The sequence below is a fragment of the Ceratotherium simum genome, chromosome 3 (genome assembly GCF_057802395.1).
Source record: "Ceratotherium simum simum isolate JZ-2026a chromosome 3, ASM5780239v1, whole genome shotgun sequence".
Lineage (NCBI taxonomy): Eukaryota > Metazoa > Chordata > Mammalia > Perissodactyla > Rhinocerotidae > Ceratotherium > Ceratotherium simum.
In genome coordinates, this window is record NC_141902.1 from 93,894,313 (window position 1) to 94,035,293 (window position 140,981).

The following is a 140,981-nucleotide window of genomic DNA, read 5'->3' on the forward strand; positions in this document are numbered from 1 at the left end:
TGACAGACAACTATGTACTGGGGCTTTGGGGAAAAATAAATAAATAAAATCTTTAAAAAAAAAAAAAATCGCTTTGAGATAAGTCAGCTATCAAATCACTGAATTGAGTTTTGCTCCTTCAAAAAGGGGTAGTTTTCTGTTGTGGTTTTCAATTATTAAATCTCATTCTAGTCAACACTGTTTAGCAGGAACTGCTAACAATGAAAGTGAGAAAAATAAACACAAACATGAACAAATGACCTTTTATTTCATACAGAGATACAAAGGCGATTGTGTGCAGCAACAATCTGATGGGCAGTCCAAATTCTTGGGAGGAAGTAAATTCATGGTAAATGTCATGATGGCTGGTGGAAGAGAAGGTCAAAGAAGGAGAGAGATGAGACAGGGAAGGCTACAGCTAATAAATAAAAGTAATAAGAGCTACATGGTTTCAATGTCACAACTTGAGTTTGTTCAGACATTCTCAATGCTATTAAAACCATAATTCGATATAGTTACTATCAAAATTCTTGAAGTACATTCTGTGCTATTTTGCATTAGAAGTTGTATCAAGGGAAGTATAATCCTCAAAAATAATTGAAACATCATATTTTATTAAAGGAGTTGTAAACTTTGCTCATTGTCTGTCATGGGGCCCGACAAGCACTTGGGATGGGTATCCTCTTTTAAGATAAAAGTGTTGACACTTTGGTTGGTACTAATTTTTGAGGCAATGCTAGTTGTAATAGCATCTTCTTTTAATCTGAGGAAAATATTTACTAAAAAATTGTTGAGCAAAAACCCTCAGGGTAGTAGAGGCCCCTTCTATGGTACTTCACACCTCTCTGTTCACCTGCCTGTGGGCCGCCTGGAGTGTGTATAAAGATTCAGACAATTTACATCTGCACCTGTGGACCTGACGAGTAAACAGTCTATCATGAAAAACACGTCTCCGACACTTACATTTGTAACAGGAATACTTCACATAATTTGTTATGAATGAAACAGTTTATTGGCTTTAAATATACATCAGGAAGTTTTCAAATGTTAGTTTATGTTGTAGGATAAAAGAATAGTGAACCAACACATCAGAGAAAGTGGAGGCTCAGTAGCATGATTTCAATATATTTTCCTGGATAAACAGATTTTTTAAAAAAGTATATGACTTTTTATCTAAGAACAAAAGTTTCTTAAATTCAATGTTGAGAACTGAATTGTTTTTGAATAAACCCAGAAAACTGGAGCTCATAAAATAAAAGCACCGTGTGTGCAGCAAGAGAAAAGAGAAAGAAATGAGGAAAAATAGATTTTAATATCAGGTGTAACATTGGTTGGCTGGTTTTGTTTTTGTTTCAGTCTATTTAAGGCAGGATTATCTCTCTGCAACCCTGTAGATAAATCCTAGTGTTTTAGCTATAAGAAAGTTCTAAGAGTTCAGATATACAGATAAGCCAATTTTTTAAAAACCCTTTTCTTATAGTATTCTAAAGGCTTTTGAAGCATTATATAAATCTTTAAATTCCTATCATCCACATTTTAAGAAATAAATCTACATTTTAATAAGGCACTCAAGATATAAAACAGTTTTGAAAACAATTACATCCTACGCTAGGGCTAACCCATTCCTTTGCTATAGGGACAGAGTGGACTGTCTTCCTGAATCTAGTCAATCTCTGAGCACCAACACAAACAAGCAGGTGCCTCAACCATTCTGAACTTACCTAAATAGTCGAATTCTATCAGTGGGACTCTCCTATCCACTGATAAGAGAGTTACACTAACAGAATTGTCCAAATTTAATGGTGAAATTTAAAAACAGTATCTTGCCTTTTCTAGAAATGCTTCCTTTGAACACAGAACAGTGACTTCTATTAGCTCCTGCCCAGAAAGGAAAACAGAATGGAGGAGAACCTGTGATCCCCCGTATCCTTCATTTTTACTGACGGGACAGAAACATAAAGGAATTTTACTTTTAAATGACAACCTAATAAACTATAAATAACCTGACATTTTCACTGTGTGTCTTAAATGTATGTATGTTATTGGTGCTAATAGCATCCTCTTCTAAATACAAGAATTCAAATCCCACCATCCCTATTGCTAATAAAAACAAACACCAAAGCTTACAATACAGTAATGAAACCTCTAATACCGTAACAACAGAGATTTTAGTGGAGCTTCCACTCTTTCCTAAGTGACAGAAGAAAACGAAGGAACAAAAAGGGTCAGACTAAGCCTGAAATACAATTTCACTATGAAAAAAGGGCAACAACTGTCCCATTAAAGCAGGGGGAGTTAGGAATGTGGCAGTGGGAGTGTATCAAATCAAGACATTGTTCTGGGCTGGGTCTTCGCTTCCAATGAGTAGAGAAGGACCTAGAAAGGTGGCCATGAGGCACTTCTTTCCTTCTCCTTCTGGGCTGGCAGCAAACGGTCAATTACTTCCCGTAGAACTTTTTGTTGAGAAGGAAGATCAGAAGGTTGACGTTTACTTTAGCTCGATCAAATAATTTCATGACTGCAACTCCTTCATATTGCAGCTGCAGCAGGTCCTGTTCAAAAAAACATTCTGACAGTCAATCAAGTCTATGCAATAAGAAAAGAAAGGACACAGTGTAGGGAAGGGACCAGAAGGAGTGAGGCATGCCTTGTGTGCCAGATGTGAAATGGGGTAAGAAGAAAGTTTCCAACTAGGAACTGCCCACTGCACAAGCACCCTGCGAGCTGGAGGAACAGGGCTCGTTGGTCAACCAAATTTTCTGGTACATTTGGAGTTAAGAAGTCATGTGGTTCATATCAAAATACACAAAACATGGAAAGAAAAAGCCACATGTTCAGTTTTCACACATATCTATGCCTTTTATTTCAGAGGTTACAATAATGTGACTCCAGTTTGTCTAAGTGATGGGTCACCTGGAGAAGGTGAAGGCATTTCAATCCATGATGAAATACACTAATCACTGAAAACAAGAAAGGCCAATAATGCTGTCTGAACAACGAGTCTTAAGTTCTATTTCACACGAGAAAGCTTTTATATTCTAAAGGCAAGGGAAAAAGAGAGGACTAACGTTTCTTATGCGCCTACTATGTGCTCAACACTGTATAAGCATACTATATAGTGTCTTTCAAGTCCTGACAAAAGTCCTGTGAGGTGTGATTATCCCAAGTTTAAAGATGAGGCTACTGAGGCTCTGAGATGTTAATGACTTGCCGAACAGTACAGAGTTGGACGTGGTGAATCTAGATCTGACTGCTTTTCCCACTACCCTCCACTGTCCAGAACAAATTTAGGAAATCTAAGTGGTCTCACCCCTAAACTTCAGAAGAGTGGTGATGAGAAAGCAAGAGTCAAAGGGCTTGAAGGGACCCCAAAAGTTTAACTAATTCATCTTTTGTAAAAATCTGAGCAGCTCCATGAGGACGAGGAGCCTGGTGCGTCACCTGTGCCTAACATAATACCTTTTTTTTTTTTTAAAGATTTTATTTATTTATTTTTTTCCCCAAAGCCCCAGTAGATAGTTGTGTGTCATAGCTGCACATCCGTCCAGCTGCTGTATGTGGGACGTGGCCCCAGCATGGCCGGAGAAGCGGCGCGTCGGCGCACGCCCGGGATCCGAACCCGGGCCGCCAGCAGCAGAGCGCACGCACTCGACGGCTAAGCCACAGGGCCGGCCCCTAACATAATACCTTGCACCTGGCAGTCATTCCACATTTAATAAATTTGTGCATGGATGAATACATTACCTGAGGCAGACTGGGCGGCCTATATGAATTTGGTGAAACTGAGGGAATAACAGGATCTTTTTTTTGTGTAAGTACTTTAGTTAGCTATGTGCATCACAAAATCATTTCACATTTGTTCAACCAATATGTTTTGAGAGCCTACTAGCCATCAAGAAGGAAGTAAAGAAATACTACCTGTCCTTAAGGAGTTCACAGTTTGAGGGGCGGTGAGAGAGAAATAGGTCAACACCTACTGTAGGCAGAGGCTGTCTCTAAAGGGGATGGAAGCAAAGGAGAAACCAGCTGCGGCTGGGCTGGTGGGGCGAGGCTTCAGGGGAGGTAACACACACGTGAGTGCTCAATAAACGATGGCGGAATGGAGGAGGAGGATAGTGAAGGGAAGGCCCCAATTGCGGGGGGCAGCATGTGCAACAGCCCACATGCACATTCAGAGAAAGGCACCTGCCCAGTCTGACGGCACAGCAGTGTGAAGCAGTGCAAAAGAGTCTGGACGTTCCCTAGGAATCCTCTCACGGCCCTGATATTTTTTAATGCATAAAAATTAGAGATATTTCAGAATAAAAATTAGGGGTAATTATGCTTTTGAAAATGATTCACAGAAGAGTTCTTTTTGAATTTAAAATGAGAGTCAGTTTACAAGGATGCAATCTACACACACCTTGTCAGAAATACACCGTTAAGCACCTATATCAAATTAAAATGAGAGGGAAAAAACAAGATTTCAAGCTACCGAGAGGGCTTACAATTTTGCACTGTCAAGATCTGTACTTCAGCATTTTGTTCAAGTCCAAGGTATCAGCTCAATTTAGTGGCTACACTAAGTGGAAGCTTCAGATAAATGCTTCCTGAAGATTCACACATCTGCAAAAGCTCTCCAGAGTGCGCAGACCAAATCAGACACAAAAATCCTGAGCTCCTTCCCCCAGTGTGGTGCCCAGCTCACTGCTGAACGTGGACCACTGTCCCCAAAAGGGTCTCCTTTCTATCGATTCTCGTACCTCACAAGAACACAACTACTTCAAGCAGAGAGCTTTCGGTTCTACCTGGTGCATACCCACCTGATAATGTAGCATAAATGTCTCCATCTGAACTCCCATGAATTTGGCTTTCACTTCAAAGTCTCCAACTTCCTCTGTTGGACTGATTTCAAAGATAACGTTTTTAAACCTGTTGAAACATAACATCACAAGGGTGTGATTTTCATACACAACTATTCTGTGAAATGTGGAAAGGAGATAAACCATGTCTTCAAGAGTGAGAAGGAGTACAAATAAAGGTCCCAAGTCCTTCTGTAGGAGGAGCGGCCCAGGGCTGCTGCTCTCAGTACCAAGGGCTGTGGGATCTGGAGAGAGGAACGGCAACCTCTCCCGCAGCACATGCATTCTACTGAAAGAGGGGCCACTGAGGCATGCCACAATGGCCTCGGAAGGGATGGTGTCAGAGGGATTCTCTTAGCTTTTCGTGTGGCCCTTGCTGAAACATAACGATAAAAGGAGAATCAAGAGGAAACTGGGCTGAAAGGAGAGAGGAAAGGGTGTGTGTGTGAATGCACACGTGTGAGGACTGGAAGAAGTGAGTAAATAAACAAAATGGGGTCAGAACAAAAGAACCAAGAGAGGAGGTTTTCTGGAAAGAGTAGGTGCTAGAGATATAAATGCATTGAGTATTACCAAAGATAAATCGTTCTTACTGAAAATGTTTAATGTTTAAGGTATCACTCATTTTTAACACGTTATCTGCCTGCAAATTTTATGGCACCAGGAGAAGGTGGAAATATGCTGTCTCCCAGGTGATCAAAGTATATCACCCCAGATTTCCAGAACTCCACTACAGAGCAAACTTGTCTATTGTGAACAGAGCTGAGAACCATAAAGGATGCAAAAGAGGCCACTGAGACGTTAAAAGAGAGGTCACAATATCCATGCACTAAAACACATGCATTTTACTCAACAGATCTTCACAGGTTATCCCTTAAAGATATTTATTTTATAAATTTCTTTATAAAATAATTTTATTTTAACTGGTTTGTTTTATTATCTGGTTTCTAAGCCCATAGTAGCAAATTAAAAAGTAAGGCAAATAATGGTAGGCCCTTGAACAGTAGTGAAAATAATGACAAAAAGAAGGCAAGAGATAATAAATATTATGGAACAGATTTGAAAAATGCACAAGGTGCTCAATCAAAAAATCCCACAAAAGACCAAGGACCCCAAGTGAAAAAAAAGACCAGGGAAAATATAGATTAATAAGCCATGATTTTAAAAAAGTACACACACACACACGCAAAACTCCATCAGAATTCTAAGAAATGCAAAACTTAATAATGAGATACTACTTTTTAACTATTGAATTCAAAAATATCAAAAATTATTTTATTATTCAATGATGGCAAGGGAGTAGGGAGACAATTAAGCACTTTCATACACATTTCAGACACTACTAGAAAATACTTGGCAATATATATAAGAATTAAAAAATTTTTTTCAACTCCTATGGAAAACAGTATGGCACTTCCTCAAAAAATTAAAAATGGAACTATCATAAGATCCAGCAATCCCACATCTGGGTATATATCCAAAAGAACTGAAAGCAGGATCTCAAAGAGATGTTTACAATTCCATGTTCATAGCAGCAGCATTCACAATAGCAAAGAGGTGAAAGCAACCCAAATGTCCATCAATGGAGGAATGGATAACCAAAATGTGGCATATACATACAATGGAATACTTCTCAGCCTTGAAAAGGATGGAAATCAGTCACATGTCACAATACAGATGAATCGTATGGACATCATGCTAAGTGCAATAAGCCAAGGAACAAAAAGACAAGTACTGATTGGTTCCACTTAAATGAGGTACCAAGAGCAGTCAAATTCATAGAAACAGGGAGTACAATGTTGGTTGCCCGGGTCTGGGGGAAAGGGGAAATGCAGAGTTGATTAATAAGTATAGTTTCAGTTTTGTAAGATGAAAAGGTTCTGGAGATCTGTTACACAACAATGTGAATATATTTAACACTACTGAACCATATGCTTAAAATAGTAAAGATGGTAAATTTTATGTTTTGTGTTTTTTATAATAAAAAAAATTTTTTTTTACTCTGATCAGAAATTCCATTTTTAGGTATCTATCATGAAAAAAAAAATCACAGGTAGGATCAAAGATTTACATAAAAAGGTGTTATCACATGTGTAATAATGTAAAAAATAAAATCAACTTAAATGTACAATAGATGAATGGCTGAATTATAACTACAATATGGAATATTATGTGGCCAGTAAAAAGGACACTTTCAAAGAACGTGAAAAATGCTCATAATATGTTATGAGAAAAAAGTTGGATACATGACTATAAACAGTATAATCCAATTTACATTAAAAAAATAAGTACGTAGATAAGTAAGTGGGTGGTTAAATAATCTTTATGTGAATAGAAGCACAGAAGAAAATATACTAAAATGATTTCAGTGGTTATCTTTGGCTTGTAGGATTAAAGGTGCTTTTTCTTTATGCTTTTCCTTATTTTCAAAGTTCAGTAATCAATACATATTATTTTAGAATCAGAAAAACATCAAAGTTTCTTTTTAAATGAAGTTTTTTGTTTTTGTGGGTTTCTTTAAACAGACACAGATCAGAAAGCTCAGCGGCCTGAACTCACAGGGCTGCCTGAGAAGGTGCCTAATAAACGCTTGCTAACGCCTGCTGGGCCAAGGGCCCAGGGTAGACAGTCAGGTGAGCTCTGCGCATCACGCGCAAAGCAAGCTGGCGCTCCCTGGAAAAGAAAATGAAGGGAAGTCCCTGGTTCCTATCCTCAGGTGGCATAAAGTCAAGTCTTCTTCTTGTTATTCTTATTTATTCTTGGTTTAGACATAGAAAAAATGGCTTCCCGCTTAAAGAGGAAAAATTAAGATGGGACCCACACAAGCAGGTGTGAACATGTCCTGAGACAAATGTTCCACAAACAAGGAAAAGAAATACTTTCCCTTCTATGACAGACAAGTTAACTCTGAGTATTAGGCCTAATTCTGCACATAAATGTATATATAGATAGAAAATGGAAAAACGACCATACCACATAACAGAAATAAAGGCAATAAGATAAAGATGTGATAAATGCAGAAATTAAAAAATCAATGCATAAAACCAAGTAAAAATGTAAATACTCACTGATTCACTTGCAGGTCCTCAATTTCCAGAAGAACTCCTTTTTCATGTAGTCTTGCTGCCGTATATTTCAGAGAAATCTTTTTGCTTTTCTTTCCTTTCATTTCCCTAGGCTTCTTGGAGACCCTGTAAAACTCACATCGTGTCACTTTTATTCTATAAGTAACTATCTACTACAAGTCTGTTGGTAATTCAAGGATATGAGGTCAAAAAGCAAACTTCCCATACATGAGCATAAGTAATAGACCAATTCTAAAATGGCAAATAAATGTTAACATTAGCCTAAGCAGGGCCTGCCCGGTGGCGCAAGCGGTTAAGTGCTCGCGCTCCGCTGCGGCGGCCCGGGGTTCGCCGGTTCAGATTCCAGGCGCGCAGCGATGCACTGCTTGGCAAGCCATAGCTGTGGCGGTGTCCCATATAAAGTGGAGGAAGATGGGCACGGATGTTAGCCCAGGGCCAGTCTTCCTCAGCAAAAAAAGAGGAGGATTGGCAGATGTTAGCACAAGGCTGATCTCCTCACAAAAAAACAAACAAACAAAAAAACATTAGCCTAAGCAGTATCTCTGCAAAACAGGGCAAACATTACTAAATTGATTTTGTCTTTAATTTAAATTATATTTGAGAACACACCATGAATTTGACAGTATCTTAATCCTCCTATGTCCCTCTTGGAACCTAAGCACCTACAAGTAAGAGTGAGGGCTTCTAATGGTAGCCTGAGGGAACTTTACTGAATCCCAGAGGATTCACTCTAAGCCCCTCGGCTGTGCAGGGGAAAAATAAAATCTCATAATAAAAATTGCAGCATAGCGATTACAGAGGAACGAGAGCAAGGAAAAAGAAACAGATGTTAGGAGGCTATTGGGATAATCAAAGCAAGAAGTGATAAGAAAAGCAAGCAAGGGAAGAACAGAGATAAATAAGAACAGGGATTTGGGACTCCCAGGGGAGGGTCTCAAGAAATGGGGCAGAAATGCTGGTAGGACCATAAAAGGGAATAATCCCTATGGAAGGCAACTGAAATGATCTATCAAAATCACAATTGTACAAAACTTTTGACCCAGCAATTCCACTTTTGGGAAGTTATTTTCAAAAATATGCCCACATTTGCAAAATGACATATGTACAAGAGGTTATTTGTTGCAGAACCTTTCATAATAAGTAATTGGAAACAAGGCAAATGTCTATCAGCGGAGGACTGATTAAATAGTTATATCTATCTATGCAATGCAATACTATGCAGCCATTAAAAAAGAAATGAGAACCTAGCTCTGTCTGCTTAGAAGGCCTAGAAGCAATGACGACTCCATGGCAATGAGCACACCTAGTGCCTAGACCTTGGCTTCTAAATACCATTCTTCATTAAAAGGAACCAGGGATGCTTGGAGAAATAGCTAATTCCAAGCCTGGGAGGAGGAAAGTAGAAGTTGAACCAGAAACATCTACGCCATAAAGTCCAGAAGTGCTCAAACAATGATAGGGACATGTCAAAAGGACACAAGAGCCCACCCTGCAGGCAGGGTTAGGTGGACCTGATTCTTATCCCTTCTCACCAGCCTTGCCTCACTCCAGAAGTCTCTCAGGGAGGGAGAGAAAAAGAGAAAGAGCGGAAGTGGAAGAGTGAGTGAGCCAGGAGAGGGGAAGCTGACGTGACAAACGTTAAAGACAGGTGATCTGGGTGAAGGGTATGTGGGTGTCTATTGTTCTATTCACTCAACCTTTCTTAGGTTTTAAAATTCTTAAAACGAAGCTAGGAGTGAAAAATAAACTGACCCTACAAGTAGCACCTGCACTTAGCACCTCACCTCTCTGGGTTTTCAGTTTCCCTCCCTGTAAAATGGGCATGCAGATGGTTTATGGCCAGAGCCAGGAAGGCTGCATCAGACTTTCCTTGGCAGCTGGGAAAATGTCAAGGTCTGGGATCCCGCCCCCAGGAGGTATAGAGAAGGCCAGGGAATCGAAATGTTTATAATACTCCTTAAGTGATTTTGAGGCACATCTAGGTTTTGGGACCACTAGATTATCTCCTTTCATGATTCTTTAATTTCTAGGGCCAAGAAGGTGTTTTGGAACAAGGGATGCTTAGAAATAAGCATCCTTGAAACCCTCCACACATTATTTATTTACATCATACAATAACAAATGGAACTGGGAAATTATGCAAATAATTAGAAGCAAAATAAAGAACTGATGCAGTAAGTAGATCCAGTGTGTTTTAAGTAAAAATTTCCAATGTCACTTCAGTTGCCTCTACTTCATTGATTCTCTAAAACAATACTCACTTGCCCTTGCTGGCTAAGTTATCCAAGCAGGTTTTGATATAGCTTTTATAGTAATCCACCTGCTCTCCATAGAAGCTTGCCTTTGAGTTCAGAGCAGCATATGTCTGTTGCAATTTCACCAGTTCAGCCTTTCTCCTCTGTCGGTATCTCCGCTGATTCCGAATATCCTGAGACATAATTATTAAAATTAGGAAAATAATGATAGATACCATGTGTTTCTTGAATCACTAACACTAGAACCCAGCAGTGCTTAACCTTGCCTTGCATGACCACACATTCTTAACAGGCAGCAATTTATGTTAAAAAATAACCAAAGAAATTCAGATCTCATCAATTTTTTTCCCATTTATATTTTCTAGAGGTAGGGAAATGTGTTACTTTTACAGATTTCTAGATTCTTAGAATTTACTTGCAAAGCTGGTTTAAACCTCTTAAATATGTTGTCAGGAGAGGGAGAAAAGGTAATTTTAATATATCAATGATCAAGCTCCCAGGTGTGCATGACATTATCTTAGTGCGACAGCAGAGAACATCTAAACTCTCAGCTTGCACCAGAGCCCCTTACTTCGATTCACACAAATCAAGGATTTGATGATCAGCTTGATGTGAATTTATATTTCATAGTAATTGTTAAAAAGATTTGGAAGAATTCTTTAAGGCCAAAGACAAACTGAGACACAGGAAACACTAATTAGGGTCTTCTCCCTATTAATTTCAGCTGTGGAATAAGTCATCAAAGGGAGGGCAAGGTCCTCGTGCTGGAAGAGTAAGCAATGATTCCGCAAAGGAGAGGATACTAATTTGCCCATAAACTGAAGGCATGTTGTCATCTGAACAGCTACTGTCTCTTTACAAGCCTGAGACAGCCTTAAGCACGGCCAGGCCATCAACGTCCCCCAAATGCAGTACCCTCGCAATGTCGTTGATCAGTTCCTGGTATTTGTTCTTTGGGTCCACAGTCCCAAGCTCCGTTAGCTTCTTCAAGCCCGACTGGATCTTTTCTTTCTTCTCTTGAACAGTGAGGTTGTTGTCTTCCTTTACATACTTTGACTTTTTCATCTTGTCGGGAGTTTTGGCATCACGAATAGCGCGTCTCTGCATGGCTCTCTGATGTTCTGCTTCCTACAGATAAGATAAAGAAGTCCCTGGCAAGTTCACCACACCAATCTGAAACCTGAATTTATACAGCTCTCCAACCTCATTCTGGAAACAGAAACATTCTGGAAACCTCATTCTGGAACAAACTTACTCCCTGACAACTGACAGAGAAATGGCATGAAGCAGAGGCAGATCTCGTTCATCTAGCAGAGATGCAGCTATGAGAGGACACAGCTTCTTTCCTGGACTCTCAGGTATGGTCAAGAGATTGGGCTTTACTGGCTACAAAATCCCTCATTTTTTCCCTATCACATTTTGGGTCAGGAAAGCCATTTAATTTTATTTGAAACACAGCTCAATGAATGTTATCACCACACCAATCCATCACCAGTGATCAGTAAATTCTTGCTAAGTCTTTTTGCCACTTTGTCTAGGCTGAATCACGCTCAAGTGTTCCCTCTGCTTTAAATACTGGCTGCAAACACCAGTATATTGAAAATAAAAAGACCTTACCTTGATCCTTCTATCTTTCCTAGTCAACATACAATGTTTGTCCATTATGTACCTGCCTGACATATGATCCATACTTGCTGTTCCATTCTTCCAGCACTTTCTCCTTTAACTCCTTGCAATCTGGCTCTGCATCTATTGCTTTCATCACCAATTACCATTCCCCCCACCCCAAATCCAGTGGCTTTTCTTAGTTGTCACCTTGCTCATCATCTCTGCATTTTCTTCTTGTCTTAAGCATGCGTTTGGTACCGCCAAGTGACCCATGGTCATTTCTCTGTAACTGTTGGTCATTTCTCTGTAACTGTTCACTCTCAATACTTCAAAGATCGCTTCTATGCTGATAGATCCCAAATTTTTGTGGCTAAGGCTCTGGTACCATATTTTGAACTGTTTGTACTGGGATGTTTACATTTAGGATAGCTTGTAATTCCTCCCAGACCGGTGCAATTCCCTTTTCTTCTAATGTCAAGACTACTCTGCATCATATAACGCAAAGAGCATAAACTTTGGAGTTAGAACTGGATCCAGGTCTGGTTCTGCCACTACCAGCAGATGATCTTGGGCAAGTTATTTAACCTCTAAGGGTCTTGGTTTCCTCATCTGTAAAATGAGGAGGAGAAGACTCACCTCATAGGGATAGTGCAAGGATTAAATGAAAGAACATAGGTGAAAGCACCAAACTAACAGGGGGTTCTCAATAAAGATTGGTTCCTCCTTCCCTACTTCAAACTTCCTTCTGGTTAAACAAGTGGCAGGGGGCCGGCCCCGTGGCTTAGCGGTTAAGCGTGTGCCCTCTGCTACTGGCGGCCCAGGTTCGGATCCCGGGCGTGCACCGATGCACCGCTTCTCTGGCCATGCTGAGGTCTCGTCCCACATACAGCAACTAGAAGGATGTGCAACTATGACATACAACTATCTATTGGGGCTTTGGGGAAAGAAAGGAGGAGGACTGGCAATAGATGTTAGCTCAGAGCCAGTCTTCCTCAGCAAAAAGAGGAGGATTGGCATGGATGTTAGCTCAAGGGCTGATCTTCCTCACAAAAACAAACAAACAAACAAACAAAAAACCAGTGGCAGGTACTGGCTATGCCTCTTTTCTTGCCCCTCACAAATGTATTCAGTAATCAAACACAGTGTCTAAAAGCTGAGAATTCATTTAAAGCAGTGGTTTTCAAATAGTCCTCTGTGCAGCCTGAAGGGTTTCCCAGAGGTATCACAGAGTCCTAGAGGGTGGCGTTCCAAGACCCCTATTCCTGGTGCTCCCAGAGTAGTTACAATTTTACCTGATTATATATTGGGTTCCAAGTAATTGTCATTTAATGAAAAGGACTCCTATGCTCAAAATTTGAAAACGAATGACTTGATCTACTTTTCTCATTTTATGAATGCAAAACAGGAGTCTTAAACATGAAGTAACTCAGCCATCCCTTCCCACTGCCATGTCACTCCCCAACCAACCGGGCCTCGGACCTTATTACACATGTGGATGACTCATCTACCATCTGCTCTGACGGCACAGCCAAATTAATCAGTACTAAATGGTCCCAAAGGTTACAAAGGCTCCTTACTCTTATCTCTCTGGTGCCAAATTCCTGTCCAGGTTTTGGGTTCTACACAATTTGTTCTCATGTTTCATTTCTCACTACTCACCTTCACCCACATCTTCTTCCTAGATATGTGGGTCTGGTCACGACATGCCCATCCCCCCTTTGTGCCTCTGTTCTGGTGGACTTCCAGGCCTCGAGTGTCTCTCTTGTCTTACGTGCACACCCAAACCCCCTCCACTCTTTCTAAGTGTGGGTCAAGTTCCACTTCTTCCTGATGCTTTGCTCCTCACTGACCTTTTTCCTGAACTTCTAGCATTTTTATAGCCAACACTACAGTTAATTTTTAATGGTTTTCTAATTGTTTCAGGCATATATATCACATTTCCCCAACTGAATCACGAGTTCATTGAATTTAGGAGCCACATTCTTCTATCTACCAAGGCACTTAAAAAATTCTAACTATATGATATTCAATACATTACTGGGCAGACTCACTGATTCTGCCTCAGGTTAAATTAAAACACCCGCACACACTGCACCTAAGTGCAGTGAGCCTTGTGCACTGAGAACATCTGCCTCTGGATTTAAGAACCAACAACTTTCTCAGCAAGCCCTCACCACCACCATCCTCCAGTCCACCCCCAGGTTACCACCTGTTGTCATCTATATCCCTCCTTAACTATGGCATGCGCCTATCATGGGAGCACCTATGTACCTTATTACAGTATATGTTAAACTCCTAAATTTTACCTGTTCACTGGTAGCTGGTGTTTCTAGGATTTCAGTCAAGGTCTCGCCTGGCTGGAATCGGATGACATCCACAATTAAACGTTTGGTGCTGAAAGAAGATGGGGAAAGCATTTAAACACTACGAGGTGTTCTACTTCCTCTCAAATGGACCTAGGCAGCAGCAGTACAAACACCACTTCACAGAGGTCCCACTGGGCAGCTGCTAACACAAGGTACTCAAGGCCCCAGGCTTATTTATGCATCTCTAACAGAGTGGGTACTAAGGTTAGGATTTCCAGGATATAAATTTCATTTTAGCATCTTGTTAGCAAATAAGGCAGATAAGTCCATGATACATGCCAGGTGTAATACATGAGTGACCAGAATTATGACAGGCTTAAAAGGCCAAGATGATCATTTCAGGTATGAATAAGCAGACTTGTTCATCAAGGCCAAGGGATCATCGGATTACGTTCACTCCATTCTTCCGACTTTCAATACTCACTTCAGTAAGATGGTCCGTGCGTCCATTTCTGCATTCTCATCTCCAGGCACATCAAACTTGTTGGTCAGTGTGAGAGATACTTCTGTCTTAGCCAGCGCTTCCTTGTTTGGGTCATTTAAGTTGCCAGAGCTTTCTCCTAAAGTTTTTGGAGGGTAGAAAGAATCAGTATAATAAAGAGCAGCAATATTGGAGAGGAGATATTAATACAAATAAAAAATAATGTAAGTCTAAGAAGATACCTAGAATAAGCCAACATGTATACTGTGGCAAGGACACCTTTTACTGAGAAATAAAATACATGCCAAATGATAATGGCAAAAGATCCATAATAAAATAATTTCATAAATGTTTAACAAATCATTTCAACACTGTAATATTATGATTCTGTCTCAAAATGCTCTGTTGATTTTATAGGACTTATAATTTCTAATTATATGATTTTGTGTATATATACATTTAAAATGATCTCTTCCACTGGATTTCAGTTCCTCACAAACAGGGCCACACCTGTTTTCTTCCCCAGTGTATATTCAGAGCTTGAACAGTGCAGAGACAGAGGAGGTGACAATTACACCCTCCTCTGTCATGTTCCCCTCTCACCTTCTGGGCAGTTAAGTCAGAACTTTACCTATCAGGGACTCGATGGTGGGCACCTCGCCAAGGTCGTCAAGCAGCTCATGGATTGGATCATTGTGCTCTGGAGCAATGGCATCCTGGTGATCTAACAGGAGCTGCATCGAATACCCAGGGATCAATTCCATTTACACACTCAACCCATTAGCTCTCGTCCCTGCCCACAAAGTCTAATAGCACAAAAGAGGTTAGATAACAAAGTTCCTACATTCAAAGGACTGACAAGTCAATCCTCAGCAAACTAACCCAAATAAACAATATAATATATAAAGTATCACACTGGCCTCTGTTGAATGACTTATGTTATTATGTATGGAGAGAAAACACTGCTACTCTCTCAACCTCATGGATATAAGGGATTTAAATATACCTATGTAAGAAAGAACAAAACCCACAGAGTTTAATATCCAAAATCATCAATGTACCCTACAACCAGTTCAAATAACTCACATTCATACTTGTACTTAACATTTCCAGTATACAATATCTTTTAATCCAGAGAAAAGCAAACCGGATCAATGTTATCATTATCTCAGGGACACTCAAGCAAAGCCTTGAAGATGCTATTATCTGAGGTGACGTCCTCAGAAGTGACAATACTTGAAATTTCATTTACATTTTATGTATTTCCTTATTTCCTGTTCTATACGCCTCTAACAGGGAAAGGAATGAATTATAAAAATTTGGGGGAAAAAAGAAGCATCCAAGGGAAAATCACTCTAAGGTGACACGAAGGGAAAAGTTAGTATTCTAGATCATGTTAGAAAAATAATACCAAGGCCCAGGGTAAAAAGAAGGAAGAGTAACAAAAGTATTTTATCAAGTCCCTATATCAGCGCCCACAATGGAGATTGTGGAGCCCACCCTTGGGGATTCTGATTCAGTAGGCCTATGGTGGGGTTCAGGAACTCCATTTTCTTTTTTTTGTGTGTGAGGAAGATTAGCCCTGAGCTAACATCTGTTGCCAATCCTCCTCTTTTTGCTAAGGAAGATTGGCCCTGGGCTAACATCCATGCCCATCTTCCTCTACTTTATATGGGACGCCACCACAGCATCACTTGACAAGCGGTGCGTAGGTCCGTGCCTGGGATCTGAACCTGCAAACCCTGGGCTGCCAAAATGGAGTGTGTGAACTTAACCACGATGCCACTGGGCCAGCCCCTTGGGAACTCCATTTTTAACAACCAGCCCAGATGACTCTGATGCAGATGGCCTGGGATCACGTCAAGAAACTTAGCAGTAGATATCATTAAGAATAATAAGCAAAGGAAGAGAAACAACAAGACAGATTTGATGTCAGTGAGATCAAAGGAAGGTGAGATATCTGGCTTCCAGAGACGGTAAGCAGCAGTCAGGGAAGGCAATTAAGGACAGAGCAATGAAATTAAGTAATTAAAGAAAAATACTTACAGTGTGGGTGTTGATGATTTCACCAATGGAAATGTAGATCACTGGTTTGGTGAGGGTCACTAAATCAGAGTACTCATCCACATTAAATTTATCCTGAAGCTCTGGGACATCACAAGCAGCTTGGAAAAACCGTCTGAAAATAAACACAAGAGTCAGATCCCAAGAAGTGACACATGTGTGAGAAGTTGGCAAGAGGACATGCCACAAACCTTTGGAGCAATGAGTTCAAACAGAAGCCAGTAAAGACAGTTAATTCTAGGGAAACTGCTGCATGTTCGCTGTGCCTGACAGCCCTGGGACGTTGGTTCTAACAAATTTTCTCTCCATTTAGTTTTAGTTCTACCCACAAGAACTGCTCAACCATAATTTAAAACAGTTTTCAAACACCTGTGTCATCAGGAGGACCAACTTTCTCTCTAAGACAATGCCTTGAACTCAACACTGAATGTTTAACTTACAAATATTAAAAGCACTCTCCAATTCTTCTCTGATTACAAAGTAACATGTGCCTAATGTACAACCACTCTTTTTATGTTAAGTATTGACTATTTCATAGGAATACATTTTAATAGCTCAAAAATCCTCTTCACCATCTCCTGGAGCTGCGAGCACATCAAACATGTATCCTACAATACAGCAGTCCAGGGAAAGCTAGGTGGGGTATTTAATCTTGTCTTTACCCTCAGAGATAGAAACGCCCACAGAATCTTTCGAGTACCTTGTCCATTCTCCCTTACCTGAATTTCTGGTAGGACTGGGAAAGATATTCATTAATGATGCTTAAGTGAGCATTATCTCCCAGAAACATCTTATTGGAAGCTGCATGCTGGAGCATCTTGGCAATGGAGCCAAGATTTCGGCGTTGGTCTGTGGTAAGCTGGCCTCCTGCCGACAGGTCAATGATGTCAAAGGCATCAGGAGCAACAATAGCTGGATTCATGTATCGATAGTAAAGCAAGTTACCAATAATCTGGGAACAGAGGAAAAAGAAAGATGGGTGTTAAAAACCAGTCCACCAAGTAAGCCACAAATGACTTTGCTAGCAATGAAAACCAGAAAATGCAGTCCTGTGAGGAAAAAATAAACACTACACACTCACACACACACATGCATGCATGCACACATACTTTCTCTCAAGGCCTGAAACTAAAATGACCAAACATCCCTTGGTTGGATGCAGAAAAACAGAAAATGAGGACAGAACTGAAAATCACTACACTGAAAGAGCAGGTTCAGAAGGTAAAAATGATAGACTTTAAGTCTGTTATTGAGCATTTTAGGGCATCCTTCATTCACATATCATGGCAGCAAATAAGGCTGCTGTCACCCACATGCACTTTTCATTTTCATGTAGATGGGTTTTCTTTCTAAGAAGCTAATGAATATGACTAAAATAATCCTTAAACATGACTAATTAGCATAGCGCAATCTGTCCAACCCCCATCATCCTCATACTGCAGACTTCAAAGGTGGACAAGTTCATGCCTCTGCAATTAAAGTCACTCAACACACATCTCTTCCACAGAAGAATTCAAGGACAGTCACAGCATTTCCCCTAGAGTTTCATTCAGAAAAAAGTAAAATTAATTCACCTGAACAGAAAGTCTAGAATCGAGGCCTCACTGTAGGAAAGCACAGAACTAGGAGAGAGAAGAAAAAAGCGTTCAGATTAAAAAAAAAAAAAAAAAGGAAGGAGCATAGTCGAGTAAGAAAGAGTTACCAGCAACAGCCTTAGCAGAAACACCTGTGCTTGCTACCATTCACCTGCCACCAGCAGAGGGAGCAATTCTTCAGCAAAAAGATAGGCCTCAAAGTCATTTATCTCAAGACAGGAAAATCCATCGTCTCTGCTCGTTTGACGTCTGTGTGCCATTCAAACAATATAGGAACTACATAGGGACTAAGAGAGGTGTCATTTACTATTTACAATCACTTTCAAAAGCCCACATCAATGGCGAGCTACTGCCAGAATCTATGTTTAGGCACTTACTAAAGGTCTAAGGTTATCAGGTCTAGTTTTATAACTTTTTCCTCAAAGGGCTATTGAAAGGGCAAGAATGTGCCAGCTTTCAGACTCTTACCTTCAGCAGCTCATCCTCACCAGCATCGGGGAACTTCTCATGCAACGAGTCCTTCAGCACTTTGGCAATGAAGCGCATTCCATAACTGTGGGACGGACAAAACTTAGTGAGAAGGGCCTGGGAGCAGAAGGGCACTAATGCTGGGCTCTATTTGGGGTCACAATTGACGGCACTCACGGGATTTTGTCCACAGAGCTGATGATGGCTGAGAGGAATTTGTCTGTCACGGCCCGCATGTTTCTGATGGAGTTGTCTAGCCGTGTCTTTACTTCTTCATGAGCCAGAGCCTGCTCAGGGGTCACATCATAGGGTAGTTTGCTGGAAAAGCAGAAATTATCCCCAAGTATGTTAGGTTAACAGCCAGGAACAGCCTGAGCAGGACTGTGTCTTTCATAAACAGAAAGATCCAGAGAGAGCAAGTAACTTGCTCATGCTCACAGAGCTGGTAAATAGTGGGGCCAGAATTTGAACTCAGGTTTTCAACTGTGAATTGGGTGCCTTAAACTATGTGCCAGGCACTCTGATAGGCACTTGGGATAAAAGGTATTTGAGACATGATAGCTTCTCGAGTCTCTTACAATCTGGTGGGACAGACATACAAACAGGTATTTGTAAACATATTGTCCCATAAATAAGGAAGTTGACCAGAAGTGCTACAGGACCACAGAGAAGAGGCTTCTACTCAGACTGAAGGAGTCAAGGAAGACTTCCATAAGGAAGGGACATCTAAACTTAAGAAAAAGAAAGAAGAACGGTCTTCTAGGAAGATCAAATGCAAAAAAGGGGAAGAGGGAGGAGAAATGAGAGTAGAAAAGTAAACAGGGGCCAGGTCGCAGAGGGCCCTGTTATAATGCTAAGTCTGGACTTCCCTAGAAGCCAGGGAGAGCAATTAAAAGACAGGAGATGTGAATTTTGAGGAAGATTGCTCTGGCCCACCATGAGGAATGAACTGAAGATGGACAAAGATGGAGAATCACAGAGGAAAGAGATAGGAGACTAGTGCCACAGCCTGATCAAGAAAGGATGAGGGCATGAACAAGGATGCAGCAGCGGGGAGCAAGGAGACAGATCTGAGAGAGATTAAGGAGACACAATCAATGGGACTTGGTGACCCTTTGGGTACTGATGAGGGAAGTGACAGTTATATATATGAATTAAAGTAAGAGGAGCTAACAAGATCACTCAAGGAGAGGGCACTGAGTTAGAAGAAACTGGCAAGAGGTAGTAGACATACTAGAACATCGAGCCTAGGCTTAATCAGAAAGAAAATAAGGAAAAGAGGGAGCTGAAAGACAAAAATGAAATGAGGGGTCAAGGTTCTGGCACTTTCAATGAGGTCAAAAAGTAGTAATGACTATCTTGGACTAAGTGGCCCAAATCCAATCACAAGTGTCCAAATAAGAGAGAGGCAGAGGGAGATTTGGCACACACAGAGGAGGCCACGTGACCACAGAGGCAGAGACTGGAGTGACATGGCCACAAGTCAAGGAATGCCAACAGCCACCAGGAGCTGGAAGAGGCCCAGAATGGATTTTCCACTAGATCCTCCGGAGGGGGCATGGCCCTGCCCACACATTGATCTCAGCCCACTGATAACTGATTTTGGATTTCCGGCCTCCAGAACTATGAGAGGATAAATTTCTGTTGTTTTTAAGCCATGAAGTTTGTGGTAACTTGTCACAGGAGCAACAGGAAACTGATTCAAGCAGACAGGGATACAACTCCATTTGTCATATCTGAATTTGGATGAATTACAAACACAGTAAGACTACGAAAACAAGACTTCAGCAAAACTCAACAAAAACATTCTGTTTGAAACAACTGATTGTATGAAATTTATAATAAAGAGTATCGTCTATTTTATTATTTGTAAGGTATGTGCTATACATCTTTTATATCAGTAAAATTTATAACTTTATGTGTATATGCCCTTTTTTTTTTGGCTGAGGAAGATTCACTCTGTGCTAACACCTGTTGCCAATCTTCCTCTATGTTGTATGTGGGTCACTACCACAGCATGGCTGACGAGTAGTGTAGGTCCGTGCCCAGGATCTGAGCCTGTGAACCTGGGCTGCCGAAGTGGAGTGTGCCAAACTTAACCACTAGGCCACGGGGCTGGTCCCTATATGACATTTTTTAAAAAGCAGTAACGAGGAAAGGAAATGAAGTGCTAAACACAATGGTTGTAGTCAGAGAACAGAATATTATTTCTAAGATTTTAGAAGTGAACATTCCCAAGAGGTGACAAGGCCCCAGTTTGCTATGAGTTTGGTGGCTGAAACTCAGGGATCCATGACGCTTACATGCAGGATGGGCTCCCACCACACCAGTACACCTTCCAGGTAGTGGTATCAAAAAAATGTGTTCAAATCAATTTCCATTTTATGAAAAACAAAATAAGACACCAGTTTCTGACAAGCACTCACAGGAAAAAAATCCAAAAATGTCTACTGGAATTGTGATCTAAAAATGACTGACTCCACGGCGAAAGACAAATACTGTATGATTTCACTCATGTGGAAGATAAAACCACAACAACAACACACAAAGACATAAATACAGACAACAGATTGGTGGTTACCAGAAAGGAAGGGGGATAGGGAGAGGGTGAAAGGGGTAAAGAGGGTGAAAGTGTTGAACATGATGCAGTCTATACAGAAGCTGAAATACAATGATGTACACCTGAAATTTATATAATGTTATAAACCAATGTTACTGCAACTACATAAATAAATAAAATAAAAATGACTGACTCATGGACCATCAGAGGAAATATCTTAGTACCCTTGAGCCAGCGTCCATGGGGCTGTCATCTAGGGATGCCCTGAGTTGCAGGCAAAACTTCCTAGTCAAGTACTGCAGCTGACTGACCATATTTCAGGATATGAGCCTCAAGTGTGCAGGTCAATATAAAAATGGATTTTTCATCACACCTAGCAATGATCTGGTGACAGATTTACACATTACTGAGAACCAAATCAGGAGCCAAAGGATTCCCAATAGGGGATAAGCCCGTTCTAAGAGTCAGCAGAATGTTCTGTTCTCTATCTGGGGTACACCTCCCCCTTTGCCTGGTGTCCAGGTACCTGGAAAGTGGAATGATGTAGAGCAGCGCTACTCAAAGTGTGGACCAGTGCCAGTCTATGAATCAGGCCAAGACTGGATAAGGAGCTTGAGCCAGAATGTAATCAACCCACTGCTTCCTTCATTGAGAAAGTCTTGCTATGAAAAAAATGTCAGCTGGAACTAAACAGTGTGCTTAGTGACATAGAAGATTCTCAGCTACTGGTCCACAGACCATGCTTTGAGTAGCAGTGGTATGGAGAGGTACCTCCTATTCAGCTCCAGAGAATTTCATGCATGATCTGATCCTACTCCACAACAAGAAAAAACCCACCATAGATTAAGCTGCTCACCTCTCCATTCCTCACCCAAGGTAGATAAATCCAGAAACATTTGGGCTTTCCGAACCATATTTTCTCGGCATTACCCTAGTGACACACTTGTGATTTAGACACATTAATGGTGGTAGTTAAACTAAGGCCCTGGCACATAAATCTCCTGAATTATGTTAATTTAATTAGTCCAATTCTCAGTATTCCAGGGCAGCTCATGGCATTCCAGGGCTCATCATCCGCTCCACACCATCTCCTCTTTCTTTTAATAAAACACAGCGATCTTACTCAGAGCTGCGCGAGTCTTCCCATCCAACCACACCTTTAGTGATGCCGTGCCCTTTCAGGGCCTAGGCTCTCCCACGCTCCTTCCCCTGCAAAGCATTCAGACATGAATACTCTGCACCTAGCTGTTAGTGAGGCTGGCCCCATCTTATCCTTCAGGCCTCAGCTAAGTGAAATTTCACCTTCTCAGAGAGGCTCTCCCTAACCATCTAAGTGAGCTCCCTCTTGTATTCTCCATTACAGTTCCCTACATAAAACTTTACTCAATTCATAACTTTATTTTTATGTACCTGTTTGTTGTCTCTCCCATGCAATAAACTACAAACAGAGGGCAGGGAGCATGTCTGTTTCATTCATTATTGCATGTTTTATTCATTACTGTATTATATGTGTATCTAACACAGTGCCTAGCACATAGTAAGTACTCAATAAATATTTGCTACATAAGTGAATAAATTACCAGGTCAAAAATTTAAAGAAGCAGTTTCTAAGGAAAAAACAATTTGAACAATTTTTTTTCCAAATAAAACTATTTGAACAATTATTAGTTTATAAACCAAAAGTTAACTACTTAAAAAAGAGAGGGAAAATAATAAAAACACAAAATAAAAAGGTGATATGGTTATCATACCTTGCCTCTCCTGTCTGAGACTCCATCTGATTAACCCAAGATTTGTAAATATCCACAGGGTCAGTTTTGATGTTGAGAGATTTGTCATCCATAATTTCCTTCACGACTGGGGCCAAGATCTGTCTCAGCGCATTCTGGCCCCGGGCGCCACGGTTAAAACTTACAACCATCTTAATAACTGTAGGATTTCCTGTCACAATCTCTTGAATCTGATCTACTTTTGACCTGTAAAACACCAGATACAAATTCAATTTAAACTAATCACAATCTATCAACTTAAAGATCCATCCTACCTAAAAATTTCATTTCCTAGAAACAGAAATAGTTGGAAGGAAAGGGCTATATGCTCTCTCTCTAGAAACACTTCCCAACACTCATCTGAACACAGGACCTTCCTGTTGCTGCAAACTCAACCATGGGAACATGATTAGGTCCTTTACTAGATAAAAATGTGGAATCTTCATGTTTGGATCAGCTTTTAAAAAATTATATCTTGATATAGAATGTTCCTAAAATTAATTTAGTAAATCTCCTATTCTATCACCTCCCCAGGAGAAGCAACACTTTATATTAATTTGAAAAGCAGATGCTTCTTTCGAGTAAGTATTTCACACAAATTACAGTATTAATTGAGATCTAGAAAAAGTACTGATAGGCCTTAATTTCAAACTATGAGCATCTCCGACAGCAGGGAGGGGTCCCATGCCCTGCAGAAATCTGTTCATACTTGATTTCCTCCTGGAGCGCTGTTTTAAAGAGCCGTAGGAGCAGGTACTCCTCGCGCTGGTTGGATGCGTAGTTGTAGAGTGTGAAGATTACAGAGTCCATGAACTTGGTGGACTTGTTCTGGGGCATCTGAAAAATCAGCTTTGCCAGATAGGTGGGGTTGGTCTGAAACAAAACCAAGGGATAAGTAATTTCTAGCTAATATCAAGGTTGGCACAAATATTCATATTTTTTTAAAACTGAAGGATTAGAATATACATAAGAGGGGCCGGCCCTGTGGTGTAGTGATTAAGTTCAGCACGCTCTGCTTCAGTGGCCTGGATTCACGGGTTGGGATCCGGGCACGGACCTACACCACTCGTCAGCCATGCTGTGGAGGCAACCCACATACAAAATAGAGGAGGATGGGCACAGATGTTAGCTCAGGGCTAATCTTCCTCAAGCAAAAAAAAAAAGAGGAAGATTGGCAATAGATGTTAGCTCAGGGTGAATCTTTCTCACCAAAAAAAAAAAAGAATATACATAAGCAATAAAGAAAATAAGACAGCCCTTTGCTCATCCCTCAGTGGAAATCAGAAATATTTCCATAGAGATCTATGGGTAAAGTTTTTTTGTGTAAAGTAAATTAGCTAAATTTTACAATGCCAATTCCAGGTGCCACTCACCTGCAATAAATAAAACAGGTGTTGATAAGCTTCCAATTTCTCTCGCTTCTCCTTGCTCAAAGCCTTGAGACCTCCCTTCTGTTTATTTAGCATCATCATATCAGACAACTGTTCCTTATTTTTTTTGGTAAGTTTTTTACTGTGGGAAACCACATCCTGTAACAAAAACACATACATAAATCAAAAAGTTTTCAAAGACAAAACTCTGGGCATTGTGGAAGGGTCTTTTAGAACCTAAAAATCTGCATGAAGGTCTAACACACTGGCAGATCCCCATTAAATATTTTAGAATCACTACATTGTATCCTATTTTCAGAACACCAATCAAATCCATTCCTACTTCCATCTTCCTATAAGGAACCTGAACCATAAAAATGTCCATTGACTCAGGAAACCAACTTCTAGGAATCTATCTTAAAAACAAAGTCTTAAATACAATAAAAGCTACACATACACTGAGACATTAACTACAACGTTATTTGTAATAATAAAAACTTGAAAAACAACCTAAATGTCAAATAGTTTGGAAAAAAAGAGGTAAATCATAGAATATTTTTTAATGAATTATGCTGCCATTAAAAATATTAAAAAAATAATATTTATGACTACTTATTATATGGAAAGCATCTTATCCTCTAATATTAAGTAAAAATGTAGGATAGAAAATGATTGTGGAGTGGTAAAATTACGGGATGATTTTTATCTTCTTTTCTCTATTTAAAATTTTGCTATTAAATTATTTGAGTTCTTATATAACTTTTTAAAAATTTATGGTATTAGCTGAGAAGAAAGCCTCCACCCTCCCTGCAAGTCAGAAAATGTGAGGCAAGGGGTACCAAGCAGGACAAAGTGCCCCACGTCCTCTGCTGGCACTGGACCATACCTGCAACGTAATCTTATTTTTCACAAGCAGTCCAATTTTGATATCCATGAGATTGAGGTCATTCTCCAGCTGTTGGTTAGAACGAATAAGGGTAATGACCTCTTCCCGCATCTTCATAAGATCAAGCTCCTCTTGAAAATCCTGGTCACTTTGGTCGAGTAGGTGAACAAATTTTCGGACCACAACCATAGGAGGATCCTCAGCATTGACTGAGAGAAACAAAGTATGCGTCAGACAAAGAAGAGAATTACCAGAAAAAGTTCTAAGTCTCGGGAAATATCAGCATTGTCTTGAAAAAATAGCTCTAGTCACACATAAGACATTTATTTTTGAGACGTCCAAAGACAACTGCCAAGTACAGTCCTCTTGGTCATGCTACTGCCACGAATGACAGAGGCCAACACTGAAAGCAACAAGACATCTAACCACAGGTGTAGCAAAGGGGCTTAAGTCACAAGCAGCACCCTACCCCCAAGCTTTGCCTTCAGGACAAGAAAAGAGATCCATGGAGACTACCCAGAACCTGATGGCTCTCAACCACTGCCTCAACACTTCTCTGCTGAGCGACAGTTACTCACTGAGAGTCTTGTAGTCATCACGAGCTTTGTTTGCCCGAATAAAAGCCTGGATTTTGATAATGTCATTTATCTAAGGAATAAAGAAGACAAAATTCCTTTGTTCATTTGTCCACCAAAAATATAGCAAAACTGATTCTACTGGTTCTGATTACCCAAGGGTACTTACGTGGTCTCGGAAATACTGCAGGCGATCTCGATAGCGCTTTCTAGCTTGATGCATCCTTGCCAGGGACTGGATCTGTGGAAAAGGAATCCTGGAAATTAGAAGAGTCCTCCATCTCAACACACGTCATACTCACCCCACACTGAGAAACCCTGCTCGGGCGACCGTACCTTTACAACTTCGTCTTTATGGGAGCGTAGGTAAGCTAAACGATCTTGATACGCCTTCTTCTGCTTGTACCCTCTCCACTGCGACTGAAACCATCAAATATTACAGTTGACACATTATTTCCCAAGGATCAGAGGAAGTTAAAAAAATCTCATCTTGATATATTATCCAAGTGCAATTCACGATGAAGCTTTAAAACCAACCACATCCACCAGTGACAGGGGAATGCGGGAATGGCTATACCTCCATTAGGAGAGCACACGGGCTAACTTTCACTTCCCTGGTGTTAGCATAGCACTTCATACCATTTAAAGTGCATCCACACAGATTCTCTTATTGGCTCCTTACAACCAATCAGGTGAGGAAGTGAAATATTAGTATCCCCATTTACAGATGAGGAAACAAACTTAGAGAGGTTCTGGTGGAGTTACAATTCCTAACTCAGAATTCTCTCCGTGCCATAGTGCTACCCTGTCGGTGAAGCAAAACCACAGTTATTTCCCTCAATATTCAAATGTGACACAAAGGATCAGTCTTAGAAGACAGTGAAGTGCTCAAGAACGGCCACTGATCCGGACAACTCACCACTAAACACCATTAGGCACATTCTGGTTACAATGTTAGTAAAGAGGAAGAACTTGTCAAAAGAAGGACGAGACTAAGAGGTCAGAAAGCAAAAAACACACGCAGACATTCAATCATAAGAGCTGACTATTTATTACCCCTGCTCTAGGAGCCCACCTGCTGTCTGTATAATAGGCTCTGAAATACCTGAATGCAGGTGATGGCAGGGATTTGTTTCTTCAGGAAATTCATCCTGGATCGGAATTCCTGTCGAACTAAGTATCCACGGCAGCAAGCCTGCAGCTTGGTGATCAAGCCTTCGTTGGCCAGCCAAAGCTGTTCTCGGTTATACGCAGCAGTCACCCCAGAGATGGAACTCTGAAAAAGCATTTGGTCACGTTAGAAGACATACATAGGTGAGAATGGACACAAATTTTGACACAGTATCATCCACAGTGCACAAACCAACCCTCACTGCTTTCTAAGTCTATACATACTAGATCTTTACCTAAGCAATGGGAATGAAGACTTCACGTCCATTTTTCAGGGCCAGGTTGTTCTCACATCCAAAAAAAAGAGTCATAAAAATCTGATCTTTTACATCATACGTGATCTCTTTTACCCACTCACCTACCCAACACTGACTGTGCCAGGAACTGTGCTTGCTGATCTGGAGTCACTGTTGATGAGAAGACAGAGTGACATGTGCCAACACAGGGCTGGGTACCAAGCCCCCAAAACCCCTAGAATGCCACAGCGGAGGACACTGCAAGGGAATGGTCAGATTGCAAACGGTCTTGAAAAGTAGCCTAGAGTGTTTAGACTGTTTACTATAGGCACTGGGAACCAGCAAACTTTCAAACAGAGGAATAAAACCATCAGATTTATTTTTAGAAAAGCAGCACTATTACAGAATAGCTCACAGATTAGCAAGAGTGGGTGAATTAGAATTGAAGCAAGTGGATCAGTTAGAATGCTGTTATTGTAATCCAAGTGAGATGACCTGGGCTTGAGTGAGGGCAGCAGCAGTGAGAATAGTTACCCACCTAATATTCATCTTCCCCCTTTTCCTTGGTTTCAGGGCCTTGATTTTTTTTCTGGGCAACAATGTGCAGTTAAAAGAGCTGCTTACTAGCTCATGCAATGTAAGCAGCAGTAGTTTGGTAAGACCTTTGGGAAAGCTCCCTAAGAGAGAGACAGACAGATGTGCCTTTTTTGCTCTTCTTCCTAATTCCTGCCTGAATTGCTAACTTGATGGCTTGAGTTCCAAGCTGTCATTCTAGATGAGAAGATGACCTTGAGAATAGAAGCCACATCCTAAGAATGGCAGAGGAGAAAGACAGGACCCTGGGACAGATGATATTGTGGAGCCACCACACCTTCCCTGAACAGCCCAACTCCAGAATTATTTTATGTGAGGAAAAAAATACACCCTTATACACTATTTCAGTCTCTGCTTTTCCGTCAACATGTGTCTGAGGTGTCTGGTGGATTTCTAGACTGTGAATGAAAAGGCAAACCTGGTGGTGAGAAGAAGGATGAAAAGTCTGGAGGTACAAGATTTGGGATTCACCAGCACAAAGGTGAGAGCTGGAGCCACAGGCTTGAATGAGATTACTCCGGAAGAACATGTAGAGGAAGAGAAGCAGACCAGTGGAATCCGGATATAATTCAAGTGGAGGTAAAGCAAAGGAAGGTAGTGAGAGAGATTAAGAAGGGACACTCAGAAGTAGGAGAGCCAGAAGAGAATCGCCAAAAGAGTTGAGGGTTTAAGGAAGACAACACATTGAGAAGTCAAATATGATGAGATCTCCTAACTGAATTTGGCAATTAAAAGGTGTTTTGCAATAGTCAGAAAAGAGACTGAAAACGTAAATTGGGAGAGATTAACAGTAGTTGCATTTAATGAGGAGTCAGAGCAACTTTTCATTTTTCTTCTCTTCTAGATCATCCAAGTTTTCTTTATTAAGCACACAATTTATCTGACTTAATTCTACAATCCAGATGTTTTACTAATTTAGGCCTTAGTCACTCTCCCAACCACTAGGAAAAAAATTACTCCAAAATAGTTAATTATATAGCCTTAATTTTAGTCTAGGGCTTCTGACTACAGGCTCTGTTCCTCCTAACTAATATTAGCTCTAGAACACTTTCTCTTGGCTTCTTCTTATGTGAAGAAATGTGACCTACCTGGATCTCCTCCCGAGAAAGCTGCATAGAATTTTGCACAAAGTCTGGGGGTTCATCCCATCCTCCTTCCCGGGTCTCCAGATTGTGGTAATAATAATAGCCACCTTTCACCCAGTGCTTCACCCACTTGCTGTTATTATCTCCTAGCAGAAAATAAAGGAAAGATAAAAGAAACCCAGAGCCACACTCCCCACACTTCTATGCCTAATACTACAGGATTACTCTCGTCTGGTTTAACAATCTAAATGAAGACCATTCCAAAAACCTGCTCCTTGGATCTATGAGAGTAAAGGGGCATCCTAAGCCCCTCTTAAATTATGGCTTTGTCTCACTTAGATCACTTATATCTACATTATAAAAAGAAAATATCTATTAAGTTCAATTGTGGAATTAACCTTGGTTAGGTTTTTTCCTTCCAAAGCCTACATCTAAGACCATGTGTGTCAGAAAGCTATTCTGATAAAAGATTTGCAACCATTCAGCCTCTCCAGTTAATTAAAACAAGCCATAAAATGGGATGAAAAAATCTTACCTTTATTTCCCTCTTTTTGCAGATAATCTACTTTTAACTATCTATGGGCTTAGATAATCAGAACTATTGACATCCCATGAAAGATAAACAGTCAAATATTTTGATCCTTCCTGCATTTTCAGAAAATTGACCTTTTTAACACAGCTGCCCTCAAGGGAAAAAAAAACCCCGAAGATTTTAAAAAATAGAGACATCTCCTTAGAGTCTTTAAACTAAGCCTAAATACTGTACTTCTATACTAAAGTTCCTTTCCCTAGAGTTTGTCCCTTTCTTCTATACCTGTCCCCTCATATATTCAAGTTCTTACTTTTAGGGCAGAAATTTATTTCCCCATTAACTCACCTGCTGCCAGTTTTTTCTTCTTGGCTTCAGCAAGGTCACTCTGGTAAGTTTCACCACATTCAGGGATGACTCCATATAAGCCGACGTCAGGGGAACGAAGGGCACTCAGTGTTTTGCCAACATCGCCACTGGCTACTGCCTCATTAATGGCAAAGATTCCTAAGGCAACTATCCCGGAAAAGAATTGTTACCAGAATAGTTTAGAAAGTGTCTAAATTCACACACTAGTTCACCTACTATACTGGCAAAGTGTTCCCCCTATATCTCTCTATCTTAGTCAAGCTGAAGATTGATATGGAGCACCTCGCCACCCCCACCCTCCACCAAAATAGAAATAAAACAACTGGTACGTACACCTCTGTGCTTCTTGGGAGTCTTTGTTGGACTGCCAGATTCCACCTTGAATTTCATCCAACCACAGCACAGCTGACTCATCCTGGGTTTCCTACACACCATTAAAAGCAAAACAATATTAGAGTCATGAAATCAGGGTATACGTGATGAAGGGGCTTCTGAGACTCAATCAGATATGAAGGAAAAAGTTTCAAACATGTGAGACACATGGAACAGTAAACTGGAAGAAGCCAGGCATCAAAAAACTGGTAAAAGGTTACAAGAGAAATGCCTCAGATATAGGTGACGGATATATGAAGGTGAATTCGAGTGGTTCAGGAGGTCAAGAGTAGCTAGAAGGGGGAAAGGGACCAAACTGGGAAGGGGCCCAAAGGACTTAACAGTGTGACAAGCGCCATGGTATATATATGAATATGCAGTACTTTTTAGAAAGCCTCCTTTGCCAACGATATTCAGAGGAAGTTAACATTCTCTATGCCTACTGTTTTTAAGACTATCATGACTTTATTACCCATAAAGCCAGTACTACAGGCAATCCAAACTTATCATCAGCTTATATTTTAAAACTTGAATGTTAAGTCAGTTGTTGGGAGTTTAAAAACACATTTTCACAGGGAAACATAATAAACAGTGATTAATTTCCTCAGCATGGCCAACAAAAGCCTCACTTGTCCATAGTATAGTTTGAGTTGAATATTGGGGACAGAGGTGAAACAGAAGTGGTGGTTTACTTCCTTCTTCCTAAATATTCTTAGACAACTTTTTTTAAAGTAGCTTATTGGTGATCATTTGCTCTGAAAGGCATTTTAAACAGAATTGGATTAGCAGAAATATCTTTCTCTAGTATCTTCCAATTTCCAAGAATTTGGTTACCACCCTCTGAGTCAGGGAAGTGCCTTATGGATTAACCCCAAGTAGTCACTAATGTTACAGAGAGGTAGCACAAGAGATATTCTACTGTCTATGTGTTCTCATAAGAGTCACAGTTGGAAACCACTCTGATACTAACTCAGATTTCAGCGGTTATACTGAGGTTATATAAGCTTCAACTGTCTCAAAGAGTGAGAGTCCTTTGTTGTCTCCAAAGTCTTTATAGAAAGTATCAATTCAGAAGATTAATATGGAGTCTTCTCTAGAAAATGCAAGGCACCTCAGGTCTTAAAGTGGCCAGGTTGAGAGTCATGTTTGAGGCAATCTTGGCAGACCCAACAAAATTAATTGCTCCTGAGGCTTAAGCTAATAGCAATTGGGATAAATAGCAGCTTGAAAATCCACTGAGATTGCCTGATGTAAATATAATTTGCCAAGGTACCAATGAGGCAATGGGATCAGTAACTCTTAACTGTGGTGCCAGATGAGGCAGGGTCTGGGCTTCGGGGCCAAGTGGGAAGTTTCACTACTGGCAGCAGACTTCACCCGACAGGTGAAGTCGCAGAACCTTAAAGGAGGCTTGGCTTTCCTCTTTCATTACAGTGGCCAGAGACACAATATTTCACTCAGCAGAGCCAAGCAGCTACAAGCTCTGGCAATTTATAAAGCACCTTGGTGACAGGATAAGGCCAAAGGGAGGCATCTAAAATTGAAAGCAGTGATTTCTCTCAAATGCAGAGTTTTAGAAAGAAAGATCATTTAATCAATCTATGGTAAGTGCTGGGCTTACAACCGTGAGGCACTGTCCCAATTTTAAGGAGCTCACAGTCTCGGGGAAGAAAAAGAGTAAAGACATAAATAGAATGCAAGAAAAAAACACCTAATAGCTGCAGAACTTAGCATGTTCCTACCACTAGTCACTTTCTATTACTGAAAAATAGAAAATGGCCACACACAATCCCCTAGAGTCATATGAATAAACACTGGAAATGCTAAGCAATAGTTTCAGTGTGAGACAATACAATGAGTCAGCTATAGGTGTGTGACAACTTAAACTGAGAAGTGATAAGCTGGAGGACTGAAGGTGCAGTCTCCAAGAGAAGTAGCGTAAGAATCCTTGCCTCATAAAAACAGAAGTATTTTCACAGAACCAGATCATTTTTGGTTTACTTTTAAGCTAACCACACATCAGATATCTCTGAGCATAATCTACTATAAGCAAAACTGGGAAGCTTAGCATTCCTTGCATTCAGAGTTCTGTCTTCTCTGCCCAAGTGGACTCAAGTAAAAGGATTAAAATTAAACCTTTCATACATATTCCCCTAAGAAACAAGCAACAGAGCTATAGTATGAAACGCAAGAAAAAGAGAATGGATCAGTATCTTAGGTGTGTTAGGTAAAAATGATATAGAAATACCCCTCACCAGACTGAAGGAAGAAGGATAGATGACATATATCACCTCATCCCACTGTAAGGAAAGAACAGGTTCTCTCTGCTCCAATTAGATTGAATAAGATGACAAACCCAAAATCCTCCTGTTAAAGTTTGCTCTGAAGAGATCACCCAAAATTAACTCAAATCACTGAGCAGGGCGTTAAAACCCTGGGCTAGATACTGTGGAGAATATTGAGATAAAACAGATCTAATGTGAAAATGCTATATAAAATATACTGAAATATTGTCCCCTAACAACTCTGACTGACACTTAGAAGCACACTGACTGTATTCCAGAAGGGGTAAGGAGATAGGGACCAGAAATAAGAATCAAAAAAGGAGCGGGCTAGGATTGGAGGTAAAAGAGGTGAAGGAGCCACAAAATATGAAGGAAAGGGAGAAGGGGTGAAAGAATGGCTATTGTGTGTGCGTGTCTGTGTGTGTGTGTGTATACAATCATGCATCACTTAATGACAGGGATACATTCTAAGAAATGCGTCATTAGGTAATTTTGCCGTGCGAATATCACAGAGGGTACTCTCACAAACCTAGACGGTATAGCCTACTACACACCTAAGCTATACGGTACTAATCTTATGGGACCACCATGGGACACCATGGTACATGCAGTCCATTGTTGGCCAAAATGTCGTTATGCAATGCATGACTCTGTGTGTGTGTGTGCGCATATGTGGTGTGTGTGTGCGTGTGTATATGTTGGCCCTCTATATCCACAGGTTCCACACCTGTGGATTCAACCAAGCATGGACTGTGTATTACGTTTACAATCCGAGGTTAGTTGAATCTGTGGATGGTCCAGGAACCATTCCCCAGCAGATACCAAGGGACACTGTATATGGAAAGCACAAACACACACACACCTCTAAAGGGCACTTTTCACCCCTTAAAACTTCCTTTAAAAAGTCTGTCTTGTGATATGTGTCATGGTTTGCATGTGTGATGACAGATAAAATGTTACACACACACACACACTACATATGTATATGTAATATTTTATTTATCATCACAGATGCAAACCATGCCACATATTTATATAAACTATGCCATATATATATAAAAACACATATATACCATATTATATATATAAACACATACACATAAACCATGTCATACATACCATATACACACAAAACTACAGAAATTAACCAAAGGCTTGCAGCAATTGGACAGTTTATTGAAAAACAGTTGAATTTCAGTAAGAACCGTGAGCTTTGTGGCACTTTAAATTGCCTATTCCCCTCTGCGCTCCCACCTGCCACCCAACACAGACATACCTCTTTCAAAGCCCTGTTATTCCTAGAGAACTGTCATTAGTTGACATGCTAAGTAGTTCCCTGGAAGACCACAGCAAGGCTGTCTTTATTTGACCTGACTTAGAGTTTGCCCAGTGCAGCCTTTTCTTCAGGGGCATTTGTCAAAAACAGTAAGAGGCAACTGTTTAATATTACAGATGTCTGGGGCAGTGGATGAAAATTTAGACAAACAATAGGTTAACCACAAAGAGCTTAAAAGAAAAAGCTGGAGAATAAGATGTCCACAGAGAGCCTTGAAAAGCTCTGACGTTCCTGGGATGGCAATCTAGAAGGCCATAGTGCATATGTGGGCTGTGCACATGCTCAGAAAAGATCTGATAAGGCTATAAACTCTCACCTCTGGCTGACTTGGAGGCTCTGGGCAAGTATGAAGTGAAGGCTAAGGCAGAATTGTAAACTGCCTGGCTGAGTGTTGAAGGCATGCCCCAACATGCACACAGGCCCTCAGCAAAGGCTGGGAGCTTTATTGGCTCTAGGCATTTAAAGAAATTTCTGTCTAATCATTAGCTGACCACTAGGTAACCAAGCAGAGATGTCAGTGGACACACATGACAAAGCATACAGACTTAATAGAATTAAAAGTCACTAAACAAACAACAACAATAACAAACAGGGACAACAATAAACCCTGAGGAGGAAGTAGAATCTGATTTCCAGAGTTGCCCCATTATATTATTAAAATGTCCAGTTTTCAACAAAACATTACAAGACATGCAAAGAAACAAGAAAGCATGGTCCAAACAGGAAAAAAGCAGACAACAGAAATTGTCCAGATTGAACTTAGTAGACAAAGACTTAAATAAGCTCTTTCAAATGTGTTCAAAGAACTAAAGGAAACCATGTCTAAAGAACTAAAAGAAAGTATGAGAACAACATCTTACCAAATAGAGAATATCAATAAAGAGATAGAAATTAAAAAAAATGAAATTCTGGAGTTGAAAAGTATAATAACTGCAATAAAAAATTCACTAGAGGGACTCAGCAGATTTGAGCAAGCAGAAGAAAGAATCAGCAAACTTGAAGATAGGTCAGTTGAAATTATCCAGTCTGAGGAACAGTGAAAAAAAAGAATGAAGAAAAATGAACAAAGCCTCAGAGACCTGTAGACACCATCAACACCACCAACATATGCATAATGGAATTCCCAGAAGGCAAGGAGAAAGAGAAAGAATACTTGAAGAAAACCTGAATAGACCCATAACAAATATAGAGATGAAATTAGTAATCAAACACATCCTACAAAAAAACACAAAACCAAAAACCCAGGACCACATGGCTTCACAAACTCTTCTAAAACATAGAAGAGAAAGGAACACTTCCCAATTTATTCTATGAGGCCAGTATTACCATGATACCACAAACAGACACAAAGATATCACAAGAAAAGAAAACTACAGACCAAATTTAAATTAAGATCTTTTGCTTGCTAAATTTGGAACTCAGATGATTTTTTTTTTTTAAAGCTCTTTAGGCCTCTTTTTTTTTTTTTTGAGTAAGATTGGCCCTGTGCTAACATCTGTTGCCAATCCTCTTCTTTTTTCTTTTTTTCTCCCCAAAGCCCCAGTACATATTTGTGTATCATAGTTGCAGAGTTGTAGCTCTTCTATGTGGGACACTGCCACAGCATGGCTTGATGAGAGGTGAATAGGCCTGTGCCCAGGGATCTGAACCGGCGAACCCCCGGCCACCAAAGCGGACTGTGAGAACTTAACTGCTATGCCACTGGGCCGGCCCTCTCAGATGATTATTTTTAAAACCACTCCCAAACTGACTCAGAGGAGCTTAGAAGCAGAGCTAAGGCCTGAAAAAAGACAATTTCATCTAACGTATAGTTCACCCAGCTAGGGGCTGGCAGTATTAAACAAACTTTTCTCTAACTCTCCCCTTCCTCCAGAGTTCCTGGAACTCTGAAAAGTTATTCCATAGCAAAAGGAAATGCTTCAAATTCTAGTCACATCCTCTAAAAGTTTAACTCCCATGACCCAAACAAAAGGAGCAGTCAGGCTCACAGTATGAGTGACAGCAGGTACAAGTTATATCCTCAGTCTACTTTCCTTTTTTAGACATGGAACCCGACCTAGCTTATTCTCTCGAAGCCCACTCCTCTGTCAGTCAGATATGAAACTCCTTCTGCACTTATACGGCAGCAGAAACAACCGCCACCACCACTGGCCTACAAAGAATCACTGTAGCCAGGCCCCAGGTTAGAGATTTGGAATCAGCAGAAATAGAGTTAAAGCTTAGGAATCTGTATTTAAAAATGACTTTTCAAGTGTTCTAATGATCAGTAAAGTTTGGGAAGCTCTGATCCAATAAACTGATATCAAAGACAGACCTCCATTTACAGCTTCCCTACAGCCAACTGCTTCTCACCTGAGTAAGCAAAATCATTTAATCCTTTGTCTCAATTTCCTGGCTACAAAATAAAGGAGTTGAGATTCAACCCTCACCACAGGATCAACTGACATTCTGCATTATAATGTACTTCTTAAATGAAACCTGGTACTTGCTACATTTACATGATTAGGGCATGGCAATGTCAACTGCTCTCATGGCAATGGAATCAAAGGAGATCTATCAACATTATAATATTACCCACAACTCCTCTATCCCAAACATACTGAGGCCACATGGATTTCTGTGTACAAAAGCTCTAGTAACACAAAAGCCCTGGTCTGTTTTTCCATCTTCGGCTTCCCAGAAAGAATCTGACCCCCTGAATTAAGAATTTCTTTTAGCTTTTCTGCTTGCTGCAACAACCTCACTGTAGGGAACTTCTAAGTAAGAAAAGAAAGCTGTGATCTTCCCTATCTAATTGTTAGTTAGGAAGAACTTTAAGGGAGATCAATCATAAGTAGAAAAACAGATGTCATTATGTTTAATCACGCAACTAATATCTGAGGGCCTACCACATACAAGGCAATTCCTACTCAAGAACAGGATAAAAAGGTATAAGTCTTGTCCATTTCCTAACAAACTAGCTGAGAGGCAAGACAAACTTTTTAAAAGATGGGTTTGTGTTATAATTACTTTAGAAAACTTTTATGTTTTCTAGCAGCGTTATTCCTAATAGCCATAAAGTAGAAACAACCCATATGTCCATCAACTCATGAATGGATAAATAAAATGTGATATAGCCATACAATGGAATATTATTCAACAATAAAAAGAAATGAAGTACTAATACATGCTACAACCTGGATAAACCAAACTAGGTGAAAAAAGCCAATCACAAAAGACCACATATTGTATGATTCCATTTAAATGAAATGTCCAGAATAGGCAAATCCATAGACAGAAAGTAGACTGATGGTTGCCTAGGGCTGGAGAGATTGAGGGAAAATGAGGAGTGACTACTAATGGGCACCAGGTTTCTTTTGAGGATGATCAAAATGTTCTAAAATCAATTGTGGTGATAGTTGCACAATTCTGTGAATAGACTAAAAACCATTGAATTGTACACTTTAAAACGATGAGTTGTATGGTATATGAATTATATCTCAATAAAGCTGTTATAAAAAAACTTTATGGCATTATCTACTAAAGCTTAACATGTATGTATCCCCTATGATCCACAAATTCCACTTTTAAATGTATATCTAATAGAAATGTATACATATATTTACTAAAAGACATGAACTGGAATATTCACAGAAGCACTATTTGCAGTAGCCGTAAAGTGGGAAACAATAAAAAAACTCACCAATATCAGAAAATATAACCATACAACCGATGGTTATACTTTCTGTGCACAACAATGAGAATGAACAAACCATTGCTACATGTAACCACATGAATGAATGTCACTAACAGTATGTTGGGCAAAAGAAGCCAGACATAAAAGAGTACACAATGTTTCATCTCACTTAAACACAGTTCAAAAACAGGCAAAATCAAGTGTGGTGTTAGAAATCAGGACAGTGGTTACCACCGGATTCGGGGGATGGATAAGGATGGAAGGGGATATAAGGAGAGTTCTGTTAATGCTTTTGAAAATCTGAGTACCAATTACACAGGTATGCTCATTTTTGAAAATTTATACAACCGTATACTTACATAACTTATATACTTTTCTGGATCTTATATTTCAATAAAGAATTTATTTAAAGAGACATAAGAGATGATCCTACAACAATAAAAACAAAGAACAATAAAAAACCTGAATGTGTAGCTTCTAGAAACAAAAAAACTGAATAGCATAAGCTTCTAGAAGGTGGAGTCTATGTCTCTCACATCTTGTGTCCCTCCAGTGCTCTGAATCTAAGGGTGCCTAGGAAATAATCATTGAGTGCACCAAGAGACACGTCCCTACCTGTATCTTGGTTCCAGGAGGGATGAAATTCTCTGAACATAAAGGAACAATTTCGTGCCACTCACCTGGGCTTTCTCTCTCTTTGCTCTGATAAGTGTGTCTTGGTAATGCTGGGCCACTTCTGCAAGGACTCCCTCAAGTTTAGCTGCAGGAATCTGCAGGGCCTGCAGAGTCTTTTGGGCATCACCTTCATCCAGGGCTTCATTAATTAAACCAATAGCTAAAATCCCTAAATAAGAAGGGACAATAGGTTATTTTCTTAATTAAGATTTTATGTAAACAAATCAATCTTTAAACATGCTAAGTAATCATAAATCCACCCGAGTTACCATAATTCAAACTACAATGTCATCCATAATATTAAGCAGCATAAATTTCTTTTAAAATTTAGTGTTTGTTTTATCTAAAGTAAACTCCCTTGCATCCATATTCCTACTGAAATCTCAGTTCCTTTTGTTTTATTTTTAATTGCTCTAACTTAAAAGTTATGAGGATTTTGAGGAAGCTGGCTTTACCGTATAGCTTTCAGGTACATTCCAATGTGTAATCAAAACCATTCTTGATCCACAAAAAGTCAAGAGTTCAAGGGATCTTCAAAAGTCACCTAATTTAACATTTTTATAGAAGAAAAGATGAGGCTTAGGGATCTCTTCTCCAAGGTCACACAGCAAACAAGTGGCAGATGGAAGATCAAGGCCCAGGGCTCCCCACTCTAAGGCAAGGCTCTTCCCACTAAATCAATTAAATATTTCTCACAGGAAATACAAATTAAAACTAGAAATGTTCACTCAGGTATCTTAGGCAGCTGTGCTACTTTTGTAAAGACTCTGTTGTACAATAATAAATTTAGCTGGCCTTTGTCCCTGGTTCCTGGAAAGGAGCCTCTAAACCCTTGGAATTTCCCAAATGATAGGAGTAACCATTATTCATGGTGAGGCCCTAGGACCACACTTGAGTTTATACTAACCAGGGGACTCCTGGTGGGCCTCTACATAGTTTCAGGATGGGGGCTGGCCATGGGAAGGACCAACCATGTGATTAGAAGATAGGGGCTTTGAGCCATGTGATATTGTGACATCAGCCCAGCCTCCCTATCCAGGGAAGGGAGGCGGACAGGAAATTGACTTCAATTACATGGGCAATAATTCAGTCAATCATTCGTATGTAATGAAGCCCCAGTAAAAACTCTGGATATCCAAAGCTCAGGTGAGCTTCCCTGGTTGTGATACACACCAATGTGCCAGGAGGGTAACACATCCTGAGGACAAATAAGTTTCGCATTTGGGACGCTACCAGACATCGTCCTATAGGTCTCTTCTTTTGACTGTTCCTGATTTGAATCCTTTATAATAAAACTATAATCATAAGTATAGCACCTTCCTGAGTTTTGTGAGTCATTCTAGCAAATTATTGAACCTGAGGAGGTAGAGGGAACCCCAGAATTTATAGCCCGTTTTTCAGGAGTGTGGTAACCTCTAAACTCAGGAGCTTACAGCTGGTGTCTGAAGTAAGAGGAGTGTTGTGGAGGACTGTACCCTTAACCTGTGCAGTACGATCTAACTCCAGGTAGTTAATGTCAGAACTACTTGTTATAACAGCATTTAAAAATAACAGCTATGTTCAATTCACCTCCTGAAAAATTTAGTTCTTATTACATACAGATCTAATTATCGCAGTTGCCTGGTGTTTTAAAAACAACATCCAACCTTTTGAGAGAGAGATATATATATATATATTTTTTTTTTTTTTCAATTTCCAAAAATCCTTCCAGGAGTAGTATTTAGAACCAGTTCATAGAATCACACTGTCTTTAATTGTGACATTATCTGGGGGGACGAGAAGTAGATTACTCACTCTCATGTTCCTCCTGCACCACCAGATTCACATGGTCCACACAAGCTTGGATGTCATTCCATGTAATAAATTCATTATTCTCTGCATGTGCCTGAGCTTTCAGTTTCATCAACTCATCAAGATACCTGCTCCATTCCCCCAACAAAAAAGACAAGGAAGTACAACATAAGAAAAGGGACCTTCAGGATTACTATGAATGACAGGAATGAGAAGACCTGGGGGCAGAGTACCCAAGGAACAAAGATGCTAAGGTACTCCAATAGTTTGATATAGTCTAGAGGCCAGCTTTGGGACTGAGGAGTTACCTTAAACAAAGTGCAAAAATGCAAGGGTATCACTTATTCTCGACAGCCTATTACATGTTGTAAATTCCAGGTAAGACCAACTCTAGAATCAGAGGCAGCAGATCAAGCAGTTCCTCTAAAGACAAGAAAACAAGGCTGTATACCAGCTAATAAACATAGAAGGAATGATGATAGATCAACAAATCATCATCGAGCGACCTCCTGAAATATTAATTTAGGCTAGGATTATTAATTGGGAGGAGAATGGTTAATGGGGAACTGGACATTCTGACGGTGCAAAAGGTGTGAGATTATGTTCTGGTAATAATGGAAAAACATAAATATACGATGGAGGGATTAGCTGTCTCCTTAATCCAAGGATCAATCTTAGTATCTCTAATGGTGATACAAGTAGATTTTATATGCCTCTTGATATGAGAAAATATGAAATACACATCACCAAAAATATTTAATTGAATCTTGACAAGTCTTTAGACCTAATTTCCAATTTACAAGAATAAGCCAAATATTAGGAAGCAACCAGAACCAGAAGATGGGACATTTTCTAGGACAACTGGCCCATCTCTTTAACAAGTCAGTGTCATGAAGAAAGGGCCAATGCTAGAATGAAAGATATCTAAGGGACAGAACAGTCAGATGTAACACATGGTCCTGGCCTGGATCCTGGTTTGAACAAACCAGCTGAACAGCACAGTTTTGGAACAATTGAGGAAGTATGAAAACAGACCAGGTTTACAGGATATTAAACTAGCATTACTGATTTTGTCAGAGTATAAGATAGTGTTATTTTGGCTATATAACAAATAGTCTCATTGTTTTAGATACACATATTTATAGATTTAGGAGTGGAATGTCATCTGTCATTTACTATAAATCCTTCAGCACAATAAAAAATAAAATGAATCAAAATAGAAAAGAAAAAAAAAGATTACACTAAAGTCATGATGCCTGCAAAGAAAATACAAGAGTTGATACACAAAAGACAGAGGAAACAGCTTTCAAATGGATTCAATCCACCACCCTGGGCACGCACCTCTGAGAGTTTTCTTCTTCAATATTGGTAAGGCCAGTAACTGAACTGCTCAATTGTTTCCACACCGTATTCATGTCTCCTGACTCCAGTGCCCTGTTGATAAGGGCCACCGACGACAACATCTCAACTGCAACAGAGAGCTCGGGATGGGTGAGGCTGTGCTGTACAGAGAGGGAGAGGGGAAGAGAGTGAGGAAGGACCTTCTTGGATACCAAGGAAGTCAGAAGTATAATAAAACCATAAGGAGTCTAAGTTTCTGGTAAAAAATAGTTCTACCTAACCAACTAAGAAGTGGGTATTAAATTCACTTTCACCCCATTTTGCTCACAAACAGCACAGGTTCAGTTAACTTACTTCAGGACTCTGTTGCTGCAGGGTAGCCAGCTCTTTCTGATAAAGATCAGCAGCAAATGGATACACCTGAGGCAGCTGGGCTTCAGGATTCATTAGTTCCAGAACAGTCTTCTCAGCAACACCTTTCTGGATTGCAGCATTAATTGCTGCCACTGCTGCCAATCCTGGGTAAAAAACAGGTCAGAAATGCAGTGGGCTTAGACAGCGCTGAGGGGAAGGAGATGCCAGTTTTCACAGAAGAAAGTTATATTCTGTGGATAAACTATGAGCCATGACGTTTGAAGTGGAACTTTCCTCTTTAAAAAGCAGCCTCCTTTGTATGAGGGTGAACTGCATAGTATGTGAATCATATCTCAATGAAGTTGTTTAAAAAAAGCAGGCTCCTGTTCTCCTCACACATATTTTCTTTCCATTCCAATTCATCCTGCATGTCACCACTACTCGCTACCTAGAACATCTCTTCCTGCCCCTGTAGCCCAGCAAATCAAGTACCACATTCTTAAGCCGCCATTCAAAGCTTTCCACAAGCTTTCTAAGCCTTTATCCTACACAACTCAGCCCAAAACATCTATAAAAACTTTATCTAGCCACTGTTCCTTAAATACATCTTTCACCTTCTGTACCTCTGCTCATACGTCCTTTTACCCTTTTGCCCCACATTAGGAACATCCTTCTCTCTCCTCTTTCACCTTCCAAATCTTACCAAGCAATCCCTTAAGTGTCGCCTGCTCTAGATGCTTTCCTAACCAGCATGAAGTGCTTACTAGCCAAACTGAGCCTACACTGACTCCAGTTCTACTTTTAAAACTAGAAGAACCCTACTGCCAAAGGTATCTGGTAGTCTATCATGGCTAGTAGGCGTGGAGTGGGGGTGAGGGGTGACAGACTCTAACCTCAGACCCCCCCAGTGACATAAAGTCACTTTCCTCCTCTACTCAGTATTTCAGTGGACACCCAGCTGACAGGACTCTTACTTCTCTGGTATTGCTGCGCAGCACTGTTTGCGGCATCCACTCCAGACTGAAGCTCCTCCTTCTGCAGGGGATCAGCCTGACCACCCTGAGAAAAGCAAAGAACATTTATGTAAAGATTACTCCTGCCTATGCCTCCAGACCTTACTGTTCTCATATCTCGAAAGCAGTCACTAGGGACAGAGAGCCACAGGCCTAAGTGACAGCTTCAGGATACACGCAGCCAAAGTGGCAGCCCTAGAGCCAAAAGCCCTTGCCAAGTCTGGGGTAGAGTGACTTTCCAGATACCAGTGCATTTAAAAAATATTTTGTGAGAAGCATCAACATGTCCTGAGACAAAATGTTTATAGAATCATTACCACATTAATGCTGCTTATTCTGGCCAATACATGCTGGGAATTTGCAAAATGTATACTTGCCCTTATTTAGACAAAAAAGAAAGCCCCTCACACTTGTCCTTAAAATAACCCACAAAGTACAATCCCACAAAGTCTATTCTTACTGCACATTAAGTACTTTGCCAGTGTTGGCCAGAGGAAACTAGTGAGGTATGGCTTTTTTTAAGTGGAAATTCCTGAAGTAAGAATGTAAAAAAATGCAAGTTTTCCCCAATGGCTTTTTTTTTCTTGTGAGGAAGATCAGCCCTGTGTTAACATCTGCCAATCCTCCTCTTTTTTTGCTGAGGAAGACTGGCCCTGGGCTAACATCCGTGACCATCTTCCTCCACTTTATATGGGAGGCTGCCACAGCATGGCTTGCCAAGTGGTGCGTCGGTGCGCGCCCGGGATCTGAACCAGCAAACCCCAGGCCGCTGCAGCAGAGCGCGCGCGCTTAACCGCTTGTGCCACCGGGCCGGTCCCCGGCCAACCGCTTTTAATCAGGGAAGGGGGATGCTTCAAGTGAAGGAGTGGTTAGAGTGGGAAGGTGGGAATTGTTTGTTTATTTTATTTATTTATTTATTTTAAATTTTTTATTTTATTTTTTACTTTTTTTGTGTGTGTGTGTGAGGAAGATCGGCCCTGAGCTAACATCTGCCAATCCTCCTCTTTTTGCTGAGCAAGACTGGCCCTGGGCTAACATCTATGCCCATCTTCCTCCACTTTACATGGGACGCCACCACAGCATGCCTTGACAAGTGGTGCGTTGGTGCGAGCCCAGGATCTGAACCGGCAAACCCTGGGCCACCGCAGCGGAGCACGAGCACTTAACCGCTTGCGCCACGGGGCCAGCCCCTTGTTTGTTTATTTTAAAAGAGGATTTACAACTCTAGAAGCAAAAGAGAGCTGAAGATAACGTGTACTTTACCTGAGGATAATTTAAAAACCTAATTTGTATGCAGGAGAAAAAGTTCTACTAGAAAAACAAGGCCCCATAAGTATCTTTAAACAACAGCATGGGATTCAAGTGGATGTATAGAAACCCTTGCAGGTTCAACCCAGGATGTTTTCACCTCTCTCTTCTGCTGTCTATCACTCTGGAGCTGCTTGAGGTACCAGTCACTATTCTGTTGCTGCAGTCCTCGAAGGCCCAGAGCTGGTGACTGCAGAACCTTGAATAAGGCCAGTGCGGCTCCCTGCTCCAAAGCCAGGTCTACATTTGCTAACGCAGAAAGTGCTGAGGAGGAAAAAAGGCAAAAGCTTAAGAAAAAACCATGTTAACATTATAGCCTAGAATATTTTTCCTTCCCCAAACCCAATCTCAGTTCCAGATCAGGAAAATATAATTCAGACAGCCTTTATTCTGGTGTATCACAGAAGCATAAAATCTTGGGATTGGAAGAGAATCTTAAAGTCATCAAGCTCAGGAGTTCCCAGCCAGGGTGTTCATCAGATTTAACAGACTCCTGGACCACACCCCAGGCCTTCTTAAAAGCTTCCAGATGTAGACAGCTTCGCACCAATACGGGTAGCAATATAAGAGGCACCAACCCAGACCAACACAGGCCTTAATTCCTTCTGAGATGCCAAGTCATTGTCCAGATTAAACTACTAAACAGAAGAAAGCATCTCCCCTGGCAATTTACTACATTTTTGGACAATTTTGTTTCAGAGAAAAAATTGTTAAAGCTCTCCCTCTAGAGCTGACACTTGAATACATCCAATCCTCCTCCCCTGTAACAGTCACTCCTGACTAAAGAGCCTTAGTTCCTTCAACTATTTCTAACATAGCATCGTTCTGAATCCCCTCATTATCCTGATATCTCCTGAATGAACCACACCCAAAGCAGTCAGTGCCCAGACATCAAGGGTGGTCTGATGGCATGGAGTGGAAGGGGCTGTCTACACCCTCTCAATATCCTCTACTTCTAGTCACAGAACCTGAGGGCACACAAGGTCTTTAATATATTATCTGACAGTGAAAACTCAGATGTTCTTTCATCTGAAAATGATAATAAAGATACCTTCCTCATAGAGTTATTGTTAAGATTAAATGAAATCATACACATGAAAGCATTTGTATACTGTAAAATAAATAAGGTATTATCAGGTTGGAAGTCAGAATAAGGTATTTTCTGATTTCAGCAATAACCGCCAATGGAAAATCATAATTACTGTATTATTTTCAGTTTTCCTATATTTAGAAGAGTTCTCCCTCCCATGCCCCACCCAGGGATGAACAACTGATTTTATCACCAAAGTAGCAAAATAAATCAATAATAAAATAGTACTAAAAATCAAAATATTTGGGGCATAGTAGTACTTATCAATTTTAAATGTTTTCATTAGTAAAAAAACAAAAAGAAAATTAATATAAAGAGTTAGAAATAAAACAAAACAGTTGAAGAAAAAATAAAGTCTCAAACTAGAAAACGGAAGATGGGGGCAGTGGGGAAGAGTAAAACTAATAAATACAACCAAAAGGTAAAAGGATGAAAAGGTTAAAAATTTCTACAGATTTCAAAGAGGCTTATGTACCCCTATGTTCATTGCAGCATTATTCACTATAGCCAAGAAGTGGAAGCAACCTAAGTGTCCCTCGACTGACGACTGGATCAAGAAGATGTGGTATATATATATATACACAATGGAATACTACCCAGCCATAAAAAAAGACAGAATCGTCCCATTTGCAACAACATGGATGGGCCTGGAGGGTATTATGTTAAGTGAAGTAAGCCAGAAAGAGAAAGACAAACACTGTATGATCTCACTCATATGTGGAATATAAACCAACACATGGACAGAGAAAACTGTATTGTGGTTACCAGGGGCAATGGGGGTGGGGGGTGGGCACAAGGTGTGAAGGGAGACCTGTATATGGTGATGGACAAACATAAATGTACAACCCAAAATTTCACAATGTTATAAACTATTAAAACATCAATAAAAAAAATTCTATAGTTTAACAACAACAAAAAAATTTCTACAGATTTATAGTCTCACTGTAGACTCCTAAGAGACTGCTCACTTCTTGCCAATGATTTCGCCTACAATTCAGCTAACTGATCACCACACCACAGTGGTGGCCCCTTGACTGAGGCCAAATAACCATCCGTTCCTTCAACATTTACTGAGCACCTGCTATATGCTGAAAATACAGCCGTGAACTAAACAGATAAACACCTCCGTCCTTGTGGAGCTTTTGTAGTAGTGGGGGACAGAAAATAAAATCAATATGGGTAATAACAAGGCTTTCTCTAGGGATGTAATGCACAGTCTCAGACTGACTATCTGCAAAAGCATCTAGTCAATTATGCTTTTACTAGAAACATAAACCTACTACTTAAATAAATATGTAAATATTTAAATGAATGAATATTAACTAACACATACTATAAAGATGATAAAGTTTAGAACATTAAATACTTTCTTCCACTCAGCTTTAATTACCTAACTCTAATTTTCCTTATTCTACTTAACAAAAAATAAAAACTTTTTCTCATTTTTAACTATTTGGCCTGCAGCTTTCTTCTGGGGTAGTGTTAATGGCTTCATTGCTGGTTCTCACACCCTAGGGAAAGAATCTTCTCTATAATTACATTAAGATAATTCCTGAGACCTAAAGTCCATCTATCTTCCTAGCATACACCTTTCCCTTGCCTGAGACTTTCTCTACAATTAGGAAAAGATTGCCGCCCTATGGGGAATTCTGCCTTATCCTCACTTTCTTATCTACTCTAAGAATCCCAGTGAAGGTTCATATACAAACCTCCAAGGAGAAGTCATCTATTCCTTTCTTTATTCTATGACTGCAACTCATACCCCTTGGTTGCCCTGAAATTCTTCCTTTGCATGTCTACCTTCCTCACTATATTGAAAGCTAAAACTATTTTTGCTCCTCTAACCACATAAGAACGATATGAATGGAACACTTTAAAAACATATACATATGGTTCTTTCCTTGCATGTTTATAACTGACTCTCATATAATTAGCCAGGTAAAGCTATAAAGGTTATAAAATCCCAAACAACACAGTAGAGAAAAATCCCTTAGTAAAACAAAAAGAGTATTATATGCACTATATGCAGCAGGAAACGTGGTGAACTTTCTTCTCACACAGACAACTAAATATAAGGACACTCCAGTTTATATCTGCTAACTCAAGTATTCATACAGATACAGCACAACAAATCACCCATACTTCAATGGAACTATTACTCTGTTCAGAAAGCCATTATCCTAAATGAACCAGAATGGAACAGAATACAAAGACTCCTGGTCAGGATTTAGAACTCCAGATCATATGGAGTTGGTAAAATCTTATAAATTCTCTCTAGCTATTCAGAGTATTATTAGTTCAAGTGAGAAATTAGGAACTCCAAATGAACAAAGAGGACACTGATTACTATTACTATTGTTATTTTTATCTTGAGCAAAACAAGATCAAGCCTGGTAGAATTAACTAAGTTTTTTTTAGTTCTTTTGGTGAGTCTAACCCTTTGTTAGGAATTACAAGGATTTCAAAATGAGCAGAACTCATAATTAATCTCTACTTTGAAGAGTTTATAAAGACGTCAGAAACAAGGAGCAAGTAATACAAGACAATACATAGTTAAGTACAAAATTGTGTGGTTTAGCCTATAAATGCTGTTGGAGATTTGAAAAGCAACTATGTTGTGAGCTGAGATAGGCACTGGGGTGAGAACTGAGCTGGATCTTGAATGACTGGTACAATTTGGATTAGGTCAGAGATGACACATGAGGGCATTATAGTGGGGAGGTTACAGGATTAACAAAAGCAATAATAACACTGTTTATTGAGTGCTTACTAAATACCAGGCAATTTACACACACTATCTCATCATTCACATGAAGATTCTATGCCACAGGTGCCCAATGTCACACAGCTATTAATTAGAGGGCAAGAGATCAAATCCCAGAGTCATAAAATGAACAGAATGAATATTGAAGACAATTAGGCAAATGAGGTTCTATAGACAGTTGAATGAATAAAATACTGCATAAAAAAATCCACTAGGCTAGGGATCTGCATTTTGTCTGGCAAGGAATAAGAAACCAATGCAGGTTCTTTAGCTGAAGAGTGACAAGATATAAATGATACTTTCAAGAAATTAATTTCTCAAAAGTGTGTAACACATACATAAAAATCAAAATGAACAGTAGAATCTCATTTTTGTTTAAATATATATTTTGAAGGATATGCATGAAAATGTCAATAGTGGTTATTTCTAGGTGATAGGGGTCTAATTTTTTGTTATTTATTTCTAGATAATTTGTATTACTCTTTAAAAGAAAAACAAAACTGTAATGTTACTTTAAAAATAGGAAAATGAAATCCTTCTTCAGATTTCTTTTTTTAATGTGTCACACAGGGTGAAAGAGTGAGACTGTAGCCAAAAAGACCAGTCTGGAAGCCATAACAGGAGCAGATGGAGGAGTGAGGGACTGCCTGAGAACAATGGTAGATGAAACAGAAGATATATGAACACAAAAGTAGTAATAAGCAATAGTTCATCAACAAATCCACTAATGTCTAAAATAAACTTAAACCATGTCACCAGTCTCAAAATATATCAACACTCACATTATTCTGTAATATCCCTTTAGGTGTATTATATATAGGGACATACTTACTATTGACTTTGTTTATATTGCCTTGAATTTCAGCTTGAGTGAGCAGCTCCTCATAAACGTCTCTTTCTCTTTCAGTGTTTTCTGTCTGAAGATGAGTAAAAAGTGTAATTAAATTAGTTCAGGTCTCTAAAAAGACCACAGAAATACATCTGTGCTCCTCCCCCACCATAACAGAACCAAGAGCAAGTAAGGTTGTAGCTTAAAATCCTTAAAGAACAAAGCGGAATGCTTCACAACTATAACTAAAAACATAAAAAGCAGATCCACTTGCTAACGACAAGCCCAGGGGTTCTTCCAGAATTGGGCAAGAGAAGGAAGCAGTGTGAACGCTGCCCTGCTCCTTGTGAGCCTGCATCCTTGCCTCAGACCTGAGTAGGTAGGGCACATCCAGTGACCAGACCTCAGAGCCTCTAACTGGTCTGCACAAAATTCAAGAAGAAAGTAGTGGTCAAAACGGAATCTAGGGCCGGCCCCGTGGTTTAGCGGTTAAGTGCATGTGCTCCGCTACTGGCGCCCGGGTAGGGATCCCGGGCACGCACCGACGCACCGACGCACCGCTTGTCTGGCCATGCTGAGGCTGCGTCCCACATACAGCAACTAGAAGGATGTGCAGCTATGACGTACAACTATCTACTGGGGCTTTGGGGAAAAATAAATAAAAAAAAAAAAAAAAAAAAAAGGAATCTAATACTAAGACTACATACTGGGTAATTCCATTTCATTTATACGAAATTCTAGAAAAGGTAAACTAAATGATAGAAAACAGATTGGTAGTGGGCCGGCCCCGTGGCTTAGCGGTTAAGTGCTCGCGCTCCGTTGCTGGCAGCCCGGGTTCGGATCCTGGGCGCGCACCAACACACTGCCTCTCCAGCCATGCTGAGGTTGCGTCCCACATACAGCAACTAGAAGGATGTGCAGCTATGACATACAACTATCCACTGGGGCTTTGGGGGGAAAATAAATAAATAAATAAAATCTTTAAAAAAAAAAAGAAAACAGATTGGTAGTTGCCTGGGGTCACAGGTGAGGAGTGGGAGCGGGGGAGGTTGAGATTGACTACAAAGGGGGACCTGGGAACTTCTGGAGTGATGGTTACATAACCATATACATTTGTCAAAACTCATCAAACTGTACGTTTAAAATGGATGAATTTTATTTTATGTAAAATTATACCTCAATAAAACTGATTTTAAAAATGGAGTCATATCAAATGATGAAAGAATATAAATCAATTAGAAAGAACAGATATTCCATTTTTACCCTGTTTTTAGCATTTGTCATTTTATCCTGCTTGGCCTGGTAAAGTACATCCTGGTAAGTGGAAGCCAAGGGCTCTTCAAGATTCACAAGCATGGCATTGGGGTTTTTCAAAGCTGCAAACGTGTCAGCTGGAATTCTACGATCAATGGCTTCATTAATAGCAATAACGGCAGCATGTACTGAAAAAAAATTCAAAACATACAACACTGAGGTTATATAAAGTATAGGATGTACATTATACATACAAAACAACACTGCGGGGCTGGCCCGGCGGCGAAGTGGTTGTTCACGAGCTCTGCTTCGGTGTCCCGGGGTTCGCGGTTTCGGATCCCGGGCACAGACCGACACGCGGCTTCTCAAGCCATGCTGTGGTGGCATCCCATATAAAGTAGAGGAAGATGGGCACGGATGTTAGCCCAGGGCCAATATTCCTCGGCAAAAAGAGGAGGATTGGCAACGGATGTTAGCTCAGGGCTAATCTTCCCCACACACAAAAAACACAAACCAAAAAATCCCACAGTAACGCCCTTTTAAAGAGAGAAGCTCTTTCTCATAGAGAAATAATGATTGGGGTTGGAGGAATGGCTCCCTGGGTCCTGTACGCCCAGTCCCTTCCTTACAATGCACAAAGCCACGGCTCTGCCTGTGATCCATGTTTGGGATGCTGAATTTGGAATCTCATAGGGAAATATTCACAAGTGAGTCTTAGGAGGAGCATTTGTTATGGAAATGTTCACCCTTAATCACCATGTAAACATCATAAAAAAAAAAGAAAAAGAAACTCAAAAAGGCACTGAAATGAACTCACTTTCTAAATGTTTTTTATTTTAATCAAAATCCATCACTTCTTTCCAAATAATAACAGCACAGACTATATAGCAATGTTTAAAACTACACCTACTGACATAAATTTGCTAGCAAAATCCCTAATGTCCAAGATCATCATTATAGTATTAATTATTGAAAGTGGTAGCAACAATCCCATTTGAACCCACAAAATTTCTCTCTTCTTACGTGCAGCTTCATCCACTGACAGTTCATTGGCCAGGATGCCCCCAATCTTGCTGAAGGCAGGCATCTGGATCCCATACTTCTCCAGTTCAATCTTCATGTTGTTGATTTCTTCTTCTACAGGAAAGAATTAAGACCCAACCAAGCAAGTTAAGCAACTTTCCATAACTCAGAGAAGGAAACAGTTTCCTCAACTACAAAATGCAACAAAATGGCATCCACCTCTTAGGACTGTTATAAAGATTTAATGAGATAACATATGGAAAGCACATAACACAATACCTGGTACGTAACATGCATTCAAGACATTAACTATTATTACTACTATCAAGAGCATCAAAAATAACTGTAACATGAGAATGACCCTACAGAAAATACTTTTTCAAAATTGCTACTTATGGCATTTCCTACAATGAACTTACAAATGGAGCAGTTTTAAAAGGAGCTCAGCAAGAAGTGAGTCACAAGCCAGTTGATGATCTCAGTCTTTACAATCCAAACCACTAGCTACTATTAAATAATTTCATTTCTAAGGCAGGAAGTCAAATGATAAAGAAAACAACATGTAAAGTTTGGCCCTTGCCCCAGGTCTGGTGAACAACTTCCTTGGGAGGAAAAATATCATAGATAAAAATTTTACTACCAATTTTTAAAACTCCCAGGCTCACAAAATAATCACCAGTTCAAAAGATTTGAATCTACCTCACTCCTAACCAATATTATCACTGTTCTTTTTCTCCTCAAGCCCTCCTCAAGCATCTAATGATAGCAAATACACGTAGTAACACCCACTCAAATAAGCTAAAGTTTTAAAATTACTAAATTGCCATCTTTGCATCATCTCACTCCCCTTGCTTTGCCCACAATAGGTGCTTATTGGAAGGGAAAGGGAAAGACTTTATAAAGTTTTTTCACTATACATGAACATTTAATGTTAGATGTTAATATTATATTCTATATCTTATGTTTTATATATTATATGTTAATATTATTTCCTATTTACATATAAGAAAACTGAGACTTATTAACCATACCTATGTCATAACTGAGAGAACAGAACCTGAAATTCCATGTTTAGTGTTCTTTCCACAACACGAGGAGAAGCAAGTTATTTATATTTCTTTCATCTCTGTTGCCAGAGTATTTTTTAAAGCCCTACATCTTTAAGATTGATACAGTTGACCCTCCAGGCTATTTCCACATAAATCAAGTATTTCTTGCCAAGTTTGTAACTCCTTACCTGTGAAGTCAACCTTTCCATATAGGTCTTGAATCTGAGGAGCCAGGCCTAGTTTGAACAGGTACAAACTAGAAGACACGATATGCAAAAGAGTTAGGCCTCCCAGCAGTACCTATGCTGCTCTTGATTAAAGGGGAAAATCAGCATTAAGAACAGAAACATTCAAAACATAGAGACTCCCAGTACTCTACCATCTTTCCCTTTGCAATTACAATACTTTACCTCAGAGCCTTTTTTTAAATTTTACACATAACAACACCGTCCTAAAAAAGTCACATAATGTACTACAAAAAGCACTGGACCAGGAATCAGTAGACACCAGTTCAAGTCCCAGTGCCAGCAAAAATCCAATATGACTAGATGTCAATATAAATGTTAACATAATTAATACAAGTGAAGTCTCTTCCCTTCCATTTACCTTCCTAAAATCAATAAGTTTTAAATAACAAAAAGTCTCATGAAAATGATTCACATAGCAAATCTTATTTAAGCTGAATTCATATTATCGATGGGAAAGTTTAATTCAGGTAATTTAAGAGTTTTAAATAAAATACATATTATTTATCTTGACTCTTGAAATAAAAAAAGAAATCTCCTAGATTCTAAGCTCCATGAAGGCAGGGAGAATGTCACTTTCACAGCCCCAAGAAGAGTGAGTTAGCTTTACTGTCTTTCACTGATAAATTAATGGTGTTACAATGACATCATTAGCTGTTATAAAAAGTAGAGGAGAAGGTAAGCAGAAAGCAGATGGGCACTATCTTTCTTTTATCTCATTTTAATTATTAGGAACATTTTAAGGAGATGGTGGAGCTATAAATGGAATCGCAATGGCCACTTAGATCTTCTTACTCAGAAGTAAAAGTACTCAACCTCAAAGCTGAAACTTAAAAATCCTAACAGTAAACATCACTTCCCAATCTTTGTTCCTACTCTCCCATGCCTGCTTTTACAAATAAGCTGTTAGGTACGCATGAGGGTCAGCCTATAATTGAGCTCAGATTTCTTCTTTTCTTTTTTCCTAGTTAAGCTGTACTTTATAGCAATGGGGAGAAGGAAGTTGTGTTAGCCCATCTGGATTCCAATTACCTTTGCTGACTGAAGAGTAACCTAAAAGAAATCACTATGCTGATCTCAAAGATTATTAATAAAGGCTCTTAAACACAGCAGTTGATTAGGAAACAGAATCTAGTACAGGCCCACGGTCCCTTATCTAAATTCTTTGGGCCAGATATGAATTTAGGATTTCTCAGATATTAGAAAGGTTTTACAGTATATACAGTATTATAAAACACCCCCAGCAAGCCCTGGGGCAACACCCCTAATCAAGTACATTACTTTTCTGCAGAGAAACATATGAATAATCATATTAAGTAGCTAAATATTCTAAATAACCTCAATTAATTCTCACCAGATTTTGCCAACAAATGAGCTTGAACCAAATTTAAACTAAATTTTCCAAGCTTTTAGGGTTTCTTTTGAAGTTAGGATAAAAGAATACAGGCCTATATAATCCCCAAATCAGTTCTCAGAAAGATAAAACATCAGGGAAAATGGAAAGGAAGTATACAAATATATTCGGAATAATGGAGAATTGGGGTCTTATCCGAGAGTGAAATGTAATCTACAAGAGTAATTTAGTATGACTAAAGGATGGTGACTATCTCTGGAATAACGCCAGTCAAGACTTTAAGCAGGGAAGGAGAAAACAAGGAGATAATGCTTCTGTCACTGTTGATCCAAAAGGGAGACAGGGCGTCACCCAATACAGTGAAGTAAGGAATCTGCCTTGAACACTGCTGTGTTTTATGGCAAAGAAGAGGCTCAAGCAGTTAAAACACCATCTACCTATTATCAAGCGTTGTCAACCCACCCTTCAGGAAAAACATCATAAGGAAGGAAAGAAATCGTAAATCACCAACCAGAACACATTGCTCTGTATATATTTTCTAAACACAGACTGCATATTGAAGAGAAATGGAAAACAATAGCAGGCTTCCTCTCTTTCTCATTCTGACTCCATTATTAGAAAGGCACAGTTAATTCTTCATTTCTATTTCAGAGAATTTGAGGAAATGGGGACCCAGGTTTCATTGCAGAGAGCAGTGGCTCTCTGCTAGCAGAACTAGCAGAGAGGAATTCTGCCCGCTTAGCTACTGTGCCCGCCAAGTTCAGATATCCATTGTAGGCACAGCCTTCACAAGGTTATCAACACAGACAGACCTCACATAACACTAAGCCAATCACAATACTCAGAATTAATCTGATTTTGGCTCAGACACATACATTTGAAATTGCTACATTCTGAAAATTCTCTGATATATCACCTGTTTTTAAACATACTCAAGTCCCACTCACTTCTACCATCTTCTCCCTTAGCCCTATGGGCCATCAAGTAAATGTGCACCACTCTGAAATTTGCATCTTCCCTCCAGACACATCACCTCTTCCCTCAATTTAGTACTTTAGTTGGTTCTAAGAGCTGGGGACCTGAAATTAAGTCATCTTCCAAATTTACTATGAAAGTGTGAAAAAATTATACTTTGTTTCGGTTCCTACTTATCATGTTTGTGTTGGCATAAAAATTTAATGAACAGATGGCTTGGTGAGGACCTAGATAACTAAATAAATTATAAATCAACTGTTTGATATTTGCTATTATTTGAAGATGTTGTCAAAATTTGATTGTACTGAGTATCAAGACATAGCGTATTTTGTAATCCAGCTTATCAGCTTGAAACAAAATGGTAAACAATAGAAGTTTTCAAATGTATAGTTTTTATAATTTTTAAGAGATTTTAATTAAAAAGATAAGGACTGCATCCCAAGTGAAATGCATAGTTCACAGAAACACTAGATCAATAATGAAAGATTATACTATGTTTTTAGAGCAAAATTATCTGCTATTATGGAAATAAATAAATCCCTTCTCCCTACTCCCTAGAAAAACACAGCTGTTTCTCACCATCTTGTTAAGATAATAGTATTCTATTCTATTTGAAAATTCCAAAGCAAATGCAAAAACTTTTTCATTACGCTATGGACAAAAAGCTATACATGCAATTCAGGCATTATTCATAAACTGCTTTTTTTTTTACTGAGATATAAATGACATATAACATTGTATTAGGTGTTACATTTCAGGTGTATAACATAATGATTCAACATATGTATATATTGTGAAATGATCACCACAATAAGTCTAGTTAACATCAAACACCACGCATAGTTACAATTTTTTTTCTTGTGATGAGAATTTTTAAGATCTACTCTCTTAGCAACTTTCAAATATACAATACAGTATTATTAACTATAGTCTCCATGCTGTACATTACAGGCATGAATCCCCAGGACTCACTTATTTTATAACTGGAAGTTTGTACCTTTTGACCACCCTACCCATTTCACCCACCCCCAAAACTCTTGCCTCTGACAACTACCAATCTGTTCTCTCTATCTATATAAACTGCTTATTTTACCAAGAAAATCTGATTACCTGAGCGCATGGATACAGTAGATACATCTTGGCATGTTCTTTCGATCATAGATATCTGTAGTTTCTGGGTAAAAAATCTAAGGAGAAATAAAAGAAGTAGAGTAAGGTACCCATCCACTGGGGTTCATTTGATCCTTCACTAATCATCAATAATACAAACAAAACTTTGGACAATTAGAAAACATTGTTGGCATTCGGCAAATAACTTCATTAGGGTGAACAGACATTTCATTGTAAGTAATGCAAGGAATAAAATGCTGCAATACAGAATGAAAAGCACTACTTGGAAAAGCTTCATTTGGTCAACTCACTGCATTTCACCAGGTATATGAAAGTGATTTTCTTACCACAGACTCAGACACAGGCAAATGAAACCCAAGTTCTAGTCTAGTTTAAATCACTGGAAAGAGTATGATGAGGCTCTGAAGGATTGAGATCTTCCTAGTTACTATCCATCATGCCTAGACAGAGTAATAACTCAACAATGAACATTTACTAAGTACTTTAGCTTGTGCAAACCACTACTTTTAGACATTGAAAAAACTACAAAATATCAAAATGTGTTATAATGCTTGAGGGAAGTGGAAAGATAGATAAAGTCTAGAATAGAGGATGTGTACTGGAACGCAGGAGATAGTGTTCCTTGGTAGCACTTTCCACAATTAATCAATCACGTGCATTATTATCTGTTCGACTCCTCCAATAGACTATAAACCACATGAAGGCAAGGACCTGTCTATGTTGTTCACTGCTATATCTTCAACGCCAAGCCCAGAGCCAAGGTCATGGAAAGAGCTCTGTATTTCATGAATTAATGAATGACGTCGCTAGGAACAAAGTAGGTTTAGAATGGGAATAGCCTAGAATTTCAAGACCTGTTCTCATGGTAATGTGGCACCATACAACTCAACCTGTAATTTAGGGAAAAAAGGAGGTAACAGTGGATTGGAGAAGTGAAAGGCTGAATTATGAGGTGATTAGAAGAATTTGGATAAGCAATAGAAGCCTTAACTAACGCCATGGGAAGAGCACTAAAGTACTTTGTATCTAACTCTATTACAGCACCTAACACGTCGTGTTGATTATTTGTATTTATGCTTGTTTCCCCACAATGCCTATGGCTCCCGACTAGAAAGAATTGCACCCCCTAGAGGGGAATGTATTAGAAACATCATCTTTGATAATTTTTCAAACTCTACATGCTAACTTCCTAAGACTGAGATGTCTTCTCCTGAAAGGTGAAAAATCATGGTCACAGTGAGCCACCCTTCCCGAAAACAGTACAGAATACACTTTAGAAAGTAATAGAAAAATAAGGTTGGGTAGGTAGGATGGAATCAGATTATGAGAATCTTGAAAGCTGAACAAGTTTGAACTTGATATACAGGCCATAGAGAAGTCCTAGCTTTGGAGTCAAGGGTAAAAACAGCCTCAGCCAGATCTACCTGGAGACGGGATACGGGATATATTGAATAGTGAAGAGACTGAAGCTGAGGAGGCAGTTTCAACAGATAGTAGAGACATTTCAAATAAATGAGGAAGGCTTGGGGAATGACTGCCTTTAGGAGTCCAAGGTAACTCCAAACTTGTGAGACTAGATGAGTGGGAAAAGGATGACAGGTACCATTTATTATAGAGGAGGGAAAGTTCACTTGGGGAAAAAGGTAGGTTTAGATTTAGATACGAGAAATTCTAGAAGATAGAAAGCTATCCAAGGAGAAATGTCCAGTAGCCAATTAAAGATATTGTGTTTATCTTATAGTAAAGAGTCTTCAAAATAACTGAAACCATGAGAACAAGCGAATGTAGCTAAAATAAGGATTGCATCTTAATGAAAGCCCACCACTAGGATATGGAAGGTAGAATAGCTGAAAAAAACAGAGGACTAGTTGGGCAGATCAAAAACAATTTAAAAAATCAAAATAACAAAATAGTTCATGGAAGAGTTGGCCAATAGTACCAATTATAATAAAGAGTCGAAAAAGATAAGAACCAAAAAATTATCATATTAAGTTTCTATGAATAGCCTGTATGTACCATATAAAGAGATTAGGGAAGACATCCCGATAATTACTATATATGTATTGTCAATTATAGATCATACATTATACTATGGGCAACAATACACTTTCAGGCTAAGTATCTTTAGTCTACACTACTCTAAAGTCTTCTGGACTTAAATCATGTAGGGTGGATGTTTCAAGGCTGATAGCATGATAACTCTGTTGTCCCTAAGAGCCTTTGGGGAATTCTATGTTTGTTGCAATTATGGTCCAGGACTATCCACTATGTTAGCAAACAAAAAGAGTAAAAAAATTAAATAAAAGCTTTTTGTAGTAATAACACTACTAGCAACAGCAAATATTAACAAAGCTCTTAGTACCATTCAAAAGAGGTTAAATCGTCATTGCTCCTTGGGTGTATTATATAATAACAGGAACAGGAAGTTACAGGTGCACAGAAAGACCAAGTAGCTGTAAGAACTGACGTATTGCATTTCCTGACATATGTGGGGTTTAATTCTCAAACATACCAGTGTAAGGAAGAGAACTTCAGCACTTTGCTCTGAAAAAAAGAGGACAAAAGCTAGTCTTCTGCAAAGACTTAGCTCTGGATTTAACTCAATTCAACAGGTACGTCTGCAACAATGCACTCAACTATGCTAAACACCAAGTGATTCCAGCCATGTTCTGAAACTCCACATCTCACTTTTTTTTCTTAATCTTTCTTTGGTTAGACTCCACAGGAAAATTTAGACTCCACAGGAAATAAAGAAAATAAAAACCACCCCTTAATCCCATCACCCCAGAAGTGGAAACTGTATCTTCTTACAGATTTTTCCCAAGAATACTACTTTATTTTTACACAAAAATAGTGATGTTATCTAGAACGCAAACTCTTATAACTTTAGCCTGTTGTTTTTTTTCACTTAACACATCACAACTTCCTTTGTCAATATAGATTGATATCATCCTTTTTTTTGTGCTGAGGAAGACTCGCCCTGAGCTAATATCTGTGCCAATTCTCCTCTATTTTGTATGTGGGACACTGCCACAGCATGGCTGGTAAGTGGAGTAGGTCTGCGCCCATGATCCAAACCCGTGAACCCAGGCCGCCAAAGTGGAGCGCGCAGAACTTTAACCACTTGGCCACAGGGCTGGGCCTGATATCATCCTTTTTAATGGGTACACTAGCATTTGACTGGCTGTAACACAATTAATACCTCTAGTGTAAGAACATGTAGTTTGCTATCAAATTTTTCTGTCATAAGCAATGCTGAAAAATCCTTACATATACATCTTTTTGTGCTTGTCTGATTTTTTGGGGGAGCAGCAGGGGGAATAAATTTCTAGAAGTAGAATTCTTTGGTCAAAGGATATAACAAAAAAAAGCTGTCTATGCCTCTAAGAGTGACAATACAGCTTGCCCTTTATGGGTTCAAGGTAGGACTGGGTAGTTAGAGATGGCAATTTCACTAAGAGCAGCACTAAACAAACTCCTGAGCAAAACACTCGAGGATGCACACTCCCATATCAAAACTGCAGCCATTATTCCAAACTCATCAAGTTGTATACATTAAATATGTGCAGTCTTTCTGTATATCAATTATACCTCAATAAAGCTGTTGAAAAAAAAAGTACTTGGGGCCGGCCCAGCGGTGTAGTGGTTAAGTTCACACTCTCCACTTCAGCAGGCCGGGGTTCACAGGTTCGGATCCCAGGCATACACCTATGCACTGTTCATCAAGCCATGCTGTGGCGGCGTCCCATATAAAGTGGAGGAAGATGGGCATGGATGTTAGCCCAGGGCCAATCTTCTTCAGCAAACAAACAAAAAAAGAACAGCCATCACCAAAACCAGAGGCAATAAGAAATATACGTCATTGGGCTGGCCCCGTGGCTTAGCGGTTGAGTGCGCGTGCTCTGCTGCTGGCGGCCCGGGTTCGGATCCCGGGCGCGCACCGACACACTGCTTCTCAGGCCGTGCTGAGGCTGCGTCCCGCGTGCAGCAACTAGAAGGGTTTGCATCTATGACATACAGCTATCTACTGGGGCTTTGGGGGAAACAAATAAATAACTAAAACATTAAAAAAAAAAAAAAAGAAATATACGTCATTATATTGCCTCTACAATGTGAAATATAATATGACCCTTCGTACCCTCTACAGATTTGGTGATTCTGAAGTCAGAAGATAACATTTCTAAACTATTTCCTCAAGTCAAATTTGAACGTAAAAACTTTGAATAAACAAAAACCACTGAATGTACACTTTAAAATGGTGAATTTCATGGTATGTGAATTTTAATTAAGTCTACAATTTGGTGTAAAGTAAATGATAACAAAGGGAATTTCTCTAGGGTGAGGTGAAGCAGAGATGAAGAATACAGAAGAAAAAAAAAAAAAAACATTTCCTAAAACAAACAAAAGAGATCCTTCAGTATTTAAAAAAAAAAAAAAAATCACCAAAGATTCAATTGAGAATAATTTTACAGATAGAATTAGAACTGTTATGCCAAAACAGCCAGAACTACGAATATCACATAAATTACCTTAGGCAAACCAATCTCATCCATGGCATTCAACCACTGAATCACGTTATCAGTATGTCTAAAGTGGAGGCCAGTTGCCTAGAACAAATAAAAGACCATTAGGCACTGTCAGCAATATTGAAGCAAATACTAAATAAAAACTCCTTGCAAAAGTTTCCTTGTGAGACTTTACCCTTAAATTTAAGGTCTGTCTATAAGCATTATGTTCACATTCCAATCCTAAGAAGCCATATCCTCATCTCAGCTCTTCTCACTTAAGAACCATCTGGAGAATCTTCCTGTGTATGGTGTGCTTGACAGAATACGGTCCTTAGAATTCAATTATCTTGGATTCAGTTCCTGGCTTGGCCATCTACTGGTGACACTGGGCAAGTCACTGCTCCCTTTTGAGTCTGAGTTTCCTCATCTATAACACTTAATTTATATGTTTGTTGCAAAGATTAAATGAGAAAATCTACATCAAGCACTCAATGTGGTGTCTGGCAGGTAGAAGACACTCACAAAATGACAGGTAAAATTAATTATACCAGTCAGAGTTTTCACACTACACACACAAATATCCCCCCTAAACCTCTGTGTCTTATTTTTTAGCAACATTTACTTTAAAGAGGGGTAGAGAGGTAGGACTATTGTTTTTATTGTTGCTGCAGTCTCCACTCTTCCTTTAATGTCTTGCTATTCTGTCACACATTTTGTAGACTCTCAACAGAACAGCTCCAGAGTTGTCTTCAGAATAACTGCTTATTTAAAACTCAATGTATAAGTCTTTGCTTTTGTTTTTTGCTGAGGAAGATTCGCCCTGAGCTAACATTTGCTGCCAATCTTCCTCTATTTTGTATGTGGGTCACCACCACAGATGGCCACCAACAAGTGGTGTAGGTCTGTGCCTGGTAACCGAACCCAAGCTGCCGAAGCGGAGCACACCGAACATAACCACTAGGCCATGGGGCCAGCCCAAGTCTTTGCTTTTTGATTAATAAAAGTCCCTATTTGGGATGTTAATTTTGGCTTAGAATCTACATCTTCCTTGTTTTCCTTTGAATTTAAACATAAAACATAAAAATCTCTTTTGACTGTCTCATCCTTGGCTCAATTCTTCTGGCCCAATTGTTACAGTCAACCACTCTTAAATTTGCTCTTGGTTTTGCAATCTTCCACTATCTTTTATACTCATCCCTTTTCAAACAAGAGTTCACAGGAAAGCTCCCCACAGAAGCTCTGTAGACAAAAGGATTTGGTCCTTGTCAATATCCCAACCTAATTAAGCAGTCTTCTTTTTTAGGGCCTTGGGCCACAACAATCAAATCCTTTCACTTATCTCAATTTTCTGAAATTGGATCACTCTCCCATTTTATCTTGAAGTCTAATATCACAGGGTGATCTTTTATCCTAAAGTTGCTATTGCTTTCAATTTGCCAACAAATCTTAGTGCTTGGTTAAAATGAGATAAAGTAGTAATTCCCTTAGTTACTTCTACCTTCTAAGAAATAAAAAATTCATTAAGGACCACGAAAATTTCTAGATAACACACTGTCATAAGAATTCTACCAGAAATACAGACCGCTACAGTTCTTTTACTACTATATCTTGACTTTGCACTATTTTCTCCACTCTGCCAGGTATTTTATTTTGTTGGAACACACATACTTAGACATATTTCTCAATTACTCTTACACAGGATAAAGAGGGCTAACCTCTCTCAAGTTTACAGAAATTTAAGTAAGCACCAAGCAAGGAAGGACTCACCTTGTATCTTGTCTGCTCTCGATCGTAGATTTTCTTCAAGGACACCACTTTGGGAGAGAAGAAGTTTCCCAGTTTGGCAAGGTAGACCCCATTCCTAAGCCCCTCCTCCAGTTCTGTGGTGGGAGGCAGCTCTTCCCCGAGGCATGCTTCCATCCACCTGCACAGAAAGAGAGAGGACGTGAAAAAAGAGAAGGAAGGTTTGAACTCTCTCTTCCTTAGAGATTTTAAACTTAATTTCCATTTTCCTGGGAGAAATTTAAGTGGAACATAAGCAATACTCTTAAGATTCAATTTCACACACATCCCCTTTCCTGGCCCAGTCGGATTTCAGGGAGAGGGAACTTAAAATTCCTGAGCATAAATGCCACCTTCTTCTCTACCCTACTTTCCTCTCCTGCAGCAACAGAGCCAGCTGGCTCCCCAGGTCCTTACTACCCATGAACCTCAGACCCCTTCCCTCACTCCTTAAATTACTCAAGAGCTCCTAACAAAGACCATTTGTAACTAAAGCCACCATCTTAACTGTTCAGAAACTTAAATTTGTTGCTGAAGTTCTCTGCTGGTTTCAGAATTCAGAATCCACAGTGAATTTCTAGGTTCAGGTTTTAAGGTTGTTTTGGGGTTACTGAAATAGTCAATATCTCAGCTAAAATATTGAAGGAAACTCCAATGGAAGCATAGAAATGAATTCTTAAATGTTTTTCGGAGGGAGGGGAACAAGAATGTAAAGGGGAAAGGAAAAGAAAACTATCTTTTCCCCCTCAAACACCTCTCATGAGATTTCAGGGAAGCCCAAGATACAACAAAGTTTATTTTCTATCAACAGAAATGTAGGTAACTAAAAATCATTTAGGGCAATGGTTTTACACCATTTTTGAGTCACAGAATCCTTTGAGTATCTAAAGAAAGCTGTAGATCCTTCATTAGACAAAATGTACATACACTTAAATTTAATATAAACGCCAGAGATTTCATTGACCTCAGATTAAAAACCCCTAATTTAAAATTATTCTACTCAAATTTTACAAGGATGATGTTATCCCCACATTCTTCACCATACTGGGGAAAAAATTCCCAAAACACCAGATGTTGCCTGGTCTCTTTCACTAGTGATAAATCTTTGAAAAGCCAAACGAAAAAAAAATCCAAAGATACAGCAGACTGAAGTAAAAACCAGATTTACTGCAAAATAGGACAACAAAAAAAATGAAACATAATGTTCACCGATATATAGAAATTTAAATTAAAAGGCAAATAAAACTGGAAGAAACATTTAAAAACGCTATATTTTATACACACACACATATATCCATGAAAGTTTATATGAAAACACTAATATATCGATAGAAAAACAGGCCAAACAATATGTAAATGTAGTTATGATCCCATTTATGTTTGTTTTTATATAATTCTTTATATTAATAAAATTGCTTGAAAGATATACAATAGAGCTTGAATTTATCACAGTTTTATAAATTGTTACTTTTATAATTCAGAATAAAATTTCTGGTATTAATTCTGTGTTTTCAAATTGAGATTACCACTAGAATCTTTAAAAAAAATAAGGGAAAGTAACAATTTCCCTGTTTTTCTCAAGTTCTATAGAATAGTCACTCAATTTCACTTTCAAATCTATTCTACTTTTAAAGCTGCTAGCATATTGTCTGACACATAGTAGGTACTTAAATAAATACTGGCTGGATATATAAATGGGCCAGAGAATTATTTCCTATACCCAATCAGTTTCCTCCTCTGGCTTTTCTTTCAGGTAGTAGAACTTAAATGTCAGAGAGGGGGAAAAAAAAGAAACAAATGAGTTTTCCAGAAGAGCTGCTACAGTAACTAAATTAGATATCAATTTGTAACAGCCCCAAAATCCAAACTACACCTTTGCAAGGACCTAAAGACCAGAAGGGCAATGTGGAAAAGAATGTAGGTAGTTGGTTTGGAAAGAACTGTAGTCCAAGGACACACCTCATACAATTGTCCCTCCAATATTTCACTGCTGAAAAAGATAAAGAAACAGCTCCTGGCAACCCCAGCTCTCAGGGGACAGTCTAACTTGTGTTCCCATTAACAGGGACAAACATAGAACAACTTTAGTCTAAGCCAAAAACAGCCCTTTAAAACATAATAGTATGAAGAAAAAATTACTTATTTTCTTCTCAAAATGAGGTGAACACACAGGGAAGACCACAGAAAAACAGCACGGTAGGCGCTCTTGCCTTTAATCAGAGCCAGTTCAGACTCTCCTCTTCTCTGAGATTACTAGATTAAATCAAAGTAACATGAGGGACCACAGCGACATCTCCTACAATCCTTTTATCTTTGCCTTTCCTAGTCTAACTGCTATACAACAGTCCTGATTAATGACTAGACTTATTTAGAGGTTTTCTATAGTGGAGTAAAATACCTTGATATCACACAAGTGTCAGGCCAAAAGAAGAAAAGTCAATTGTGATTTGGTGAAAAGGGATAAGCAGAGAGGGAGAGCCAGAATAAATAGGCGAAATACAGAAGTGTCTCTACACAACTGCCCCAAACCCAAAGCTGCCCTCAAAGTCACTACACGTGGGGCTCACCCCCTATTCTAAGCTGTTTCACAGTTCTGCTTTGTTCATAAGAATGAAATAAGTTAAATCAGGACCAAATTGCTTTAAAAATTAAGAGCATTAAGTAGGGTGCAATGTTACTAAAATTTTTAATATTAGCAGAAGTTCAGATTCTACCATAACTCCAAGAAGATACAACAAACCCCGCTTTATGCCCTTTTCTACAGCCCATCTGAAATTTCCCCCTCTGTCACTAAATCAGAGAATCACAAAATGTGAGAGGCCAAGAACTTAATGCACTTCTAGGACAAATCCCTTTGGGTTTTTTCCCCCAATATAATACATACCCATTAAAGAAAATTATTAAACATTTACTTTATGAATATTTTCCATGTTATTATATAGTTTCTGAGGACTTTAAGTTATATAAAAATTCTATCAAGTACTTAATCAGTCACCTATGCTGGACACTCACGTAACTTCTAAATGTTTTCAACCATTAAATAACACTGCAAGGAATAACTTTGTGCACAACGTTTTTCTGTATTTAGAACAAATTCCTAAAGAGAGGTCCTTAGAAGTGTAACTCCAAAATTTAAAATTATAAACATTAAAAAAAAATTTTTATTGCCCAAAAGCTTACCCAAAGGCTGTACCTATTTGCACAACCCCCTCATTTTGCAAATAAAAATAATGTCTGGGGGATGGCCCAGTGGCACAGCAGTTGAGTGTGCACGCTCCTCTTCAGTGGCCCGGGGTTCTTAGGTTCGGAACCCCGGGCATGCACCAACGCACCATTTGTTAAGTCGTGCTGTGGCGGCGTCCCATATAAAGTGGAGGAAGATGGGCACAGATGTTAGCCCAGGGCCCATCTTCCTCAGCAAAAAGAGGAGGATTGGCATCGGATGTTAGCTCAGGGCTGGTCTTCCTCACAAAAAAGAAAAAAATAAAGTCTATCCAGGGTCACCTGCTGGCTAGCAGCAAAGGTGGAATAACAGGACTCTGATTCCTAGTTTAGAATCCTTCTCACTGGGGCCAGCCCCATCGCTTATCGGTTAAGTGCACGCACTCTGCTACCGGCGGCCCGGGGTTCGGATCCCAGGCGCACACCAACGCACCGCTTGTCTGGCCATGCTGAGGTGGCGTCCCACATACAGCAACTAGAAGGATGCGCAACTATGACATACAACTATCTACTGGGGCTTTGGGGAGAAAAAGGGGAAAAAAAGGGGGAGGATTGGCAATAGATGTTAGCTCAGGGCCGGTCTCCCTCAATAAAAAGAGGAAGATTGGCATGGATGTTAGCTCAGGGCTGATCTTCCTCACAAAAAAAAAAGAATCCTTCTCTCTAACCACTCTTGCTCTTACCACATCACCCCAAAAGCCTAACAGGCTGAACTCCACAAGGCTGTCTAAACAGGGCCAAGTTTCAGATATCCCACACAGGAAAAAGGCTGATATCTCTCCATATCCTGTCCGTTTAAATAGGGTTTTAAGTATTTTAGTTTAACTGCAAGCTTACCAGTGATTATCAACTCAGACACAAACCTTTCTTATAAAACTCAAGCATTTAATTTAGCTTTATAAATACATTTAAAATAAATCTATGCATGGATCCCTATCTTACGCCATACACAAAAATCAACTCAAAATGGATTAAAGACTTGAACGTAAGACTTGAAACCACAAACTCCTAAAAGAAAACATAGGTGGCAAGCTCCTTGACACAGGTCTTGGTGATGATTTTTTGGATTTGACCTCGAAAGCAAAGGCAACAAAAGCAAAAATAAACAAGTGAGACTACATCAAACCAAAAAGCTCCTGCACAGCAAAGGAAACCATCAACAAAATGAAAAGGCAACCTACTGAATGGAACAAAATATTTGCAAATCATGTATCTGGATAAGGGGTTAATATCCAAAATATATAAAGAACTCATACAACTCAATAGCAAAAAAACAAACAATCCAATTAAAAAATGGGCAGAGAAACTGAACAGACATTTTTCCAAAGAAGACATACAAACGGCCCACAGGTACATGAAAAGGCTCAATATTACTAATCAGGGAAATACAAATCAAAACCACAATGAGATATCACCTCACACCTGTTAGAAAGGCTATTATCAAAGAGACAAGAGATAAGTGTGGGGGAGCATGTGGAGAAAGGGAACCCTTCTGTACTATGGATGGGAATGGAAATTGGTGCAGCCTCTATGGAGGCAATATGGAAGTTCCTCAAAAAATTAAAAATAGAACTGCCATATATGATCCAGCTATCCCACTTCTGAGTATTTAGCCAAAGGAAATGAAAACAGGATATCGAAGATACATCTTTACTTTCATGTTCACTGCAGCATTATTCACAAAAGCCAAGATATGGAAACAACCTAAGTGTCCATCACAGATGAATGGATAAAAAAGAGGTGGTATATCACTCAGCCAGGAGAAATAAGGAAATCCTGCCATTTGTGACAACATGGATGGACATTATGCTAAGTGAAGGAAGTCAGACAGAGAAAGACAAATACTGCATGGTATCACTTATATATGGAATCAAAAAAAAAAAGTCAAAAACTCACAAAAACAGAGTAGAAAGTGGTTGCCAGGGGGTAAGGGGTAGGGGAAATAAGGAGAGTTTGGTAAAAGGGTACAAACTTTCAGCTATAAGATGAATAAGGTCTGAGAATCTAACGTAAAACATGGTGACTATAGTTGATAATACTGTATTGTATAATTGAAATTTGCTAAAAGAGTAGAACTTAGGGCCGGCCCCGTGGCTTAGTGGTTAAGTGCACGTGCTCCGCTGCTGGCGGCCCGGGGTTCGCCGGTTCGGATCCCGGGCGCGCAATGACGCACCGCTTGTTGAGCCATGCTGTGGCGGTGTCCCATATAAAGTAGAGGAAGATGGGCATGGATGTTAGCCCAGGGCCAGTCTTCCTCAGCAAAAAGAGGAGGATTGGCAGATGTTAGCTCAGGGCCTATCTTCCTCACACACACACAGAAAAATATATATAATGTGACCAGCATTGGCCAGAGACTCTAAAAGATCTAGATTTATATCCTGTCTCTGTCATTTATCAAGACAGCCAGTCACGTAACCAGTTTCTTCATTTGTTAAATAGGAATAACAATACTTTCCAAATATGTCTGTTGTTGAGGATTAAGTAAGACTGCAGGTGAAGTGCAGAGCTAGCACAGTGCTTGGCTGGGTATTAAAAAATATTTGTGCTTCTCCTCCTCTCCCCTCATATGATGAGTCACATGCTGACATCTCTATGAGCAAAATGACTCTAGTTCCTTCAAGTATTCTTCATAAAAAGAGAATAATAATAGCACCTACCTCATAGGATGGTTGTGAGGATTAAGAGATAACACACATAAAGTGTTAAGAACAGTGCCTGGAATAGAGTAAGTGCTCAAAATGTTAGCTGGCATTACCAGTAGCATTAGAGTTAACTCCCTGGCCCCTCACATCTTTCTCACTCATCACTGAACATTCTCCAACTGAACACTATGTTCCAGGTATGGCCTGACTGAAATGGAATAGCACGGTCACCTTCTTTATTCTGAATACTCCATAACCACAAAGCCTCAGATTAAATTATCCTATTATGCTTTTCCAATCAACAGAAACTCTTAGTATTTTTTTTCCCAAATATGCGGCTGCTAAAGCCTATATCTACAATTCCATGTTAGAACCATTACTTGCACTCATCTCTATTTATATTTCTTCACGTTCGATTCAGCTCATTGTCCTTAATGTCAGCATCTTTGGGGATCCTAATTCTGTTACCCAAAACATTAACTTCTCTTTCAGCTTCACATCATCCACAAATATTAATGAGTTTTAAAGAATGAGGAGGAGTTTACCAAACAGCCAAGGCAGAGAAGGCCTCCAAGCAGAAGAAATACCATGTACAAAGGCAGGGAGGCATGAGAAAACAAGGTGGGTTACAAAATAGCTCAGCACTGCCATTGCTGGAAGGTAGAGTGCGAAGGGGAACAGCGGAAGGTGAGGATGAAAAATGAGCAGGCTGGATCATGCAAGCTTGTCTGTCACGCTAAGAAACCTGTCCTTCATCCTAGTCGTGAGGCGGACTGAAGGATTTTAAGAGGGGATGCCCTTCGTTTCAGAAAATCACTTCAACAACAATGTGGGGTTTTTAAGTCTCTTTTCATTAGCAAACAAGTACAAATGTTTTAACAAATAAGTCACTTTAAAAAAAAAAGTTCTGAGACTATCATACCAAGTGGTGACATCAGCACACTCTACCTGTGATCAGGACTCTCAGCCACGGCCACAAATAAAACTCAGCGACAAAACTCATATTTCTCACAAGAGTTGAAGACAGTGGAGAGTAGAGTTCTTAGTCTTTCCCCTCACAACAAGGGACATAAACTTTCAACATTTTCTCCTCCTCAACTTTAACCCCAGAACTGCTTTAGCAAGTCTAACTGGAATGAAAATTATTTAAAAAAAACAAAAAAAGTGACATCAGATCTGAAACACAACTACTAAACAGGAAAACAGTAACATTTGAATGGTTCATTTTCAATATAAATAACACTAAATAAATAATCTCTTAACACCATATGGCAGATATTAAGCTAAAAACTTTGCCTGTATTATCTCACTTGATCCTTGCAAAAACCCCATGAGGTAAGTAGTACTGTTCTTACCTCACAGATAAGGACACCATGAGCTTTAAAAGTAAAAGAAACCTGTTCAAGATTACCCAGCTAGTAAGTGGCTAACCTCACACGTGAACCCAAGTCGCTATGACTCTAAAACCCATACTCCACTGCTACAATATTTTGCCTCCTTCAAAAATAATAACAACTACCACCTACTGATCACTCACTAACAAAAGCTCAAGTTCCTGAAGCATCCCACACCACAGTAATGATCTCATTAACAGCACTTCCTCTATCAAGCGCCGAGAAGGGACTATTAAGTATTAAACATTGGTGAAGTTGACACAATTAGTGTAAAAAATTAGTGCTTATATAAATGTCTTTAATATAGTACATAATAATTCTTATAAGTGATTCTTTTATATTTTTCATATTCAGCCTATTTTTATAAAGCTTTGTTTTATATATATTTTAAATCAATTTTCCAAAAAAATTATCTACTCTGACAGCCACATATCCATTCAGGAAACATTCCTAATGGACCAGTCTGTGCAATCTTCTCAGTGGCATAAAATGTGCTGAATACCAGTTCCCACCTTCAAGATCACCCTTTGGGAACAGAGATGCTTAAACAACAAGCTATAATAGGAGATGATATTTGAAGTAGGCTTTTGTAAGATAAATCATGTTTAGAGAGGTGAAAAATGGAAAAAGAAGACATTTAAGATAAACGAAACAGGCATAAAAAAAGGGCAAAAGTCATGAAAGCAAATGGGATACTTAGGGAATGACAAACCACTGTGGTAGAGGAGATGGAGATGCATCTAGAACATCAGTATTTTAAAGATTTTATTTATTCAGTTTTTTTCCCCCCAAAGCCCCAGCAGACAGTTGTATGTCACAGGTTCACATCCTTCTAGTTGCTGTACGTGGGACTCGGCCTCACGTTGGACGGAGAAGTGGTGCCTCGGGGCGCTCCCGGGATCCGAACCCAGGCCGCCAGCATCAGAGCGCGCGCACCCAACCGCCAAGCCACGGAGCCGGCCCTAGAACATCAGTATTTTAATCTGCAGGCAATGGGAACCACGAAAGTTTTCGAGTAGAAGAGTGGCTTGGTCAGATCTGAGACTTAGAATGGTAACTAGGGCAATAGCATGGAAGACAGACTCAAGGGAGAAATATCAGAAACTATTTCCGAAATCCAGGTGAAGAGATAATAAGATCTTTAACTAGGGCGATGGCAGAAACAGAAAGAACAATGGTGAGTAATTACAAAGGAAGAACTGATCCCATTTGACAATCTGTTAGATGGGTTGGAGGGGGGTTAGAAGGGCACTGGGGAAGATGAGGGCTTTACAGACAACTAAAAAGAAAAAAAACAGCAAAGTTAACTCCTGACCTTACATTTTGCTACTGACAAACACCAAATGAATTAGAGATTTTAAAAAATAAAAAAAGAAAAGAAAAAATATAAATGAAGGGCTGTATAATCTTGAAATGGTAAAGGCCTTTCCAAACAAGATTCTAGAAGCAGAAATCAGAAAGGAAAAGATAAATTGGCTACATAAAAAGCATTTAGGGGCCGGCCCAGTGGCATAGTGGTTAAGTTCGCATGTTCCGCTTCGGCAGCCCAGGGTTTGCCGGTTCAGATCCTGGGCCCGGACCTACTCACTGCTCATCAAGCCAGGCTGAGGCGGTGTCCCACATAGAAGAATTAGAAGGATCTACAACTAGGATATACAACTATGTACCTGGGCTTTGGGGAGAAAAAAGAAAAAAAAAGAGAAGGATTGGCAAGATGTTAGCTCAGGGCCAATCTTTCCTCAAAAAAAAAAAAAAAAGTACTTAAACCTCTATAAAGCAATTTAAAAAAAATAAAAATTGAAAAGGAGAGAAACTGGAGGGAAAATTTGCAACACATAACAAGGAGCTAATAATCTTCTATAATCTTTATATACACGTACATTTTTAGACACTTGAATTAAACAACTATTTCCTTAGAAAAATGGGCTAGAAACACAAATAGGCAATTCACAAAACAATACAAATTGCAAGTAATTATATTAAAAAATTTTAATCTCACTACTAATCAAAGAAATGCAAATTAAAGTAACAATACCACCATTTCAGCTATCAGACTGGCAAAGATTAAAAAAAAAAAAGATAGTAACATTACTGTCCAGTATGTGGGGAAATTCCACATTCTTACAATGTTCCAGAAGAAAATGTGGCAAGACATACCATCTATAGTAAACTTGCAGAAACTTTTATAAAAGGAAAACGGTTTGTTTTATTTTTAAAAGATGATCTGGTGACTTGTGACATGGATGACTAAATACAAGAGGATGCCATTAAACAAGACTGGGGACACCAGGAGAAGCAGGCCAGAATGGTAAATTCATGCCTGAAACATGTTCAGCTTGAAATGTCAATGGGACATCCAGGTAGTGACATCACGCAGACAGTTGGAAAGACAAGTCTGAAAAACTCAGGGGAGAGACCAGGTTGGACACCCAGATTTGACGAGTGGCACCCACAGGACTGGATGAGCTCACCAGAGACACAGCTCATAGAGAAAAATAAAAAAGGACAAGGAGTGTGCCTCAGAGAACACCAACATTTAAGAGGCAAATATTACAAAGAAAGAATAGTCACTATGGTAAATGAGAACCATGAGAGAATCACATGATGGCAATCAAGGAAGAAAAATTTTCAGGAAGCTGAGAGAGGTCACCAACTTCAAATGCTGCAGAGATGGGAGGCAAAGAGAAAAGGATATGGCAAATAAGGAAGAAGGTCATCTGTGACCCCATTTAGGGGGATCTCAGTGGAGTGGTGAGGCAGGAAGAGTCAGATCACTATAACTAGAAAAGTAACTAGAAGTGGGGAACGAGAACAGCAAATGTAGACTTCTTTTTTAAGAAGTTTACGAAGGGAAGAAGAGAAATTGGGGGAATGGAGAAAGGGTGAGTCTGAGGTGGTGGCATGCCCAGGGAAGGCATCTCTCTTTTTTTTTTTTTTTTTTTGATTGAAGAAGAGGCACTTACTTGGGGCTGCAAAAGAACAAGTGAAGGAGGGACTAAAGATACAAGAAATAAAGAACAAAAAAAACCAAGGCTCTCAAGGACACAGGGGGCAGCTAGCTATGGAAAGGAACATACCCACTTCTTACTTGAGAAAAGAGGGAAAGAAATAAGAATGAGCAAGAATGACCATGTTATCTAACTAACCTCTCTGAGCTTCAGTTTCCTGTCTGTAAAACAGGATTAGGAACAGTACCTATTCTCATACAACTGTTGTGAAGATTAACGGAGATAATGTATACACACACTAGCAGGCCCTAAATAATGGTAGCAATGTATCTGTGTATGTATGTATAAGGATGTGTGTGAGATGGCTAGATCCCAGAAATAAATCTACTTCTAGAGTCTGACACTCAGTAACTCGTGTAATACCTGTCCACCTTGTCCTACTGATATCTGTCAAAAGGAGTATGTACTTGGCCCTACCCATTCTTCCACTCAGCAAGACAAAGAAACGACTATTCAGAGAACTCTACTGTGGTAAGCCTTAAAACAAGCCCAGACCAACAGCATATGGAGAAAAGACTCAAGGTGAGAATCTGAATTAGGGGTCTGTGAAGAGGAAACCAGTTGAACAAGTTCTGCAGAGCACATGACTTCAGCGGTTTCCCGGCTCTGTGCAATACAGAAGGGGAACATACCAATGCCGGAACTGACCACTCCAAACCATTGAGATTCAGTTCCCCCAGGAGCAGCTCCGCTGGTACCACACCCAGCTTGCAGAGCAAAGGCCCCCAAATGCCAGGGTTGCTCACTGCTAAAAACCTCCCAAGCTGGGCCGTCTTTCCTCCTAATTAGGATTCTACTAAGCCACTAACACATCTGAGCACCGTCTAAGCCCTGGAAACAACCTAGTAATTTCAATATAGTGTGGTAAGAACAAGCCTTGAGAGAAAGGAATGTAGAGTATTCAATAAAGCATTCCTCATCACGTGAAGAGGAGGGGAATTAGGGCTAGTTTCTCAGAGAAAATGGCATTTAGGTCTTGAAGGACTGTGTGCATGTGTGTGCATGTGCATGCATGCGTGTGTGTGTGTGTGTGTGTTGATAAAGGAGAATATGTCAGGCCAAGGGAAGAGAATGTGCAGACCCTTTGAAGGATTTGAAACAGGAATGAAATGATCAGATCTGATCTAAAAGATCACTCTAAACAATATGGATTAGGAGGAGGGACCAGTAAAGGGTGAGGAACTACTAAAGAAAGTACTGCAGTAATCTAGACAAGAAATGATAAAAGCTCGTTTCCCAAGCCATGCAAACAAAATGAGAAATCCTGACAGTCTGTTTTAAAAGAAACTTCTGAGTATAAATTAAACCAATCTGACCAGCTATATGAATAAGCAAGAAATGAAAGGGAAACTTTTTCCTTTTTCTTAAGTAACTTATTTAACCTCTGTGTTTCTTGATACCTAATACGAACCCATCCCTGAGCAAATCATTTCACTCTTTGCTGAACTGGATAAGGTATGTCAAATCTACTTGCCAAAATTAAATGTCTAACTGTCATCACATTTCAAAGAGTCCCTAGTCTTACTGGGGTGATGGAAACTAGACTATGGTGACAGTTGTATCATTTGGTAAATTTACTAAAAATCATTAAGTTGTACATTAAAAACAGGAGAATTTTATAGCATGTAAATTATACTTCAATAAAGTTAAAAAAAAAAAAAAGTCCCTGGGCTAATAGGATTAACTACGTACTCCCAGACCAAGTCTTCAGATGCAGAGCCTAGTGAAACATTACCATGTCTGAATCTATCAATCTATCCATCTCCACTTAACCATGTGTCATGAAGCATGAAAGACCTTTTAACCTTAAATGAAAAAAATCTTCAGACTGAGTTAAACCTAGACGATAGCTAAGTCTCAGCAGCTACAGCCTAGTCATTGCTGGTTGTGAGCAGCTCTTGAGAAAAGAAACACGTGCAAGTCCTCTACAAGGTGAAAAACAGGTACATATTTCTTTGCGAAAACAATTCTCTGAGTCACTGCCTATTGCAGCAGCTGCTAGAGCCCTGGGGGGGAACAAGGAGAGCCTGTAGAGCAAGTATATGTCAAAAATTTAATTTTCAGATCTATCACTTAGCGAGAATATATCAGGAGGAGAGGTTAACTATTACTCATTATCCTTGCCCTCTAAGGCTCACAATATATTAAGGAAGAGAAAACTATAAGGCACTTATATTGTGAAAAGCCATAATAAAGATACATGGCGGAGGTAGGGGGCGGTGCTATAGAAACACAAGAGAGGAGCGTCTAACTCAGACCTGGAGTAAAGGTGGGTATCCAGATAAGCTTCCTAGAGGAGGTGCTACCTGAATTTATTTTCTTAGACAGGCAATATATTTACACAGGTCAAAATTCAAAAAGTATAAAAATCTACCCAGTTAAAAAAGGAAGAAAATTTCATGAAGTAAACAGACAAGAGTGTCATATGCTGCAGAGATTAAGAACAATAAATATTGAAAATCTTCCTGTGGACACAGCAATTAGGTCATCAGTGATCTGAGCAACAGAAATTTCAGTGGGGGAAAGGAGCGTGCATGAATCACACCCACAAGAGTTAAGATAAAGAACTGTGGATATAGGGAGTAAAGACAAGTTTTCCTTGAAGGAAAAAAGAAGGGACAATAATCGGAGTAGGGTCTAGTATTAAGGTAGTATATCTTGAACGAGTGACGATACTAATGTGCTAAGGAGAAAGAATCAGCAGAAACAAGTTCAAGTTACAGTTAAGAAAATAATACTGGAATAAGGACGCTAGAAGACAAGAAGGGATAGGATCAGACCACAGAGACACAAAGACACTTCTCCCATTGGTACAGGGAAGGAGGTCAAGATGCCATGTTAAATGAGATGGGATAACTTTGTTAGGGCTGGAACAATTGAGAGAGTTTGTAGAGAAAATAGAGGTCATCAAGCTGTAATATGGGAAGCTAGGGATGGAGATGCCTACTAAAAATAAAGATTTGGTAAAATTTTGATCAGCCTCACCCATCTCTGAAAATTCAAATGTTACTTTCAAAAGTCACCTCCTCCATGAACTCTTCCATGATCTACCACTGGAAATAATCTCTTCTTCCTCCAAACTTCCTCTAAACTTTCCTACGGCACTTTGTTATCTCTTTACCTCTTAATCCGGTTAAGTACACAACAGTGGACTCCTTTTGTGATGTATCTTTGAAGCACAGTGATCCATAAAAAATAGCTGAATGACACAAACTGTTCTTTCTCTCTTGCTCAAGGACCATAGTCCTGGTCTCAATTATAACCAAATAATAAAAGAAAAAGAAATTACCCTAAGCTCTCATCACCACAATACTCAAATTCTCTTAACCCTCAACCCCCACATTGCACACAACTTTGCATTGATTCAACTAAACAATATTCCTGAGCATCTGCTTTGTGGAAAAGCACTGTGGAAGGAGGTGCTGTTGGATACCAAGAAGTGGAAAAAGACAGTCTGAACTCTAAAGGAACACAAAGAATAAGATAAATCTTCATATAGTAATGCTTTCCCTTTTCTCCCATACAACTTCAGTTTATCTTGCAAAACTCAGCCATAAAATAATCTTTCATCTAAACTCTCACACATTACCTGCATCATTTCCTTGGCAATCATACATTGCCTTGTGACGTTAGTTAGAGCTTTCATCCTTGATGTTGAGTAACTTTTCAAATGGTTATGCCCTGTCTGTCCAATTAACCTGTAAGCCCCCTAAGGGCAGGACTGGGTTGTACTTCCACATTTTCTCCAGTTCTGCCAAAGGCTCCTGAACAATGGAGAAGCTAAAAAATGTTTCTTTACCTGTTTTATTTTACTGGAAGTATTTTTCCCAACTTTTTTAGCCATGTCAGAAAAAAATGAGCAACGGAATATCATCAACCCATTCAAAACAAAAATACTTTTTAATAACACAGGAAACAAAAAAAATTGTTTTAAGTAACTTGAGAAAGCACTTAGAACATAATCTTTCATTAACTGTTATACAGTCTACGCTTGAAAATCATCTGCAACGTGGGTTTTTCCAAAGCAGGTTTTTTGGGAATTTTTTTGGAAATTTTTTATTGTTATCAAGTTCTTCCTCATATTTTGCAGATTTCCATTGCCTGGTTCTGTTCCTCTGGTACCACACATGATAAACTGAACCTCTCTTCCATTTCTCAGGAATTTTTTAATAACGTAAGCTAAAATATTAACAGTTGAATGACTTCCTATACTGGATGACAGACTGAACTTCTGAGATTCTGTGTATCTATATTCCCTCTAAATCTTGTTTCCATACTAAATAATCTCAGTCCTTTCAATTATTTCTCAGATATCATAATTTATGGACCCTTTGTCATCGTAGTCATGCTCATCCCACATGCTCTAGTCCTGGGGCAATAACCAAGTCTCAACTAGTGGACCAACACCCACTGATTGGGACTGGTTCTTCAGGTTCTCTGTTGAAAAGGATTCTGATCTATCAGCAATGCTTGCTGTGGATGTGAAAGAATCCCACCACATATCTACCATCCCTGCTCTAGACTATCAAGGTCCCTCTTAAAGTATGGCCTTCAGAACGGAAGACCAACGTCAGGTAGCCTCTGATCAGTACACAGGACAACGGAACCATCTCTTCCTTTGCTGTACATACCATATTTCTATTAATGAGTTAATAAACATCTCAGGTTTGTTTTATTTTATTTTCTCACTAATGCTATTCCCACTAATGCTACTTCTCTCTCTATCCTCTACCTAGACACTCCATTTTTTGAACACCAATGTAGGACATCACATTTATCACTATTAAATCCCATCATTAAATTCAAGGTATTCTGAAAGCAGAACTTCTCATGTAGTATATTAACCATCCCCCCAGCAACAAGTCAAATTAACGTATTTGATTAATACATCGCTGATGCATTTATAAGTCCCAATAAAAAAGTTTTACATGTAACATACCCGAAAGAGCTCTCTTTGAACACCTAGCAGTTCTCTTTTTTATTGAGATAAATTCATATAACAAATTCACCATTTTTTAACCATTTTAAAAAATGCAATTTAGTGGTTTTTAGTATATTCACAATGTTGTGCAACCACCATGACTATCTAATTCCAGAAATTTTTCACCACCCAAAAAGAAACCCCACACCCATTAAGCAGTCATTCCCCCTCTAGCAGCTCTTTTTGAAAATGGTTTATTCAACTGGCTACAAACCTTAGTTACATTACAATCTAGTCCACATTTATCCAACTTGTCTGCAAAAGTATCACAAGACATACTTCCAAATGCCTTACTGAAATCTAGACATTACTGGGCTTCTCTGATTCACCAATCTGGTGACCCTGTCCAAAAGGAAATGATGTTAATGTGACAGGGCTTTTCTCAGGGAGTCCTGGCTGACTCCTAAACATCAGTTCTTGTCTTACTAAGTGCTCATAAGCCATCTATTTGACAACAAGCTAGGGAATTTTGCCAGAGACTAGTTCACTAGACTATAATTTGTGATACCTTCTTTTCCTTTTTAATAATTAGTACATTTGCACTCCCCTATTTGTAAAAACCACACTCCTGTTCTTCACAGTGCCTTAAGATCACTGACAACAATTAAACCTACCCATTAGTACAATCAATAATGGCTTTAATTTAAGCTCTATAAACCAATAACATGAGAACTCAAAGGAGAACGGAAAGAAACTGTAGATAAAACATAAAACAACTGAGAATTGACTATGAACATGTCCCAAATTCTTACTTGAAATAGTCCCTCAAATCCATTCTGATAGAGAATAGCGTTTCCCAAACCAGTATACCCTGGAACACTAGTTGTTCTAAGAAAGATGATCATCTATGAGAAGAGTCTGATAATAAACTAGGTTTGAGGAATATTGCTTGCACTATCCTCTCCCTGGGAAATTCAGAATTTACAGCCCGTGATGAAGAGTATAAGTAATCTACCAGTTAAATAACCTGTTTAACTTGGTTTAATCCAGTATTTCTGAAATTTATCTGACCACTAAACTCTTTCTTCCTTAATGTCACAGCACTCATTAATAGAATACACTTCAAAAAACACAGTGACGGGCCGGCCCCGTGGCTTAGCGGTTAAGTGCGTGCGCTCCGCTGCCGGCGGCCCGGGTTCGGATCCCGGGTGCGCACCGAGGCACCACTCCTCCAGCCATGCTGAGGCCGCGTCCCACATACAGCAACTAGAAGGATGTGCAGCTATGACAGACAACTATGTACTGGGGCTTTGGGGGAAAAATAAATAAATAAAATCTTTAAAAAAAAAAACAAAAAACAACACAGTGACATAGAAAGTTAGCCACACAGTTTTCAAATCCCAGACTGCATTCTCCTTTAACACAAAGAAGAAATTACGTTTGGCAAGTCTACTCATTTTTTCATAATATATATGTCAAAGCTGTTAATCCAAAACCTGTTTTCTCAATGCCAATTTCATTACACACTATCAATCTTTTTAACATCACAATACAACTTGCTAGAAAGCACTCTGGAAAATTCTAGCAAATTTCTCTAAAAGGATATTTAAGCCATATGTTTCCAAAATCTCAACAGTTGAAGCTGCTTTGTTCTGAAAAAAATTAAGATCTCAATTCACAGTATGGTAAACTCCAGAGCACATTTCATAAGAGAGCCATTGCTGATGCTCAATATTTAAGATATTATCCAGATACCATCTAGAGAAAACAATAAAGCAGGATCTCTACCTCATTCCTCACACCAAAATAAATTCCAAATGGATCAAAGGGTTAAATGCCAAAACTTTTTACATTCTAAAAATACTAGAAGAAACCATGGGGGAATGTTTTTGTATAATCTCATTATAGATAAGGACTCTTTAAAAATGACATAAAGCCCAAAAGCTAAAAATAAAAGATTAATAAAATCAAATAAGGTTTAAAATTCTAAATTATTTTAAACACCTTAAAGTCAAAAGTTAAAGGACAAACTGGAATATTTACTACACATATAGCATTCAAAGGGTCAATCTCTTCAATAAGTAAAGAGCTCTTACAAATCAATAAGACCAGTAACTCAATAGAAAAATGAGCAAAGGATTCTGCCAAAACAGCTGACAGAAAAGGAAATACAATGGCTTTTAAACATATGTAAAGCCGCTTAGCTTCATGCAGAATTAGATAATCTGAAAATGAAACTACAATGAAATACTGTTTTCACCTATAAAATTCACAAATATTAAAAAAAAATTATGATACTCCAGGTTGGTGAAATTATGGGGAAAGCAGCCCTCTCATATATTACTGATGGACATGTAAACTGGTACAACCTCCAGAGAACAAACTGATAATATTATCAACACTAAATGTACATATTCCTTTCTGGGAAATTCCACTTTTAGAAATTTAACCTGCAAGAATACTCACAAGTACAAGATGGCATACATACAAAGTTGCTAACTACAACACTATTTATAATAGCAAAAGCTGAGGGGAAAATATCCATTGATAGGTTAAATCCACACACTGAAAAACTATGCAAGTGTGAAGAAAAAAATGAGGCACTCGAATGTATTCATATGGAATGAGTTACAAGACACAAAGCAGAATGTATAGTGTGCTATCACTTCTAAACAAAGAAATAAGTTTTTAAAATTTCTTTACATGCATAGAACATCTCTGAAGGATACAAAGTCATAACAGTGGTTCCATCCGGGGAAAACTGGGGGCCTGGGAAACAGGACTAAGGAGACAGATTTTTTTTTTTTTTTTTTTTTGGTGAGGAAGATCAGCCCTGAGCTAACATCCATGCCAATTCTCCTCTTTTTGCTGAGGAAGACCAGCCCTATGCTAACATCTACTGCCAATCCTCCTTTTTTTCTCTTTTTCTCCCCAAAGCCCCAGTAGATAGTTGTATGTCATAGTTGCACAGCCTTCTAGCTGCTGTATGTGGGACGCCGCCTCAGCACGGCCGGACAAGCGGTGTGTGGGTGCGCACCCAGGATCCGAACCCGGGCCGCCAGTGGCGGAGTGCGCACACTTAACCGCTAAGCCACGGGGCCAGCCCGCCTCTGAATTAAATATCACGTCCATGTATTATCTATTTTCTAAAGATTTTAAAAAGTTTTAATTAAAAAAATTAAGACCAAACCTGCCTAAAAAATATTTTGTGGGAATTCTCAAGTTTTTAAAGGAAAACTCCCAAAGTCAAGTCATTGTCAAGCAATACTTTTTCAAACTATCAATGATTAAGAAGTATTGTCCAAACTAATGACATAGCAATATGTCTCCAGGGCAGAAAGGCATCTTGTTATAACAGTCATGTAAGTAGTAAGTAACTTTTGTTTCCTTTTGGCTGTTTTAAAGGTCATCTGGGATGTATATGTTATTTATAATAAAACGATCTGTTATGTTGTGAGACTTTATTTAAATTTTATTTTTATATCATTTTTCTAGCTTTAATGATCATAGGTTTTTTCTTTTTCTTTTCAATTTTTCCTTTTCTAATTTTGCCCCATTCCCTCTTTTTATATTGCAGTTCCTTCTGCTTCAGTTTTTACGAACACTAATTAACCCTATTCAAGAAAATACTTTTAGTTGTTTATGTTGCTGATTAATAATCCCTAGCAAAATACTTTCTGCCCTATGGATAAATATCTATCACAACAGTATTTCCTTCTTCTACAAAAGTCTCACAATTTTTCTTAAAGCCACCATTCTCTCAGTCCCCAAACATCTACCCCAACAGAAGCCAAGCCCTGGGCTGGCAGCTGCCTCTCCAAGCTCCTTCTGCTTTTCGTTATGTTTTCCAGTGAGTCAACAGGAAGGTATTCTGAGTAAAGAAGTGGAGGCCTGGAGACAGGCCTTTCCTCCACCCACAACACCAAAAAATACAGTTCTTGCCAAACGATCCAAGGCAATTTCCAATCCAATTCGCCACTCCTGTCTGCATGAGGTCACTGTTTAAAAAACAAGCAATTGGAAGAAGAAATGCCTTTCTAAACTGAATCAAAAGCAGATACCAGGTTAAGAAGAAGAAAACCAATCGGGAACTCTCTAGCCTCCCCAGTCACTGTATATAACTGTATAACCTCTACTGCATCCACTTCCACTTCAAGGGAAACCTTCTTGGAGCACAGGAGTTAGGTCAAAAAAGTTAAATATACACATTTATCACAGACCAGTTATCATGTTTCTAGACATCTAAAAAAATCACTTAACTTACATTTTATGTTTACTATATTTCTTGTAAGCATGTATGCACAAATCTTTCACCAATCAACAAACATTTAACAGCTACCTATGACTATCTATTACTATCTTTAGCTCTGCAGGGAATACAAGAGGTTTAAGACAGAGTCCAACAATCTACTTAGACACAAAAATACATGAGACAAATCAGAGAACTGCCCTCACACGGTGAGAGTGGCAAGGGAAAGAGACTCTGCAACAAGAGGCAGGAAACAGCTCACATTCCCTTGCCCAATTAATTACTTAATTAATGTCTCTGGGAACTAGCTGACTTAATGTTGGTCTTAAATGTTGCCCTTTCAGTGCCTGTCGAAGTGTCACAGAGACCTGGGCTTGAATTTGACAGATAGTTACGTGACCTTGAGACAAGTGATACTAACTCATTTTTTCCCTCTTTAAAAGAAAAATAATGCCTGTTATACTGTAATGTTGTAAGTACATCATCATTCTGCTTAATTCCTGGTAGTTATTGTTGCTGTCATTATTACTTTTAGAAGCAGAAGTAGTACTGACTGCAGTGGCAGACTGACCCTGTAGGTAAGAGCAAAGGCCTCAGAGTCCTCGCCAAACCTGAAATCTGGATCTACCACTGACTAGACTGGTGAGTCAACCTCTCTGAGCTTTGCTTTCTTTTCTGTTAAATGGAGATAAGAATAACACCTCCTGGGACTTCAAGAATAGCTAATTAAATAATGCATATAAAGTGCCTAGCACATAATAAGTGCTCAGTAAATGGTACTGAGGATGACAATGATGAAGAGGGGGAGAAGGAGCACACGGACCTTGGGGCAGATAGGAAATATTTTATATCATGATGTACCTGCAAACTGCAGGATTGGGTTTTTTGTTTTGGGTCGTTGTTTGTTTGTTTGTTTGTTGCTTCCTTTTAGCTGTAGAGGTATCTGAAGTAATGAAGTTTCTAGAACAAAATGCCTTATTGAAAAATAACAAATTCTTCCCAACATACAATTATAAGAAAAAATTTTTTTAAAAAACATCCAAACTTAAGCAAGTAAACTTTCTCTTCAAAATAAACCATTAACCAGATCTTTCATTTACATGTTTAAAATTTTTTGACTCACACACCTGTTAAAGCACAGGGATCAATCAGATTACCAGGAGCTCTGTCCCAAAAGACAAATCCGGCAGCAGAGTCCCACTTTGATCAGGTAGGCAACGGGACCTCTGCATTCAAGTGGCACTTCACTTAGCCTGCTCAAAGATATGGTCTCTAGGCAACCAAGTCCCAAATTAACAAACAGCCCCAGCCGTATGAATCACTTCCGGATGGTCTCACTTTGCTTACCAGCACTTTCTTACACGAATACTTCCTGTGAAGGAGTTTATTTAGCAACCCCAATTGGAAATAACCAAGAGTCCATCAAATACCACATGGCTTAAAAATGTTAAATACAGGTCTTGCTACCAACAGGTACCCACAAATTGCTAAACTGTGAAGCAGAAGGAATTACACAGTAATCAAACAGGTCACCGTGCAAAGCCAGAAAATTAAATTCCTAGAACATGCCAACTTAGGCCCTCAAATATATTTTTACTACTTTTTCATTGGGAACATTAAAAATATAAACACAACTGTTACTCTGATCTCTAAGACCAGAAGAAATATATGCCAAATTAGGCCAAACTAATGGTCCACTTAACCCAATCAGACTTTCCCAACCTTGACTGGTGGACAACCCAGCAGGCCGGTTAACACTGGTTTCCTGTGGTCACATCCACTCCAAGACTTACTAAAAATAAGAGGAATTGGTAAAGTATTTAACCCAGCTCTCTTGGCTACAAGTTCCTTTTTTCCACCTGAAAAGGATCCTATATGTGTCACACTATTCTTCATGACTAATCAGAGACCTTTAATCTACTAACAAGAGTAGAGAGGGAAAAGGAGTTAATAGACCAAAATGAAAGCTGCAATAGGACAAAGTAACTACCATTAACAGAACCTAGGAAAAAAATCAAGAAGGCAGAAAATGAAGTTAGTGAAACAGAAGATATATGAGACACATATCTAGAATGCTGACTTAATATTAACAAACAAAGTGAAAAAAAGCCATAAAACAGACTGTGCACATTTAACATTTAACCTACCAAGAGGCACCCCTAAGACAGAATTAATGAATCTGAACCAATTATTAAAGGTATAATAAGTTTCTAGAGCTAAAATAAACAAATGAAAAAGGTATTACAAATCAAGAAGAGTCTCCACATTATAGGCAAAATTACTAAGCCAATATCAACTTTAATACGTAACTTAGGGAAATTTTAAGAAACAACTTTTACAAGTTTCAAATCATGAAAAAGTGTAAAGAAAAAAGTTACTTGCCATGGAGCTAAAATCAAGCTAGCTTCAGATGTTCTCTCTCAATAATAAGTACAAGAAAATGAAGTCACACACATTTTCTCAAGAAAAATGAAATATAGTTTACCATAACAGAATAAAAAGTCTAGAAATAGAACTATATGTAATTTAATATTTGACAAAGTAGATATCAATTGCTAATAGGTAGTAAAAAGATTGTTTTTAAATGATATCAGAATAATTTAGAAACACCATGAGATTTAAAGACTTAGATTCTTAAAAACATTTAAATCACTAAATAATAGAAAAGCTAATAGAACATAAAACTTAAAATTGTAGCAAGGCTTTGAGAAATTAAGCTTATCTAGGCTTTGAATTGATAGAAGAAATTACGAAGAGAAAGATTAACACAAACTGAATAAAATTTTAAACTTCTGTACAGTGAAAAAACAAATGAAAGGAAAAATGTTTGTAGCAAACATGACCAAAAGTTGTCCATATTAAGAGAGCTTACAAAAGCTAATATCATGACCCTAGGAGATAGACAAACATAATCAACAATTTGCATAATTAAATAAAATTGGTAAACGAACACATGGGAAAACGTTTAGCCTTTTCAGCAATCAAAGCAATACAACTTTAAACTGGAATAAGTCTAAATAAATTATGAACACTATATAACCATTGAAAATAGTAATTAAGATGACAACACAGCAATTAAAAAATCTAAATTTGTTATTACAACTATCTAAAAATTATGTACTTAGTTCTTCCTTTTTCTTGATCCCTTTTTTCTTTATTATAAAATTCATGATCATTGTAAAAAGCATTTTAAATATACAGAAGGGCATTAAATAAAAAGGAAAAGTCTTCTCACATCCTCTACCTTCATTCTACTCCCTAGAGGTATCCTCTGTTCCTGGTGTTTCCTTGCAGACAAAAGCTGAAGTCTGAAGTGAAAAAGCTAAGGCTACCAACCTTTAGAACATTGAAAGTTCCCAGAAAAGTTAAACAGCTCATCATCTTCATATTAAATCTGCTTTTGCCCCAAGGACCAGGATAAAGAATACATTTATTGAGTGTCTACTGTATTTCAGACATTGCACCAGACACTTAAACCTCTCAGCAACTCCATAAGATGCAGAATATCTCCATTCTGTGAAGTACAAATTCAGGCTCACTCTCCGAGGTTAAGCAACTTGCAAACCAGAACCAGAACTCACACCTGCCAAAACTGAAAGTCCTCATTCTTTTCACTTCGCATATCTCAACAGTCAAGATTTTCAAAGATGTTTTATTCAGACTTTCCAAATTTGTTTTATTTAATTATAAGTATTATGAGATTATAGTCATATGACTTTTCTTAGTAATAACGATAGCTACTAGCTACTAACTAGTTGACTGCCTAATATATAGAAGATTATTCTCCACGTTTCTTAATTATAAATTTTGCTGTCTCTGCTACACAAAGGGTAAAAAGTAGGAAAAAGCTTTTTGTGGCCATACTAGGAACTAATCCTCCCATTTGTAACATTATAACTATGTGAAAAAGCACTCTTAGTTTGAAACATTTGAACAAATACGCTTTTAAATGCAACCCACTTCTCACCATGGAATCTGTCCAAGACAGCTGTATTAGAGTAAATTTCAGAAAAGAGAATAGTTGAGGTTTTCCTTTACCTTACCATTTTAAGAGTTAAGAATAAATCCCACCCCATACCTCCCCCCGATAATTATGAATACGTGAATGCATCCAACTTGTAGTTCCAACGTGCCATTCTATGTGGGACCTTAATCATACTGGGTCTCATCACAAATTAGTTTTCTCATCTGTAAAAGGAGAGCTTGGATCAACCTCCTAAAAATGATCACCCTCAATCCTTAAGTGGTATTCCTCCATTTGAGAATTCTAGAAGCTGGTGGGCAAGCTATTCTTCCTAGTCACCTCACCTATCCATTTTATTTTCTTGCCTCTTAAATATATGTCTTTAACGTCTGTTTTCATGATCACAGTGTGCCAGCCTGGATATAACCAGATGTTACTGGAATTCTTATTCCACTTAGAGGAGATCTGAAGGGCCCATCCTGGAAAATGTTTGATGCCAACAACAAAGACATATACACAAAAGAGAATTTGTTCTCAAGAACTGATATCTTTCCAAGATACTTTTCCAATTCCCCTAAATTACAAAAGGTAAAGTGCCTCCATTTAGTGCTAAGCTCTTGTTAACTCTGTGTAGTTTCTGACAGTCTCCAACCAGCCACAGCCCTTACCTTCCCTTCCATAAGGGAGGTGTGCCCTGCCCCCTGAGCTGGCGTATGGACACTAACAGGAGGAAGGTGGCCTATGATAGGCTCAAAAGGGCATACCAGCAAACCTCTGAAAGAAGGAATCCTAAATTGCCAGACTCAGAGAGTGCTGGAATTAATCTTCTTCCTGTGACCTTTAACCTAACAGAAGTTTTAACCTAACAATTTTCTCCAGTTTCCAAATACTACTCCTACATTCTCCTCACCTGCAGCCTACCCTGTTCTGCCCTGCCTGATACGTGATCTTCTTGCTTCTTTTCACCTGAACTTTCTGATCTTTCTCTTTGTTACTTCCTCCTGTCCAAGACCTGAGCACCTCACATATTTAAATCTCACCTCCTTCAACTGAGCGAAAATGCTGTTCTACTATATGGCTGCTCTTTAGCCAAAACAAATGTAAAGCCCAATCAGAACAGGCAAAAGGATAAAAATAATCCCACATTTAAGCATAAATATGTAATTTAAGATGTCTCCCTCTATAAATCCTTGGTCTGCTCTGCAGCCCTAACAAAAAGTCCTGAATCCTTAGATGATATTTCATTAGAACAATAACTTAATTCCCATATTGAAGCTACTCTCTAAACAATAGAGAAAAGCAGAATCTCTGTATTTTCTATTTCCCAACCACTCCCTGCACACTTTATGGAATCACTCCTAAATTTTCCCTCTTAACCTTTTGGGGAAACACAAACCCGTAACTACAACACACTCTCATGAATCTACACACACTCTTACTTACACTCACTGTCTCCACACATTCATATTCACTCTCTACACATTCTCCTCTTCCCATGGAAGAGCTGTAACAGGTACAGGAGAAAATGGAGTGCCCTAGGATACACAATGGGGCCACTGTACTATAAGGTGGAGCTTCCAGTGGGATGAGTGGCAGTAGTATAAATAGAACTAAAGAGGGGAAACTTTTCTCCCTTGGATCTCTCTGATCTTTCTTCCTGGCCTTGGAATGGGTGTAAATTCCAGACCTTGGGGCTCCTCCAACTTGGGAGGGGTGGAGATTATAAAGGAAACAGGATGGGACCAATCCAAAGAGGCAAATTGGGCTTGTGCTAGAGGGGAAAGAGGGGCCCCAGCAGCATACAAAGTACAGTCCAGCTCACCAGAGTAGGAGACACAACTGGGAGCTGAAGCCCCAGCGAACATGGCAGAGCATGGGATTTGTCTGTGGTGCACCTCAAACACTTTTTAGGGGTGGCAGCAGCCACATTAGGTGACCCGTAGGAATCCCAGTCTTCTTTTCTCAGCATCACATTCCTAGGCTTCTTTTCCTAGCTCTCTCTAGCTGTAAAACTTAAATAGGTGCTTCCAAAGTTGATATTCTAATCAAAGCTTTAAATAAAAAAATCACCACATTCAGTTTACATGATTGCCTCCATGAAGTAAACAGGGCACATTTCCACAATGCAGGCCAATGGGCAGAGTGTACCAGGGCAATATGCCACTATTATGCCCTCTCTTATAACCCAAAGCATAAAAAATAAAGATGATCACAACTGTCTTGCTGCCTTAGTCGCTTCCCTAAGTATGTAAAAGCACCCAACAAAAACACCCCAGGGGATCATGGCCCCCTGGATGGGTTCTAAAGAAAATGGGCTACTTTTCTATTCTGGAAAAAAACACCTGACAGGGCCGGCCCCGTGACTTAGCGGTTAAGTGCATGCTACTGGCGGCCCGGGTTCGGAGCCTGGGCGCGCACCGACACACCGCTTCTCCGGCCATGCTGAGGCCACGTCCCACATACAGCAACTAGAAGGATGTGCAACTATGACATGCAACTATCTACTGGGGCTTTGGGGAGGAAAAGGAGGAGGATTGGCAATAGATGTTAGCTCAGGGCCGGTCTTCCTCAGCAAAAAGAGGAGGATTAGAATGGATGATCGCTCAGGGCTGATCTTCCTCACAAAGAAAAAGAAAAAGAAAAAAGAAAAAAAAAAAAAACATCTGACAGAAAAGAATATGCTCTGGAGCAGACGGAAATGAAGAGCCTTGCTAGTGCAGCACTGGAAGAAGGGAATGTGATGAAGAGCACCACTCTGTTCAGGCTCGAATAACTCAGCATAAGGCAGGGTTCTAAAAATGCTTTAAATCTTGTTTCTCACCTTGGGCGGGGGGGCCGGTGGGGGGGTGGCTGTGTGTGTGTGTGGCATCAGAACCACTGGAAGCATTTAAAATATACAGGTATCTGGACCTTCCAGCCCTGATCTACTGAACCAGAATCTCGGTGGTAAGGCCCAGATATCGGTATTTTTCTTAAAGTTCCCCCAGGTGATTCTAATGCACACATCTGGTTAAGAACTGCTGAATAAAATGATGAAAATATTCTTCAATTAAAAAAACTACAAGTAAACCATGAGAACTCAGGCCTCAGTTTCCTCACTGAAATGAGACGATTGAATCAGATCAGTGGCAGCAAGGGGGTGTTAGCCAAGACATCCTCTGCAAAAAGAGAATTTTACTATGGAAACCCAATATTAAAACAAAAGCAGAACTGCATTAGATGGGGGAAGGAAGGCGAGTTGGGCCTCTTCCCTCTCATCCCTAGGTCACCTCAACAGAGACACCAAGGCTTCACAGAGCACAGGACAGTCTCTCATACTAGCTGCAGCTTTCAAATTCTATGACCTTCCAAAACTAGATCTAATCCACAATGCAAGTAGCAGAGGACTTAGTATTTTTATACACGGGAGCCTTATAAACTTTGTATGAGAAACATCCCCTTTTCTAATAACATATTCACCTCCTGCTGTCTAACCTTCCATTTACAAAAACAAGTGTTATTATCATTCTCCCCACCTAAATCATCACTAATCCCAGTCCCCCTTCCCCAGTCTAATGGAAGGGCTTTAAGCTCAGAAAAGAAGCCTGGAATCAAGAAGACACACCAAACGCATGTTAGTGGTAGCCCCAAGGATGGGAAGGAGGAGACTGGGACCAGAGAGAGGCACAAAAAGGACTCCATGTCTTTTGAGAGGAAGGGGAAAGATCTGAAGAGCTAACAGTTGTTAGTTCTGGAATACATGGATGTTTGTTGTTTTGTTCTCTGGACTTTCCCGTAGCGTTTTAAGATCTTCAGAATTACAAAAACACTCTTGTTTATTAGCACCATTTGAAACATCCTTGATTTTCAGTAGACTTTGATCACCAATACCCTTGATTAGCCCTTGCTGGCCTTTTCCACCAAAGCTCACTTATAGGATAAATGATCCGTAATTACATCTATCTACCCTGGGACCTTGCAAAGGAACACAAGCACCAGAACAAAAGAAATGAACCACTGATAGCAAATTGACACTCTAATAAGACCACAAGGTCTGGGAGCATCGGGAAACAGCAGCTGTACATTCACTTCACAAAGAATGCAGAGGATGCTGCCTTTGGTAAACCGTCTTTTAACATTGCCAAATAGAGGACCTATACTCAGAGCATTACCCAGGGGAGAATGGACCCAATTCATATATAAATCAAAACCAGTGAGAAACCAGTGAAACATAAAGGCCAAGAATTTCAAACACTAAAAACGCTATTTCTTCCCTACAACTGGCAGTGCCCAAAACACGCATCATAAGCATGAAACTGAACAACACAAATCTGGAAATTTTTCAGTATATGTAAGTGCCCATCAATGTTTCATGATAAACTGCTATCAAGGCTACTTGCTCCCATGAATAAATACCCTAACTATACTTATTCCTTCAAACTACCAGCCTCCCACAGTCACACCTACAACATATTCAAAGAGATCTTTATCTGTGTTCACACCATATCAGCTCCCTTCTCCCAGTCTTCTCTCCAGCCAGCCAATCTTTACCTCTTTGCTTCTTCCAAATGACAAAGGTACTCATAAGCCACATTCTGACGTCTCCTTTCATCCATCTCCTCTGCCGTGAGTCTCTCATTATCCAGGACAGCTAAAACATGAAAGAAAGAATGTAAACATAAGAATCTGTAACCTTCCCAAGCGATAAAAGAATGCCACAGCATCAAATTCCTGCTAGTCACCTAGAGAGTCAGGGTAACCTGTGGATGTGTGGGTAGCCAGGTGTACAACAATGACTGTCCTAAAACAGGAATTACGGGGTTTCAACTATACTCATCTTACCCTTTTTTAAAAAGTATGGTAATATGAACATGTACCAAAATTCAGTGTAACTTGAAAAATACTGACTTGAGATTTTGGCCCAAATTTGTCCTCATCTATCTGCCAGACTAGCTCTAAGTACAGAGCTGATCATGGTATCTCCCTCTTTTATTAACAACCAAAGCCAGCAGTCATTAAGAACTAAGTGGCAGTAATTAGGCTAAGCAGTTTACATGCATTCTCTCATTGAAGCCTCACTAGCCTGTGACTGTCACTCTCATTTTATAGATGAGAAAACTGAGGCTGGGTGATCTTAGCCCCACAGCTAATAAATGATGGGGCCTGGATCCAAACCCAGGCAGTGTCTCAAAAGCCTGTGAGCTTAACCTCTGCAATCTGCCTCCTTCATGAGCACCAACGTATGGAATAAATTCCTAACTCCTTGGGATGGCATTCAAGGCCTTTCCCAATTTAGCGCCAACTATTTTTGGAAACTCTCCTCCCTCTCCCTGTTCTTCCTCCCACCACTGTGCACTCCACACCACTCAGTTCCTGTCACACACAGCACCATTCCACTCTTCAATGCCTTAGAAGAGTTTATGCTCTTCTCTCTTCGTCATGTCTCTTGGCCCACCCTGCCCTGTCAAACTTTACACAGCATCCTTGAAGACAGGCTCCGTCAGAACGTCACTCCCTGTGTTCCTCCTGCCTTCCCCACGCTCCTCCCCCCCACTCAGGGTACTGTTTATGCCTAGTTAGTTCACTGCATCTTTTATCTTCACTACACCTTATTAGCAATAGGTTGTACGCCTGTTTGTCTCTCTAATGAAAACGTTCTTTGAAGGCAGGGCCTAGTCTTACTCATGTTTAATTTCACAAACGTGACACAAGACCTCACAGATAACTGTTGAGTGAAATTATCCTAAAAACAGAACATTAGTCCCAGAACATAAAACCGAAAACCTCAAGACTCCAAAGGACTCGCCTTTGGTAACTATGCCGCCTGGTCCAATGATGTCCTAGGGACAGCAACAGAAAATGAGGAAGTCAGAGGTGGGTTTTTTTTTTTTTTTTTTGAAATCCTGACGAGGGAACTAAGCCCACGAAAGCTGAAGTGACTTGACCAGGGCCACACCTCTCGGCTAGCCTGGGGCCGGGCAGGTATGGACGCCGGGTCCACCTCGCAGGCAGCACCTTCCCACGAGGCCGAGCAGAGGCCCCGTCTCCGCTCCCCGGCCCCGGGACACGCCCTGCGGCGTCCGCCTGCCACCTCACCCAGGGCCGGCTCCCCAATCTCGGTCGAGCGGCAGGCGAGAGGCGCTGGGTGGGGCCCTCCAGCCCCCGCGCCCGGTCCTCCCCGCCGCCTCGGAGACCGGGGGCGCGGGCCCGGGGCCTCGCCGCCCGCCACCCCTCCAGCCCGCCGCCGCCCGCCGCCCGGCTCTTCCGGGTCCGCGCGGCCCGCAGCCGCCCTGCCCCACCCGGCTGGCTGACTCGCCGGGGAAAGGGCACCTCGGAGGCAGCGAGCCCGGCCCGAAACCCCCGCGCCGCGGAGCCCCGCACTCACAGCCATAGTGCGGCCGGGCCACGCCCAGCCCGTCAACCTCGTCCGCGGCGGACATGGCGGCCGAGCCCGGGTCTGCTGAGGAAGCCGTGAGACCTCGGAGGCGCGGGCGACGGCGGCGGCAGCTGCTGCAGAGTGCGCGGGCTGCCCTGCTCCCGGAGGCCCCGCCCCGCGCCACCGCCCCACCCGCAGGCCCCACCCCAGCGGCCCCACCCTGCCGCGCTGACGGGAGCGGGCGGAAGGGGGCGGGGCAGAGCCGCCCGGCCCCGCCCTGCGCGCGCACGGCCCCGGGAGGTGGAAGGAAGGAGGCGGAGCCCGGCTGCCAATCGAGGTGCGACGAGCTCTGCTTGGTGGGGAAAGTCCGCCCCTGCCCTGGAGCCTTTGCGTCCCCGGCCGCCGCCCCGGCCGCGCCTCGGACAAAAAGGCCAACGGTGTCGGTTGCTTGAAATAGAAAACGTGGGCCTTCCCCTTCCACTGCCTGCCCATATAAACTCCTCTGCGCCAAAGAGCTCAAGGAAGGCGTCTGTTGAAGTGCCCTAGCGTGTTCTTGCTGGACACAAGCAGGACACAAACTGCCATAAGGGACCTCACAGTCTGGCAGTCTGGCTTCAGTCCTCTCCCAGATTCGCCAGCAGTCGCCAGATTTGGACTCCTCCACCCCCCAAGTATTTGAGAAGTGGGTGCTAAAGCAGGAGAACAGTGTTTGTCCAAACTTCCTTGCCTTGGATTTCCTGCCATGTTCTTTAAGTTCTTCTTTTTAGGGGATTCCTTGCCCCTTTTAGGGATGCCTCTTCCTCTTGCACTTTGTGGCCTGCCCCTAAAATGTTGGTATTCAGCAGAATTCGGTCAGTCCTCTTCTTTGCCCACTCTTGGTAACTTGATCTGTGCTCACCTTGAACTGCTGAAGAGCCCTAACTATATATAGCTCCAGACCAGACCCTCTAGAAGCCCTAACTCAATATTTTCAGCTGTGTAATGGACATTTTCACCTCTGAATCCCGCAGACACCAAATTTAACGTGTCGAAACTGCCCCTGCTCCTGCTATATTCTCTACTAACAGAAGTGCTCAGTTCGCAGCCGGGACACGCCAGTCTCCTTGCCTCGTGCCCTAAATCCAATCGGTATTGCTTCTGAAGTGTCTTGCTTTTGTCTCTATCTCCACTGTGATTACACAGTTCAGATTGTCATTATCTCTATTCTCCGTTCTGCCAACTAGCTCCTCACAGTCAACAGCATGTTCTTTCTAAGGTGCAAACGCAGTTGTGTTATTCCTTTTTATATTTTTTCCTATTACTCCCTTCCGGTTATGGTCCAAGTTCCTTAGCATGCCAAATAAGCCCCTTCACAACCTGACTCCAGGTTTTTTGCTCTAGCTGTTTTCAATTTATCCACTCTTCCTTCAGAGTACTAAAGTGAGTTGCTTAAAAACATAAGAACAAAACACCCCCATTAAAAAATGGGCAAAGGTTTAATTTACAACAAATTCAAAAGTTAGTTCTTTCTTAAGCTTTTAAGTTCAGCTTACAAATTTTATTCTAGTTATGTCTAGCATATTTTACCACTTTTCAGAAACTTTGAATAATTTTTGGTCCCATTCACACTTAGTTAATCCAACATCTTCAAACATTTAAAATTATGTCCATAAAAATATCTTAGATTTTCTTTTTAATTTCTTCAGTTATCTAATCTAGAACCTTTCAGAGTTTAGTAATCCTTATAAATCAAGTAAACGTACAAATATAATGAATCCAAAGTTTTCTTAGCCCAGTTCCAAGTGTAAACTTAGTAAGATTTCAACTCAAAATCTTAAGTCTAAAACTAACTCAATTATACATTTAAAATGAATTATAAGGCTGTCACTCTAATAAGCCAAATTTTCTTAAAGATTGCAAGTTCATGAAATGTGAAATATGCACATATTTCTTCTTAACACCAACATATTAATCCCACAGTTTTTACCCCATTAAGCCTTTCTGTATTTAATTCTAAAGCTTCTCTGAGTTGAAAGACACAGAGCTGCTAAGAAAGCCAGTTTCCAACCTAGTTAACTAAGATTACTTTCGATCAGACATTTCTACCAGACATAAGTCCTGGAGGCACAGACTTTTAGAGCCATTCTTCTCACTGCGTCAACTGTCATTTTGAGCCCCTTTTTATATTATGTCATGGTCTTCAAAACTCATTACCTCATCCTCTAACTACTCTGAGAAATCTGCAAGTCCTACACAGTTTATCTTTTGATTTTATTTTATATTTCTTGGCTTTTAAGATATGTACATTGTGTTTTTATTTTAATTCTAAAGACCTGTGTAAATGGATGGAATCCAAACATGTAAATGTATTTTCTCTCTAACGATAAAGATTACGAACCTGTTGGCCTCTTGCATTTTTTCTTATTCCTAGGACCATACAATTCTAACAGGTATTTTTTTTTTTATAATTTTTTTTATTTATTTATTTTTCCCCCAAAGCCCCAGTAGATAGTTGTACGTCATAGTTGCACATCCTTCCAGTTGCTGTATGTGGGACTCGGCCTCAGCATGGCCGGAGAAGCGGTGCGTCGCTGTGCGCCCGGAGCGCGAGCACTTAACCGCTAAGCCACGGGGCCGGCCCTCTAACAGGTATTTAAATCAATATCCTATTGAGTTTCAGATAGCTCACATTGCTTTATCTGATGGTCACAAATTAAGTCATACTTCATAACTATAATAACTGAAATGTACTGAGGCGTTACTGGACTGTTTTGTATTTATTTTCTCATCTGAGCCTCATAATAATCCTACAGAGTAAGAACTGTTATTATCTCCAATTTACAGATGAGAAAATGGAGAACTAACTCAACTGAGGTCACACAGCAAGAGGCAGAGCTGGAACTCAAACCCAGGTTTGTCTAGTGACAAAGCCTACGTGCCTGGTCAATAAACACAAGATTCAGAGAAATGAACATTAAGATCATAACTGGCCACTTACCACTTCTTGCCTATCAGAGTAGCAATGTTTTGTTTTAATTGATATTATTGGCAAAGGGTTGAAAAAGCAACCACTCTCATGCACTGCTGGTTGGGCTGTAAATTGATACAATCTTTCTGAAGTCCAACTTAGCATTTATGTAGCAATCTTTCAAAGAATTCCACTTCTTTAAAAGAATATATCATAACAAAATTATTATTATTTTTTGTGTGTGTGAGGAAGATTGGCCCTGAGCTAACATCTGCCAATCCTCCTCTTTTTGCTGAGGAAGACTGACCCTGGGCTAACATCCATGCCCATCTTCCTCCACTTTATATGGGACGCCGCCACAGCATGGCCTGACAAGTGGTGCCTTGGTGTGCGCCTGGGATCTGAACCGGCGAACCCCGGGGCAGCCACAGTGGAGCATGCACACTTAACCGCTTGCGCCACCCGGCCAGCCCCCAAAATTATTTTTTAATGTGCAAAAATTAGTGATGAAGATGCACATTGGAAATGTCTTAAAAGCCCACCACTAGGTTTTTAAATCAGTGATGGCACCTCCACACAATGGAACGCTATACAGTCATAATAGTGATGATTTGTGGTTCTGGTCAGGCTTGCCTGGCTACAAGGAATGGAGACCCACTTGTTTTACCTCTAGAGGAAAAAAGCCTGGAAGGGAGGCATTTCTAATAAAGATATATATGGATTGGAACTAGAGCAAGAAAAAACAGGACTAACGGAAGCTTGAAGGCAGGGCTCTGTCCCTCTGGGTATATCTGCTTCTCCACAGGTCTGCTCTTACCCTCCTCTCTTTGGCAACCAGCTTCATCAATTCTAATATTTTCTGCTCCGTCACAACTCTGGCTTCTATTTGGCTTGCCATGGCCTTGGGCCATGACATCCTTACACCATCAGCTCCTTTGAGGATAATCTCAGTTGCCCAATTCCCGTAACCCAGTGGCATATGATTGGCCCAGCTCATCTCTTCACCCCATGTATATGTTTCTGAATGCCCACAAGTGGGCTGCCCTTGGATCAGATGCCAATCCTTTAGTTCAATTAGCTGTGGTCAGGAAATACAGCCAATTAAGGATAGAAAACTATGAGCTGGGCATTATTTCCTTCAATGGGAGGCTGGGTAGGCAAACAATGATCAATATTCCTAATATGATGGTTAAGTGAAAAAAAAGCAAATTATGAACTAATAAACATATTATGATACCATTTTTGCTTTAAAAACATATAGATAGATATAGATGTGCATATGAATAGAAAAAAGCCTTGAAGCCTATACACCAATACATTAACAGTGGTTTCTCCAGTGGTGGAATTACAGTGGATTTGTGTGGGATTTGTTTGTTTATTTGCTTCTTTGCATTTACCAAGTTTTTTACAATGAGCTACTAGAAATACTATTTTGTCAGTAGGTATAAGTATGAATAATGTTAGTAAATATGAAATGAATAAATAAATAAAAGTTAAACGACATAATAATGAGCTAAATGATCATTTTGGGAGATAGAATTGGTTCATGACCGTGGAATATACAGACTCAGGGGAGTGGAGCAATATTGACAGGATAGCTTCAGATAAGAACCATAATAGAGGTTTCTTTTGGCGTGAAATACATTTTAGCCTCTTATTTCCTTGAGAAAAACCTAGTCAACTTCCCAGACCAAACACAAATGTCATCTCCTCTCCCAGGCAAAATTAATCACTTCCTCATTTATTTCCAAGTAGCACTTTAGAAACCATGTCTTCAAAAATAAGTCCCAAGTTTTTTCACATTTAACTTCTGAAATCAGGATAGGTCTTACAATCAGTATTAAAAGAAACTAGCGGGGGCCGGCCCCGTGGCTTAGCAGTTAAGTGCGCGTGCTCCGCTGCTGGCGGCCCGGGTTCGGATCCCGGGCGCACACCGACACACCGCTTCTATGGCCATGCTGAGGCCATGTCCCACATACAGCAACTAGAAGGACGTGCAACTATGACATACAACTATCTACTGGGGCTTTCGGGGGGGGGGGGGGAAGGAGGAGGATTGGCAATAGATGTTAGCTCAGAGCCGGTCTTCCTCAGCAAAAAGAGGAGGATTAGCATGGATGTTAGCTCAGGGCTGATCTTCCTCAAAAAAAAAAAAAGAAAAAAAGAAACTAGCCGTCTACCAGGTAGAGAAGTAGATGGAAAAGTAACATAATTGTCATTGCTTGCAGATGTGTGAATTTAACTAATTTCTCAGAAAAGTTCAGAGAACTTTCAGAGCTAGAATTGATAACAGATTCACACTTTAGGAATCGTTAGTGGATCCAAATAGAGTTAGACTCTTCATAAGAAGCTTGGCTCCCCCTTTGATTTAGAGAAGTTAGTAAGTAATTCCAGTGATAAATATATGCTATTGTCCATCAAGTTTTTTCAAATATATACATTTGATAGGATATTCTTAATGACCCCAAAAGATGTTGAAATATGATGGTACATCCCACAATCAAAGGTGTCTTCAATTCTAGGAAGTGTGTAACCTTATGTAACTCTATTATAACACTTAGCTCATTGAATTATAATTAGTTATTTACAGGTCCACTTTCCCAGACAGATCATTAACTCCACAAAGACAGAAATTTGGGTAAATAAACTCAGTGTGAATAGTTAACAAATGTAGCATTCTTACCGTTGGGATTTTAGTATTTGCTTTTTATGTAGTTTATATAGAAATTTTTCAGAAGGATGGATTCCCTAGGACAGATAGTAATATTTCGACTGCTTTAGTCCCTTGCCCTGTATAAGAACATACAGGCTTTTGGATACCAACATCTTGTGAAAGAGGCTGGGAAATCTGAGGCGATAGCTTCTCAACATTCTTTAAGTGTTAAGGACCTCAAGGGATAGCTTTTCAGGGGAGTGTAACCATGCCGTGGTAGGCAGAATTTTAGGAGGGCTGCCCAAGATTCCCAATCCTTGGTTATTCAGTCAGACACTAATCTAGGTACTGTTTTGAAGGGATTTTGCGGATGTAATTAAGGTTACTAATCAATTTATCTTAAAATAGGGAGATTACTCTGGTAATCACAAGAGACTTTTAAAAGCAAACAGTTTTCTCCAGGTGGCAGAAGAAGTCAAAAAGACTCAAAGCAGGGGGAGGATTTGATGGTCCATTGCCATTTTAAAGATGGAAGGGGCCACATGGAAAGGGCCTGAGAGCAGCCTTGAGGAGCTGAGAGTGACCGCTGGCTAACAGCCATCAAGGAAATAGGGACCTCAGATCTACAACTGCAGGGAACTTGATTCCACCAACAACCTGAATGATCTTGGAAGCAGATTCCTTCCCAGATCCTCAGGATAAGAGCTCAGCTCAGTGGACATTTTGACTTTTACCTTGTGAGACCTTGAGCAAAGAATCCAGTCAAGTTTGCCCAGTCTTCAATAGAAAACTAATGCATATGCCCTAGGACATTTGGGTGTATAGGGAGAGGAATGAGGTGATTCACAGGTAGTGTTGCCGAATATGCTGATGAAAAAATTTTGCCTAAAAAGGACTATGGGGCCGGCTCCGTGGCTTAGCGGTTAAGTGCGCGCGCTCTGATGCTGGCGGCCGGGGTTCGGATCCCGGGCGCGCCCCAAGGCACCACTTCTCCATCCAACGCGAGGCCGAGACCCACGTACAGCAACTAGAAGGGTGTGAACCTATGACATACAACTATCTACTGGGGCTTTGGGGGGGAAAAAAAATGAATAAATAAAATCTTTAAAAAAAAAAAATAAAAATAAAAAAATAAATAAATAAAAAAATAAAAAGGACTATGAACTAGCAGGGCACCCTGCTCCTTTCTGACAGGCCTGACTTCAAAATTCAATAAGGCTTGTTTTTTTTTTTTTTTTTTGGTGAGGAAGATTGTCTCTGAGCTAACATCTATGCCAATCTTCCTCCACTTTGTATATGGGACACCACCATAGCATGGCTTGGTGAGTGGTGTGTAAGTCCACACCTGGGATCCAAACCCGTGAACCCCAGGCCACCAAAGCAGATTTAACCACTATGCAACCGGACCAGCCCCTCAATGATGCTTATGAGCAGGTATAGCCAATAATAAAGTGAGTACCCCATTTGATCTATGCTCTCTCTGATCTGATTTCTCTGTCTTCCGATAGGCTGAACATCTTGGGTAAACTAAGGCCAGAGATAGAACAAAGAGGACAACATACAGCAAATTACAGAATCCCATCAATTGGGTCTCTATTATGAGCCAATTTTCATCTTCATTAAACTTTGTTGTCTATTGCTGTTTAATTCTCCTTTACCTCTTCATTTGAAGAAAACCTATTTTGCCTTGTACTTCAGGTGTTCAGATATTCTGGATCTTGTGTCTGAGCATAGCTCCTGCCAAGTATTCTGACTTGAGACACTTCTCCAACCTCATGGTTTTTCAGAAAAGAGCAAAAGTTTTTAACTACCTGTTTATAATTGCAGCCATTTACCAAGTGCCTACCATGTTCCAGAATATGCTAGGGGCTTTATAGATATATATATCTATAGATTTATTTAATCTATTTAATCCTTACAATAACCCTATGAGGAAGATATAATTATCCTCATTTTATAAATGAGGAAACAAGTATGAAGAGGTTAGGTATTTTACTCAAGGTCATAAGATTCAGGGTTAGGAATCAAGCCTAGGTCTTTCTAATTCTAAAATCTCTGCCAAATAACCATTCAATACCACCTCCCACGTTATAGACAGCATATTACTGAGAAAGTGTTCATTTACTCCCTGCACTGGCCCTCTAGAAACCCTTCAACAAACATTTATGAACATCCATGTCCTGGTCTAGGGATAACTGACAACAACAGAAACCAGGAAGTTGTGGGAGGAAACCAGGAAGTCAGCCCAGAATGGAGTTGGGGCATTGGTTTCCGGGCTGGGGTTAGAATTGGCCGCAAGGCACTACTGCAGTCTCAAGACAAAAGACAAAGGACGATTTAAGGAGCCATCAAGCGACATAGTTAGGAACCATGAGCTCAGGAGGTAGCCAGATCAAAGTACAGAGAAAAGAGAGGTAGATGAGACAAGGAACACCGATGCCTTCACAAGACTGAATCCTGAAACAAGCCTGCATGAGCAGGGTTCCCTCATGGCATGCCATTTAAACATCTACAGGATGACAGTGGGTTACTAGTAACAATAGCTAAGTTGTAATGAGTGCCCCCCAGCTCCAGTTCTAAATGTTTGATATGTGTCACCTTATTTGATCTTCACAACAGGTCTATGAGGCAGGAACTACTAGAATTCTAGAATTCTCCAATTTGGGGATGAGGGAACTGCAACTCAGAAAGGTTAACTAATTTTCCAAAGATTATACACCTAATTAGTAACATAGCCAGGATTCAAACTACACCTGACTCAAAGCCCATGTACGTGAACACTGTTGTTTGTGGATGTGCCAACCTTGTCCATGGTAGTGGCTACCTAGAGAGCAGAGTTGAAAGATTTGTGAGACCACATCCGTCAAAGAATGTGATGGGCACAGACATGACAAAGTACTCTCAAGGAGCTTTCAGATGTGAAGAGAGAGTTCGGGGACCACAGATGAGAGAACAGTAGATTTTTACTAGATGATCTAAGGTTTCCTAGAAGAGATGTTATTTATGTAAGGCTTCTAGGGAAGACCAGTGGAAAGGGTGAGAAAGAGCACAGGTTAGGGAAACAGTGTAAGCAAAGCCAGGAAATTGTGAAAATGAATTGTGTATGGACATGTGCAGGTGTGTATGTGCCTGGCTGACCTCCTAGCTCACTTCACTCTTCTCAAAGAGTAGAAGCCACATGATGCTTCAAGAAGTCCAAGTGGAACCTCTTGGGAAAGATGTCCCATCCTTTCAGAAGGTGTGACTTCCTCTTTCCTCTGGTACCATGGGTTGCTGGTTGGGGAATGGGTGGATACTTTTGGTCAGAGGGGTTACAAATACCCTCTTCCTTTGTCACTCCTCATTCCTTTTAAGATTGGTATTCAGGTGGCAGGATGCTCACATCCTTTGCAGAATGCCACTTTCCTGTGGGCTCCTCCAGAGTGGAGTGCTGAAAATCTTATTGGGCCTTTCATGAGATTACAGGCAAACTGGGGCTGTTTCTACCATGATTTGTATCACTAGAACAGGGCAATGTAGAATACTGTGAGACTTCAAAGATATGTAAAGATTATCACAGAAAAAAAAATGGGAGAGACACACACATATGCAGCCATGTTCCTCCCTAAGACACCTGTCTGTTAACTGACTCACAACCAGTCTGGTAGGAAAATGGCCGAGTTCTAACTGCCTCCTCATAATACAAAGATGGGCTCTCCAAACCATTAGCACCAGTCATGTTGTTCAGTTCAGTGGAATCAGTGGCAAAATCCCCATGTATCAGAGCATCTTCTGTGGCAGAATTCACATATAAAGCTTAAAAAAAGCTTAATTTCAAGATCATGCCTTGTATTCATCTACTCATTTATACACCAACTGCCCTACGTGACCTCTCCTCCAGGGATCCTTTCTTGACTCTCAGAATAGCCCTTCCCTGGCTCCCATGTTCTTCTTTGTATTGAAACTATGTGTCTGGGGCCGGCCCGGTGGCTTAGCGGTTAAGTGCGCGCACTCCGCTGCTGGCAGCCCGGGTTCAGATCCCGGTTGTGCACTGATGCACCGGTTCTCTGGCCATGCTGAGGCCGCGTCCCACATACAGCAACTAGAAGGATGTGCAGCTATGACATACAACTTTTCTACTGGGGCTTTGGGGAAAAAAATAAATAAATAAAATTTTTAAAAAATTATAAAGAAAAAGAAACCATGTGTCTGTACATCTGTCTTTCCCAACTACTCTGTGTGCTTCTTGAGAGAATTGTCATGTTTATATCTGTGTCCCCAGCACCTTGGACTGAGCCTGGATGTAACAGGTGTATGATGAATGTTTACTGATTTAAATTGAATAAGTTGGAAAGATACAATATGGGGTTGGGCAAGTATTCATATATTCTGTTTGTGATATGCATCTGACTTGGAAGAGGTAGGACAGGCTGTGTCCGGGCCTAGACTCAAGGTCAAAATGCTGAAGTTAAGTGCTTTAGGTTTCCTTCAGTGGAACCCAAGTCACCTGGGTAAAGAAATTTATGTATTCTTAGAACACAAATGATAGATTCAGGGCAAAAGTCCTGCTCGGTAATAAAAGCAAGCTTCTAGATTCAGGATCCCTAAATTTTCTCTTAAATAATCTGATGAGCAGCTAAAATAAGTGGGATCAAGCTGCCATCCTGGCTGCAGGGAAAGAAGCCAAACGTCTGCAGACTGGGACCTCATTGTGGATGAAGAATCTAGTATCTGGGGCAGAAGGCAGGGTCATACCAGGAGAAGAGGCAGGAAAGTTAATGCCAGATCCCATGTAAGGGTCTTAAATTCTAGATTAAGGAGATTCAAATCTCTCCGGTAGACAATAGGAAACTATTTAAGATTTTATAAGTAGGGGAGGAGTATGATTGGATTCAACAAAGATTTATGAAATGTTTACTTTGCACTAGGTACTAACAAGGGCATAAAGTTGGGTTAAACATAGTCCCTGACCTTTAGACGAGTACACAAATGACAGTAAAGATGAAATAAAAAGTAAGTGAAACCCGAGATGTAGACAGGGTTATAGAGATCCAAAGGAGAGCCCATCTGCTTGATGGAGGGGTTCTGGAAATATTTCATGGAGAGAAAGTGTTTTAAAGGGGCCTTGAAGAATGGTTTCTTTATGAACATAGAATTCACTGAAGAGGCAACATGAACAACCAATAAACTTATAAAAGTTGTTCAATTTCTCTATTAATCAGGGAGATGTATATTAAAACCACAATGAGATGTCATTTCACATCCATCAGATTGGAAAAACTAAAAAGTCTGACAAAACTAAGGGTTGACAAGAAAGAATAGTGAAGAGAATATTGATACACTACTGGTGAAAATGGAAATTATTACAAGCACTTTGGAGAATAATTTGGCAATATCTAGCTAAAGATGCACATACTCTTTGACGTCAGAATTCCACTCCTAGGTATATATACCCAGAAAAACGCTTACACATGTCCACAAGGAGACATACCAAAATGTTCATCACAGAAATGCCTGTGACAGCAAAACCCAGAAATGACCTAAATGGCTATCATCAGGAAAACAGATAAATTGCAGTGTGATTATATATTGAATATTAAAGCAAGGAAATAAAGTACAACTATATGTACCAACATGGATGAATCTCACAAACATAATATTGCGGGGGAATAAGTACACAATCCTTACCTTGATACCCATTCATATACAATTTAAACAAGTTTATGCAAACCAATATTATACATTGCTTAGGGATCTATATCAATATCTCTATGTAAATATATATAAAGAGAAGAGAGAAAGAACATAAATAAATGTAAAAGCATAACATGGAGAAATACCAAATTCAGGAGAGTGGAATATGAGTTGGGGAAGGGCTATAACTGGGGAGGGGGTCACAGGAAATTTTAAGTGTATTGGTAAAATTTTCTTTTTTTTGAGAAATTTTATTTCTTAAGCTGCATGGTATGTACATGGTTGTTCTTTGCACTACCATTTATACCTTTTGTATATCTCACATATTGAATTTTTAAAAATATAGTGGATACTTATTTAGTTGGAAGAATTGAGGCAGGAAATCATTTTAGAAAGAAGAAACTGCTGGAGAGGGTAGGCTATGTTCAGGGAATAAAATGTTATCATTCTGTTTGGCAGAGTAAAGGGTATTTTATGTCAGAAGAACAGCAATTTTCATGTATATAACATCTTGCACATTTTAAATCACTTTCACATACATCAGCTCATTTAGTTATCAACTTGAGGGAAAAGTATTGCCATTGTATAGACAAGGAAACAGGCTCAGAAAGGGTAGGTGATATATTTGTGAATATTTTTGTTAAAGAAAAAGTTTAAAAGGATATAAAATAAACGGTGGCTATCTCTGGAAGGTGGGATTTTACTTTTTTGTTTGCTTAATTGTGTTTTTTGATATTTCCAATATGAACATGTACAACTAATGAAGTAAAAAAGTAATAAAGCAGAGAGGGGAAGAGAAGGGAACAGGAAAAAAGCAAGTGACTTCCTCAAAGTCAAATAGTCAAGGTTTTTGATTCTGATCCTATACTCTAAGTACACAAATGACAAACAACAGAAGAAATACAAGAAAGAAGCTAATGTACAAAAAATTGTACAACTTCACTGGTAATCAAAGAAATGCAAATTAAAACAACATGTGAGAATCATGTCTATTAAATTAGCAGAACTGTTTTTCAAGGATGAGGGTGTGGTGAAACTGGTAGTCATTTATGGCCACTGGCATTGTAAATTGGTACAATTCGCTCAGAAAACGATTTGGCAGCAAGTGACGAGAGCTGTAAAAACGTTCACACCCTGTGTAAATAATCTAAAATGTGGAAATATTTTTTTCAGGGGAAAAAGAAGATGTTCTCAAGAGCATTATTAATGTGACAGGGCATCCTCTATTCAGACAAGGAGTCCAAGTTTGGATGTTTATAGAAGGGTGGGCCTATGATCTTCTGGACATTCATTTGCACTAATTGATACACATAAGGGGAGGGTTTGTTTTTTAGCTGAAGGAAAAATGAGCAAGTGTGAGTGTGCGATTGAGAAAGAATGGAGGGGATTGGCCAGGTGTCTGTTCAGGCCCAGGAACTTAGATTGTCTCTTTTCTTTTTTTCTTTAGTATAATTCAACCTTTATGAGTGGAAAAGGTTAGTCTTTGGAAAAGTATTCTGTTTTCCTACTTGCTTTTTTGTGTTTTTTCTCTTGTGAAATATCTTGTAAATAAAAAGTACATAAATAATGTGTATTAATTTAAAGAATTATAATAAAAAGAAAACCTGTGTGCTCAGCACTCAGCTTAAGCAATAGAAACTTAGCATTCTTCTTCCCCATTCCCATTAACCTCTACCCTGAATTTTGTATTAATAAACCCTTTGTTTTTCATTACAGTTTGTGTGTTTGTCCTTACTGCTCAAGCAATATAGTGTTTAGTTTTGCCTGCTTTTATCTTTATTGCATTTTGACCCTTACTATATGTATTTTTCTGTCTTATTTTTTATACTCAATATTGAGTTTTTGAAGCTTATCTGAGTTGATGAGTACAACAGAAGTTTTTAAATTTTCCTTGATGTATATTATTCCACTGTGTGAATTTACCACGTTGGTCAGAGGTGGGGCCGCTAAATCTGCATTTTGAACAAGCACCCCAGGTAAGACTAATGCAGGTAGTCCTTGGCTGACACTTTGAGAAATATTCGTAGAGGATGAAGTCCAAGTTCTTACCTCTCAGTCTCCCAACTCTCTACTTCAACCTTTTAATTTCACTTAAACTGCTTTTCTCCCCTTTTCCAAAATATTTTCCCATCTTTCTTCACATAGATGATACCTATTTTACAAGTGTCTTCATTAAGCTACAAATTCCTCCAAGGCAAAGATTATCATCATTATCATGGTCGTCATTGATATTTGTGGAGCAGATACAATATACCAGGTACTGTACAAAGAGTTTTATATGTGTCATCTCATTAATCCTCACCCAACCCCATGAAGAAGGTACTGGGATTACAGTACATTACAGATAAGGAAATCAGGGTTAAGAGGGAGTAACTTGCCCAAAGTCTGACAGCTCTTAAATGTGGACCTCTTTCACTGTCTTATTTGTCTTTCTACCTCCAGGGTCTAGTGTAGGACTTAGTGTGTAGTAGGCACTCAATAAATGTTTGTTGAGTTTAACTAAAAGGAAAAGTCAAGGGGACCAGATGGAAACCATCCCTTCAGTTCAGATCATGGCAGTGGAGATGGAAAAAGGGAGCTAGAAACAAAGATTGGCATGCCAGGCTATTACAGAGCTGAAATCTGGGGAGTGAGATTGGGGGAAGGAATGAGGAAGAGACGAGGTATTTCCATTTTTGTAGTTTGGGTACTTCTGCATTTTTTTGAAAATTTTACAGAAAGTACATGATGCTTTTACAATTTAAAAAGAGAAAGAGACAATGTAGAGGCAGAGGCTACGTGACTTGGCACTAGCAAAATATAGGAAACAAGGGAGAAAGAGAAATCTAAGCTGACCAGGAGGTTCTGGTAAGGATACATAGGAGAACAGAGTCATTGCAGAAAGAGAAACGTCAGGAGGGATGATTTGGGAGGAGATGCTGACTATAATTTGGAGATTCTGGGTTTGAGGAGCAGCAGGTCATCTTTGGGGAGGGTCCACCAAGCAGCTGGACTTGTAGGTATGAAATTCAGGAGAGAGGTTGAGCTAGACCCATGTTCTGAGAGATGATGGTTGAAGTCATAAGATTGGTGTGCAGAACAGGAAAGAAGGAAGAAAGGAAGAGGATCAAGGGTCAGAATGTTGAGGGGGTGAGGCACATCTAAGGGGAAGAAGAGGAGCCAGGGAAGGTACTTGAAAAGGAGTAGCCAGAAATGTAGGAGAACCATCTCACATCCACCAAGGGAAAAGAGAATTTCAAGAAGCATATGTAAGTGGTATCAAAAAGTAAACAGCTGTTGAATGGGAAGAAGACAAACAAGAGGCCTTCAGATGTGGAAATTAAGAGACCTTTGAGGCATGCTGGGGGTGGGAAGCCCTATTAAAATAGCCTATACATGATAGCTCTGAGAATAACTACACATTAACGGAAATTTGACAAAAAGGGGAAGGGAAGGAATGTGACAATAGGGTCTAGGAAGAATTATTTTGAGGTAGAAAGAAGGTTTAACGATCTTGCCTTTTTGTTCTGGTATCTCACAGTGCCTGCTATGGTGCTTGGATAACAATCATTTATTGGAGACTTACTATGGGCCAGGCACTGTGCTAAGCCCTTTTATCATAAATTGTCTCAATGCCTTCAATTTTTCTCTCTGTAATGTGTCTTACGGAAAGCTGCCAAATCAAACTTCCTCAAGTGCTGATCATACCTCTCCTCCACTGGAAAACCACTGATGACGCCCCATTCTCCAGTTTGGCAACTCAGAGCCTTCTTGGTGTGACCCTCACTCACCCCTACAGCTTCCTCTCATACTGCTTCTTTTCCAGCATGAGTTCCTTGTCTGTGAGCATGCATTCATTAACTCATCCAACATGCCCGGCTCTGTTTTAGGTGCCAGGGAAAGAATGGTAAACAAGAGAAATGGCTCCTTCCTACCATGGAGTTTACCAAAACAAATAAATAAACAAGAAAATAGCAGACAGCTGTAAGGACTTTGATGAAAATAAAAGAGGATAAGGTGATAGAGAGTGACTGGTGGGGGAGGAGGACTAATTTAGATGGGATAGTTGGAGAAAGTCTCTGTAAGGAGGTGGGTTTTAGGCTGAAACCTGGTTGACAAATAGGAGCCTAAGCAAAGATCTGGGTGAGGAACATACTGGACAGAGGGTACAGTTAGTACCAAGACTCTAAGTTGTGCCTGACACAGTGTGACCAAGGAGCAGAGAGAACACAGTGGGCTGAAGCTCAGTGAGTGAGAGGGAAGGTGACATCAGAAGAGGCTGGTGGGGGGGTGAGTGTCAAACCGAGGGAGGCCTTGTAGGCCTGATTAAAGATTTGGGTTTTTATTCCTAAAAATGGGAAGCTGCTAGTTTTAAGCATATAGGTGATGGACCAGAATTGGGGTTTTAAAAGCTCACTCTGGCTTCTGTGAGGAGAAATTTGAGCAAATATAAAATCTGGGCTGTCAGGAGGCTGCTGCAGGAATTCAAAAGAGTTGGTGGTCATTTGGGACTAGAGAGCAGCAGTGGAGATGGAGAGATTGATAGATCGGTTTGAGAGGAATCTGAGAGGTAAAATTGATAGGGTTTGGTGATGACGTGGATTTCAAAGCGAGGGAGAGAGGAGGCGTGCAGCATGTGCAAGAAGCTAACAGCCCAGTCATAGGGTAGAAGCAAAGGGAAAATGTGGAAAGTCAGTTACCTCCACTTTCACCAATACCATTTAAGTATTTTCTACTCATGGCTGGGAGGGGTGGCAGGGAGAAGTGGCAAAGCCATAAAGCAAGTCACACATTGTCCTTCAAGAGGTCACACCTTATAGGATAGACACATCTGTGGATATACATCATGAAAAACAAGGTGATAGAAAAAGACTCAAATTATGTTACAAACAGTGACCTGTGTCTGTTAAATACTGTTAGGAAGTCAGAATAGGAGGGGCTGGAACCTGGGGAGGTCTTTAGTTTGGAGATAATGTGCTAACTCTACCGGTAGCTGTGAGGTTTCGCTTCTCCTCCAAGAACCCGGAGAAGGCTGAGGAGTGGGAGATGGAGAGGAAGCCAGGCTATAAATAAACGACCTGCTTTTATCCTCTCAGGGCATGAAGGTGCACCTGTGGAAGAGCCTGCTCACAACATCGAACAGTCCTGGGGTCTAAGAGAGCCCCAAATTTGTAAAGTGTTAGAGACAGAGGGATCTTTTTCTGACTTAGACTGAAGCCTAGAGTGATCTAGTGACCTGTCCAAAGACAGTTGGCTAGTAAATGACTGCACCAGAACGAGGAGCTGGGTCTTCTCACTCTGGTTCTGTGCTGCTTCCACATCCTGTCTCCTAAATCTAGGGCCACTCCCAGCCAATAAGCGACACATCACATTCCTAGCTGGGTTTAGGGTCATGCCTGCTCGTGCTAATAATGTAGATTCGGTGTCCCTCTGTGTCCTCTAACTGGCTCCCTCTTGTAGGACACTCTGCTAGGCCATTTTACATTAATCCAGTGCAAAACTATCCGAAATGTCATTTTCGAGGGGTATCATACTGAACTCTGTGACTTTCTCATTCTGCCTCCTACATCTGGCCAAAACACTTCCATACCCAGAGAGATGGCACTCCTGGATTTCACATAAATGACCCCTCACCTCTGCCTGCCAGGCTTTTCCCCTACCTTCTCATCTGATTTTTACGAATAATTGTTGTTGTTTAACATACTGAACATATTTGACTTAGAGCAATACATAGATAGATAAGATAAATGGAGATGGTATACTCTCCTGTTACCAAAAGGAATGTAATATCATTCCCAGCTAATAGGGATGTAGTTTCCTCTCCTTTTTTCAGGCCTGGATAACATTGAGAAATATTAATTAGCAAGTTAGAGAGTCCATCCCTGACTAGGGAATCACTCAAGAATTTATTGAGCTCTGTAGCACACTACTTTCTGGAGAACCTAGACAAACTGGAGGGGAGAAAGGCAGGAGAAAAACAACCGAGTACATTAGACAAGTTATTATGAGACTTATACATTTACAAATGTCCTGTCAGAACAGAGTCTCGCACTGGAAGGGGCTTAGAAATCTAGGGCATGGAGGCCGAAACCTAGATAGTGATATTAAAAAATCTAAGGAGTTCTGATTAAGCAACTATTGTGCTGTTCCTACACAAACTATACCTCAGGGAAACAAAATAATTGACAAAGGGCAGTTCTCTTTATACAAGTATTCCAGCTAATAAATGAAGAAGGAATGATAGAAATAAAATACCACCATTTGGCAAACCCAAGTGAAATAAGGGTTTATCAATGGCTGCTCACATCATAAGAAAAGAGACAAAATAATACTCTTTACCTCCTGATAGAAGTATATAAGATCACTACGGAGTACTCTTGCCAAAAAAATCTGAATCTGATCATGTTTACAGATCCAACTACCAATATTAAGAAAGCAAGGGATAGAGGAGGACCCCAGAGGACGGAATTAGCAAAATACAGACCTGTGGGAGACACTACAGGACAACGAGCTTTCTTCAACAAATAAGATAGAAGAAAAGGAGAGAGAGAGAGAAAGGAGGGAGGACTTTAGATCAAGACTTATAAGGAACATACCAACCAAATGAATGTAGAGACCTCATTTGGATTTTGATTCAAACAAACTAAAAAACAAAAACAAAAAACATAACATAATTAGGGGAATGTGAACGTTGACTGGAATATTTGATGATATTACAAAATCACTGTCAACATTTTTCAGGAGTAAAATAGTATTGTGGCTGCTTAGTAGAAGAGACGCCTTTTAAAGCAGTAGTTCTCAAACTTGAGCATGCATTGTGATCATCTGGAGGGCTTACTAAAACACAGATTGCTGGGACCCACCCCTAGAGTTTCTGATTCAGTGGGTCTGAGGTAGGGACTTACAACTTGCATTTCTAACAAGTTCCCAGGTGATGCTAATACTACTGGTCTGAGCTCACATTTTGAGAACCACTGCACTGGATTAACCAGATTTTTTTTGTTCTGGTCAATTATCTAATTACCCTTTCAAAGAAAGAGTTTAGGTTATCAGCTGAGTTCTACCCCCCAAGAGTCACAGCACTCAGATGGCATTCCAGAAAATGAACTGGTGTTCCAAGGCTGATGTAATAATTTATTTGGTATTGACGTAGGAAGGTTTGAAAGAAAAAAACTTCAGTCCACCACTTTTCTCTCTAGAATGTTAAACACCCAACTCCCTCCTTAGCCCCTTACATCTGCCCTTACCCCTCCACTCTTACTCCATGAGGATCAAGGATCCCCAGCACAGGATCTTGTAAAGTTCCCAGGAACTTAGGCTACATCCCTCCATCATTTCCAAATTCAGGGTGATGTGATGAATATAACATGGGTCCTCCAGTCCTGTAGTGTCTCAGAGACACTCTTAACAAATCCCAGAGCTGGTCTGTTCTATGTTGTTGAAGAGGAGACCTGCAGCCAAATTCTGGCTCTCCTGGTAACTATGTGACCCATAATGAGTCGTTTAGCATTTGCAGGCCTTAGGTTTTCAACAGGTGAAAAAAGAAGTCCCTCGTTACGAGAGAAAATGGGACACCTGGAGAAATATTAGCCAGAGTTCCTTGGAAAAAAGACATTAGCAACAATACTGTAACACTAAACTTTAGGGATAGTAACTTTATAGTTTAACAACAAAGTGCGTGTGTGTGTGTGTGTGTGTGTGTGTGTGTGTTAGATCCTCACAACCTTGTGAGGTAGGTAAGGTTGGGGCTGAGAAAGTGCAAGTCTGGCCAATTTAAGTGTCAGGGCCAGGACTCAGACACCTCGCCTTCTCAATGAAGGCAGTATTCTCTCCAACACACTGCCTTCCCTCAATTTATTTCAATTAAACATAGGAATGTACTAGTGCATAAAACGAATGGCCCTAAAAGGATCAGAGAGTTGCATTAACTTAAAACTAAAGGGCCAATGACCCAGCAAATTAGGAAAAAAGTTTCCTTCAACTAAATGCCAAGAAGGATCCCTGTAAAATCATTTAACATTCTCAGCAATTTTGCTTTCACAGTTTTACAGTCCTCTTCCAGGTCCCTCTGGCTTGTTCATCACAGGATATTTTCTATGCCTCAGATGGTGGCAAACCTCTAGCAGGAGAACCTCATACACTGCTATACAAAGAGCTTCTGAAGTTCTTTCAGCATCTAAGTCACAAGACCGAAGACCTTCTCTATGATAATTGTGCCTTGTCATGGCAATGAGACATCTGGTGACTAATGTCTGCATAGCACTGGAGGGGAGAGTGTTTTCCATTTCATTCAATCTATGTGTTCACACCCCAAACCTTCTAGTTCCAATCTAATTTCTTGCAAATTCTGGGCTTAGGGGGCTGCACTAATAAATTACTTGTTGAGTAATAAGGCTGATACAACCAACCAACCTTGTATTGAGTGTCTTTTAAGGGCCAGGCACTATCTTAAGGGCTTTATAGAAGATCTCAAATATTAACCATTAATAGTGACAATGTGCCCATTTAGTACTGAGCACCCACTTTGTGCAGGCACTTTACTAGGTGGCTTATATGTGATCTCTCGGCCACATTTATCTCATTTCTCTTTTAGGAACCAGGCATCAACCATTAAACTCACATTTCCCTAAGAGACAGTCAAAAACACTGAAGGAATGCCTTTTGTGTTCAGAACATTATTTGGACCCTATACATTTACCCTCGTCATTAAAACATGGAAAAAAAGAGAGAATAGATCAGGGCCCAACTTGAGCCATTGATGCCCAGGTTCAGGTTTCTCTATTTGGGGTACTTGAAGACAATAGCAATGGAAATTTGGAAGGGAGCAGCAGAACCACCAAAGACTATTTCCTAAATCAAATGCGTGTTTTGGTGGCATAAAAGATGTGCCTTCTGACGGAAGCTCTTGTCACATTTACTACAGTGAAAAGGTTTTTCTCCTGTGTGTGTTCTCTGGTGTGTGAGAAAATGGGAACGCTGATTGAAAGTTTTGCCACACTCAGGACATTGATAGGGTCTGTCTTCTAAGTGGATTCGCTGATGGGTAATGAAGTGGGAGCTCTGATTGAAGCTCTTCCCACACTCGCCACATTTATAGGGTCTTTCTCCCGTGTGGATCCGTTGGTGCTTAACGAGGGCAGAGCTGTCGGCGAATCCTTTCCCACAGTTGTCGCACTTAAAAGGCCTCTCCCCTGTGTGTGTTCTCTGGTGCGTGACCAGATGTGAGCTCTGACTGAAACTTTTGTGGCAGTAAGAACAACTGAAAGGCCTTTCTCCTGAGTGAGTACTCATATGAGCTACAAAATGAGAACTATCTCTAAAGCCCTTCCCGCACTCTGGGCATTTAAAGGGCCGTTCTCCTGTGTGGGTTCGTTGGTGCTTAATCAAGTCCGAGCTCTGGCTAAAACTCTCCCCACAGTCATTACAACTGTAAGGCTTCACTCCTGTGTGGGTCCTCTGGTGAGTGATGAAATTTGAGCTTCGACTAAAGCTTTTATGACATTCGAGGCATGTGTAGGGCTTCTCTCCTGTGTGGGTTCTTTGGTGCATTATGAGGTGTGGCTTCCGCCCAAATGTCTTCCCACACTCTGGGCACTCGTAGGGTCTCTCACCTGTATGGGTTCTCTGATGTTTGATGAGCGTTGAGCTGTCGCTGAATTTCTTCTCACAACCATTGCATTGGTAGGGTTTCTCTCCCGTGTGTGTTCTGCGATGAGTGACAAGGTCTGAACTCTGTTTGAAACCTTTCCCGCACTCGATGCATTTATAAGGCCTCTCACCAGTATGAGTCCTTAGGTGTCTCACGAGATAGGAACTCTGGTTAAAGCTTTTTCCACATTCTTCACACACAGGCTTCTTTCCTACATATCCATCCAGGAGCTTGTTTAAATCCTTCGCCTGTGAAAAGGGACCTTGATGGCCCTCTCTTAGAAGGGTTCCATGTTGCTCTTCTAATTCAAGGCCCCTCTCCCAGTTTCCTCCCCAACTAGGAGTATGAGAAATATCTTTTTTGGCCCTTTCTGAGGATGTTCCCCACTGTTCTGCTGTTTCAGAAATGTCCCAATTGAGTTTTGCCACATGATTCCCAAAGTCTGAAAAATTAACAGAAGTAACAGAATAAAGTGATCAGTTATCAGGAAAAAACATCAGAAAGCAGCAAGAAAGATTAAAATTAGTGTCTTTTTTTGTTTTGTTTTTTTTGTGAGGAAGATTGGCCCTGAGCTAACATCTGTTGCCAATCTTCCTTTTTTTTTTCTTTTTTCTCCCCAAAGCCCCAGTACATAGCTGTATGTCCTAGTTGTAGGTTCTTCTATGTGGGACACCGCTTCAGCATGGCTTGATGAGTGGTGTGTAGGTCCACGCCCAGGATCCGAACCAGCAAACCCCAGGCCACTGAAGCAGAATGCACGAACTTTAACTGCTACACTACCGGGCCGGCCCCCTAAAATTAGTGTTTTTGCAACAGACTACATTTAATTTGACTACTTTGGTTGTCACTTTGTGAAAAACTTATTGAAGTTCATTGAGCTTACAGAAAACATGAATTCCTAACCCCGTTTTATTTTAAGATGGCTAGATGAATCTTGAGGTGACCTTATTATCCTTCAAGAGTATACCACATATTGTCCAAAGTGGGCAACACTTTTCAAAGATATTATAGTCTCTGAGCCAGCCTAGCGGTTGAAGGTCAGTGTACTCTGCTTCGGCGGCCCAGGTTCAGTTCCCAGGCACAGGAATCACACCACTCGTCAGTAGCCATGCTGTGGCAGCAGCACACATAGAAGAGCTAGAAGGACTTAAAACTAGGATATACAGCTATGTACTGGGGCTTGGCGTTGGCGGGGGGACAAAAAAAAGATGTTATAGTCTATATGAAAGTGAAATGCTTACTTAAAATGAAGACTTTATTTAGTCAATTACTGACTGCCCAAGAAGTCAAATTTAAACTTATAATAGTAAGAACAGAAGTCTGGGCCGGCCCTGTGCCTTAGTGGTTAAGTGCGTGCGCTCCGCTATTGGCGCCCCGGGTTCAGTCCTGGTGCGCGGCCTGGGTTCAGTCCTAGGTGCGCACCGAGGCACCGCTTCTCCGGCCATGCTGAGGCCACGTCCCACATACAGCAACTAGAAGGATGTGCAACTATGACATACAACTATCTACTGGGGCTTTGGGGAAGAGAAAAAGGAGGAGGATTGGCAATAGATGTTACCTCAGAGCCGGTCTTCCTCAGCAAAAAGAGGAGGATTAGCACAGATGTTAGCTCAGGGCTGATCTCCCTCACCAAAAAAAAAAAAAAAAAAAAGTCTGGGGCAACATTCCAAATTTTCATCAAACAAGGAATGAAATGCTACGTTTCCTCCCATTAGGTAACACTCACACCTCACCTGTGTGACTTTCCCGTAGGATCTTCCTCGCCTCAAAATTCTGGCGTGGCAGCACCCATGGCTCTTCTTTCTGTTCCAGCTGGGAGAGTACACTTGGTCTAGAAATCCTATACAGGAGGGTGAACATAGGATGTTAATCTGACTCAATCACACAAGCCCTGGCCAAAATCCAAGCCTTTCTCCTTCCCTGGGTAGAAGAGAATACCCAGGGAAACTCTAGTGTGTGTTTGGTCTCATTAAAAGGGCAGCCATTCCATCAATAATCCATTTTGTGAGTTTTCTCAATTTATTAGGAGGCAAACACAAGACATTAGTGAAGGAAAAAAGGGCAGCCATGGTGAAGTGATAAAAGAGGGTGATCTCCCTCTTTTATCTGAGAAAAAAGCCCTTTTCTTCCCATAAAAAAAAAATCAGACTTAGGTGACAGAAACTCGAAAGTAAGCACAATAACTCATCTCTGAAGGCACCGGGCTAAACTCATGTGGAGAGCGGATTTTATCAGAAACAAAGCTGCCATGACCTCATCCTTAGAGAGAATCAAGGAAGTTAAAATTTAAAATTTTAAAATTTTCTCTGGGCTTTAAAATTTTCCCAGAAGGGCAGCAGTCAATACAACCGTGAGAAAAAGACAAACACTTGTAAGGAAAAAAAATGGTCAAAGGACATGAATAGGCAATTCACAAAAGAAAAAAATACAGGCAGCCTATAGATATATGAAAAACCTTTAACCTCACCATTAACCAAAGAAATTCAAACAATGACACACTTAGGTAATATAGTGTACAGATAAAGAGTGCAAACCCAAGAGTCCTAGTGCCTGAGTTTGAATCCTAACCTTGCCTCTTACTGGCTGTGTGACTTCAGGAAAGTTACTTAAACTCTCTGTCTCAGTGTCTTCATTCTATAAAATAGGGATAACAATAAGACCTACCTCATAGAGTTGTTGTGAGGATTAAGTGGTAAGTCCTCAATAAATGTAGCTATCACTGTTATTTTACCCAGACTCTTAAATTATAATACCCACTCTGACATGTTGAATATGAAGAAATGGACGCTTTCGTATAAGGCTTACCGGAATATATAAATTGATTCAATCTTTTTGGAAGGCATTTGGCAAAAGTATCAAATATCTTAGAAATGTATCTCTTCTTTGACCCAGCAATTCTAATTCTGGGAATTCCAAGGAAATGAAAAAAAAGTTTTGCAAAAGACATATTAGCTAATTATTAACTAAATATATTTCAATAAATAAGAGTTTTTAAAAAGACAATTAGCTTTTTTAAAAAAGACAAAGAGCTGTTCATCACAATACTGGTGAATATTTGGAAACAACCTAAAGGTCCCACGACAAAGGAATAATTATATTTGATTGAGCCATATGAAATTGTGATTTTATAGGTAAAAAATGGTCAAATATATGATCCAATCTAATGTAAATAATTGTATCCCATACAACAAAATAAAGTGGTTATTTTAAGTGATATAGAGAAAGATATAGTATTTATTGTTGTAGAAATATATTCACAATATAATGTGTAAGAAAGTAGGATGTACAACTGAACGCACAGTATGATCTCAATTGTTTTCTTCCGTTTTGTTTTTCTAATTATATATATGCTTAGAAAAAAGGCTGGAAGGATAGTAACTCTTCAGTGGTGGGATGGATGACTTTTATTTTCATTTTGCTTGTCTTTTTCTTCAACGGGTATATTCTACTCGTGTAGCAGATACAAAGTAAAGCAGGGAGAAGGGGTAACCATGGTATTTTAGAAAGAGCACTGGAGGTTTGTGTTTTTTTAAGTGAAAGGAAAAAACACCATAGGGAGAGCACCTCCTTTTCCACAAGATCTGGGCTGGACTCTTCCTCTGCCACTTAACTTTGAGTCTCAGTGTCCTGAGTTGGAAAAGGGGCATAATAATACATACATCAAAAGGTGATGGTGAGATATTAACAAGACAATAAATATCAAAGACATCTACAAACCATAAAGTGCCATAAAAAAGGATGTCATTCTTTTTCTGCCAGGGAGGCAACAATTACTCTCACAGAGAGCTAGAGCTCTAAGAGACCAATATCCCCAGAGACCACTCAGACCTGAGCCCTCTCAAGATATCTAAGTCCTAAATCTAAAGGAGAGTAGCATCCTTACCCTTTGAGACCCCATTCTTCTAAGTGAGCTGGGTGGTATCCCTGAAGAGGATTCTCTAAGCAGTGTCCAGGTAACCCACTCTTCCCTGAAGTCCCCAGCCACATCATTGAGAGTCATCAGTTCCTAAAGAAAGAGACCTCAGCATGCATCAGTAGCTCTCTGCATATTCTCACCATTGTCTGAAAACCAAAAGACGGCCACCATGGCCACCAGTATATCCAAACAAAACCCCCTGACTAGAATAGCTCTGAGGTAAATTCTGTCACCCATAGAAGGGTTGCTTTTCTTATTGTTTTTACATAATCCTTCCCTTGGCCAAGTTTCCCATCACTAAGTGAGGCCTGGACCTCCCAAACACATGTACAGAACTCTCAGTCTTTGGACACGTTAACTTTTTGAGGGACAAATTGTCCATGATGCACAAGATAAATAAAGGAGAGTGTGTGCAGGTATAACTTGATTTCTAGAAAGCTTTGGATTCTCTCCAACTACATTTTGTTCAGTAAGCTAGGAAATCGTGGACTTAATTATACTCATAATAGTTATGAGAACAGCTGACTTTTCCCAGCTTGTAGATTTGGTGTCAATCTCAAGGGACAGACTATGCAGAACCCCAAAGGGAACTGTCCTGGGTACCGTTCTATTTCAAGGTTTAATAGAGTTAGATATGAGACTTAAAAAGATATAGATTTAAAAAAAAAAGACATGGATAAGCTGTAAAATTAAGTGAAATTCAATGGGGATAAGAACAAAACAAAACCCTTGAGGGCTGAAACAATCATTAACACATTAATAAAATTGACAGCAGTATCACGAAAAAATTATTTTGAGGGAGATGGTCAGATTACTGGATGGATCAGTAATTTATTCAGTCAGTAATATGTTGTAAGGCATTAGGAGTCACAAAGAAATATAAGATAACACGCCCCCACCCCCCCACCCCAAAAGAGTTTCCAGTAGAAACAAATGCATGTAAGCCACCTGAACCTGCTACAAAGAATTCTGCATTTCAGTGGAGGATGCACCAGATTGAGGTGAGGAAGTTTTACTCTTTCACATCTTTCATCTCACCAATCAAAGCACCTGGTACTACTAGAATACACACACAATCACTTTTCGTGGAAACATTTATGCATCTATAGACAGACATTGCTCTGGCTCACTTATAAAGTAGTGAGATTTTGAGGACCTAAAAACCCGAGGAATACATTTCATCTCTCTGCTTTAAAACCTTAACAAACAAAAAATAATGTCATTAGGAAGTGAACATTGTAACGAGTTTTGAGCATAAATTTTATTTCTACATCCATTACAAAACACGACAGCAGGGCCCACCTGCAGGTGACGGCGGGATGGAGGAGAGAGTTCTCAGCCACTGTTACAGAAACCCTGTTCCCCGCCCAGTCTCCTGTCCCCTGTACAGGTGACCTCAAAGGCCCTGGAGCGCCGAGGTGCTGTGAGTAAGTGCCATTGTGAGAAGCACCAGTCCGCTCACTGTGTTTATTAATAGGAACATCACGGCGGGGGCAGGGCCGACACCCATCTCCTCCCTCGTGGTGCCGCAGGCCCCAGTCAGGAAGCGGCCGGTCAGAGGGTCACAAAGCTAAGCCGACACCCGGGGACCTCCACGAGGAGCAAGAAAATGGATTAGGAGGATGAGCTATCCCGACGGTGGCGCAGAAAACCGCAGCTACCTCTCCCCACTCCTCAGCAAGACCCGCGGGCTCCGCAAGGCGAGCGCGGGTACCCGGCAGAGACGACGTCGGGGCGGCGGGCGAGCCTTTCCACGCCCCTCAGCAGTGTCCGGGCGGCCGCCGCTGTCTCCTTTACCGGATCACTCACCGCCCCAGGGCCCAGCCGGGGATGGAGCAGGAAGTGAGAGTCCTCCACCGCCGAGCCGCACCTGGCCCACAACGCCAAGACGGTCCCTCCCAGAACCAGCCTGTGATTCGTGACAGGACTGTGGGGACACACGTGGGACTCTGATTTCGACAGCCAGCCGCCGGAAAACACCGCCCCTGTCCTCTCGCCATTGGCTTCTCGGTTTCCATGGCGAGAAGCCTTCCCCGTCCATAGGCTGATTGGGCTTTCAATCGTCGCGGAGCCTTCTGGGAAATGTAGTCCCGAGCAAGACTTCCTCAAAGGACTCAGTGCCGGGATGCCCAGTTTCGAGCGGTGACAAGTGCTAAACCCGATTCCTAATCTACCTGACTGCGAGAATCGCCTCTCCGGAGCTGACAGGGGGATCCAAAGGCTGTACACCCAGAGAGGGATCTGCAGGTGCGAACCTCCTGGCCTCACCCAACTACCGCAGTACGAACGGCGGCGTCTCCCGCGCTCTGTCACCTCGCCCTTCCAAGGCGCCAAACAGCTCATTGCTCGGACCTTGCTGCGCGTCCTCCTCTGCCCGGTCCCCTGCCCCAGCCCGGGGCGGCCAGAGCCTGGAATGGTGTCTGCCGCTGGCCGGATTCCAGGCCAACTCAGACTGGGCTTAAGAAACTCCAAGCAGAAGCCGTTAGTGGAAAACAGATGTTCTGCTTCCTTCCGTTGGCATCACAATTCCCAGGCATATCTCCTTTCCATTGGTTAATACACTGTTAATAGCCAGAGTATTCTAGGAAGTGTGTATTGGGTTCCAAACTGTGGAGGCTCCTGGGTTTTATGTGAGAACCAGTGTTCCCTTGTGGGCGGGCCTTTACCTAAAAAATAATAGAAGCCTTTCCTTACAATGAAGAAAACGCTACCCTCTTTGTTGATTCAGTGCAATTAAAAAAAGAAAAGAACGTTTTGTGATGGACTGTAAAATGCTTAGAATTACCAGCCAATGGGCTATTGTGGAAGACCCCGTTGATGCTAATTCAACCATTCCTTCAACAAACATGTATAGTGCATCTTCCAACAAATATTTGCTGGCGATGTTCTATATCAAGACCATTCTGAACACTGTGCTTACCCACGGGATCACACATGACCCTTGATTTCATGAAGTTCACAGTCCAACAGGGAGATAAACCATAAAGATACTAAAATACCAAGTAATATTTTGTCTTTTCTTCTTTTTCTCATGTAGCTTATAGCTCAGTTATTTTGCTACATAATTGTAATCATCTGCAAGATAACCACAACAGCATTTTGAGGAATTCTGTCCACTATAGACAAATGTCTGGTTTTGCTTAGCAGATGTATCTTAGTTATATGGTAATGAGGAAAATGGGAATCTCATGGGAACAGCACGGAACACCCAGGAAACCTAGCGAGTGCTAGGCCTCATGCGACTGGAACACAGTTCAGGACCTGGAGAATCAAGACACCTCCAGGCCCCTCAGAAGTCTTTATGGTATTCTGCCATTAGGGAGATTCTGTGTCTCTTCAATGAATCAGCAGGAAGTACGGAGGGAAGATGAATGAAGTGTCACAGAATCTGGCTGATGGCTATCCCCTGCCCCTCTTTCTGTCTCTGTCTTCAGTTCCTTCTGCCCCTGCCTTGTTCTCTCAGCATTTTATTCACCATTATCAGTTGTGTGGGGAAAAGAGCGGGGAGGAGAAGCTTGGTTTCATAACAAGAGAAGTCAGTGAAGGAAACAAGACTCTACACCCTAGGTGGCCACTTGGAGACAGGACCATGACCTTTTGGGAGTTGGGTGCTTAAGAGTGTGGCAGAGAGGAGGAAGAGGAGGAGTGGAGGGAAACTATGAAAGAACTTCATGGAGGAGGAAAAGAGAGAAAGATTTTTGGCAGGCGCTGTAATTGAAATTGTTAAGAGAGGGAATATGTTAGTTATCTATTGCTGCACAACAAATTGCATCCAAACTTAGTGGTTTAAAACAACAAACATTTATTATCTTATAAGTTCTGTATGTCAGGAATCTGGAACAGCTTAACTGAAGGTCTCTAACTGAGGGTCTTTCATGAGGTTGCAGTCTGGATATTGGTTGGGGCTGCAATTATCTGAAGGCTTGACTGGGGCTAGAGGATCTGCTTCCAAGCTCACTCATATGGCTATTGCCTCACATGTAGGCCTCTCCTCACAACGTGGCAGCTAGTTTCCCCAAAGTGAGTGATCTAAGAGTGAAAGAAGCAGAAACTAAACTAATCCTGGAAGTGATATACCAAGATATACCATATACTTCTCTACCCCCTTCCATCCCTTCTGCCATATGCTCTTGGTCACACAGACCAACCCTGGTACAGTGTGGGAGGGGACTACACAAGGTAATGAATACTAGGAGGCAAGAATCATTGTGGATCACTTTGGGGGCTGGCTACCATATGTCTAAAGCCGATTTTAGGACATTTTCCTTCTGACATACTCTGTCAAACTCCGGGGAAACCTCTTTAAAGAAACTTATGATAGAGATCTATATGCATGGGGACCCAGGAGGCACAGTCACAATTGTACACACTATGACCCAGATGTATAAATTTTTTAAAATGTCTCTATAATTGAACTAAGATTCCTAAGGAGATTCTCATTACTGGGCATTTCTTCAGCTTACTGGCTAAAAATAACTGTGTCTTCTGGGTTTAAAAGAGCCTAGTTTTGAGTAACTCTTAGTCAATTTAGAGTTCCAACTCCCTATGAGAGCTGTCTCTCTCCTCCAAAGGTCTCCCCTCTGCTTACTCTTTCCCGAGATGTTATCTCAGTGCAAGGGGAAGGGACACTGGTTCTCCAGCTGACCATCTCTACTGGCTCCTGCTCACTCCACTTGAATGCAGCTCACCTCATCAGATCTCTGCATAGGCCTCTGCACTGGCTGCATCCCCTACTGACCCAGTCAAGCCTGTTCTCTCTGTGCCTGCTTAGGCTGCTACTCAGAAACGTTGGCCACAGGGAGGCTCCCTAGCTCTCAACTTGAGCTACTCCCATTACCCTTGCTGGGAGCCCTTAGGGACTTCTGGAACACTTCATGCTACAGGGCATCAAAGAAGTCTTGGTTACTACCTCTGACCCTCTTTCTGCTCAATTCCTCTATGGCTGTCATTTCTACCCTGCCATAATCACCTCATGTTGACTCAGGGATGCTCTACGGGTCAGTTTCCTTTAACAGTTCAAAAAATAAATAGGTTGCAATTTCCTTTATTTCAGCTCCCTTTTTCAACCTCTCTGGGGGTCTTATCCTCACCTCCCTTTCTTCTCATTGATGACAAATTTCCTGGCCTACTTTTAATGGAGGAAGTCTGCCTGGAAATGTATCTATAAAGAACTGCACTTGGCTGTGTGTACATCTGACCACTGTGGTTTAGCCAAATCAGGAAGTATTTTTCTCATATATCAAGAAGTGTAGAAGTAGGGCTGTTACAGCAACTCTGGGATACCGTCAAGGACTCGGACGCCCTCTGTCCTTCTGCTCTACCAGTTTTAGTGTGTGGCTCTTGTCCTCTTGGTCACTTCCAGTCATCATGTCTGCATTCCAGAATAGAATATTGTTCTGCCATTAAATGCCATTATCCTTGAAATTATGGTGTAGAACATGGAAAAATATGTTTCCTTAACTTTCTGAACTTTCAGAAAACAGGACCCCATGTTTCAGATGGGAGCTGCCATCTTCTTAGAGGACCCTCCCTCTGTCACAGGTTTTGGTTTACAGGTGGGCACTTGACCCAAACTGAGCCAATCATAGAACTGCACCACTTTGCCCATGACAATGTGCCAGGGAGTGCACAGGAAATTCAAGCTGAGCCTGTCAGAGACCTTCCCTGAGACTTCTTAAGCTGGAACGAAAGAAAAAAGACCTCTCCTCCCTGGAGGTGGAGATGGGAAGATGTGAGGCTGTGGGCTATTGGCAGCCATATTTCCGGCCAGCCGAACTACAGCCTAAGAGAATGAGAGGAACGTAGAGAGAGGGAAGCAGAGGCAGAAGTGGGGAGGCAGTCCTGAGAGGATTTCAGTCTCAGGTCACTGAGGCCAGAAATAACTCTGACTTATCTTTAGGTTTGTTTTATGAGTCAATAAATATTCCTTTCTTGCCTAAGCTAGTTTGAGTGGTAAAGTTCAGTCACTCACAATTTAAAAATTGCCTACGAATGTACCATTTCCGTTTTTAAAAAATCCATGTATGTGTATACACACACATATATATGCATAAATATAGGAATACTTTTTGCTTATCTGTATTTTAAATCTTCCTCAATGAACACATTAATTTTTTTGTTCTTTTGTTTTTGTAAACATTAATTTTTTAATGTCATATTTTAGAATTACCCATTTAAATTTACTCATTGTAAAAGGTTAGGATAATTCACATAAAAGGGAGTAAAACTAGAAACAAAATGAGCAACTTTCATCCTTGCTAATAAGAACAGCAAAACTATTTTATTTATTTATTTTGTGTTTGTGAGAGGAAGATCAGCCCTGAGCTAACATCCACGCTAATCCTCCTCTTTTTGCTGAGGAAGACCGGCTCTGAGCTAACATCTATTGCCAATCCTCCTCCTTTTTTTTTCCCCAAAGCCCCAGTAGATAGTTATATGTCATAGTTGCACATCCTTCTAGTTGCTGTATGTGCGACGCGGCCTCAGCATGGCCGGAGAAGCGGTGCGTCGGTGCGCGCCCGGGGTCCGAACCCAGGCCGCTAGCAGCGGAGCGCACGCACTTAACCGCTAAGTTACAGGCCGGCCCAGCAAAACTATTTTAAACCCTTTTAAACTGAACCACTTCCAGGATAATTAACCAATTCAAGTCCTTCTTGGTAGAGATTCAAAAGAAAGCATCTGTTGCCTGGGTCTAAGTGATAAAAATGATCAGACAGGGATTATCACCAATTGGTATGATAATGGGGTAGTTCTCTTAAGAACCCTGTCTTTACAGAAAACAGAGCTCAGCACATCCTCATATGGAGCAGGGCCTCTGTACCACCTCCTGCCAAGCTCTGGGAACCAACTTGGTTTCCTGTCTCTGGTAACCTGACATCCCTTATGAAAGATTTTTCTGTGTACTATGAACCGTATGGGGAAGCCTTTATGGCCTCCACAAGCTAATTTTTGCAAGACAGAAATTCTCTATTTAAAAATGCATGTTGAAATCATGTATTCCATCATCATGGGGGAGTTTCTTTTATGTATTTTTAAGATTGTGTAAGTAATATGCATTCATTTTTGAAAAATTAGAACCATAGGTAAATAAAAAGAAGAGAAAAATCCTACCACCTTCTAAAAAACCATATTATTTTGCTACATATCTTTCTAGTGCGTGCGCGCGTGTGTGTAATAGAAAATTTTGGCTGAGTGGAAGCTCGAGTTCAGATATCTTTGGGGAGAAGAGGAGACTCCTTCCTTTCTTTCCCTGCTCCATTTGGATCCTCTTATGTGTGTTGGCATCTGATATGTTTTCCTTTTTTGCTTAAAGGAGGAAAGAGGAGATTTTTGGTGCAGACTTGCCTGGGGAGAAGAGGAAAGGAAGACAGTTTGGGGGATTGTCTGGTGTCTGGCTTGTTTCTTCTGCCACCCCATGACCCTGGCCTGAGCAATGGAGAGAATCCCGTTCAGCAGAGGATGACTGAGACCCTGGGCACCGGCAATGCTCTTCAGGGAGCAGGCGACGCCTTGCAGCCCAGCGAGGGCCCTCCTCTCCTGGCCCTTGTGCAGACGGTGGCGCAGCCTGGTGGAGCAGGGCGGTCATGCAGGGCTGCTGTAATGCGGGCGGTGGTGAGGAGGACTTCGGAGGAGCTTAACAGGGGAAATGGAGCCACATCTGGGGATTCCCAGAAGAAAAGGGAAGATTTTTCCAGGTGAGGGTGGGGAAGGACACTGAGGTCTTGCAGTCAAAGAGATGAAATTTAGAGTAGCGCTTCTCAAACTTGAATACAAACGCAAATCATCTGGGGAGCTTGCTTATTTTTTTTTAATTTTCACTTCTAAAACCTTTTCTTAGTTTGATCACTTTTACTTTTAAAGATGTTCACGACAGCAATCTATTTACAAGGAATCTTTTACTTTATAATACACTTACATGGATGATCCAAAATAAATACACAAGATTTTAAAAGTTGTACTCCTTGGGGAACAATAAACACCAGATGACATTTCTTTCAAATGTATTGATTTTCTTTTGCTACCCTGGAACAAAAGGAAACAATATACAATTTGTTAAAGGTTGCAGGCAGTGTACTATTGGCTTTATTTTTAAAAATGTTTTGAGGTAAAATTCGAATTTTTAAAGTGTACAGTTCAGTGTTTTTTAGTATATTCACAATCTTGTGTAACCATCACCACTATCTAATTCCAGGACATTTCCATCACTCCCGAAAGAAAACCCTTCCCCATTAGCACTGACTCCCCATGCCTCCCTTCTCCTATTCCCTAGGCAAACACTAATCTACTTTCTGTCTCTGTGGATTTGCCTATCCAGGACACTTCATAGGAATGGAATCATACAATATGTGGCCTTGTGTGTCTGACTTCGTTCACTCAGCATAGTGTTTTTGCCTGTCAATATTGTAGCAGTACTTCATTCCTTTTTATGGCTGAATACCGTTTTGGTTTATCCACTCATCAGTGGATGTGGGAGCTTTCATTTTAAATACATATTCTGATTCAGCAGGCCTAAGATGGGTCCTGAGAGTCTGCATTTCTAACAAGTTCCCACGTGTTGTCCAATACTGCTGGTCCAAGGACCACACTTTGAGTGAGGATTTAGACTCTAAAGACTACATTTTAGAGCATCATGATTTAGGATATTAATATAGACATGAACTTGGAACCTCCTGGTTAAACAGGCTCGTATACATTTTTAAAATTAAGAATGGAATCATGTTGTTACACTTCTTTTATCAAGGCTAATGAGATATTAATCTTTAGCAAGGAGTTCTGCCTTAATTAAAAGCCATTATTTTCATCATGAACATGTGAAAGAACTTTTGTTTCACAGCCTGGACTTGACCTTAGCAAACATTTTCAGGCACTGCTATCTATAAGCAACACATGGCCATATTAATTATAAGGAATGTTTATTATCGACAACGGAAACATGAGACACCTGACTTATGAGTTTGCTAACTGCTCTTCCTTGTTATGGGTCTCTCCCATAGGAGATGGAAATGCCTCTTTTGTGAGAACACTTCTGGGCCCAGGGTATCAAGAGACAGGTTGATACACATCAGCCTAAATAAATTACCATATCTCATCTAAAATGCCACTTTTGTACCACAAAGAAAGGGAACAAAACTGCCAATTAAACTCTGACATGTTGTCAATTGTAATATGCATCCTGATTTCAATGATGCTAAAAGGTAATAAAATATGCATCTTAGGATCAGTGAAATATGGCAATGTTCCCATCTGTACCAGACTCACTTTTTGTGACATTACAAATCCTGCACTTGCCATGCTTTCGGGCCTGAACCTAGCAATGACTTGCTCTGTGGTGGCCGCTCCAGGTTCCTCATGTCACAAGAGGGCATGACACAATAGCGTCCGGCCTCGTACCAACATCTATGCTTCTATCCTCCTGCCACTTGGGTTCCCTAATGCTGCTGATGTAAGAGACCCTGTGGACCACCTCAAAATCCATGGATGCACACTGGCTCACCCTGCAGATTGACAGTGGCCACAGAGGCTGCCACTGCTTTCCTGGGCTCTAGCTTTCTCTGTGGCTGCTGGAGGAGTAGGGCTGCTCAACTCATAAGAGAGGAGGAGTTGACACCCTGAGGGGCAAACTTTGACCAAAGGGAGACTTTTGAAGCCTAAAGATAAATTTATCCCTCTTCCTTGCCCCTCCTCTACACCACACCTCCATGGACTGCTCAGAGATACAGTAGCTTTATCTGGCTTCTCAAAGATGTCCTGTAAGACCAAGGAAGCAATTTCACTTGCAAAAGCTGTGGTCAGCACAGTTATGCATGTGCTTATATTTGCTCTTCCCCTTTCCTTGGTTTGCTGCCCTTTTCTCTTCACTCCTGCTTCCCTGGCGTTATAGCCCTCACAAAGTGCCAGCATATAAACTTTGCCTCAGGTTCTGTTTTCCAAGGAGCTCAGGCTAAGTCACCACCTCAGCTGACACATTTTGTGGGAATGGAGTTATGGGCCAATGTGAATAGGGAAAGAAGGAGGGAAGTGAAAAGAGTGAAAAGGGAGAAGTAGCAGAGGCATTCTGGAATTTTCCGAGATGTCAGTACCAGGACTTAATCATTTCTTACAGAAGGCACTAGATGTAGATCTCTTTACGCTTAGATAAACAGCTATTATTTGCCTTTAAAAAGGAAGAGTGGATCTGATGTCTGACTTCTTAGAGATTAATAATAGCAATAATAATAACTAGTGATAATAATAGCTCCTTTGACCCAGCATTTCTACTTCTAGAAATTTATCTTAGAGACACACTTATGAATGTGTGCAAAGGTGTGTATACAAAATAACATTATATTGTTTGTCATGTTTATAGTAACAAAAGACTAGAAACAACCCAAATGTCAGTCAATAGGAAACAGGCCAAATGAATTATGATATCCTCAGGCCATGAAATACTATGCCGCCATTAAAAATAACGAGACAGATCTAAATGTTCTGATGTGGAATGCCTTTCAAGTATAGTATTACATGAAAAAAAGCTATCAGCAGAACACAATGTGTAGTCTACTAACATTTATATAAAAAAAATCTCTATGAACATCTATAATTCACAGAGTATATCTGCAAGGATACACAAGAAACTGCTAAAGAGTGGTTACTTCTGGGGAGGGGATCTGGGAGCCTGTGGCCTGAGAGACAGAGGTGGGAGTGAGACTTACTTTTCGCTGTTCATTTTATTTCCTTTTTTAACCATGTGTATTATTACCTAATTGCCTAATTTTTTTTGAATGCTCACTAGGTGCTTATCTCATTCTGTGAGGTAGAAACTATTATAACCTTCATTGTACAAAGAGGAAACTGAGTTGTAAGAGGTAAAGTGACTTACCCAGGGTCACAAAACTATAGCAGCTGAGCCAAGATTCAAATTCAAATCTAACTCCAAAATCTAGGGGGACCAAAACGTCCTGATTTGCCTGAGACTCTCCTGGTTTTAGCAGTGAATGTCCCACATCTTGGGAAACCTTTAAAACTATCTTGGTTTCAAAACTGAAAGCCTGAATTCTGGAAACTCCCTCAGACCTGGACAAACCAGGAGTGGCCCTACCAAAATCCCAGATCTTGGTCACTTTGCTCTGCTATGTCCCTGATGAACTAACATGTTCTGTCAGATCCAGCATCTACAAGTCCCTATAAACATGGAACTTGTAGTTGCACCTGTGGATGCCTTTTGAGATTCCTCCCCAGGCCACACCCTCCATCTCTGAGAAATGCTCTCCCTGCTGGAGTGGGTCCCTGGGGCCTGTTTGCACGACAGGATCCTACTTTTCCCTTGACGGGTGGTTGGACTGGGAGAGGACATTTGCTCTAGGTCACAAACTCACTGGCTACAGTCAAATTATCTCTTCCAGGAATATGGACCTGGGACTTGGGAGACTCCTACCTGAGGGTGCAGGACCTGCGAGGTCACAGTAACCCTGGCCCAAGGGTGCCACTGGAGCCATGTGTAGTGAGCTGAGGAAGCAGGCTTGCCAAGCAGAAGAATGAATCAAGTGTCAAAGGGGATAGGAGATAGGAGAGGACAAAGAGGCCGGCTCTGGAGGTGGGCCACGTGGCTTCTAGCCTGTGGTTCTAGTCCCCTGTGGGCCTGGTTTCATTGCTGCCCCTGAATGCTACTGGATGACCCTATACCTTCCCACCAAATCCCCCTTTTGATCTGGAGCTATTTTGAGTAGGTTTCCCTTCATTCCCTAAATAACTACAACAATGCTAATTTAAAAAGCAAGTTAGAAATATATTATTTTCTTCCTGAGGGCTTGCAATCCAAGGCAGAGAACACTAACATTGCCCAACCTAGGGGGCCACAGGACCCATAATCTTTGGTCTTTCAATTCATAGGGCTCTTTTCTTCCTTTTAAAGTAGATAATTAATAAATAACCACATGTTCATGGTCAAGGTCTCAAACAATACAGAAAAAATGAAGACCTACCCCTGCCTTCAACAACCCTATTTTTTCCTCTACCCAAAGTAACCACTGTTAATGGTCTGATGGATGTGTATCCTTCCAGACCTTTTCCTATGCATTTCCATTCATGTGTGTACTTTTATCATAAATACTACCACACACTGGGGCCCACAATCGGGCAGCCTGTAGGTCAAATGTAGCCCGAAATGGGTTTATGTGATCCACATAACATTCTTTTAAAAATCTGAATTTGTTGCCCACATTTTAAATTGGGATATTTCATGAAAATCTTGAAAACTTGGAAGATCAGTCATCACCGGGCCCACGCTTCTGCCTGGAAACGATGACTCGCACTGAATAATGGGCTGCCTCCTACAGGCGAGATGAGCTCTCCTCTTCTCCAGGCCCCACTATTCCTAGGTGTCTTCCAATGGCCCACCTCACCATTTTATGTTGCCTCTCTGGCCCTTATAAGCATTTACTTTTTCAACCTTTGTATATATTATTCTATAGGTCTCTTTTTTTCATTAAAAAACATATCACGGTCATCCATCTATGCAAATACATACTGATCTACTTTATTCCTTTTAATAGGTACAGTCCATCCTCATTATATGAGGATTCCACATTCGAGAATTTGCCTACTCTCTAAAATTTATTTGTAACCCCAATATCAATACGGCACTTCTGGAATTCTGCGTGGACATGCTCAGAGCCGCCATAAATCTGAGTCCCTTGATGTGCATGTTCCCAGCTGGGGTTGAACAAGGCGACACTCTGCCTTCTTGTTTCAGATCTGATACTGCAAACAAGAGTCCTTCTTGTGGTCTATTTAATGCTGCATTTTTCGTATTTTTGTGCTTTTTTGTTGTTGATTTCACTTTTTAAATGGCCCCCAAGTATAGTGTTGAAGTGCTATCTAGTGTCCCTAGGATCAAGAAGGCTGTGATATGCCTTACAGAGAAACTAGTGTGCTAGGAAAGCTTCCTTCAGGCAGGAGTCATAGTGTCCTTGGCTGTGAGTCCTGCGTTAGTGAATCAACAATACCTTACATCTAGAAAAAGGAAGAGGAAATTGGCCCGTCTGTACATGAGGCTGCTCCGGAAAGTGCTAAAGTAACGTTTATAGTGTGTGATGAAGCCACGGAAAGGATAAAAAAAGGGCTAAATTTGTGGATTCATGAGATGATAACCAATACAATAGCATAGTTGACGGCATTGTTGTGAGGCGTGAAAGACGAAGAAATTTGTAGTCATGTTGCGTCAGGAAAATGTTAAGTCTTTTCAGCTAATACTGACTGGCTCATACAATTCAAAAAGCGTTACAGCATGCAGAATATCGAATTTGTAGGCCAGGCAGGTTCTGCAGATCAAGAGGCTGTGGGAGAATTTCAAACTACCTGCTACGTGTTATGCAGGGAAAGAGCCATGTGGAAGGGCAGGTTTACAGTGCTGACCAGACTGGCTCGTTTCACAAGGATGGTGGGACAGGAACCCGTCTAATATAATGCAAACAGCCTCCTAATCCCCTGGCTTTAAACCATTGAAGGACCATGCCATTCACTATTTGTAAGAAATACATATTAAGTAAAGTGTCTTTAAACAGAAACACACATAAAACAAGGTTATATGTCAATTAGTTGATGAAAATGTGACCAGAGGCACACAGGAACCTAACCCTGTGTTTCTTCTGGGAGCAATGGTTCTAGATTCGCTAATTCAGCGTTTGAGGTGGCTTTATAGAACATAACTACTGTAAATAATGAGAATCAACTGTACTTAGAATTAAACAATGCTGCTCTACCATAATCTATTTAACCACTCCGTTATTTATCAATATTTGGGTTGATTCCAATTTTTTATATTACATCCAGTGTGTACATGTCTCTATATGCATATGCATGAATATTTCTCTAGGATAGATATCCAAAAATACAAAGCTGAATCAAAGAGTATGCCCATTTAAAATATTGATAAATACCGCTAAATCACATTCCAAAAGGCTCCCTCAATTTACACTTCTACCAACAGTTTATGAAAGTGCTTGTTTTTCTGCATCTTCATCAAACTGGGTATTGTCAACATTTTTTATTTTTGCCAATATGATTATCATATAATGATATCTTGTTTTGTTGTGTATTTTTGGATTTTAGTGAAATTATATATCTTTTCATACATTTAGTGACCAGTTCATAAGGTTTTAACTGAAAAATATAACAACAAGATTCTCATATAATTTCCTGACATTATAGCCATCATAATAAACCTACATATTCATTGAACCATCCAGACCAATTACCAGGGCTGACATGATCTTGCATGATCAAACTTCTGAGGCTAGCTCCCATCTTGCCACAACATGGCTGCACAGTTTCAGACATCACATCGGCTACAGAAAAGTCCATCGAGAGAATGAGACCACCTCTTCAGAACATGGAAACCATTCCCAGGAGGCCCAGGCAGATCACCCTTCTCCTCTCATAGGTCAGAACTGGGTCACTGTTCACCCCTTAAACCAATCCCTGGTAAGGAATATAGGATCGCCACGATTAGCTTAGAGTCCTGCCTTGGCAAGGCATGGTCCCTCATCTTTTTCCGATCTTTTCTCACTTCTCACTTATCAACAAGGCCTTTCTTGACCATCTTGTTCACAAATACACCTCCAGCACTCTCCATTTCTCTTTTCTGCTTTAGTTTATCCTAACATATCATATGTTTTACTTATTTATTTTCTTTATTGTCTATCTCTTTCAACCAGAATGTAAGCTCAGTGAGAGTAGGGATTTTGCTGTTTTATTCATTGCTAAATCATTAGCACATCCTGGCACATATAAATAATACTCAATAAATATTTGTTGAATGAGTGAATAATCCATCTGAATGAATTCCATCTGAATCCATTTCTCAGTTAATTTTAAACTCAGGAGAGGAAAAGAGGGGAGTTGTCTACTGACCTCCCCCAAACTCCAATAATACTTACATATCAGCAGGATATCTACACAGCCTCTCCATTGTCACCTACCAATCTTGGCCCCACACACAGCACTACCATCTAGATTTGGGGTTGCAGTTGCTGCATGGATGGTGGCACAATTCAGCTGAGGCCCAGTTCCTGGTACTAGCTGTACTGCCCCAACATTCCTGACAAATGACCACAACCACTCATTGGCGTCGTGCCTTAGCAGAGAACTTCTACTCCAGGCCACTCTGCAGCCTCGTATGATGGCTTTGGGACCTGGCTACCAGGCCCCTCTCATCCCAGTGTCTTGCTGTCAGCCTCAGTGACCTCACCATAATGTTGATTACATTTCTACCACCTGTGCTCATGGTCCCTTCACCTCCTCCGCTCCAGTGACTTACACCTCCATCTACTCAACCTCCAAAGGCATGGCCACATCAGGAACCTGCTTCCACTTCAGGACCTCAACTCCATTTTCCTTATTCCATCTCTTCTTTTCCCTTATGATAACTGGGACTGCCCTTTATCCTGACCACAGCCTCTTTTGCTTCCTTGTTTACGATAATTCCTTTTCTACCTCCCACTCAGTCTAGACCTCGTGGTTGGCTCTTTAACCGTATTCTTGCTAGTGCCCTAGAATTCCTGCTTTTCAACTTTCTAATCTACCCGATGTGTCATTCCCCAAGCAAGGGATTCCCTGCCACCTACTTCTGCAAGTCTCAAGCTTGGAGAAGTGGCCCCCACCCTGCCTAGCCAGAGAGAGGCCTGTCCAGCCAGCACAGCTCCCATCCCAGTTCCACCTGCCCTTCTCCTTCCTCCTGTTGTCCTGGGTTCTGCTGTCTGACTGGCCTGGGGAGTGAGAAGGAGATGGGGAAGACAAAGGAGGGACATGAAGATCTGAGCCTCAGTGCCCTGGGTTGCTCAGCCTGGGGGAGATTCTTCTCTCTCCTCTTCCTCCTTGAGGCCTGCCTAATTCCCTTATAAACACATAAAAACTTTCACATCACTAGGGAAATTGCTTAATTTCACAAATGTTTTGAGTTAACTGGGAACTTGTTACTAGAAATGAATGAAAATTGTGCTTGCCCTCCAGGAACTCCCCAACAGCTCACTGGTTCCTCAAATTTTAAGTCCTTGAGAAGAAGACAAGGTGGAAAGAAAACCAAACAAAACAGAAAGGCTACAGTGTATGGAATCCATCTTGTTTTATTGGAAATTTGGGAATGTACATGAATATATTTCTTTATGTTTCCTAAGCACAAAAAGTATTTCTGGCTTTTCCTGATGATTCATAATTATGAACTGTCAGTCTGTCCTAGCCCTTTTAAGTAAACTCAGTTTGACCTTGAAAATAAACTGTTTCCAGAATGAATCCAGGCCATGACCTACTAACCCATGCCTTGAATATGGGTGATATTTAAAGATAATGTTTTAAAGAGGACATAATCACGACTCTAGTGCAGATATAAAATGAATACATGTCAAAGATTTTAATTCACTAATTAATCAGGGAACCAGTAAGATGTTACTAGTTCACAAGAGAATTCAAAGAAATCCACACACACACACTCATATATGTAGGCAGATAAGGAACACTAAAATGAATTTATAAATAGATGCAAATGTATCTGTCCACGGGCAATAATCAATTGCATTCTACCAGACACAGCTAATTTGCATTTCTATGAACAAGAATAATTTGCATTAATATTGATTTTCTACAACTTACAGAGTCGTAACATAGATCAAAGACAAGAAAGGATAACATGGAAGGACACTTTAGATAAGACACCCAGTGACATTTTTTTTTTTTTTAGTCCATAAAGTCTTTCACTTTTTCCTAACAGTGGCCACTGGAGGAGAAGAAGACCAAGAAATTTGAATATATAAAAATTAAAAACATGTACATCTCGGTGCATATCTTTGTTAAAACTCTTTGATATGGGCACTTAAGGTCTGCGCATTTCATTGTATATAAATTTTACCTCAATTAAATAAAATAAGACCATAATAAATAAATGGGCAAAAGCTACTACCAGAAAATTTATAGAAGCAGAAACATAAATTTAAAACTTTTTACTCATGCTAGTGATTAATTGTAGATTAAAAAAATTCTTTTTCACTTATCCAACGATCAGATATTTTTAGAAATTATTTTAATTACTTTTTTGTGTGTGTGTGTGAAGAAGATCAGCCCTGAGCTAACATCCATGCCAATCCTCCTCCTTTTTCTCCCCAAAGCCCCAGTAGATAGTTGTATGTCATAGTTGCACATCCTTCTAGTTGCTGTATGTGGGACGCTGCCTCAGCATGGCGAGACAAGCAGCACGTCGGTGGCACCTGTGACCAGAACCCGGGCCGCCAGTAGAGGAGCGCGCGCACTTAACCGCTAAGCCACGGGGGCAGGCCCCTAATTACTTTTGATAAGGGTGCAGTAAAGTAAGCATTCTGTATCCTACTTGCTGCTGGTAGTACACAATGATGCACGCTTTCTAGGAAGTCTTTTTGCAGAATGAATAAAAGGACTTACAAATGTTTTTGACTCAGTATTTCCAACACTAGATCTCTCTTAAAGAAATAATCAGAAATATATACAAAGATGTATGTACAAGAGTAGTGGATATAGCAAAAAATTGGAAATAACCAGTGTCTAATAATAGGTAAATTAGTGCAAAAATTACAAATAGAACCATATGGTGAAAGATCATTCAACCACTAGAAATAATGTTCATGGGGGCCAGCCCAGTGGTGTAGTGGTTAAGTTCGTGGGCTCCGCTTCCACGGCCCGGGGTTTGCAGATTCGGATCCTGGGAGTGGACCTACGCACCACTCGTCAAGCCATGCTGTGGCGGTGACCCACATACAAAATTGAGGCAGATGGGCAGAGATGTTAGCTCAGGGCCAATCTTCCTCAGCAAAAAAAAAAAAAAGAAAAGAAAAATGGCAGGGGGCTGGCCCAGTGGTGTACCTGTTAGGGTTGCATGCTCCATTTCGGAAGTCCAGGGTTCGCCGGTTCAGATCCTAGGCATGGACCAACAGGCCACTTGTCAAGCCATGCTGTGGTGGTGTCCCATATAAAGTAGAGGAAGATAAGCACAGATGTTAGCCCAGAGCCAATCTTCCTCAGCAAAAAAAGAGGAAGATTGGCATCAGATGTTAGCTCAGCGCTAATCTTCCTCACAAAAACAAAAAAAAAGAATGGGGAGGTAACTCACTCTGAAGCTCCCCTTCCTCCAGGGAAGGTAAATAGAATTTAGCTGTTTTGAAGGGCTGACCCCCCCCCCCCCCCGGGAGGCAATCAGGCCCTATTGTCAGGGAAAGTAGGGACCTTAATCAACCTTTTGTGTGAAAAGGGACACAAAGGAGATGATATGAGATCCCCAGAAATCCTATTGGAAGTTACTCTTGTGTGTGGGGTGGAACCTGTAGCTCTAGGGCCCAGGAGGGAAGCAGAACAAGCTCAATCTGTTTTAAGGGTGAAAACCCTAGGCAAGAAAGAGAAAGCGTTTGGCTGGCTAGAACGGGTGTCCATGTGTCCGTTTGAGCCCATCCTGAGACAGGTGGGGCAGGCTTGGAGGGAAGACGCTGATGGGGCCTGAAAGAGTTGGGCACTAAGATTGAGGCCTCGGGAACTGATACAGGACTCTGGATTAGCTGACGGCAGAGGGAGTAGAATTCTGCCTCCCGAGGCCCTAACAGGCCTGTCTGATGACTGGCGGTGCAGCATCACCTCAGTGGCAACGTCCAGGGGCATCAGAGAGTGACACCTTGTGGTGGCAAAGAGCAATTGCAGAAACAGCCACAATCCGGAGCTGGCTTGGGACGTCTGGGCTGTTCTCCCATAGGTGTGTGTCCACAGGACTCCTTTGCGTGTTACATAAACCCAGGGTCCTGGGCAGGGCAGGAGAGGGGGAGCTCCAAGGAGGAGATAATTGGCTAATTCAGTAGTTAGAGGCTAGAGCTAGTTTTAGTTTCATTTGTTTTGGAAAAATTTTTTAAAGTATCCAGATTGTTGTGGTACAGTACATGTCAGCCACATTCATAAGCATAGAAAAAAGAATGAAAGAAACCACAGCAGTAACAGAGGTTATATTTGGGTATTGAGATTATATGTGATTTTTATTATCTTTTTAAAGGTTTCTGTATTTTCCAAAATTTCAACAATAAGTGTATATCACCTTGCTTATTTGCTTTGTTTTGTTCTGACAGAAATATTTATTTTTCTCATATAAAGGGTGTACAGTGGTATGTTACTGTGATTTTTTATTTTTAATTATTTTATTGTTTAAGACTTTATTTTATCAGAGCAGTTTTAGGCTGACAGCAAAATTTAAAGGAAGGTGCAAAGATTTCCTATATACTCCCTGCTCCCACTCATGCATAGCCTCCTCCTTTGTGAACATCCTCCACCAAAGTGGTACATTTGTTACAACTGATGAACCTACATTGACACATCATTATCACCCCGAGTCCTTAGTTTACATTAAGAGTCACTTGTGTTGTACATCCTACGGGTTTGGACAAATATATGATGACATGTATTCATCATTATAATATCATACAGGATATTTTCACTGCCCTAAAAATCCTCTGTGCTCCACCCACTCATCCCTTCCTGCCCTGCCCACCACAACCCTTGGCAGCCACTGATCTTTTTACTGTCTCCATAGTTTGCCTTTTCCAGAATGTCATATAGTTGGAATCATACAGTGTGTGGCCTTTTCAGAGTGGCTCCTTTCACTTAGTCATGTGCATTTAAGGTTCCTCCATGTCTTTTCATGGCTTGCTAGCTCATTTCTCTTTAGCGCTGAATAACATTCCAATGTCTGGATGTACTAAAGTTTATTTATCCCCTCACCTACTGAAAGACATCTTGGTTGCTTCCAAGTTTGGACAATCGTGAATAAAGTTGCTATAAACATTCATGTGCAGGTTTTACGTGGACAGAAGTTTTCAACTCCTTTCGGTAAATACCAAGGAGCGTGATTTGCTAGATCGTATGGTAAGAGTATGTTTAGTTTTGTAAGAAACCACTAAACTGTCTTCCAAAATGGCTGTACCATTTTGCATTCCCATCAGCAATGAATGAGAGTTCCTGTTGCTCTGCAGTGTTTTTTGTTTTTTTTTTTTTGGTGAGGAAGATTAGCCCTGAGCTAACATCTGTTTGCCAATCCTCCTCTTTTTTGCTGAGGAAGATTGGCCCTGGGCTAACATCCGTGCCCATCTTCCTCTACTTTATATGGGACGCTGCCACAGCATGGCTTGACAAGCGGTGCATAGGTCCACGCCCGGGATCTGAACCCAGGAACCCTGGGCCACTGAAGCAGAGCGCACGAACTTAACCACTATGCCACTGGGCCACCCCCTTATCAGTTTTTATTTTTAATACAGAAAGTTTTAAGAGGAAATAAAACAAAATTCCTCAACTCTGTTATCATTATTAAAAAAAAAGCAAAACAAAATAAATACGCACACATGGTAAAATGTCAAGCATTTGAGGAAACTATAAAATTAAAAGTAAAAAAATCTCCCTCTTGTTTTCTAGTCCCTTTAGATAAAGCTAATCACCATTACACACACTTTCTTGTGTATGCAGCAAGAAAAATTTATTATGTATCTCTCAGTATATATATTACATGTTTCTTTCCTATACATTTTTTCACAACATGTGTCATACTATAGTGGAGATCTTTCTATATTAGCATATAGAGATCAACCTCCTTCTTCAAGAGGCTAAGTAGAATTCCAAGGATAGATGTTCCAAATATTATTTATCTAGGCCTCTGTCTATAAGCATTTCAATTATTGCAATTTTTTTTTTCTGGTGAGGAAGATTGGCCCTGAGCTAACATCTGTTGCCAATCTTCCTCTGTTTTGTATGAGGGACGCTGCCACAGCATGGCTTGATTAGTGGTGTGTAGGTCTGCGCCCAGGATCCAAACCAGTGAACCTGAGGCCACCGAAGTGGAGCGTGTGAAATTAACCACTAAGCCATCAGGCTGGCCCCTAAATTATTTCAATTTTTGTTATAAATATTGCTGTAATAAACATTCTTGTACCTATCTTGGCATATTTTTATGATTATATCTATAGGATATATTCCTAGAAATAGTATTGCTGGGTCACCTTTCAAAATGCCTGCACCAATTTGTACTCTCACCCCCAGTAGGAGAGTGAGTATTTTTCTGTCAACACTACTGGGCCTTATCACACATTAAAATTTTTGCCAATACTCAATAACATAGAAGAAAAATGGGATCTGTGTTTGTTTTGATTTGCATTTTAAAAATTATTAGTGGAGTTGAGCTTTTTTTCCTCTCTTTCTCTGTGACCTGCTTATTCTTATCCTTTACCCATTTTTCTATTGAGTTCTTTGTCTTTTTCATGCTCATTGGTATAAACTCATAGTAAATTAGAAATTTGTCCCCAGTTTGTCACATGTGTTGCAGATATTTCCCCCACTTTGTCATTTCCTTTTTTACTTCATTTACGGCCTATTATGCTATGCGGATGTTTTTAATTTTGCGTGTTCAAATTTATCTTTATTTTTCTTCCTGATTTCTGAGGGCATTAGTTTTATAATTAAAAAAAAAAAAATTCAAGTTGCTTGTGTGTGTGCGTGTGTGTTTGAGAGAGAGAGAGAGAGAAGCGAATCAAACACATAACAATAAAAGCCCATTAAGGGAAAGTCTATGGCACCAAACCATTCCCTGGGGATATCTCTACCTCCCGGGCCATGAGGCTCAGAAAATCGCATGATCAGTGGCTTCAGTATTTGCAAAGGAGTAGCTTAGGACAGCAGTCTGGTTGGACAAGCCAGTCAAGGAGTTTGTCTTGAAGCCTCTTTTGCATGCCAAGTCCTTCCTTTTACTGAAAGTTTCAAGATTTATTTTTCTCTCTCCAATGGTCAACTAACTAGTCTAGTGATAATTTTTTTCCTATGAACTAAGCAGCCTAGGGATTATAAGTGTGTGTGCGCACATGCACACATCAGCATGTACTTCAAGTTTTTCCTTCTTTTTTTCTTCCTATTTTTATAATTAGTCTTTACTTGTAATAGCTTGGGGGACATTGAAGATGGAACTGGATCCTCTCTAAAACACACCCTGTTTCAAGCCACTCATTGCCTCTGTGTCTTGGCAAGCACCACCCCATGCTGGGGCCGCCTCCTGAGTCATTCTGTCCAGCCCAGAGCACACTTGTGTCTTCCCAGAAATATCCTCGAATAGAGCAGTTCAGAACAGGGCATGGGAACTGGCTGGAGCTTGTAAATCCATTCTCCTCCTTCTTCTTGGCACGAAGGCGCTAGAGCAGCCCAGGTCAGCACAGGACAACCGAGAGAGAGAAAATCCAGCATTCCCTGAGGAGCAGCACAAGGTCCAAAGGACCTCCTCTGTCACATTAAATACAAACCATTTGAAAAAACAGGAAAAGATACTGGGGTGGGGGGGCAGTGAAAAAATTCCATTCTAAACAAACAAACAAAAATATCCTGCTCTAGCTCTCCTTTTCACACGGGCATATGTCAGTGATTCTTCATTTCACAATTGTTCAGTGACTTCCGTGGACTGAATTTCACTCTTCCCTCCTTAAAACGTGTCCCTGATCTCGTTCTCTAGTTTCTCTTCCTGTCTGGGCATTCCTATGATGAGCTCCCCATTTGTCTTTTCTTTCTCTTTAGGCCAGTCTTACAGCATCCTACAACACTATCCATTTTTAAATGATCTTTTCTCAGTCATATTTAGTGGCCCTGGCTCTGCGACGTAACTAGCAAAAATGACACAAGCTTTGTACAACCAGAAAAGACTCCCTTCTTACTCTGACATCAAGGAAGTAGGTTGGATCAAGCAATGGTGGGGGTGATGGGTCGGGAGAGTTACTTCCTGCATCCTCAGTGCCCAAAGGCCCCTCTGCCTCGATGCCTGGGCCTTATCTGCTCAAGGGTCATTGACCCCGATGGGGACCAGGTATTATGAAAAGCAGGTTCTGCCCATCCCCATCCTTATCATCTCATCAACTCTAGATGACCTGGGAGCTTCGCGGACGCCTTAGGCTGAGCATTCCTTGGGGCCAGGCCTGTTCTTGCTCAGCATCTAAAGACAAATAGTGACACATGGTTTCTGTCTGTCCAGTTTTTCCTAATAGTCCTTCAGTCTCCGGAGTGGAGACGCTGCCTTTGTGTGGGTTATTAGTAAGGAAAGCTAGGAGCCAGATCCAACCCCCCTTCACACTGGTGAGTCAAGGGCTGGGCCTTTGATTTAGACTCAGCCAACCAAATGCTCTTCCGTTGGTCTTGGAACCTTGAGAGGAAGGCAGGCAAACAAGGGTGACTGCAGTATCACCAGGGCTCACAGAGTGGGCAGGCCAGACTGTTTCTACTAAGATTGTTGCTGTGGTTTTGGTGGCCTTATCCTCTCTTTCTTTGTTCCCAACTGTTTTCAAGCCTGATCCTTCATCTCCCACTTACTCTGTGAGTTCCCTGATACTCTTTCAATAAGTCCCTTTCAATTAAGTTAGCCAGAGTAGTTCTCTGAAGCTTTTAACCAGGAATGCTTACTGGTAGAACAGAGCCTGTGTCACCCCTGTGGTTTGGCTGATGGAGAAAGGAATCACTTAGAGGAGCAGCCCTACTCACTGAACTGGGCTGTGTTTCTAGGCTTGCCTGCTGTCCCAGGCTGGTCTTAGGGCACTGGCTTGGCTACCAGAACTATTATGCCATGAATTGGTCTTAAATGTGACTTACTCTCTGTCTCAAAGTGGCACAGTTGACAGTGGCCAGGACCAGCTTCCCAGAGAATCAGGCACAGGGCAGAGATGGCTGGCTCCAGGATTCTCCTGTGACAAGATAGTGCCAGTTTCTTGTGGTCGAGGGTTGGCTTGGGATACAAGCAGAGGTAAATGAACTCTTAGGCTGCTAGAAAGTTTCAACAGTGCCCCGGCAACCAAACAAATCTTTTCCCTTTTGTGTAAATTTCTATTCCTAGTCAGGGTGGAAATGTGGAGAAACAAATCTTTTTTAATGCAAGATCATCCCCAAGAATTATCACCCTCAATCATTTTGCAGATCTCACTCTCTAGGAATACTGGCCACTGGAGGGGTGGTGGCCTGGAATGCTGCATCCTGGCGCTTGGTACAGACTTGCCAGGCTGGCCTCGAGATGGTGCTCTTTGCATGTGGTCAGTTTGGGCTAACAAATTAAGATGCTACCAGGGATGTAGCACTCAAGACCTGAACTTCAATTTGCATCTTTATACTTGGATTAATTAAAGGAGTTAATTAGTGAAAAAAGGGTGAAATTCAAATAATCTTTGGAGTGGTGTAGAGAACTTTCTAAGAATGACACAAAACTCAGAAGCTATAAAAAGACAAGATTGACGAATTTGATGGCACAAAAATGTCAAATTTCTATATTAAAAAAACAGCAAAAAAATGAACAGCAAACTGAGAAAAATAGTAGCAACTTCTGTGACAAACAAACGAATAATTTTCTTAATATACAAGGAGCTCTTACAAATAAATTCAATTTAAAAATG

The 140,981-nt window shown here is 40.4% G+C and overlaps 2 protein-coding genes across 2 annotated transcripts; both read right to left on the reverse strand.

The window, feature by feature from the left end:
* Positions 1-228: 228 nt before the first annotated feature.
* On the reverse strand, positions 229-91,894 carry IQGAP1 (IQ motif containing GTPase activating protein 1). The gene is made up of 38 exons (XM_087428985.1): positions 91,746-91,894; positions 89,912-90,011; positions 61,967-62,123; positions 60,221-60,298; positions 55,671-55,747; positions 52,175-52,242; positions 50,938-51,051; positions 49,924-50,102; positions 48,664-48,748; positions 44,078-44,241; positions 42,631-42,715; positions 41,657-41,820; positions 41,303-41,463; positions 39,965-40,089; positions 38,176-38,339; positions 30,160-30,250; positions 29,806-29,973; positions 28,932-29,074; positions 26,949-27,119; positions 26,180-26,263; positions 26,013-26,084; positions 25,847-25,916; positions 25,269-25,477; positions 24,386-24,541; positions 23,722-23,885; positions 22,995-23,219; positions 18,861-19,001; positions 18,684-18,768; positions 17,340-17,572; positions 16,603-16,735; positions 15,188-15,290; positions 14,560-14,695; positions 14,076-14,163; positions 11,077-11,289; positions 10,168-10,334; positions 7,889-8,011; positions 4,782-4,890; positions 229-2,531 (listed from the first exon to the last, which is right to left on the reverse strand). The coding sequence occupies exons 1-38, from the start codon at positions 91,798-91,800 to the stop codon at positions 2,418-2,420; spliced, it is 4,974 nt and encodes a 1,657-aa protein (XP_087285111.1). The 5' UTR covers positions 91,801-91,894; the 3' UTR covers positions 229-2,417.
* An 18,281-nt stretch (positions 91,895-110,175) lies between these two features.
* ZNF774 (zinc finger protein 774) lies at positions 110,176-118,497 on the reverse strand. Its single transcript, XM_087428986.1, has 4 exons — positions 117,856-118,497; positions 116,521-116,643; positions 114,371-114,477; positions 110,176-113,079 (listed from the first exon to the last, which is right to left on the reverse strand). Exons 2-4 carry the CDS (start codon positions 116,625-116,627, stop codon positions 111,839-111,841), a joined length of 1,455 nt encoding a protein of 484 aa, XP_087285112.1. The 5' UTR covers positions 116,628-116,643; positions 117,856-118,497; the 3' UTR covers positions 110,176-111,838.
* Between the last annotated feature and the right edge of the window lie 22,484 nt (positions 118,498-140,981).

Coding starts and splice junctions, on each gene's coding strand:
- IQGAP1 (XM_087428985.1), bottom strand. CDS start 91,800: ATGTCCGCCGCGGACGAGGTTGACGGGCTGGGCGTGGCCCGGCCGCAC. Junction 40,090..41,302: donor GAAGAAGAAAACTCTCAGAG/GTGCGTGCCCAG, acceptor GGAATGGAGCAG/GTATCTTGATGAGTTGATGA. Junction 4,891..7,888: donor GAGGACCTGCAAGTGAATCA/GTGAGTATTTAC, acceptor ATGTTTCAACAG/GTTTAAAAACGTTATCTTTG.
- ZNF774 (XM_087428986.1), bottom strand. CDS start 116,627: ATGATGTGGCTGGGGACTTCAGGGAAGAGTGGGTTACCTGGACACTGC. Junction 114,478..116,520: donor GAAGAATGGGGTCTCAAAGG/GTAAGGATGCTA, acceptor CCTCCTGTATAG/GATTTCTAGACCAAGTGTAC. Junction 113,080..114,370: donor CCTACGGGAAAGTCACACAG/GTGAGGTGTGAG, acceptor TTAATTTTTCAG/ACTTTGGGAATCATGTGGCA.